Genomic DNA, 144,179 nt, shown 5'->3' with positions numbered 1-144,179 from the left:
TCGTTTTAACTGTCGACTCGGAGAGTCTTCTTGGTTGGTTGTTGTTGCAATATCACCCTCCTTCTCTCTATCTTACAAAGATAAACGCCACAGCAAATCACTTCACCACCAAAATCCTGAACATGTTGATACGACAGGATATTTTTTATCTTTTAGTCTTTCGAGCTTTTGCTCATTTGCGTGGTTTGTTTAATTCCAGCATTTTAATCAATTTCTTTGTATCCTGTGCTGTGTTATCAATACACACTCTGCCATGCTGATTTAGTCTTAATATGCCTCTATTTCAAACCCCCCCAAAAAACTTCCTTGACAGAATAATTATTCTCCTCTTTGACTGTGCATTTTCCGTCAGATCTTTCGCCACTAGAGGGTGATCGGACAATTTCTTGGGGTCTGTACTCCCGAAGTTATTGACTGTGTTTTCCCAGTTATCAGCTGTTAGCAGCCAACAGTTTCATACTGCCGATAGGAACTATTAGAAAGAACACGCTACTATTTGAGACGGTGTCTAATTTAAGTTTTATGTATGCAGACACATACAGATGTAGGATCTTTATTTGAGCCAGTTTGCTACAGCAGTCCACAGATGGCTTATGGTAGAGCCTGTCTTTGTATGTGCTGTCACTGTCAAAGACTCTAGTGTATTAGAGCTGAAACACACACCATGTGGGAGCTGTAACTGCAGTCAAGCTTCACAGCATGCAGCTGCTCCTGCTACTTTCAACTGGTCTCCACCCTCCTCTCCTCTCCTACACTGATTTGAAAATACTTGACAGCGACAGGTGAAAACAATATGGTGGAAGCACATCGGTCCTGGCCAGTTCTTTCAGATAAGAGAGATGAGGAAAGGACACATTTTAAGGGAGAAACAGAACCTTCCTCTATCTCAGCTGTCACTGCAGTCACTCGTCACAGCATGTAGCTGGTCTCGACCCTTCTCTGGAAAGCTGCAGGAGAGATCAGGGGATAACTGCATTCTCTTTGATATCTATCTCAGTGCCTTGGACTCACACAGATCCCCTGGGGGAACTATACTGTACTAAGGTGATCTACCATGTAACGTCACATCAATGTCTTTAGGATAGGACAGCTGATGTTGTCTTTTTTATTCACCAGTATCTGAATGGCCGAACATCAATGTTTTTACAGGAGCTAGTGGCTGTAATCAAATCAAATGAAATTGTATAAGTCACATGCACCGACGACAACAGGTGAGGTAGACCTTACAGTGAAATGCTTAGTTACGAGCCCCTAACCAACAATGCAGTTTAAAAAAATATGGATAAGAACAAGAAATTAAAGTAAAGTAATTAAAGAGCAGCAGTAAAATAACTAAATCAGACTATATACAGAGGTGTACCGGTATAGAGTTGATGTGCGGGGGCACCGGTTAGTTGAGGTAATATGTACATGTAGGTAGAGTTATTAAAGTGACTATGCATAGATGATAACATAAGAGAGTAGCAGCGGTGTAAAAAAAGGGGGGGGACAAATAGTCTGGGTAGCAATTTGATTAGATGTTGGGGGTTGGGGGTAGAAGCTGTTCAGAAAACTCATGGACATAGACTTGGTGCTTCGGTACTGCTTGTCGTGTGGTAGCAGAGAGAACAGTCTATAACTAGGGTGGCTGGATTCTTACTCTGACACCGCCTGGTATAGCGATCCTGGAACGCAGGAAACTTGGTCCCAGTGATGTATTGGGCCGTTCGCACTACCCTCTGTAGTGCCTTGCGGTTGGAGGCTGAGCAGTTGCCATACCAGGCAGTGATGCAACCAGTCATGATGCTCTCAATGGTGCAGCAGTAGAACCTTTTGAGGATCTGAGCACCCATGCCAAATCTTTTCAGTCTCCTGAGGGGGAATGGGTTTTGTCGTGTCCTCTTCACGACTGTCTTGGTGTGCTTAGACCATGTTAGTTTGTTGGTGATGTGGACACCAAGGAACTTGAAGCTCTCAACCTGCTCCATTGCAGCCCCCTCGATGAGAATGGGGGAATGCTCTATCCTCTTTTTCCTGTAGTCCACCGTCATCTGCTTTGTGTTGATCATGTTGAGGGAGAGGTTGTTGTCCTGGCACCAAACAGCCAGGTGTCTGACCTCCTCCCTATAGGCTGTCTCGTCGTTGTCGGTGATCAGGTCTACCACTATTGTGTCATCGGCCCATTTAATGACGGTGTTGGAGTAGTGCAGTCATGGGTGAACAGGGAGTACAGGAGGGGACTGAGCATGCGCCCCTGAGGGGCCCCCGTGTTGATGATCAGCGTGTCAGATGTGTTGTTACGTACCCTTACCACCTGGAGGCGGCCCGTCAGGAAGTCCAGGATCCAGTTGCAGAGGGAGGTGTTTAGTCCCAGGGCCCTTAGATTAGTGATGTGCTTTGAGGGCATTATGGTGTTGAACACTGAGCTGTAGTCAATGAATATCATTTTCACATAGGTGTTCCTTTTGTCCAGGTGGGAAAGGGCAGTGTGGAGTGCAATAGAGATTGCATCATCTGTGGATCATTTGGGGCGGTATCCAAATTGGAGTGGGTCCAGGGTTTCTGGGAAATGGTGTTGATGTGAGACATGACCAGCCTTTCAAAGCACTTCATGGGCACAGATGTGAGTGTTATGGGTCGGTTGTCATTTAGGCAGGTTACCTTAGTGTTCTTGGTCACAGGCACTATGGGGGTCTGTTTAAAACATGTTGGTATTACAGACTCGGACAGGGAGAGGTTGAAAATGTCAGTGAAGACACTTGCCATTTGGTCAGAGCATGCTCACAGTACACGTCCTGGTAATCCCTATGGCCCTGCGGCCTTGTGAATGTTAACCTGTTTAAAGGTCTTACTCACATCAGCTGCAGAGAATGTGATCACGCAGTCTTTGGAACAGCTGATGCTCTCATGCATGTTTCAGTGTTATTTGCCTCGGAACGAGCATAGTAGTTTAGCTCATCTGGCAGGCTCATGTCACTGGCCAGCTCTCGGCTGGGCTTCCCTCTGTAATGGTTTGCAAGCCCTGCCACATCTGACAAGCATCAGAGCCGGTGTAGTACGATTGGATCTCAGTCCTGTATTGATGCTTTGCCTGTTTGATGGGTCGTTGGAGGGATTTTATAAGCTTCCGGGTTAGAGTCCTTGAATGAGGCAGCTCTAGCCTTTAGCTCAGAACGGACGTTGCCTGTAATCCATGGCTTCTGGTTGGGGTATGTACGTACGGTCACTGTAGGGACAACGTCATCAATGTACTTATTGAGGAAGCCAGTGACTAATGTGTTGTACTCCTCAATGCCATCGGAGGAATCCTGGAACATCTTCCAGTCTGTACTAGAAAAACAGTCCTGTAGCTTAGCATCTGCTTTATCTAACCACTTTTTATAGGTGGTCTAGAGTATTTTCCCCCTCTGGTTGCACATTTAACATGCTGATAAGAAATGTTGTTTTCCTTGACGACTAGGAGCGCCCCTTGTGGGTGAGCGTTTTCTTATTTGCTTATGGCGGAATACAGCTCATTCAATGCTGTCTTAGTGCCAGCCTCTGACTGTGGTGGTATGTAAACATCTACAAAGAATTCAGATGAAAACTCTCTCGGTAAACAGTGTGGTCTACAACTTATCATGAGATACTCTACCTCAGGCGAACAATAGCTCGAGACTTCTTTAGATATCGTGCACCAGCTGTTATTTACAAAAATACATAGTCCTCCTCCCATTGTCTTACCAGACGCCGCTGTTCTATCCTGCCGGTACAGCGTATAACCAGCCTCTGTATGTTGATAGTGTCACCATTCAGCCACGACTCTGTGAAGCATAAGATATTACAGTTTTGAATTGGTTGGTAGATTAATCTTCCGCGTAGGTCATCGATATTATTCTCCAAAGATTGCACGTTTGCTAGCAGAATGGAAGGAAGTGGGGGTTTATTCGATCGCCTATAAATTCTCAGAATTACGGGGATCTGGGCCTGTTCCCGAGAAAGCAATATATCATTCGGGCTCGTCAGACTCTTTAAAGGAAAAAAAAGATTCTGCCAGTCCGTGGTGAGTAATCGCAGTCCTGATGTCCAGAAGTTATTTTTGGTCATAAGAGACGGTACAAAATACATTATGTACAAAATAAGTTCAAGAATAAGTTACAAACAACACAAATAAAACACACAAAAAACACAATCGGTTGGGGACATGTAAAATGTTAGCCCTCTTATCAGGCGCCATGGTTACTACTGGCCCTACATCAATGTCTTTACAGGAGATAGTGGCTGTAATGGCCCTACATCGATGTCCTTACAGGAGATAGTGGCTGTAATGGCCCTACATCAATGTCTTTACAGGAGCTAGTGGCTGTAATGGCCCTACATTAATGTCTTTACAGGAGCTAGTGGCTGTAATGGCCCTACATCGATGTCTTTACAGGAGATAGTGGCTGTAATGGCCCTACATCAATGTCTTTACAGGAGATAGTGGCTGTAATGGCCCTACATCGATGTCTTTATAGGAGCTAGTGGCTGTAATGGCCCTACATCGATGTCTTTACAGGAGCTAGTGGCTGTAATGGCCCTACATCAATGTCTTTACAGGAGATAGTGGCTGTAATGGCCCTACATCAATGTCTTTACAGGAGATAGTGGCTGTAATGGCCCTACATCGATGTCTTTATAGGAGCTAGTGGCTGTAATGGCCCTACATCGATGTCTTTACAGGAGCTAGTGGCTGTAATGGCCCTACATCAATGTCTTTACAGGAGATAGTGGCTGTAATGGCCCTACATCAATGTCTTTACAGGAGATAGTGGCTGTAATGGCCCTACATCGATGTCTTTACAGGAGATAGTGGCTGTAATGGCCCTACATTGATGTCTTTACAGGAGATAGTGGCTGTAATGGCCCTACATCAATGTCTTTACAGGAGATAGTGGCTGTAATGGCCCTACATTGATGTCTTTACAGGAGATAGTGGCTGTAATGACCCTACATCAATGTCTTTACAGGAGATAGTGGCTGTAATGGCCCTACATCAATGTCTTTACAGGAGATAGTGGCTGTAATGGCCCTACATCAATGTCTTTACAGGAGATAGTGGCTGTAATGGCCCTACATCAATGTCTTTACAGGAGATAGTGGCTGTAATGGCCCTACATCAATGTCTTTACAGGACAGATTACGTGTTTTTTTTTCGCACTTTGGCTGCAATGACTGCACATAATCCATGGGCCATGGAACACATGCTGGTTGATAGATAGGTATGACACCATTCTATATACTTTCGGCCCGTCATTGGACACTGTGCTATCTAACCTCCAAACGAGCTTCAATGCCATACAGCACTCCTTCCGTGGCCTCCAACTGCTCTTAAACGCTAGTAAAACCAAATGCATGCTTTTCAACCGATCGCTGCATGCACCCGCATGCCCGACTAGCATCACCACCCTGGATGGTTCCGACCTTGAATATGTGGACATCTATAAGTACCTAGGTGTCTGGCTAGACTGCAAACTCTCCTTCCAGACTCATATCAAACATCTCCAATCGAAAATCGAATCAAGAGTCGGCTTTCTATTCCGCAACAAAGCCTCCTTCACTCACGCCGCCAAGCTTACCCTAGTAAAACTGACTATCCTACCGATCCTCGACTTCGGCGATGTCATCTACAAAATGGCTTCCAACACTCTACTCAGCAAACTGGATGCAGTCTATCACAGTGCCATCCGTTTTGTCACTAAAGCACCTTATACCACCCACCACTGCGACTTGTATGCTCTAGTCGGCTGGCCCTCGCTACATATTCGTCGCCAGACCCACTGGCTCCAGGTCATCTACAAGTCCATGCTAGGTAAAGCTCCGCCTTATCTCAGTTCACTGGTCACGATGGCAACACCCATCCGTAGCACGCGCTCCAGCAGGTGTATCTCACTGATCATCCCTAAAGCCAACACCTCATTTGGCTGCCTTTCGTTCCAGTACTCTGCTGCCTGTGACTGGAACGAACTGCAAAAATCGCTGAAGTTGGAGACTTTTATCTCCCTCACCAACTTCAAACATCAGCTATCTGAGCAGCTAACCAATCGCTGCAGCTGTACATAGTCTATTGTTAAATAGCCCACCCATTTTCACCTACCTCATCCCCATACTGTTTTTATACTGTTTTTATTTATTTACTTTTCTGCTCTTTTGCACACCAATATCTCTACCTGTACATGACCATCTGATCATTTATCACTCCAGTGTTAATCTGCAAAATTGTAATTTTTCGCCTACCTCCTCATGCCTTTTGCACACATTGTATATAGACTGCCCCTTTTTTTCTACTGTGTTATTGACTTGTTTATTGTTTATTCCATGTGTAACTCTGTGTTGTCTGTTCACACTGCTATGCTTTATCTTGGCCAGGTCGCAGTTGCAAATGAGAACTTGTTCTCAACTAGCCTACCTGGTTAAATAAAGGTGTTCTCAACTAGCCTACCTGGTTAAATAAAGGTGTTCTCAACTAGCCTACCTGGTTAAATAAAGGTGTTCTCAACTAGCCTACCTGGTTAAATAAAGGTGTTCTCAACTAGCCTACCTGGTTAAATAAAGGTGTTCTCAACTAGCCTACCTGGTTAAATAAAGGTGTTCTCAACTAGCCTACCTGGTTAAATAAAGGTGTTCTCAACTAGCCTACCTGGTTAAATAAAGGTGTTCTCAACTAGCCTACCTGGTTAAATAAAGGTGAAATAAATAAAATATTAAAAAAACATCACTCCTGAAACAATGTGTTGAATGACAACCAGCTAGCCTTTCAGTAGTTTCTCTTAGTACTCTTGACAGTTCAGACATCTGGCTAGCTACGCTATAGAATCTTGAGTGTCAATCTGCGTCAACAGCTAAATGTCACACAAAATGGGTAATTGCTATAAAATAACACTCTATTCCCTTTATAGTGCACTACTTTGTATACCAGGGCTCGTAGGGTAGTAGTGCACTTTAAAAGGGAAATGATGACATTTGGGACTAACGCCTTGATTCTCCTCTTAGATTTCCAACCTGGAGTGCATTTCAGTTTTAGAACTCGCTTTATCTGTCCATGCGCCCACAGACTCTCTGCATTGACAGACTAGTACATCTGACATGACGATAGCGTTGGTATGCTACAAGCAATTACAACTCTACACACTCCTTCAGCTGCTGATCAGAATATATAAGCACACACACACACACACTTCAGGGCCGCAAACCAATATGTTGCTTGGCTTTCTGAAATGTCAACGGGATAGCATTTACAAATTCAGTCAGGTCAGTACCGAGAGATTACATTCGATCAACATACATGTATGGCCTTCCATACAAGAAAGCACAGGTTTGTAGAATAATAATCCTGTCTATCATATATACTGTAGGTGAACTGTAGAATATTGGATCCACCTCTGGTGTGATGAGACTGTATGGTGTGAATGGAAGCCTCTGGTGTGATGAGGCTGTATGGTGTGATGAGACTGTATGGTGTGATGAGGCTGTATGGTGTGATGAGACTGTATGGTCTGATGAGACTGTACGTTGTGATGAGACTGTAAGGTGTGATGAGACTGTATGGTGTGATGAGACTGTATGGTGTGATGAGACTGTACGGTGTGAATGGAAGCCTCTGGTGTGATGAGGCTGTATGGTGTGATGAGACTGTATGGTGTGATGAGGCTATATGGTGTGATGAGACTGTATGGTGTGATGAGACTGTATGGTGTGATGAGACTGTAAGGTGTGATGAGGCTGCACGGTCTGATGAGACTGTAAGGTGTGAAGAGACTGTAAGGTGTGATGAGGCTGCACGGTCTGATGAGGCTGCACGGTCTGATGAGACTGTAAGGTGTGATGAGACTGTAAGGTGTGATGAGGCTGCACGGTCTGATGAGGCTGCACGGTCTGATGAGACTGCACGGTGTGATGAGACTGTATGGTGTGATGAGACCGTACGGTGTGAAGAGACTGTATGGTGTGATGAGACTGTATGGTGTGATGAGACTGTAAGGTATGATGAGGCTGCACGGTCTGATGAGACTGTAAGGTGTGAAGAGACTGTAATGTGTGATGAGGCTGCACGGTGTGATGAGACTGTAAGGTGTGATGAGACTGTAAGGTGTGATGAGGCTGCATAGTCTGATGAGGCTGCACGGTCTGATGAGACTGCACGGTCTGATGAGACTGCACGGTGTGATGAGACTGTATGGTGTGATGAGACTGTAAGGTGTGATGAGACTGCACGGTCTGATGAGACTGTAAGGTGTGATGAGACTGTAAGGTGTGATGAGGCTGCACGGTGTGATGAGACTGCACGGTGTGATGAGACCGTACGGTGTGAAGAGACCGTACGGTGTGAATATACAGAAGAGAGACCATCGATGTAGAGGGTACACACGCTTAGTCTTTACATTTATTGAATTCATTAAACAGTAGTTCAGCTAGCAGACCTTTCTGCAGCTGCTTTTGTCATCGATGATAGGAGTCTAGTGAGAAAGAAAATGATTGGTCATAGAGGAATGAAAAAGATTCAAAAAGAGGGAACATTCTGTACTCATACAGTGCCTTGCAAAAGAATTCATCTCCCTTAGCGTTTTTTTTTTCTTCATATTTTGTTGCATTACAACCTGTAATTTAAAATTATTTTTATTTGGATTTCATGTAATGGATGTACACAAAATAGTCCAAATTGGTGAAGTGAAATTTTAAAAATTACTTGTTTAAAAAAAATCCCCCCCAAAATTAAAAGGAAAAGAGGTGCGTGCATATGTACTCATTCCCTTTGCTATGAAGCCCCTAAATAAGATCTGGAACAACCAATTACCTTCAGAAGTCACATAATTAGTTAAATAAAGTCCACCTGTGTGCAATCTAAGTGTCGCATGATCTGTCACATAATCTCAGGCCCCCAGAGTCTGCAACACCCCTAACTAAGCAAAGGTGCACCACCAAGCAAGCAGCACCTCAAAGACCAAGGAGCTCTCCAAACAGGTCAGGGACAAAGTTGTGGATGAGTACAGATCAGGGTTGGGTTCTAAAAAAAATATGCAAAACTTAGAACATCCCACGGAGCACCATTAAAACCATTGTTCAAAAATGGAAAGAATATGGCACCACAACAAAACTGCCAATGAGAGGATCGCTCACCAAAACTCATGGATCGGTCAAGGAGGGCATTAATCAGAGAGGTAACAAAGGTACCAGAGATAACCCTGAAGGAGCTGTAAAGCTGGAGCATTTGTCCATAGGACCACTTTAAGCCCTACACTCCACAGAGCTGGGCTTTACAGAAGCGTGGCCTGGAAAAAGCCATTGCTTAAAGAAAAAAATCAGCAAACATGTTTGGTGTTCGCCAAAAGGCATGTGGGAGACTCCCCAAACATATGTAAGAAGGTGCTCTGGTCAGATGAGACTAAAATTGAGCTTTTTGGCCATCAAGGAAAATGCTATGTCTGGTGCAAACCCAACACCTCTCATCACCCCGAGAATACTATCCCCACAGTGAAGCATGGTGATGGCAGCATCATGCTGTGGGGATTTTCTTCATTGGCAGGGACTGGGAAACTGGTCAGAATTGAAGGAATGATGGATGGCACGAAATACTGGGAAAATCTTGAGGGAAATCTGTTTCAGTCTTCCAGAGATTTGAGAATGGGATGGAGGTTCACCTTCCAGCAGGACAATGGCCCTAAGCATACTGCTAAAGCAACTTATTGTTTCACAATAAAAAATATTTTGCATCTTCAAAGTGGTAGGCATGTTGTGTAAATCAAATGATACACACACCCCAACAATACATTTTCATTCCAGGTTGTAAGACAACAAAATAGGTAAAATGCCAAGGGGGTGAATACTTTCGCTAGCCACTGTATTAGACTGTAGTCAAGTTCATAGTTCACAGCTACTGACCAAGAACGTAAAGCACACAGAATTTGAATGAATGGAACACACACAAAGAATGGAACACATAAAGAATGGAACACACACAGAATGGAACACACACAGAATGGAACATACACAGAACATAATGTACACAGCACGTAACGTACACATAATTTGATGTAAATGGAATGTGACATAGCGTTGTTGTAATGTTTGCACACGTGAAAAAATACTTTAGTGTACTATGGTCTAAATACTGCAGTATTTCTACATGTATATACTATGGTATTCAATGTAGTGATTTTGTGGACATGACTGTGGTATAATATAGTATTCACTGTAGTGTTTTTGCATAAATGACTGTAGTTTACACTGCAGTGTTTTTCATACATGACAGTAGCATATTGTAGTAACACCTGCCGGCTAGGGTTAGCTAAAATGGCACAACTACCAGACTACACCAGTTACTGTTTAATGAGAGGAACACCTCTACCAGCGAGTAGTTTAATGAGGAGAACACCTCAACCAGACAGTTACTGTTTAATGAGGAGAACACCTCAACCAGTCAGTAGTTTAATGAGGAGAACACCTCAACTAGCCAGTAGTTTAATGAGGAGAACACCTCAACCAGCCAGTAGTTTAATGAGGAGAACACCTCAACCAGCCAGTAGTTTAATGAGGAGAACACCTCAACCAGACAGTAGTTTAATGAGGAGAACACCTCAACCAGACAGTAGTTTATTGAGGAGAACACCTCTACCAGACAGTTACTGTTTAATGAGTAGAACACCTCAACCAGCCAGTAGTTTAATGAGGAGAACACCTCAACCAGCCAGTAGTTTAATGAGGAGAACACCTCAACCAGCCAGTAGTTTAATGAGGAGAACACCTCTACCAGACAGTAGTTTGAGGAGAAAACCTCAACCAGCCACTAGTTTAATGAGGAGAACACCTCAACCAGACAGTAGTTTAATGAGGAGAACACCTCTACCAGACAGTTACTGTTTAATGAGGAGAACACCTCAACCAGCCAGTAGTTTAATGAGGAGAACACCTCAACCAGCCAGTAGTTTAATGAGGAGAACACCTCAACCAGACAGTTACTGTTTAATGAGGAGAACACCTCAACCAGACAGTTACTGTTTAATGAGGAGAACACCTCAACCAGCCAGTAGTTTAATGAGGAGAACACCTCAACCAGCCAGTAGTTTAATGAGGAGAACACCTCAACCAGCCAGTAGTTTAATGAGGAGAACACCTCAACCAGCCAGTAGTTTAATGAGGAGAACACCTCTACCAGCCAGTAGTTTAATGAGGAGAACACCTCAACCAGCCAGTAGTTTAATGAGGAGAACACCTCAACCAGCCAGTAGTTTAATGAGGAGAACACCTCAACCAGCCAGTAGTTTAATGAGGAGAACACCTCAACCAGACAGTTACTGTTTAATGAGGAGAACACCTCAACCAGACAGTTACTGTTTAATGAGGAGAACACCTCAACCAGCCAGTAGTTTAATGAGGAGAACACCTCAACCAGCCAGTAGTTTAATGAGGAGAACACCTCAACCAGCCAGTAGTTTAATGAGGAGAACACCTCTACCAGCCAGTAGTTTAATGAGGAGAACACCTCAACCAGCCAGTAGTTTAATGAGGAGAACACCTCTACCAGACAGTTACTGTTTAATGAGGAGAACACCTCAACCAGCCAGTAGTTTGAGGAGAACACCTCAACCAGACAGTTACTGTTTAATGAGGAGAACACCTCAACCAGACAGTTACTGTTTAATGAGGAGAACACGTCAACCAGCCAGTAGTTTATTGAGGAGGACACCTCTACCAACCAGTAGTTTAATGAGGAGAACACCTCAACCAGACAGTAGTTTATTGAGGAGGACACCTCAACCAGCCAGTAGTTTAATGAGGAGAACACCTCAACCAGACAGTAGTTTATTGAGGAGGACACCTCAACCAGACAGTAGTTTGAGGAGAAAACCTCAACCAGCCACTAGTTTAATGAGGAGAACACCTCAACCAGACAGTAGTTTAATGAGGAGAACACCTCTACCAGACAGTTACTGTTTAATGAGGAGAACACCTCAACCAGCCAGTAGTTTAATGAGGAGAACACCTCAACCAGCCAGTAGTTTAATGAGGAGAACACCTCAACCAGACAGTTACTGTTTAATGAGGAGAACACCTCAACCAGACAGTTACTGTTTAATGAGGAGAACACCTCAACCAGCCAGTAGTTTAATGAGGAGAACACCTCAACCAGCCAGTAGTTTAATGAGGAGAACACCTCAACCAGCCAGTAGTTTAATGAGGAGAACACCTCTACCAGCCAGTAGTTTAATGAGGAGAACACCTCAACCAGCCAGTAGTTTAATGAGGAGAACACCTCAACCAGCCAGTAGTTTAATGAGGAGAACACCTCAACCAGCCAGTAGTTTAATGAGGAGAACACCTCTACCAGCCAGTAGTTTAATGAGGAGAACACCTCAACCAGCCAGTAGTTTAATGAGGAGAACACCTCAACCAGCCAGTAGTTTAATGAGGAGAACACCTCAACCAGCCAGTAGTTTAATGAGGAGAACACCTCAACCAGACAGTTACTGTTTAATGAGGAGAACACCTCAACCAGCCAGTAGTTTAATGAGGAGAACACCTCAACCAGCCAGTAGTTTAATGAGGAGAACACCTCAACCAGCCAGTAGTTTAATGAGGAGAACACCTGAACCAGCCAGTAGTTTAATGAGGAGAACACCTCTACCAGCCAGTAGTTTAATGAGGAGAACACCTCAACCAGCCAGTAGTTTAATGAGGAGAACACCTCTACCAGACAGTTACTGTTTAATGAGGAGAACACCTCAACCAGCCAGTAGTTTAATGAGGAGAACACCTCAACCAGCCAGTAGTTTAATGAGGAGAACACCTCAACCAGCCAGTAGTTTAATGAGGAGAACACCTCAACCAGCCAGTAGTTTAATGAGGAGAACACCTCTACCAGCCAGTAGTTTAATGAGGAGAACACCTCAACCAGCCAGTAGTTTAATGAGGAGAACACCTCAACCAGCCAGTAGTTTAATGAGGAGAACACCTCAACCAGCCAGTAGTTTAATGAGGAGAACACCTCAACCAGACAGTTACTGTTTAATGAGGAGAACACCTCAACCAGACAGTTACTGTTTAATGAGGAGAACACCTCAACCAGCCAGTAGTTTAATGAGGAGAACACCTCAACCAGCCAGTAGTTTAATGAGGAGAACACCTCAACCAGCCAGTAGTTTAATGAGGAGAACACCTCTACCAGCCAGTAGTTTAATGAGGAGAACACCTCAACCAGCCAGTAGTTTAATGAGGAGAACACCTCTACCAGACAGTTACTGTTTAATGAGGAGAACACCTCAACCAGCCAGTAGTTTGAGGAGAACACCTCAACCAGACAGTTACTGTTTAATGAGGAGAACACCTCAACCAGACAGTTACTGTTTAATGAGGAGAACACCTCAACCAGCCAGTAGTTTATTGAGGAGGACACCTCTACCAACCAGTAGTTTAATGAGGAGAACACCTCAACCAGACAGTAGTTTATTGAGGAGGACACCTCAACCAGCCAGTAGTTTAATGAGGAGAACACCTCAACCAGACAGTAGTTTATTGAGGAGGACACCTCAACCAGACAGTAGTTTGAGGAGAAAACCTCAACCAGCCACTAGTTTAATGAGGAGAACACCTCAACCAGACAGTAGTTTAATGAGGAGAACACCTCTACCAGACAGTTACTGTTTAATGAGGAGAACACCTCAACCAGCCAGTAGTTTAATGAGGAGAACACCTCAACCAGCCAGTAGTTTAATGAGGAGAACACCTCAACCAGACAGTTACTGTTTAATGAGGAGAACACCTCAACCAGACAGTTACTGTTTAATGAGGAGAACACCTCAACCAGCCAGTAGTTTAATGAGGAGAACACCTCAACCAGCCAGTAGTTTAATGAGGAGAACACCTCAACCAGCCAGTAGTTTAATGAGGAGAACACCTCTACCAGCCAGTAGTTTAATGAGGAGAACACCTCAACCAGCCAGTAGTTTAATGAGGAGAACATCTCAACCAGCCAGTAGTTTAATGAGGAGAACACCTCAACCAGCCAGTAGTTTAATGAGGAGAACACCTCAACCAGACAGTTACTGTTTAATGAGGAGAACACCTCAACCAGCCAGTAGTTTAATGAGGAGAACACCTCAACCAGCCAGTAGTTTAATGAGGAGAACACCTCAACCAGCCAGTAGTTTAATGAGGAGAACACCTGAACCAGCCAGTAGTTTAATGAGGAGAACACCTCTACCAGCCAGTAGTTTAATGAGGAGAACACCTCAACCAGCCAGTAGTTTAATGAGGAGAACACCTCTACCAGACAGTTACTGTTTAATGAGGAGAACACCTCAACCAGCCAGTAGTTTAATGAGGAGAACACCTCAACCAGCCAGTAGTTTAATGAGGAGAACACCTCAACCAGCCAGTAGTTTAATGAGGAGAACACCTCAACCAGCCAGTAGTTTAATGAGGAGAACACCTCTACCAGCCAGTAGTTTAATGAGGAGAACACCTCAACCAGCCAGTAGTTTAATGAGGAGAACACCTCAACCAGCCAGTAGTTTAATGAGGAGAACACCTCAACCAGCCAGTAGTTTAATGAGGAGAACACCTCAACCAGACAGTTACTGTTTAATGAGGAGAACACCTCAACCAGACAGTTACTGTTTAATGAGGAGAACACCTCAACCAGCCAGTAGTTTAATGAGGAGAACACCTCAACCAGCCAGTAGTTTAATGAGGAGAACACCTCAACCAGCCAGTAGTTTAATGAGGAGAACACCTCTACCAGCCAGTAGTTTAATGAGGAGAACACCTCAACCAGCCAGTAGTTTAATGAGGAGAACACCTCTACCAGACAGTTACTGTTTAATGAGGAGAACACCTCAACCAGCCAGTAGTTTGAGGAGAACACCTCAACCAGACAGTTACTGTTTAATGAGGAGAACACCTCAACCAGACAGTTACTGTTTAATGAGGAGAACACCTCAACCAGCCAGTAGTTTATTGAGGAGGACACCTCTACCAACCAGTAGTTTAATGAGGAGAACACCTCAACCAGACAGTAGTTTATTGAGGAGGACACCTCAACCAGCCAGTAGTTTAATGAGGAGAACACCTCAACCAGACAGTAGTTTATTGAGGAGGACACCTCAACCAGCCAGTAGTTTAATGAGGAGAACACCTCAACCAGCCAGTAGTTTATTGAGGAGGACACCTCTACCAACCAGTAGTTTAATGAGGAGAACACCTCAACCAGACAGTAGTTTATTGAGGAGGACACCTCAACCAGCCAGTAGTTTAATGAGGAGAACACCTCAACCAGCCAGTAGTTTATTGAGGAGGACACCTCTACCAGCCAGTAGTTTAATGAGGAGAACACCTCAACCAGCCAGTAGTTTAATGAGGAGAACACCTCAACCAGCCAGTAGTTTATTGAGGAGAACACCTCTACCAGACAGTAGTTTAATGAGGAGAACACCTCAACCAGCCAGTAGTTTAATGAGGATAACACCTCTACCAGACAGTTACTGTTTAATGAGGATAACACCTCTACCAGACAGTTACTGTTTAATGAGGAGGACACCTCAACCAGCCAGTAGTTTAATGAGGAGGACACCTCAACCAGCCAGTAGTTTAATGAGGAGAACACCTCAACCAGACAGTAGTTTAATGAGGAGGACACCTCAACCAGCCAGTAGTTTAATGAGGAGAACACCTCAACCAGCCAGTAGTTTAATGAGGAGAACACCTCAACCAGCCAGTAGTTTAATGAGGAGAACACCTCAACCAGCCAGTAGTTTAATGAGGAGAACACCTCAACCAGCCAGTAGTTTAATGAGGAGAACACCTCAACCAGCCAGTAGTTTAATGAGGAGAACACCTCAACCAGCCAGTAGTTTAATGAGGAGAACACCTCAACCAGCCAGTAGTTTAATGAGGAGAACACCTCTACCAGACAGTAGTTTAATGAGGAGAACACCTCAACCAGCCAGTAGTTTAATGAGGAGAACACCTCAACCAGCCAGTAGTTTAATGAGGAGAACACCTCAACCAGCCAGTAGTTTATTGAGGAGAACACCTCTACCAGACAGTAGTTTAATGAGGATAACACCTCAACCAGCCAGTAGTTTATTGATAATCCTGTTCTAGATTGATATCTAGCCCTGTATTGTATATATATCCCTGTCTACCTCTTTCAGGTAATACATCAATTGAGTATTAGCCTTATATTAGCTAATTGATGATGGGTTATGCATAATAAACCTCTGTCTCTTGCGCAATAAGCACGCACGCACCTGTGCTCCGCTAGCCTCTCCTCAGAAAACACCCTTTGGCTTTTGGAATCCTATGCAGGAAAAGCTAGACTAGAATAGCTTGCTGGACATTATTTTATGCTGAATGTTACTAAATACAGCAGCCAGTAGAACTCACGGGTAGTTTGAAAGAAGAGTGAACACGTGATGGCATTAGTTTACAGCAGTTATTTATTCAGATCCATGACCATTTCATCGTGGCGAAGAAAGCCTTCTGCATCTAATTCTAGTCCTATATTATTAATGGATGTCATTAGAATGATGAAGATAAGGACAACTAAACGTGTTTCATTTAACTGTTGAAAGCGAGGAACAAATTTTTATTATTTAATTTTTTTTTTTAACCTTTACTTAACCAGGAAGTGCTCATTGAGATTTGAAATCTATTTTTCAAGAGCGTCCTGGCCCGCCAAGATAGGCAGCACCAAGTCATTACACAATTACAGACAGACAACATGAAAAACTACAAGTCATCTAGTAAAAACCATAGAAATCACAGGAGTATAACGACATTATAAAAAAGCTAATTAAAAACATTGACAAGTCAAGGAGTCAGTCTAAAAATCCTTCATCAGTGATTTAAAAACACCAATCAGGACAAATTCTTCCAGTTTAAAACTATTTTTTTAAGGCATTCCAAGCTGATGGTGCAGAGGACATAAAAGCCCTTCTACCAAATTCAGTTCGGACATTTGGAACAGTTAGCAGGATAAAGTCCTGCGAAAGAAGAGAGTACCCACCACATTTCTGAACAATAAAAATGCCCAAATAAAATGGTAGGAAACACAAAATGGTTTTGTAAATAAAAGTATACCAGTGACTGAGCCTACGAGTGACTAGAGAAGGCTAGCCAACCCTGGTATACAAAGTGCAGTGGTGCGTAAGGGTTTTGCAGTTTTAAATAAATTTCAATGCTCATTGGAAAATGGTGTCAATTGATCACAAACACTGAACAGAAGCATTCATATATAACATATCTCCATAGTCTAGTAAAGGCATAAATGTAGCTGAAACTAGCCTCCTTCTGGCTTCAAAAGAAAAAACATGCCTTCCCAAAATATTCCTAAAATAAAATTCCAACTTCAGCTTACATTTTTTTGTAAGTTGTTGAATATGCAATTGAAGAGGCCGTCGTTAATTAAAATTCCAAGATATGTATATGAGGTTACAGCCTCAATGTCATTGCCCTGAGGTGAAAGGTTCATAGGTCTATTTCTTGCTTTAGAAAACCATATTAGTTTAGTTTTGTCAGCATTGAGGATGATTTTCAATTGACACAAGGTATGTTGAACAGTATAAAAAGCAGTTTGCAAGTTCTGGAAAGCTTTTGTGAGTGACGAGGCACAACAATAAATCAAATCAAACTATATTTGTCACATGCGCCAAATACAACAAGTGTAGACCTTACCGTGAAATGCATAACAGTATTATCAGCATAAAAGGGAAGTTGCGCATTTTTGACTAAATTATTTACATGAATCATGAATAAGAGGGGACCAAGTACAGAACCCTGGGGCACAGAATTACAAACAGACAATTTAACAGACATGAGCCCATCAAATTGAGTGCACTGAGTTCTATCAGACAGATAGTTAGCAAATCAAATCCAATCAATTGTTGGATTATTTGTCACGTGCGCCGAATACAACAGGTGTAGACCTTACAGTGAAATGTTTACTTACAGGCTCTAACCAATAGTGCAAAAAACAACATGCAACTGCACGCTCTGAAAGAACTATGCTCAATAATCTCTGCCTCAGTACTGTGTGATCAACTGTATAAAAGCCTTAGAGAGATCAATAAAAAGTGAGACAGTGCTGTTTTTTTTGTCAATGGCTCCAGTGATATAATTTAAAACCTTCATGGCTGCTGTAATTGTGATATGCTTCTTGCTGAAGACCCATTGGTACATTGATGAAATATATTTAGTTTTTTACTAAGAAGGGTTTCAAGTATTTTCACCAGGAGTTATAGCTTTGAGATTGGCCTATAATGATTTAAAAGAGTTGGATCTCACCCATTTAAAAGTGGTAGGACAAATGCTGATTTCCAGATCTTTGGAATTTCATTATACCCCAGGGTTAGATTGAACAGATATGTGGTTCAGTTATTAAATCAGTTGGCAGTTTTAAGAAGCAGTGATCAGGAAATTGTCACGTTCTGACCTTAATTCCTTTTTTATGTCTTTGTGTTAGTTTGGTCAGGGCGTGATTTGGGGTGGGTAGTCTATGTTCTTTTTTCTATGTTGTATTTCTGTGTTTGGCCTGGTGTGATTCTCAATCAGAGGCAGCTGTCGATCGTTGTCTCTGATTGAGAATCATACTTAGGCAGCCTGGTTATCTCTGATTGAGAATCATACTTAGGCAGCCTGGTTGTCTCTGATTGAGAATCATACTTAGGCAGCCTGGTTGTCTCTGATTGAGAATCATACTTAGGCAGCCTGGTTATCTCTGATTGAGAATCATACTTAGGCAGCCTGGTTATCTCTGATTGAGAATCATACTTAGGCAGCCTGGTTGTCTCTGATTGAGAATCATACTTAGGCAGCCTGGTTGTCTCTGATTGAGAATCATACTTAGGCAGCCTGGTTGTCTCTGATTGAGAATCATACTTAGGCAGCCTGGTTGTCTCTGATTGAGAATCATACTTAGGCAGCCTGGTTATCTCTGATTGAGAATCATACTTAGGCAGCCTGGTTGTCTCTGATTGAGAATCATACTTAGGCAGCCTGGTTATCTCTGATTGAGAATCATACTTAGGCAGCCTGGTTATCTCTGATTGAGAATCATACTTAGGCAGCCTGGTTGTCTCTGATTGAGAATCATACTTAGGCAGCCTGGTTATCTCTGATTGAGAATCATACTTAGGCAGCCTGGTTATCTCTGATTGAGAATCATACTTAGGCAGCCTGGTTGTCTCTGATTGAGAATCATACTTAGGCAGCCTGGTTGTCTCTGATTGAGAATCATACTTAGGCAGCCTGGTTATCTCTGATTGAGAATCATACTTAGGCAGCCTGGTTGTCTCTGATTGAGAATCATACTTAGGCAGCCTGGTTGTCTCTGATTGAGAATCATACTTAGGCAGCCTGGTTGTCTCTGATTGAGAATCATACTTAGGCAGCCTGGTTGTCTCTGATTGAGAATCATACTTAGGCAGCCTGGTTGTCTCTGATTGAGAATCATACTTAGGCAGCCTGGTTGTCTCTGATTGAGAATCATACTTAGGCAGCCTGGTTGTCTCTGATTGAGAATCATACTTAGGCAGCCTGGTTGTCTCTGATTGAGAATCATACTTAGGCAGCCTGGTTGTCTCTGATTGAGAATCATACTTAGGCAGCCTGGTTGTCTCTGATTGAGAATCATACTTAGGCAGCCTGGTTGTCTCTGATTGAGAATCATACTTAGGCAGCCTGGTTATCTCTGATTGAGAATCATACTTAGGCAGCCTGGTTGTCTCTGATTGAGAATCATACTTAGGCAGCCTGGTTGTCTCTGATTGAGAATCATACTTAGGCAGCCTGGTTATCTCTGATTGAGAATCATACTTAGGCAGCCTGGTTGTCTCTGATTGAGAATCATACTTAGGCAGCCTGGTTATCTCTGATTGAGAATCATACTTAGGCAGCCTGGTTATCTCTGATTGAGAATCATACTTAGGCAGCCTGGTTGTCTCTGATTGAGAATCATACTTAGGCAGCCTGGTTGTCTCTGATTGAGAATCATACTTAGGCAGCCTGGTTATCTCTGATTGAGAATCATACTTAGGCAGCCTGGTTGTCTCTGATTGAGAATCATACTTAGGCAGCCTGGTTGTCTCTGATTGAGAATCATACTTAGGCAGCCTGGTTGTCTCTGATTGAGAATCATACTTAGGCAGCCTGGTTGTCTCTGATTGAGAATCATACTTAGGCAGCCTGGTTGTCTCTGATTGAGAATCATACTTAGGCAGCCTGGTTGTCTCTGATTGAGAATCATACTTAGGCAGCCTGGTTGTCTCTGATTGAGAATCATACTTAGGCAGCCTGGTTGTCTCTGATTGAGAATCATACTTAGGCAGCCTGGTTGTCTCTGATTGAGAATCATACTTAGGCAGCCTGGTTGTCTCTGATTGAGAATCATACTTAGGCAGCCTGGTTGTCTCTGATTGAGAATCATACTTAGGCAGCCTGGTTGTCTCTGATTGAGAATCATACTTAGGCAGCCTGGTTGTCTCTGATTGAGAATCATACTTAGGCAGCCTGGTTGTCTCTGATTGAGAATCATACTTAGGCAGCCTGGTTGTCTCTGATTGAGAATCATACTTAGGCAGCCTGGTTATCTCTGATTGAGAATCATACTTAGGCAGCCTGGTTGTCTCTGATTGAGAATCATACTTAGGCAGCCTGGTTGTCTCTGATTGAGAATCATACTTAGGCAGCCTGGTTATCTCTGATTGAGAATCATACTTAGGCAGCCTGGTTGTCTCTGATTGAGAATCATACTTAGGCAGCCTGGTTGTCTCTGATTGAGAATCATACTTAGGCAGCCTGGTTGTCTCTGATTGAGAATCATACTTAGGCAGCCTGGTTATCTCTGATTGAGAATCATACTTAGGCAGCCTGGTTGTCTCTGATTGAGAATCATACTTAGGCAGCCTGGTTGTCTCTGATTGAGAATCATACTTAGGCAGCCTGGTTGTCTCTGATTGAGAATTATACTTAGGCAGCCTGGTTATCTCTGATTGAGAATCATACTTAGGCAGCCTGGTTGTCTCTGATTGAGAATCATACTTAGGCAGCCTGGTTGTCTCTGATTGAGAATCATACTTAGGCAGCCTGGTTGTCTCTGATTGAGAATCATACTTAGGCAGCCTGGTTGTCTCTGATTGAGAATCATACTTAGGCAGCCTGGTTGTCTCTGATTGAGAATCATACTTAGGCAGCCTGGTTGTCTCTGATTGAGAATCATACTTAGGCAGCCTGTTTTCCCCATTTTGGTTGTGGGTGATTATTTTCTGTTTTGTGCGTATTTCTTACAGAACTGTTTCGTTTTCGCTCTGTATTATTTTTTTGTCACTTCAGTGTTCAGTTTATTTTGTTTATTAAAATGAACACTTACCAAGCTGCACCTTGGTCCTCTTCTCCTTCATCAGACGAAAACCGTTACAGAAATTGCAGGACCTGCTGCCTTTTTCTGATCTAAGGATTTCAGTGCATTATGTACCTGCTACACTGAGAATGGTAAACAGCTACAAATTGGACCGGATCTCACCGGTTTGTCCACACAGGGTTGTACAGAGACAGAGGACACTGAATCAAACAGCCTTCCAGATGATACAAAGTGCTCATTGAAACAATTCAGCATTTCAGTTTTGTCAAATACAGCAAGAGTCCTTCAATACGCATGGTGGTATTTCAATAACATTACTGTTACCAGACAGACTTAATAGCCTTCTAAAACTTTGTAGGATCATTCAGGTTATCAGTGGTAACAGACATAAAATATTCAGACTTGGCCTTCCTGAGAAGAAAATAACAGTTATTTCGTAGCTGCCTAAAAAGAAGCCAATCAGCACATGATTTTCGAGCTTTAGCCCAGGCTAGATTACGTTCGTGAATAATACAAGACAGCTCAGAAGAAACACATGGATTATCCTGCCCTTTTGACTCTGTGTTGTAGGTATGTGGTGGTGGTGGAGTAGGGGCTTGAGGGCACACACTTTTTAAAACTTTTATTTAACTAGGCAAGTCAGTTAAGAACACATTTTTAATGACAGCCTGGGGTGGCAGGGTAGCCTAGTGGTTAGAGTGTTGGACTAGTAACTAAAAGGCTGCAAGGTCAAATCCCCGAGCTGACAAGGTACAAATCTGTCTTTCTTCCCCTGAACAGACAGCTAAGCTGCTGTTCCTAGGCCGTCATTGAAAATAAGAATTTGCCTAGTAAGATAAAAATAAATAATTGTGGGTTAACTGCCTTGTTCAGGGGCAGAACAATAGATTTTACCTTGTCAGCTCGGGGATTCGATCTTGTAACCTCTCTAGTTCAACGCTCTAACCACTAGGCTACCCGCCGCCCCACAGCACGCCGCAAAATCCGTCATGAATGTATAGTAAGGTTTTTAAAATGTTAGAACTGCCTTAATTTTGCTGGACCTTAGGAAGAGTAGCTGCTGCCTACTATTTGGGGTAATAAACATAACAAAATAATTTCCAGTCAGTTTCCACATCAGGAATAAGCTCAATCTTGCTTTTCATGAAATAAATTAACGCTTAAAATCTCTCTTACGAATAAAGCTTTGGTTTGTCTTAGGAACCTTAGTATTTCTACCAGCAACAACAGCACAATGGTCAATTAAACCGCAGAATATTTATGTGGAAAATGTATCAATATCAAATCAAGAAGGGTATATTTCTCTGGACGCTTGAGATTTGGTCAGGTGGGTGAGTTAATCAACTGATTCATAGATTTACATCAGACACCTGCTTTAACCAACACCAGTTGAGATCACCAATCAAGATAATTTCACTGTAAAGACGTTTAGACATAAGGTGCATCAGAGAAGAAGAAAATGTACAGGGGGGTATATAACAGCCAATCACAGTTATAGAGAGCAGAGGGGGGTGTCTATAACGACCAATCACAGTTATAGAGAGCAGAGGGGGGTGTCTATAACGACCAATCACAGTTATAGAGAGCAGAGGGGGGTGTCTATAACGACCAATCACAGTTATAGAGAGCAGAGGGGGGTGTCTATAACGACCAATCACAGTTATAGAGAGCAGAGGGGGGTGTCTATAACGACCAATCACAGTTATAGAGAGCAGAGGGGGGTGTCTATAACGACCAATCACAGTTACAGAGAGCAGAGGGGGGTGTCTATAACAACCAATCACAGTTACAGAGAGCAGAGGGGGGTGTCTATAACAACCAATCACAGTTATAGAGAGCAGAGGGGGGGTGTATAACAACCAATCACAGTTACAGAGAGCAGAGGGGGGTGTCTATAACAACCAATCACAGTTATAGAGAGCAGAGGGGGGTGTCTATAACGACCAATCACAGTTATAGAGAGCAGAGGGGGGTGTCTATAACGACCAATCACAGTTATAGAGAGCAGAGGGGGGTGTCTATAACGACCAATCACAGTTACAGAGAGCAGAGGGGGGTGTCTATAACAACCAATCACAGTTACAGAGAGCAGAGGGGGGTGCCTGTAACGACCAATCACAGTTATAGAGAGCAGAGGGGGATGTCTATAACAACCAATCACAGTTATAGAGAGCAGAGGGGGGTGTCTATAACTACCAATCACAGTTACAGAGAGCAGAGGGGGGTGTCTATAACAACCAATCACAGAGACCCTTTGAAACCGCAAGATTTAAAGCAAGAAATTCCAACTGTTTACAAATAGTTTCAGACTTTGCAAGGAATTTAGTCTTTACATTTATAGCCACACCCCCACCTTTCTAAACTCCATCAGTGCAATAGTTGCAATGTGCAATCGAGTTCATTGAGCGCAATACACAACGAGCGCAATACACAACAAATATCCTTATTAAGAACAGACTTGCTGAGCCAGGTTTCAGACAACACAATTACATCAGCATCAGTTGATTTAGCCCAAATCCTAAACCCCATCAATTTGAGACAAAAGGCTGCGTACATTTAAATGAAAAATACCAAAACCAGATCTAGATTTAAAATCAGAGGGTGTTTGGAGACACTGCATATCAGGGCCAGGGTTAGATTGCACGTTACCTGATCTAAAACAAAAGAAGAAGAACTAGGCACCTCTTAACCTTGCACGGCTTCTCTTTTTTAAGAGACCTACCTCAAGCGAATTCTACAAGTGAGTTTCCAGACAATACAAAACAATAATTTAAAACCATTAGACTTTGTTAGTGACACAAGTGTGTACTTTTCACATCATGACACAAATGCATTGGCACTTGGACGAGTGGACTCGAGTGGAAAAAAAGCTAGTTCCCGCAGACACAATGTCTAATGGAGGTCAGAGCACATTGTCAGATGTACTCACCCAGCAACAATGTTAGTTTTCTCCAGAGTTCAGTAAAGTCGGTGCGCAAAACAATACCACGAAAATTGTCATTTTTTTCTGAGAAGATGTAAGAAATAGAGGCCAAGAAAGGTAAGGGGAGAGATGGACTGTGTGTATGTATGAGTCTGTACGTGAGTGTTTTTTTTATGAGTAGATTGGAGATGTGGGTTGATTGAGAGAACTGGTTGGGGATTGGAGCAGCCAGGTGAAGAGGAGCAGCTTGGACTCCACGGAGGGAAAGCAGAGGATAGAGCCCAGGTCAGCCAAAGAGAGAAGTTTTCAAATGTTAGTTTTTTAATTGAACCTTTATTTAACTAGCGGAGTCAGTTAAGAACAAATTCTTATTTATAATGACGGCCTACCAAAAGGCAAAAGGCCTCCTGCGGGGACTGGGATTCAAACATATTTAAATATAGGACAAAACACACATCACGGCAAGAGAGACAACCCAACATTACATAAAGAGAGACCTAAGAGGGTTACTTTGGTAAACTTTGAGTAGGGAAGTGAAAATAGCAATATATACATATATTTTTTTTACCTGAGTTGAGGGAGACCCACAATCTTTACACTAGTAAAATTAAATAGTTTGCACTAAATCAAATCAAATATTATTGGTCACATGCGCCAAATAAAACCTTACAGTGAAATGCTTACTTACAAGCCCCTAACCAACAGGTGTAGTAGACCTTACAGTGAAATGCTGATTCACAAGCCCTTAACCAACAGGTGTAGTAAACCTTACAGTGAAATGCTGACTTACAAGCCCTTAACCAACAGGTGTAGTAGACCTTACAGTGAAATGCTGACTTACAAGCCCTTAACCAACAAAGCAGTTAAAAAGAGATTGAGCTAAGAATAAACGAAGAAGTAACAAGTAATTAAAGAGCAGCAGTGAAATAACAATAACGAGACTATATACAGGGGGGGTACAGGTATAGAGTCAATGTGGCACTGCAAATAGTCTGGGTAGCTATTTGACTAAATGTTCAGGAGTCTTATGTGTTGGGGGTAGAAGCTGTTTAGAAGCCTCTTGGACCTAAACTTGGTGCTCCGGTACTGCTTGCGGTAGCAAAGAGAACAGTCTAAGACTGGGGTGGCTGGAGTCTTTGACAATTGTTAGGACCTTCCTCTGACACCGCCTGGTATAGAGGTCCTGGATGGCAGGAAGCTGGACCTCAGTGATGTACTGGGCCATTCGCACTACCCTCTGTAGTGCCTTGCGGTCAGAGGCCGAGCAGTTGCTATACCAGGCAGTGAAGCAACCAGATGCTCTCGATGGTGCAGCAGTAGAACCTTTTGAGGATCTGAGCACCCATGGTAAATCTTTTCAGTCTCCTGAGGGGGAATAGGTTTTGTCAAGCCCTCTTCACGACTGTCTTGGTGTGCTTGGACCATGTTAGTTAGGAAGTTGAATCTCTCGACCTGCTCCACTGCAGCCCCCTCAATGAGAATGGGGGAATGCTCTGTCCTCTTTTTCCTGTAGTCCACCGTCATCTGCTTTGTCTTGATCATGTTGAGGAAGAGGTTGTTGCCCTAACAAGGAAAGTATAGATTTTCTCCAACGTAAATGAATAGGTTAAAAACTACTGGTCACAGACAAACAATTTGACATGCTGCAATCTTGAGAGAGAAAGAGGAGGTAGGCTAATAACATTAAGGGGAAATATTATGAAAGGTACACTATATGTACAAAAGTATGTGGACATCCTTTCAAATTAGTGGATTCGGCTATTTCAACCAAACCCGTTGCTGACATGTGTATAAAATAGAGCAAGCGGCCATGCGAACTCCATAGACAAAGTATAATGGGAGTAGAATGGCCTTACTGACAAGCTCAATGACTTTCAACGTGGCACCGTCATAGGATGCCACCTTTCCAACAAGTCAGTTTGTCAAATGTTTGCGCTGCTACAGTTGCTGCGGTCAACTGTAAGTGGAAACATCTAGGAGCAACAACGGCTCAGCTGTGCAGTGGTAGGCCACACAAGCTCACCGAATGGGACCGCTGAGTGCTGAAGCATGTAAACATTGTCTGTCCTCGGTTGAAACATTCACTAAAAAGTTCCAAAATGCCTCTGGAAGCAACGTCAGCACAATGACTGTTTGTCAGGATCTTCATGAAATGGGTTTCCATGGCCGAGCAGCCGCACACAAGCCTAAGATCACCATGCGCAATGACAAGCGTCGGCTGGAGGGGTGTAAAGCTTGCTGCCATTGGACTCTGGAGCAGTGGAAACGCGTTCTCTGGAGTGATGAATCACGGTGGTTCACCGTCTGGCAGTTCGACGGACGAATCTGGCTTTGGCGGATACCAGGAGAACGCTACCTGACCCAATGCTTAGTGTCAACTATAAAGTTTGGTGGAGGAGGAATATTGGTCTGGGGCTGTTTTTCATTGTTCGGTCTAGGCCCCTTAGTTCCAGTGAAATCTTAACGCTTAACGCTCCAACATATGTCATTCTAGACGATTCTGTGATTTCAACTTTGTGGCAACAATTTGGGGAAGGCCCTATCCTATTTCAGCATGACAATGCCCCCATACACAAAGCAAGGTCCATACAGAAATGGTTTGTCGAGGTCAGTGTGGAAGAACTTGACTGGCCTGCCCAGAGCCCTGACCTCAACCCCATCGAACACCTTTGGGATTAATTGGAATGCCGACTGCGACCCAGGCCTAATCCCCCAACATCAATGCCCGACCTCACTAATGCTCTTGTGGCTGAATGGAACCAAGTCCCTGCAGCAATGTTCCAACATCTAGTGGAATGTCTTCCCAGAAGAGGGGAGGCTGTTATAGCAGCAAAGAGGGGAACAAATCCAAATGTCCATGATTTTGGAATGAGATGTTATACGAGCACGTGTCCACATACTCTTGATCATGTAGTGTGTACATGCATTAGCTCACTATAAATTCATTTAGGCCCTAATCTATGGATTTCACATAACTGTAAATACAGATGCATATGTTGGTCAGAGTGGGCCTCAGGATCTCATCATGGGTTTTTTGTGCATTCAAATTGTCATCAATAAAATGCAATTGTGTTCGATGTCCGTATGCCTGCCCATACCATGACCCCACCGCCACCATGGGGCACTCTGTTCACAACGTTGACATTAGCAAACCGCTCGCCCACACAACACAATACACGTAGTCTGTGGTTGTGTGGCCGGGTGGAAGTACTGCAAAATTCTCCAGAATGACATTGGAGGCGGCTTATGGTAGAGAAACAGCTCTGGTGGACATTCCTGCCGTCAGCATGCCAATTGCATGCACCCTCAAAATTGAGACATCTGTGGCATTGTGTTGTGTTACAAAACTGCTAATTTTAGAGTGGCCTTTTATTGTCCCCAGCACAAGGTGCACCTGTGTAATGACCATGCTGTTTAGTCAGCTTCTTGATATGCCACACCTGTCAGGTGGATGGATTATCATTGGCAAGGGAGAAATGCTCACTAACAGGGATGTAAACAAACGTGTGCACAACATTAGAAACAAATAAGCTTATTGTGCGTACAGAACATTTCTGGGATCTTTTATTTCAGCTCATGAAACATGGGACCAACACTTTACATGTTGAGTTTGATATATTTGTTATGTGTATCTGAAAAAGAATGGTATCCATTATGAACCCTTTATTTATTTGGTAACTAACTAAGAACACATTATCTTTTAATAACAACAAGGACCTGGGGAAAAGGTACATGGGAGGAGAGACAGGATGAATCAGCTAATGGGAAGCCAGGGATGATAATAACTGCATCCTAAATGGCACTCCATACTATTTCCTCTATAAATAGGGAAGAGGGTGCCATTTGGGATGCTGGGATTGTATAAAAACAATGTAACTTAGTTCAAAAGGAGGAAGGAGGAGGAGGAGGAGATGGGAGGGGGACCGGAACATGGGAACAACAGGGAGGTGTCAAGACCTTGAAGATAATATCTGCCAAGTCTACAATGACTTCTTTATACCACTCTCTCCTTCAAACACAATGTGGCAACTTTCTGTGGCCTGTTGTCTCCTTCAATTAAATTCAAATTTAAAGGGCTTTATTGGCATGGGAATCTTTTTTCTCTCTCTCATTTTAGCACATAGGACCCCCAGCCGTCACAGACACTCTCCTGTCCAGTGAGTTACTGATGGACAGGCTGCTTAAAACCACTTCCCTCCCTCTCTCTCTCTCTCTCTCTTAAGACTGCCCTAGGTCAAGGACATCTCAGTGTGACTGACTGTTTCACTGACTGACCGACTGTTTGACTGTTTCACTGACTGACTGTTTCACTGACCTATTGTTTCAATGACCGAATGACTGTTTCATTGACTGAATGACTGTTTCACTGACTGACTGACTGTTTCACTGACTGACTGACTGTTTCACTGACTGAATGACTGTTTCATTGACTGACTGACTGACTGACTGTTTCACTGACTGGCTGACTGTTTCACTGACCAAATTACTGTTTCGCTGACTGACTGACTGTTTCATTGACTGACTGACTGTTTCACTGACTGACTGACTGACTGTTTCACTGACCAAATGACTGTTTCACTGACTGACGACACGATATTGTCCTTTATGAGAGCCAAGGTGAAAGAGGATATGCTGAAAAGATCTTGAGAGAGATCGGGTGATGACAGTGCTCTCTCTCTCTCTCTAACGTTTTGAGCTCTGTCAATGACTTTCCCTGTACACATTTCACCAACCTCTGCGGTAGCCTATTCTCATGTTATTAAAGTGGCATGAAAGGAAAGAGATGAGAAGTGAAAATCTAATCATTTTACATGTGAAATAATTTCTGTGCCGCTTCCCTTGTCACGTTCTCGACATGATTTTCACTGCATCTCCATTTAGGTGTGAAAGAAACATACAATGTTATCTAAACAAATAGCAGTGCCTTTCTTTGGGCCTCTCAGTCTAGCTACACAGAGACAGTGTCTAAGGAGGGACAGAAAGCCAATGCACATTATAGTCAGTATAGACATTCTGCTCACATACAATTCAAATTGAAATGCTTCAACACACAGCTCAATCATAATAATTAGTCTGTGACGTGTGTGTGTGTCAGTCCAGGCGAGGCAATAAAAAAATACCTATTTGATCATTCGTCACCACCACAACCTAATACTGATAATTTAACATACGGTATATTAAATATAGTTTACAAATGAGAGCAAAATAGCTTACTGCACCAATGCCAAATATATTAACCAATTTTATTGTTCATCTTTTTTTCACAGCGAATCAAGCTTTATTGACAGCATAGATGTAGAACAAGGAAAGGGATATCTGTATTACTGTAGTACTTTTCACGTTGTAATACCTCCTACTACAGATGTAGAATCTTAATTTGATCACCATGTTGCAGAACTTTTTTGCAATGCAGGAACTGTAAAAACTTGTAGTGTGTGAAGTTTATAAAGGATCGTCATTTACACTTTTATTTTCTCCCCCTTATGAAAAATGTATCATTATAATTCGCACAATAATTCACGTTTCCCGTTGCTGCAGGATTATTTTCCTGTAGGATAGACCAACCTCTAGGAACCAAAGTGAACTGGGTTTGAAATAGGGCATAGTAGAGCATAGTCAACTCATCCCAGTATAGGGAGAATGTGGCAAACATATCATGGAAAATAACTGTTATTGCTGTTTACACACATTAAAAAAAAAAGGCACCCTATTCCCTTTATAGTGCCCTACTTTTGACCAGGACCAATAGGGAATCCCATAGGTAGTGCACTACTTTTGACCAGAGCCCATAGGGAATCCCATAAGTAGTGCACTACTTTTGACCAGGGCCAATAGGGAATCCCATAGGTAGTGCACTACTTTTGACCAGGGCCAATAGGGAATCCCATAGGTAGTGCACTACTTTTGACCAGGGCCAATAGGGAATCCCATAGGTAGTGCACTACTTTTGACCAGGGCCAATAGGGAATCCCATAGGTAGTGCACTACTTTTGACCAGAGCCAATAGGGAATCCCATAGGTAGTGCACTACTTTTGACCAGGGCCAATAGGGAATCCCATAGGTAGTGCACTACTTTTGACCAGGGCCAATAGGGAATCCCATAGGTAGTGCACTACTTTTGACCAGGGCCAATAGGGAATCACATAGGTAGTGCACTACTTTTGACCAGGGCCAATAGGGAATCCCATAGGTAGTGCACTACTTTTGACCAGGGCCAATAGGGAATCCCATAGGTAGTGCACTACTTTTGACCAGGGCCAATAGGGAATCCCATAGGTAGTGCACTACTTTTGACCAGGGCCAATAGGGAATCCCATTGGTAGTGCACTACTTTTGACCAGGGCCAATAGGGAATCCCATAGGTAGTGCACTACTTTTGACCAGGGCCAATAGGGAATCCCATAGGTAGTGCACTACTTTTGACCAGAGCCAATAGGGAATCCCATAGGTAGTGCACTACTTTTGACCAGGGCCAATAGGGAATCCCATAGGTAGTGCACTACTTTTGACCAGGGCCAATAGGGAATCCCATAGGTAGTGCACTACTTTTGACCAGGGCCAATAGGGAATCACATAGGTAGTGCACTACTTTTGACCAGGGCCAATAGGGAATCCCATAGGTAGTGCACTACTTTTGACCAGGGCCAATAGGGAATCCCATAGGTAGTGCACTACTTTTGACCAGGGCCAATAGGGAATCCCATAGGTAGTGCACTACTTTTGACCAGGGCCAATAGGGAATCCCATTGGTAGTGCACTACTTTTGACCAGGGCCAATAGGGAATCCCATAGGTAGTGCACTACTTTTGACCAGGGCCAATAGGGAATCCCATAAGTAGTGCACTACTTTTGACCAGGGCCAATAGGGAATCCCATAAGTAGTGCACTACTTTTGACCAGGGCCAATAGGGAATCCCATAAGTAGTGCACTACTTTTGACCAGAGCTCTATGGGCCCTCTATAGGCCCTGGTCGAAAGTTGTGCACTATAAAGGGATTAGGGTGTCATTTGGGATGTTACCAAGTGCAATTCACCTGTGAAGTCTCTATCTTATTATAAATGAAATCAAACTTTATTAGTCACATGTGTCGAATACAACAGGTGTAGTAGACCTTACAGTGAAATGCTGAATACAACAGGTGCAGTAGACCTTACAGTGAAATGCTGAATACAACAGGTGTAGACCTTACAGTGAAATGCTGAATACAACAGTTGTAGTAGACCTTACAGTGAAATGCTGAATACAACAGGTGTAGTAGACCTTACAGTGAAATGCTGACTACAACAGGTGTAGTAGACCTTACAGTGAAATGCTGAATACAACAGGTGTAGACCTTACAGTGACATGCTGAATACAACAGGTGTAGACCTTACAGTGAAATGCTGACTCACAAGCTCTTAACCAACAGGTGTAATAGACCTTACAGTGAAATGCTGAATACAACAGGTGTAGACCTTACAGTGAAATGCTGAATACAACAGGTGTAGACCTTACAGTGAAATGCTGAATACAACAGGTGTAGACCTTACAGTGAAATGCTGACTCACAAGCTCTTAACCAACAGGTGTAATAGACCTTACAGTGAAATGCTGAATACAACAGGTGTAGTAGACCTCACAGTGTGCGTGTGTGTATGTGTGTGAGGTGTCTGGGAGGTGTGTGTGTGTGTGTGTGTGTGTGTGTGTGTGTGTGTGTGTGAGGTGTCTGGGAAGTGTGTGTGTTTAAGGTGTGAATTGATAAGACACACATAGCATCGTTACACTCCAAGGGGACGTCTTCGGTTCTCAGTCTATTCTGGATGAACAATAAATGACACCCTACTCCCTATACAGAGCACTACTTTAGACCAGAGCCCTTAGACAAAATGTAATGCGCTATATAGGGAATAAGGTGCCATTTGGGACGCAAGACATATTATCTGTCAGTGTGATGTGCAATAGAATATTGGTTTGTAACAGAGTTTATAGGATCCCTGGCTATTTATACAGTAAATTCATCTTTCTCAGATTCCACACATCCCTTACGCCCTGTCGCCCTCTCAAAATGCATTGGACAAGTCCAGAAGGGAGGGACCTTGGACTTCCTCCACCAATATGGTGGCGAAGGAGGCGAGGAGATGGGATGCAAGGAATCACGGAAAGACATATTTAATATAGAGTGTTGTTAGGGGACCACTACAAGGGTATCGAATAGTGTTGTTAGGGGACCACTACAAGGGTATAGAATAGTGTTGTTAGGGGACCACTACAAGGGTATAGAATAGTGTTGTTAGGGGACCACTACAAGGGTATCGAATAGTGTTGTTAGGGGACCACTACAAGGGTATAGAATAGTGTTGTTAGGGGACCACTACAAGGCTATAGAATAGTGTTGTTAGGGTACCACTACAAGGCTATAGAATAGTGTTGATAGGGTACCACTACAAGGCTATAGAATAGTGTTGATAGGGTACCACTACAAGGGTATAGAATAAGTGTTGTTAGGGTACCACTACAAGGGTATAGAATAGTGTTGATAGGGTACCACTACAAGGCTATAGAATAGTGTTGATAGGGTACCACTACAAGGGTATAGAATAAGTGTTGTTAGGGGACCACTACAAGGGTATATAATAGTGTTGTTAGGGGACCACTACAAGGGTATAGAATAGTGTTGTTAGGGGACCACTACAAGGCTATAGAATAGTGTTGTTAGGGTACCACTACAAGGCTATAGAATAGTGTTGATAGGGTACCACTACAAGGCTATAGAATAGTGTTGATAGGGTACCACTACAAGGGTATAGAATAAGTGTTGTTAGGGGACCACTACAAGGGTATAGAATAGTGTTGTTAGGGGACCACTACAAGGGTATAGAATAGTGTTGATAGGGTACCACTACAAGGCTATAGAATAGTGTTGATAGGGTACCACTACAAGGGTATAGAATAGTGTTGATAGGGTACCACTACAAGGGTATAGAATAGTGTTGATAGGGTACCACTACAAGGGTATATAATAGTGTTGATAGGGTACCACTACAAGGGTATATAATAGTGTTGATAGGGTACCACTACAAGGGTATATAATAGTGTTGTTAGGGTACCACTACAAGGCTATAGAATAGTGTTGATAGGGTACCACTACAAGGGTATATAATAGTGTTGATAGGGTACCACTACAAGGCTATAGAATAGTGTTGATAGGGTACCACTACAAGGCTATAGAATAGTGTTGATAGGGGACCACTACAAGGGTATATAATAGTGTTGATAGGGTACCACTACAAGGGTATAGAATAGTGTTGTTAGGGGACCACTACAAGGGTATATAATAGTGTTGATAGGGTACTACTACAAGGGTATATAATAGTGTTGATAGGGTACCACTACAAGGGTATATAATAGTGTTGATAGGGTACCACTACAAGGGTATATAATAGTGTTGATAGGGTACCACTACAAGGGTATATAATAGTGTTGATAGGGTACCACTACAAGGGTATATAATAGTGTTGATAGGGTACCACTACAAGGGTATATAATAGTGTTGATAGGGGACCACTACAAGGGTATATAATAGTGTTGTTAGGGTACCACTACAAGGGTATATAATAGTGTTGATAGGGTACCACTACAAGGGTATATAATAGTGTTGATAGGGGACCACTACAAGGGTATATAATAGTGTTGTTAGGGGACCACTACAAGGGTATAGAATAGTGTTGATAGGGTACCACTACAAGGGTATAGAATAGTGTTGATAGGGTACCACTACAAGGGTATATAATAGTGTTGATAGGGTACTACTACAAGGGTATATTATAGTGTTGATAGGGTACTACTACAAGGGTATAGAATAGTGTTGATAGGGTACCACTACAAGGGTATATAATAGTGTTGATAGGGTACTACTACAAGGGTATATAATAGTGTTGATAGGGTACCACTACAAGGGTATAGAATAGTGTTGATAGGGTACCACTACAAGGGTATATAATAGTGTTGATAGGGTACTACTACAAGGGTATATAATAGTGTTGATAGGGTACCACTACAAGGGTATATAATAGTGTTGATAGGGTACCACTACAAGGGTATATAATAGTGTTGATAGGGTACCACTACAAGGGTATATAATAGTGTTGATAGGGTACCACTACAAGGGTATATAATAGTGTTGATAGGGTACCACTACAAGGGTATATAATAGTGTTGATAGGGTACTACTACAAGGGTATATAATAGTGTTGATAGGGTACCACTACAAGGGTATAGAATAGTGTTGATAGGGTACCACTACAAGGGTATATAATAGTGTTGATAGGGTACCACTACAAGGGTATATAATAGTGTTGATAGGGTACCACTACAAGGGTATATAATAGTGTTGATAGGGGACCACTACAAGGGTATATAATAGTGTTGTTAGGGTACCACTACAAGGGTATATAATAGTGTTGATAGGGTACCACTACAAGGGTATATAATAGTGTTGATAGGGGACCACTACAAGGGTATATAATAGTGTTGTTAGGGGACCACTACAAGGGTATAGAATAGTGTTGATAGGGTACCACTACAAGGGTATAGAATAGTGTTGATAGGGTACCACTACAAGGGTATATAATAGTGTTGATAGGGTACTACTACAAGGGTATATAATAGTGTTGATAGGGTACTACTACAAGGGTATAGAATAGTGTTGATAGGGTACCACTACACGGGTATATAATAGTGTTGATAGGGTACTACTACAAGGGTATATAATAGTGTTGATAGGGTACCACTACAAGGGTATAGAATAGTGTTGATAGGGTACCACTACAAGGGTATATAATAGTGTTGATAGGGTACTACTACAAGGGTATATAATAGTGTTGATAGGGTACCACTACAAGGGTATATAATAGTGTTGATAGGGTACCACTACAAGGGTATATAATAGTGTTGATAGGGTACCACTACAAGGGTATATAATAGTGTTGATAGGGTACCACTACAAGGGTATATAATAGTGTTGATAGGGTACCACTACAAGGGTATATAATAGTGTTGATAGGGTACTACTACAAGGGTATATAATAGTGTTGATAGGGTACCACTACAAGGGTATAGAATAGTGTTGATAGGGTACCACTACAAGGGTATATAATAGTGTTGATAGGGTACTACTACAAGGGTATATAATAGTGTTGATAGGGTACCACTACAAGGGTATATAATAGTGTTGATAGGGTACTACTACAAGGGTATATAATAGTGTTGATAGGGTACCACTACAAGGGTATATAATAGTGTTGATAGGGTACTACTACAAGGGTATATAATAGTGTTGATAGGGTACCACTACAAGGGTATATAATAGTGTTGATAGGGTACCACTACAAGGGTATATAATAGTGTTGATAGGGTACCACTACAAGGGTATATAATAGTGTTGATAGGGTACTACTACAAGGGTATATAATAGTGTTGATAGGGTACCACTACAAGGGTATAGAATAGTGTTGATAGGGTACCACTACAAGGGTATAGAATAGTGTTGATAGGGTACCACTACAAGGCTATAGAATAGTGTTGATAGGGTACCACTACAAGGGTATATAATAGTGTTGATAGGGTACCACTACAAGGCTATAGAATAGTGTTGATAGGGTACCACTACAAGGGTATATAATAGTGTTGATAGGGTACCACTACAAGGGTATATAATAGTGTTGATAGGGTACCACTACAAGGCTATAGAATAGTGTTGATAGGGTACCACTACAAGGGTATATAATAGTGTTGATAGGGTACTACTACAAGGGTATATAATAGTGTTGATAGGGTACCACTACAAGGGTATATAATAGTGTTGATAGGGTACCACTACAAGGCTATAGAATAGTGTTGATAGGGTACCACTACAAGGGTATATAATAGTGTTGATAGGGTACTACTACAAGGGTATATAATAGTGTTGATAGGGTACCACTACAAGGGTATATAATAGTGTTGATGGGGTACTACTACAAGGGTAGATAATAGTGTTGATAGGGTACCACTACAAGGGTATATAATAGTGTTGATAGGGTACTACTACAAGGGTATATAATAGTGTTGATAGGGTACCACTACAAGGCTATAGAATAGTGTTGATAGGGTACTACTACAAGGGTATATAATAGTGTTGATAGGGTACTACTACAAGGGTATATAATAGTGTTGATAGGGTACCACTACAAGGGTATAGAATAGTGTTGATAGGGTACCACTACAAGGGTATAGAATAGTGTTGATAGGGTACCACTACAAGGGTATAGAATAGTGTTGATAGGGTACCACTACAAGGCTATAGAATAGTGTTGATAGGGTACTACTACAAGGGTATATAATAGTGTTGATAGGGTACCACTACAAGGGTATAGAATAGTGTTGATAGGGTACCACTACAAGGGTATAGAATAGTGTTGATAGGGTACCACTACAAGGCTATAGAATAGTGTTGATAGGGTACCACTACAAGGGTATATAATAGTGTTGATAGGGTACCACTACAAGGCTATAGAATAGTGTTGATAGGGTACCACTACAAGGGTATATAATAGTGTTGATAGGGTACCACTACAAGGGTATATAATAGTGTTGATAGGGTACCACTACAAGGCTATAGAATAGTGTTGATAGGGTACCACTACAAGGGTATATAATAGTGTTGATAGGGTACTACTACAAGGGTATATAATAGTGTTGATAGGGTACCACTACAAGGGTATATAATAGTGTTGATAGGGTACCACTACAAGGCTATAGAATAGTGTTGATAGGGTACCACTACAAGGGTATATAATAGTGTTGATAGGGTACTACTACAAGGGTATATAATAGTGTTGATAGGGTACCACTACAAGGGTATATAATAGTGTTGATAGGGTACTACTACAAGGGTATATAATAGTGTTGATAGGGTACCACTACAAGGGTATATAATAGTGTTGATAGGGTACCACTACAAGGGTATATAATAGTGTTGATAGGGTACTACTACAAGGGTATATAATAGTGTTGATAGGGTACTACTACAAGGGTATATAATAGTGTTGATAGGGTACCACTACAAGGGTATAGAATAGTGTTGATAGGGTACTACTACAAGGCTATAGAATAGTGTTGATAGGGTACCACTACAAGGGTATAGAATAGTGTTGATAGGGTACTACTACAAGGGTATATAATAGTGTTGATAGGGTACCACTACAAGGGTATATAATAGTGTTGATAGGGTACCACTACAAGGCTATAGAATAGTGTTGATAGGGTACCACTACAAGGGTATATAATAGTGTTGATAGGGTACTACTACAAGGGTATATAATAGTGTTGATAGGGTACCACTACAAGGGTATATAATAGTGTTGATAGGGTACTACTACAAGGGTATATAATAGTGTTGATAGGGTACCACTACAAGGGTATATAATAGTGTTGATAGGGTACCACTACAAGGGTATATAATAGTGTTGATAGGGTACTACTACAAGGGTATATAATAGTGTTGATAGGGTACTACTACAAGGGTATATAATAGTGTTGATAGGGTACCACTACAAGGGTATAGAATAGTGTTGATAGGGTACTACTACAAGGCTATAGAATAGTGTTGATAGGGTACCACTACAAGGGTATAGAATAGTGTTGATAGGGTACCACTACAAGGGTATATAATAGTGTTGATAGGGTACCACTACAAGGGTATATAATAGTGTTGATAGGGTACCACTACAAGGGTATATAATAGTGTTGTTAGGGGACCACTACAAGGGTATAGAATAGTGTTGATAGGGTACTACTACAAGGGTATATAATAGTGTTGATAGGGTACCACTACAAGGGTATATAATAGTGTTGATAGGGTACTACTACAAGGGTATATAATAGTGTTGATAGGGTACTACTACAAGGGTATATAATAGTGTTGATAGGGTACTACTACAAGGGTATATAATAGTGTTGATAGGGTACCACTACAAGGGTATAGAATAGTGTTGATAGGGTACTACTACAAGGGTATAGAATAGTGTTGATAGGGTACTACTACAAGGGTATAGAATAGTGTTGATAGGGTACCACTACAAGGGTATAGAATAGTGTTGATAGGGTACTACTACAAGGGTATAGAATAGTGTTGATAGGGTACTACTCAAGAGCAGAACAAAAAACATTGTTAAAAAATAAACATTATTCTATGCTGCTAGACAATGCTGTCAAACAGTCAAAATCAATGTCAAGGTTTACTGTCAGTTAGAGACGGCATCATCTTTTATCTTCATACATATTCCTCGTCTTTTCAGGTTGAAAGACACCGTCACCTTGCCCACACAACCCTCTGTGCAATGTCACAGTTTGAGAAAATGAATCCTTCTAATTCCTAATATGTTAGCTCTAAAAAGGTAGCTTAGAGGGATGTCTGGACAACACGAAAACCCGACAAATACTGCTGCGTCTACAGTGTCTTGGGTTCAATAATGGGTGTTGGTTATTAAAGGATGGACTGATAGTTCCCGAGTATCAAAAGCTTTTTTTTTTTACCTTTATTTAACTAGGAAACAGTCTAGGAACAACTTCCTTGTTCAGGGGCAGAATGACAGCTTGTCAGCTTGGGGATTTGAACTTGCAACCTTCCGGTTAGAAGTCCAACACTCTAACCACTCTAACCACCTGTTGCCCCAGCTACCCTGCATGCAGTTAAGATACATGTGTGTCGTGAGCCTTGTACCGAACGGAGAGAAGAAGAAGAGTGTCAAGGAACATTAATGACGGTAGAAGAGCAACCGACGAGATGGAAAGTCACAGTAATAAGTTGAATGGGAACACTTTGGGTTTTTTTTGGTACATTTTTTAATACAACATTTCAACATACAGTGTCTAGTGTCATAAAACAATACAATGCTAGTAAAACACAGAATAATACAAAAAATTATTATTATTTTTTAACCATGCATTCTTTACTCAAATATTCATACGTAAGAACGACCCTCTTTTCTAGGTTGTGAGTTCCCTGCGGTCAAGGACAATGGTCAGGTTTTCTGACTCTCTTTGCATTTCATCTCTGTGTATTTATTTATTACTTATCAGTCCATCTTCCCTCTTGTTTTGAAGCATGTTAATTGAATGTGTGTCTGATTATATGCCAACTTGTTTTAAGTCAAACCCATTGCTTTTCACTGCGCTGTAGTTTGGCAACCATTTTGTTTAGCGAACCAGAGACATCCCTTATTGGTATTAGGAAGGTGGTGGGAAAACAAGTATTTCATTAACAAAATGACATATGAAAATGAAGGACAAAACACAGTAGAGAAGTTCCCCCTGAAACCAATAAACATATTATTATAATCATCATCAATACTATTACTAATTATTATTACCATTACCATTCCAGTTGTAAGGACTCATTTACTCATGAATGTAAAAACTAAATCAAGACTACATATTCCTCTTTAGCGAACAACAAAATATAGTACAATCTGCCCCTCAGAGCATAGGAAGCTTTCAGTCAGTGCTGTGTATGAATAAGAAATGCATTTAAGGCTGATTTGATTTGACACGCCAATCCCTCAATTTCCAATTGGCAGAAATGGAAGCTGACAAAAGTAGAATCCAAAATGGAAGCCGATGAAAGATCAACAGAACAATAGTATAATACAGATGACATTATGATATGATCATTCCTTTCTATGGTCCAAGAACCGTACCTAAACCGAAAGGCAGCTAATCTGTAATCGTTATCGAACCTAATTGGTTGGAGTGTACTCCTCGCTCGGCTTAAACAAAACGTGTCCCTCAGGACAGCTATCGGGTTCTAATCTAAAAGAACAATGTGTCTTTGTTGAATCCATATCCTTTGCAATACTGTTGCTAACATCTGAAATGTATCTGAAATACTGAAATGTAACCGACAGTTTAAAGATATTCTGTCAACAAGGCATTTGAACAAGTTGTAGTGAATGACTGCTAAATTTCACCTTTTTTTACATCTTTGGTTGTTTTCTCCGTTAAGCTTTCACATAAATCAGGCCATCATATCCTCTTAATTGTGGAATCAAATGGAGATGTACGCTTATTTGTGTTACGGATAAGATTTCACTCAGTATAACTAAACCTGATTCTTTGCTAGTCTAGTGACCTTAATGCTGAAGGACTACGCCACACACACACACACACACATATACATATACATATATATATATATATATATATATATATATATATATATATATATACAAACAAACAAACAAAGGCCTGAAAGAAAATGTCCTTGTAGTGTCTACATATCTATGAATCTCAATCAAAAATCTGCATCAGTGTCTGTAACTGTCATCAGAAACTACGCCTTTCTGTCTTTTAGTAACTACCAACTCTAATTGGGACCTACCAATATAAACCTACCAGTTTTCCTTCTAAAATCAGAAATGACTAGATGATGTGTGGAGACGCAGAGGAGGTATCAGGAAGTTATTTACATATTAACCCAATAAGATACTGTGTCTGTATATCATGGTGAGTGTGATGGAAAGGAGATTTACAACATGCTTCCAGATTAAATGTTTATCTAGTCAGATTAATAAAACCAGTTTAGTCGACTATTATCCAGCTGTAGTGACAGGAGTCATTGTCTCAAAGGGCTGACAGTCAGACCTGACAGATGGACCCCATAGAGATGGTTAGAGAACTCATCATGGATATAACCAATTTTTTTGCATGAAAATTGTGCTATCATAGATGCCGTAATTGGACAGATACAAAGATGAGTCCTCTAACTAACTCTATGATGGATACACATTTTTACGGAAACCTCTGTTGACATTGACATGTAGACTCATCAAGGGGTAAGTGAAAGCATTAGAAAACCGATTATAACCGAAGCTCATCACTAAAAATAAAGCTATATATTATAAGGTATGGCAGCAGCAGTGTGCCAGTGTAACACATCATGATCCCCCTCCGATAATTGTACAGAGGATTATAATTTCAAACGTGTGAAGAAGGACGAATTGTCTGGACATACTGTAGATAGACGGAGACTGGCTTTCATGATATATGCACACTAAAAAAGCAACACTTGGTATCTTGCAAAAAACGAACTACATATGGATACATCATCATCCTCTTTTTGGGGGGGAGGAACATCATCATCATTATGCGTGTACATCATCATCATTATGCGGGTACATCATCATCATTATGCGTGTACATCATCAAAATTATGCGTGTACATCATCATTATGCGTGTACATCATCATTATGTGTGTACATCATCATCATCATTATGTGTGTACATCATCAACATTATGCGTGTACATCATCATTATGTGTGTACATCATCATCATCATTATGCGTGTACATCATCATCATTATGCGGGTACATCATCATCATTATGTGGGTACATCATCATCATTATGCGTGTACATCATCATCATCATTATGCGTGTACATCATTATTATGTGTGTACATCATCATCATCATCATTATGCGTGTACATCATCATTATGTGGGTTTTCTCATCACCACTCATTTTGGTAGTACACTCATCTAACCTGCATTGACCACTCACCTCCACCGGACATTACCTTACATTATTGCAAAGGGTCACTTTCAAAGTCAAAACTCCTTGGGGAAAAACATGATAATACATTTGATAATATGTCAACAACGAAAAAAATCACTTGAAATAGGTGACCCATGAGAAAAGGTACATATTGAAGAATCAATTATCTACGCTAAGATTGAACGAATTGCAATACACTATTTATTTATTTCTCTATTTTTTTTTTACAATTTGAGGCTGTATCAAAAACTTTGTAAAAAAATTAGATAGAGATTTTATCCACCATTTTGTTCAGTGTTTTCTGGTGATCTTGTTCTTCAGATCTCTCCTCTCCTCTCCTCTCCTCTCCTCTCCTCTCCTCTCCTCTCCTCTCCTCTCCTCTCCTCTCCTCTCCTCTCCTCTCCTCTCCTCTCCTCTCCTCTCCTCTCCTCTCCTCTCCTCTCCTCTCCTCTCCTCTCCTCTCCTCTCCTCTCCTCTCCATCACCTCTCTTCGTCTTACAATGACCTTTGAGTTGTGAATAAAGATTGTATCCCTTTCAGGACCTTCTAAATCACTCTCAACAGCAATGAACTGTTTCCCGCATAAACTGTGAGAACAATCATCACTACATAAAAAAATAATTACTCCTTGTCTAAAATAAACTGCAGGAGGCTTTTTCCATATCTGATTTACACAAACATTTTTTGAAGTATAAATACACTTAATATTATTTCAACAGGCCGATCGATAGCTATATACAGAAGACACATCGCATCACCATAAAGGCAACATGGCATTCAAATGGTCAATGTTATGATCATATTCGGATAAGGGAGCCATTTGAAATAATAATAATAATAAAAAGGGGATATTGTATTTCCCTCCTGAATGATTTTGGGTGGCTTCGAGATACCCAGGCAAGGTAAAAATCCTTGAGCTTCAAGTCAAAACTACACATCTGATAATAACTGGGCCAGGCTGTTGTAGAATCACAGTTGTCATGGTTGCCCTACGTGCTAACATTAGCTAACGGTAATGTTTGCTTGTTTAGTCCTGACTGGGCTGGGTCTACCTACTTGGTTTACCGTTTCTTTCTGATCGAGGGAGAGATCCTGTATCTATCTATCTATCTATCTATCTATCTATCTATCTATCTATCTATCTATCTATCAGAACCATCCAGATATAGAGTGGATTTAAAATGGATTTAAAAATAAAATTAATAAAACAAACAGAACGTTTTACATTTCTAATGATTTTTTAGGCCAACTTTGTTATGATCATCATGGCTAGACATTGTGTGAATAAGGATACAAATATACAATTAGTGTTAAAAGGCAAACCTTATTGACTCGAAACACTGACCCACCGCCCGACAAGCCACTGTGTTGTCTGTCTGGCTAGCTGTAGGGTTAGCTGCAGGGCTAGCTGCAGGGCTAGCTGCAGGGCTAGCTGTAGGGTTAGCTGCAGGGCTAGCTGCAGGGTTAGCTGCAGGCTAGCTTCAGGGCTAGCTGCAGGGCTGGTGCAGATCCACATGATTATGATGTTTCTTGTTTTTATTCATAGAACTCTCTCTCTCTCTCTCTCTCTCTCTCTCTCTCTCTCTATTATAAACATTTTATGCCTGCAGTGTGTTTGTTTATTATCTTCTTGTATTATTCAAGATAAAATAACATAAAAAGAGTGTTGTTAAGCATGTCGTTTAAAGTCAGCCCCCCCCCCAAAAATAAACTAAACAGAACCAAATAACTAAATTAAAACAAAAGCCCATTAAGTTTCAAACAGAGAAAAAAAAAGCGCTGGGACCAGAGGGGAGTGTCTTCCCAAACTAGCCATTCTGCTGTAGCCAATGAGATGACAGACTGAATAGTGTCCTTTTTGTGGCTACTGTCGCCGCGGCTAACATCTAGTTCTCCCTCCCTCCCATCTTTCCAATAACTTCAACTTCAATCAGATCACCCCATAACCCTCCCAACCCAAAATCCAAAGTTTGTTCCCACTTTGTCCTCCTCCTCCCACTCCTCCTCCCACCCCTTATTTCCAAACAGACACTGGATTGAGACCGTTACAAGTCCCCCTGCTTCCCTCCTCCTTCTCTGGAGGAGCCTGCTAAACCCTTAGGGTGGCACGTAAGGTGGTGGGGATCTGTAAGGGGTCATGTTCTTTGGACGAGATCCTTTACCTTCCATGGGTGCGGTGAAGGGGGGCGGGGGCTGGTAGGGGGGCGCGTTGGGGTCCTCGTCCCTCAGAGCCGTGTACTCACCCAGAAGGTCCTGGTTCAGTGGGGTGGTCTCTGGACTGGCCATGTTAGGGTACTCCGGTGGGGGAAGAGGGGGTTTCTCCTCCTGCAGGATGAGCGGCATGGAGGAGGACGGGGGCGGCTTGGAATCGTCAAGCTCGTCTGCGAAGATTATGGGCACCCCCTTCTTGATGAAGGTAGCCTGATCCTCGATGGTCAGCTTGCCCTTGCGCTTCTTGCGGTAGCAGATCATGGCGATGATGCCAGCGATCAGCAAGATGGCCGCCACCACCACGGCCGGAATCACCGTGTGGAGGTAGACGTCATCTGTGCTCTGGCGTCCGGTGCCCAGTGCCGGCGTGACAGCTGGGGGGATAGGGATAGTGATTTCACCAGGCGGGACAAACATGTAGTTCCGGCAGGCACCCGTTCCTTTGACCTTGATGCTGATGGGTATGAAGTCTGGTTCCATGGCGGAGATGAAGGTCTGGGAGGGCCTTCCCTGGGCATCAGAGATCCTCCTGGACATGGTCTGAATCTGCTCCTTGGGACAAGGGTTCTGCTGGAGGCTGTTGTTGGTCCACTCCACCACGATGGATCCCTTGGTGATGTTCCTCAGGGTGACCGTGCTGCTGTTGCGGTCACCGAACGAGTACGCCAGCTTCTTGATGAGCAGAATCTTCTTGTGGATGTCATTGGTCACCAGGCGAGGTTCTCCGTGTAAGCGGGCCTGGAACAGGACCGGGGACTTATCGTTGGATGCCCAGCGGTTCACACGGACCTCGAAGGCGTCGATCGCGTTCAGACCACCCTTATCGGTGGCCTGCATGAAGTACTCATGCTTCCCAACGTGATTTGAGTCTGGAAGACCGTATAGCAGCTGGCTTGTGCTATTAAACTGTATCCAGGAGTCATCACCGACAACTTCGTTGTGGTTCATCCTCAAGGTCAACCTTAGTTTGTCTGTTGTACCGTCCTCCTTGTCAAAGAACGTATCGGATGGGATCTTCACTTCAAAGTATGTGCCCACGAAGGCATTGACCTGATCGATGGGGTTGCGGAGATCTGGTTTCTCGTTTCTCGGGTCAGGCACGATGGACGAAGGGGTGGTGCGCCTGGCTGGTTTGGCTGTGGTGGTCTTGGACTCCCTTGGCATCGGGGTGGTCTTCGGTCTCTTTGGTTTCTTGGTTGGCTTTCTGGTGGCAACTGTGGTGGGTGGAGGGAGTGTCGGTGTAGCTTCCACAACGGTATGCCTGGTCATAGTGGGTTCAATGGAGATGGTACTAGTGGACTCCATCACTCTGGTTGGCAGGGGTGCACCCTGAGTGGGAGTGTGGGCATATGAGTCTCTGACACGGATCGTGGGCTTCATGGGCAAGGGCACAGGTCCTCTCATGGGTGGGGCAGAGCTGTCTGTGGGGGCAGCAATAGCAGGTGACGACAGGGTGGGTACAATGCGAACAGGGGGCTCGACGACAGACGTTGGGGGAAGCACAACAAGAACCGGGGTAGGGGTATTGTTGAGCTGGCGCCTCACCCGTTTGGGGATATGAGGCTTCTTGTTGGCGATGTGCCAACCGACCACAGGGTATCCCAGTTGAGCAGACATAGTGCCTTCTTTCGCTGGCGCCTGGACGCTGCTGATGTTGGGGACATTGCTCTGGTCCAGGGAACAGCCCAGCTTCCAGGATAACAGGGCTCCGTTCTCCACCACCTTTTTGGCATTTCCCGGTCCGGCCATGAAGGCGGACATATCGAACAATCTGTTGTTGACCACGGGAAGTATCTTCATGTGCTGCAGCTCCACGCCAGAGAACTTCTTCATCTTGCCCAGCAGCTCGACCCTCTGCCTGGAGCTCATCTTGGTGAGGTCGGCGTCCAGAATCACCGTGAGTACAGTCACCGGTTCCTCTGTGCCGCAGACAAACGGCTTGACCTCGTTGTTGGATGCTGACTGAATGGCTAGCTGGATCGGGTCCACATGTTCCTCTGGGTGCACCTCGATGGAGAAGATGTCCTGACTGCCGTTTGATGTGGAGACGGCGATGTAGTGGACACCCTTGTCCTCCTCCAGTGGTAGACCCTGTAGGATGTTGCTCTTCCAGTGTAGCCATGCTGGTAGCGTCTCCTTGCCTGACTCAGTTATCTGGAAAAAAAACAAAGATAAACAGAGTTGATAAGTCTCTCTTGTTTTGATGAATAATTTAAGCTAGAATACAAGAAAACAACAACAACAACAAGCAAAATAATAATTTTACGCCCACTACATTTACCATTTCTGTTCTACACAGTATGACTACGTCTTTGATGATACAACTTGTTTACAATATGATACAGAAGAAGAACATAAGAGATCGAATCTTGTTTTGATCTTTTCGGTTCATAAATAACATTCAGATAAAAATTGGATTTTTTAAAACAGCTATTGTGCAAAACAAAATCTATAAATGTTGAGGCAATCATTAAAAATGTACAACGCTGTTAATTAACACAACTTCAACTTTCCGATTCGTGCAAATCTAGGTTTCTTGACACTTTTAAAAGGTGAGAGAGAACACGATTCAATAAAAAAACTGAACATAAAATATCTTCCATATAACCAGTGTGGATACGACATCTACTGTAAGTAACCTAGTTCTACTATTGGTTTAAGTCCCATGAACATTGACTGGTAAGAAAGAAGGGAACAAAGAGGAGCATGTTTCAGAGGCATCAAACTCAGGGGATGGACTCTCTTCTAGAAGTATGTTTCAGAGGCATCAACCTCAGGGGATGGACTCTCTTCTAGAAGTATGTTTCAGAGGCATCAAACTCAGGGAACAGACTATTTTCTAGAAGTATGTTTCAGAGGCATCAAACTCAGGGGATGGACTCTCTTCTAGAAGTATGTTTCAGAGTCATCAAACTCAGGGAACAGACTATTTTCTAGAAGTATGTTTCAGAGGCATCAAACTCGGGGGACAGACTATTTTCTAGAAGTATGTTTCAGAGGCATCAAACTCAGGGGATGGACTCTCTTCTAGAAGTATGTTTCAGAGGCATCAAACTCAGGGAACAGACTATTTTCTAGAAGTATGTTTCAGAGGCATCAAACTCAGGGGACAGACTATTTTCTAGAAGTATGTTTCAGAGGCATCAAACTCAGGGGATGGACTCTCTTCTAGAAGTATGTTTCAGAGGCATCAAACTCAGGGAACAGACTATTTTCTAGAAGTATGTTTCAGAGGCATCAAACTCAGGGGACAGACTATTTTCTAGAAGTATGTTTCAGAGGCATCAAACTCAGGGGACAGACTATTTTCTAGAAGTATGTTTCAGAGGCATCAAACTCAGGGGAAGGACTCTCTTCTAGAAGTATGTTTCAGAGGCATCAAACTCAGGGGACAGACTATTTTCTAGAAGTATGTTTCAGAGGCATCAAACTCAGGGGATGGACTCTCTTCTAGAAGTATGTTTCAGAGGCATCAAACTCAGGGGATGGACTCTCTTCTAGAAGTATGTTTCAGAGGCATCAAACTCAGGGGACAGACTATTTTCTAGAAGTATGTTTCAGAGGCATCAAACTCAGGGGAAGGACTCTCTTCTAGAAGTATGTTTCAGAGGCATCAAACTCAGGGGACAGACTATTTTCTAGAAGTATGTTTCAGAGGCATCAAACTCAGGGGATGGACTCTCTTCTAGAAGTATGTTTCAGAGGCATCAAACTCAGGGGACGGACTCTTTTCTAGAAGTATGTTTCAGAGGCATCAAACTCATCTATAAAATATACAAGACACAGACTGTTTTAGACACGATCAATTCAAATAAGACTATATTGAATTTAGCCATTTGTGCATGAAACCTCTAGGCATGTTATTTAGATGGTACCTGAGCTACAGTATAACATCACAAATAATACTTGGGATGCACATTGTCTAATACAGCTAACACAAGAATTTAGCATAACCAATTAGGCATTTAGAGATATTATATTCGTGACAGGGAAATATATCACAGGGGAATGACAAAGCATTCAAATAAATAAAAATAAAAAACAACTAATGCTTCCTCTGATTCCCTCCTAGCTCCAAACAACAAGTTCATTTTGCGGATGAAAAATCGTATAGTTGATAAATTATGTAGAGCCCAGCGTTCCCAAGATGGATCATTAATGGTCTAACCAATACACAGCCATCACCAGGGACAAGAAACAGCAGCTGGGCTTTTTACAGCGTTCAGTCCCTCAGCCTCCTGCTTTTAGACACACACAAATGGACAGGCAAATACACACACACCTACACACACGCACACACACACACACACACACACACACACACACACACTTCCCCCATTAACTCTCCACCACCTCCTACCGTTGCATTTGACAACTATGGTGATGGGTAAAGAGGTGATGTATCCAAAAGCCTTTGGCTGATATCACCAGGAGATGATGAGATGATGTCTGTGAAGTGTGTGTGTGTGTGTGTGTGTGTGTGTGTGTGTGTGTGTGTGTGTGTGTGTGTGTGTGAGATGATGAATACACAGCAGGAGGCAGCTGCTCTGCCCCCCTTTCTCCCCACTTTAATAGTGAAGTTAATTAAACCAGGGGGTTGTTGTTAATCTCATCAAAGACACTAACTATAGTGTCCCCGATGGCACCCTATTCCCTATAATATTGCACTACCTCTGACCAGGGCCCATAGCCACCCACTATAGGGAATAGGGTGCCATTTGGGGACTCCTCCACTAACTGTTTGATGAATAGTGTACTGATTTCCGCTCGTAGCCCCAAAACCCACCGTCGAAACCCACTGTGACTATCAGCTTCTCTGACTGTTAGCTTCTCTGACTGTCAGCTTCTCTGATATCTAACACCGCATGGGGAGAAGAGGAATCTACGACGTGACGGAGGAAAAAGAGGGATGGAGGGACGAGAACTAGATGAGTGAGGGGGGGGGGTCCTATCACCCAAGGCATCGGGCCTAATCAACATCTAAGTATCTAAGACATCCTTTAACTGTTTTCATTATTGATATCCTCAGCCCTCGATCAATCCACACCACCATCATTTAGGTATAACAGATTTGATATCCAGTAGCCACCAGGGAGGGAAAAGGCACACATGGTCACAGCCGTGTCAACAGCCAAACAGATAACATTCATATGAAAGAGAGAAGGACTGACTGACTGACTGGGCATGTCTTTGTTATATGATTTGGTGAAGGACTGAAATGTAGAGAGGCTGAAACAGGGAGGGAGGGAGGGAGGGACAGACAGAGAGGCTGAAACAGGGAGGGAGGGAGGAAGGTAGGGAGGGAGGGACAGAGAGGCTGAAACAGAGAGGGAGGGAGGGTGGGACAGAGAGGCTGAAACAGGGAGGGAGGGAGGGAGGGAGGGTGGGACAGAGAGGCTGAAACAGGGAGGGTGGGACAGAGAGGCTTTAACAGGGAGGGAGGGAGGGTGGGACAGAGAGGCTTTAACAGGGAGGGAGGGAGGGAGGGAGGGAGGGAGGGAGGGAGGGAGGGGAGGGAGGGAGGGAGGGAGGGAGGGAGGGAGGGAGGGAGGGAGGGAGGGAGGGAGGGAGGGAGGGAGGGAGGGAGGGAGGGAGGGAGGGAGGGAGGGAGGGAGGGAGGGACAGAGAGGCTGAAACAGGGAGGGAGGGAGGGTGGGACAGAGAGGCTGAAACAGGGAGGGGGGAGGGTGGGACAGAGAGGCTGAAAAAGGGAGGGAGGTAGGGTGGGACAGAGAGGCTGAAACAGGGAGGGAGGGAGGGTGGGACAGAGAGGCTGAAACAGGGAGGGAGGGAGGGATGGTGGGACAGAAAGGCTGAAACAGGGAGGGAGGGAGGAAGGTAGGGAGGAGGGACAGAGAGGCTGAAACAGGGAGGGAGGGAGGGACAGAGAGGCTGAAACAGAGAGGGAGGGAGGGTGGGACAGAGAGGCTGAAACAGGGAGGGAGGGAGGTTGGGACAGAGAGGCTGAAACAGGGAGGGAGGGAGGGAGGGTGGGACAGAGAGGCTGAAACAGGGAGGGTGGGACAGAGAGGCTTTAACAGGGAGGGAGGGAGGGTGGGACAGAGAGGCTTTAACAGGGAGGGAGGGATGGTGGGACAGAAAGGCTGAAACAGGGAGGGAGGGAGGGAGGGTGGGACAGAGAGGCTGAAACAGGGAGGAAGGGAGGGTGGGACAGAGAGGCTGAAACAGGAAGGGAGGGAGGGAGGGTGGGACAGAGAGGCTGAAACAGGGAGGGAAGGAAGAAGGGAGGGAGTGAGGGAGGGTGGGACAGAGAGGCTTTAACAGGGAGGGAGGGAGGGTGGGACAGAGATGCTGAAACAGGGAGGGGGAGGGTGGGACAGAGAGGCTGAAACAGGGAGGGAGGGAGGGACAGACAGAGAGGCTGAAACAGGGAGGGAGGGAGGGAGGGAGGGTGGGACAGAGAGGCTGAAACAGGGAGGGAGGGAGGGTGGGACAGAGAGGCTGAAACAGGGAGGGAGGGAGGGACAGACAGAGAGGCTGAAACAGGGAGGGAGGGAGGAAGGTAGGGAGGGAGGGACAGAGAGGCTGAAACAGGGAGGGAGGGAGGGAGGGACAGAGAGGCTGAAACAGAGAGGGAGGGAGGGTGGGACAGAGAGGCTGAAACAGGGAGGGAGGGAGGGTGGGACAGAGAGGCTTTAACAGGGAGGGAGGGAGGGAGGGAGGGAGGGTGGGACAGAGAGGCTGAAACAGGGAGGGAGGGAGGGTGGGACAGAGAGGCTGAAACAGGGAGGGGGGAGGGTGGGACAGAGAGGCTGAAACAGGGAGGGAGGTAGGGTGGGACAGAGAGGCTGAAACAGGGAGGGAGGGAGGGTGGGACAGAGAGGCTGAAACAGGGAGGGAGGGAGGGATGGTGGGACAGAAAGGCTGAAACAGGGAGGGAGGGAGGGAGGGTGGGACAGAGAGGCTGAAACAGGGAGGGAGGGAGGGTGGGACAGAGAGGCAGAAACAGGAAGGGAGGGAGGGAGGGTGGGACAGAGAGGCTGAAACAGGGAGGGAAGGAAGAAGGGAGGGAGTGAGGGAGGGTGGGACAGAGAGGCTTTAACAGGGAGGGAGGGAGGGTGGGACAGAGAGGCTTTAACAGGGAGGGAGGGAGGGAGGGAGGGTGGGACAGAGAGGCTGAAACAGGGAGGGAGGGAGGGTGGGACAGAGAGGCTGAAACAGGGAGGGGGAGGGTGGGACAGAGAGGCTGAAACAGGGAGGGAGGTAGGGTGGGACAGAGAGGCTGAAACAGGGAGGGAGGGAGGGTGGGACAGAGAGGCTGAAACAGGGAGGGAGGGAGGGTGGGACAGAGAGGCTTTAACAGGGAGGGAGGGAGGGAGGGAGGGAGGGTGGGACAGAGAGGCTGAAACAGGGAGGGAGGGAGGGAGGGAGGGAGGGAGGGAGGGAGGGAGGGAGGGAGGGAGGGAGGGAGGGAGGGACAGAGAGGCTGAAACAGGGAGGGAGGGAGGGAGGGTGGGACAGAGAGGCTTTAACAGGGAGGGAGGGAGGGAGGGAGGGAGGAGGGAGGGAGGGAGGGAGGGAGGGAGGGAGGGAGGGAGGGAGGGAGGGAGGGAGGGAGGGAGGGAGGGAGGGAGGGAGGGAGGGAGGGACAGAGAGGCTGAAACAGGGAGGGAGGGAGGGTGGGGACAGAGAGGCTGAAACAGGGAGGGAGGGAGGGAGGGACAGAGAGGCTGAAACAGGGAGGGAGGGAGGGAGGGTGGGACAGAGAGGCTTTAACAGGGAGGGAGGGAGGGAGGGAGGGAGGGACAGAGAGGCTGAAACAGGGAGGGAGGGAGGGTGGGACAGAGAGGCTGAAACAGGGAGGGAGGGAGGGAGGGAGGGAGGGAGGGAGGGAGGGAGGGAGGGAGGGAGGGAGGGAGGGAGGGAGGGACAGAGAGGCTTTAACAGGGAGGGAGGGAGGGAGGGACAGAGAGGCTTTAACAGGGAGGGAGGGAGGGAGGGAGGGAGGGAGGGTGGGACAGAGAGGCTGAAACAGGGAGGGAGGGAGGGAGGGAGGGAGGGAGGGAGGGAGGGAGGGAGGGAGGGAGGGAGGGAGGGAGGGAGGGAGGGAGGGAGGGAGGGAGGGAGGGAGGGACAGAGAGGCTGAAACAGGGAGGGAGGGAGGGAGCCTAGGGAGGGTGGTGAGTTATTGGCACAGCTGATTCTTTCCACTGGAAAATGTGAGTGAAAGAGAGGAGAGGAGAGGAAGAGAGGGACTCCGTTAGAGTGGTAGCTAGGCAGGCAGACAGTCGGATGTTTATGACAGACTAGTCACTCTCCAATCGAGCCCATTTGAAACTTTTAAACATTTATATCACTGTATTCTAGTGCTGTTCAGCAGTAGAGTGATAGTATTCTGTCCTAGAATACAGCCTTTTCTTGTTTTACTTTCCACTGTGGGAAACTGTGGATCATGGAAAATGATATCTAGGCTGTGTCTGGAAATATTTTGATGATGTCAATACTGAATAATCACAGAATGATAAAAACACCCTGTGAGGGCAATTTCAGAAAAAAATATGGTTTGTCACTAAAATGTAGTGATCTATTCTCACACACACACACACACACACACACACACACACACAGCTATACTACTGAGGAGCCAGAGAGAACGAATAAGAGAGAACGAAAGAGAGACGAGAGAGAGACGAGAGAGAGACAGAGAGAGAGACAGAGACGAGAGAGAGACAGCGACGAGAGAAGTGTAACTTGCTTTGGCAATGTAAACATGTTTCCCATGCCAATAAAGCTCCTTGAATTGAATTGAGAGAGAGAGACAGAGAGGGAGAGAGAAACAGAGAGAGAGAGAAAGAAAGAGAGATAGAGAGACAGAATGAGAAAGAGAGACAGAATTTGAAAGAGAGACAGGCCCCCAGTTCACTCTAGTTTCTCTCCCCCTCGGGTAAATCAACAACATTTGCTTGCAGATACTCTAATAAATAGTTATTCAGAAGGAGAACGAGGAGAAGCTGGCATTAGTTCAACTCCTGTAATGACGAAGAGAAAGACAATGTGGAAGGAGTAGGGAGAGAAAGAATAACAGGGAAGGAGAAGGGAGAGGAAGACAATGGGGAAGGAGAAGGGAGAGAAAGACAATGGGGAAGGAGAAGGGAGAGAAAGACAATGTGGAAGGAGAAGGGAGAGAAAGAATAACAGGGAAGGAGAAGGGAGAGAAAGACAATGTGGAAGGAGAAGGGAGAGAAAGACAATGGGGAAGGAGAAGGGAGAGAAAGACAATGTGGAAGGAGAAGGGAGAGAAAGAATAACAGGGAAGGAGAAGGGAGAGAAAGACAATGTGGAAGGAGAAGGGAGAGAAAGACAATGTGGAAGGAGAAGGGAGAGAAAGACAATGTGGAAGGAGAAGGGAGAGAAAGACAATGGGGAAGGAGAAGGGAGAGAAAGACAATGTGGAAGGAGAAGGGAGAGAAAGAATAACAGGGAAGGAGAAGGGAGAGAAAGACAATGTGGAAGGAGAAGGGAGAGAAAGAATAACAGGGAAGGAGAAGGGAGAGAAAGACAATGTGGAAGGAGAAGGGAGAGAAAGAATAACAGGGAAGGAGAAGGGAGAGGAAGACAATGGGGAAGGAGAAGGGAGAGGAAGACAATGTGGAAGGAGAAGGGAGAGGAAGACAATGTGGAAGGAGAAGGGAGAGAAAGAATAACAGGGAAGGAGAAGGGAGAGGAAGACAATGTGGAAGGAGAAGGGAGAGGAAGACAATGTGGAAGGAGAAGGGAGAGAAAGACAATGTGGAAGGAGAAGGGAGAGAAAGACAATGGGGAAGGAGAAGGGAGAGGAAGACAATGTGGAAGGAGAAGGGAGAGGAAGAAAGACAATGTGGAAGGAGAAGGGAGAGGAATAATAACAGGGAAGGAGAAAGAAAAGCTACTGAGTACATTGAAGACGTTAGAGCTTGACGTCTGCAGAATAGCACACACAGAATAATAGTGGGTTATAAGTGGTCTGTGTCCTGTTCTCTGCTAGCTGGCCCTGTCACTGAGATTGTCCCAAATGGCACCCTATTCCCTATTTATTACACTAGTTTTGACCAGGGCTCATATGCTCTTGGTCAAAGTAGTGTACTATATAGGGAATAGGGTGCCATTTGGGACACAAACACAGAGTGAACTAAGATGACTGGAGTAAACTAAACTCCCCTTCAGTGTACCCATCCTGTCAGACCCACAGACGAATGCTGCTTCGCCTCAGGAATGACTCACTGTCAGTGAAACTCTTTCTGTTCTGGTCTGTTGTGTTCTGTACAGTAAATAAGAGACTTCTAAGAGAAAGACAGAGACAGAGAGTGCGAGTGTGTGTGTGTGTAAATAAAATACGTCTCTCTCAGAGTGGTTGCATCATCACAGTGTCAATACAGATTGGCCAATAGCTATGGAGCAGATACACAACAAATAAATTAAGAATTGAACCAGTTGTACTTTCCTTTGTGATGTAAGTGGAAGGAGGTGTACCACAACAACATTCAAGGATACACACACACACAGGCACGCACACACACACACACGGACACACACGCACACACGGATACACACAGTGAAAGTACACTGAACAAAAATGTAAAACGCAACATGCAACAATTTCTAATATTTTGCTGTTACAGTTTATATCAGGAAATCAGTCAATTGAAATTAATAAATTAGGCCCTAATCTATGGATTTCAGATGACTGGGCAGGGGTGCAGCCATGGGTGGGCATAGGCCCACCCCACTTGGGAGCCAGGCCCACCCACTTAAGAGCCAGGCCACCCACTTGGGAGCCAGGTCCACCCACTTGGGAGCCAGGCCCACCCACTTGGGAGCCAGGCCCACCCACTTGGGAGCAGGTCATCCCCATTAACTCCAGCCCCCCTCAGACTATCCCGCAGGTGAAAAAGTTGGATGTGGAGGTCCTGGGCTGGCGTGGTTACAGGTGGTCTGCGGTTCTGAGGCCGGTTGGATGTACTGTCAAATTCTCTAAAATGATGTTGGGAGGAGGCTTATGGTCGAGAAATGAACATTAAATTATCTGGCAACATTTCTGGAGGACATTACTGCAGACAGCATGCCAATAGCTCCCTCGAAACATCTATGGCATTGTGTTGTGTGACAAAACTGCACATTTTAGAGTGACCTTTTATTGTCCCCAGTACAAGTTGCTCCTGTGTAATGATCCTGCTGTTTAATCAGCTTATTGATATACCACACCTGTCAGGTGGATGGATTATCTTGGCAAAGGATAAAATGCTCACTAAGAAGGCTGTAAACAAATTTGTGCACAACATTTGAGTGTAGACAGTTGACATGATAATCGTAGTGTCGATTTCCTCACATGATTAATTAAATGTTAACTGCAAAGTTACTTAGCTTACCAGACAGAAGTATATATTTTTATTTTAACTTTATTTAACTAGGCAAGTCAGTTAAGAACAAATTCTTATTTTCAATGACGGACTAGGAACAGTGGGTTAACTGCCTGTTCAGGGGCAGAACGACAGATTTGTACCATGTCAGCTCAGGGGTTTGAACTAGCAGCCTTTTAGGTTATGAGTCCAACGCTCTAACCACTAGGCTATCATGAGGAATATATAATTTGTATCCGCTATTTGCAAACTTTGCCATGAAATTAGCAGCAGCAGTATAGCACTATCACAAGACAGGCACATTAGACGACACATTCCTCACTCACTAGACACCCAATTAAAGGGCCAGATGCCCAATTAAAGGGCCAGATGCCCAATTAAAGGGCCAGATGCCCAATAAAAAAGGGCCAGATGCCCAATTAAAGGGCCAGATGCCCAATAAAAAAGGGCCAGATGCCCAATTAAAGGGCCAGATGCCCAATTAAAGGGCCAGATGCCCAATTAAAGGGCCAGATGCCCAATAAAAAAGGGCCAGATGCCCAATTAAAGGGCCAGATGCCCAATTAAAAAGGGCCAGATGCCCAATTAAAGGGCCAGATGCCCAATTAAAAAGGGCCAGACGCCCAACTAAAAAGGGCCAGACGCCCAACTAAAAAGGTCCAGACGCCCAATTAAAAGGGCCAGACGCCCAACTAAAAAGGTCCAGACGCCCAATTAAAAGGGCCAGACGCCCAACTACAAAGGGCCAGATGCCCAATTAAAAGGGCCTGATGCCAAATTAAAAGGGCCAGATGCCCAATTAAAGGGCCAGATGCCCAATAAAAAAGGGCCAGATGCCCAATTAAAGGGCCAGATGCCCAATTAAAAAGGGCCAGATGCCCAATTAAAGGGCCAGATGCCCAATTAAAAAGGGCCAGACGCCCAACTAAAAAGGGCCAGACGCCCAACTAAAAAGGTCCAGACGCCCAATTAAAAGGGCCAGACGCCCAACTAAAAAGGTCCAGACGCCCAATTAAAAGGGCCAGACGCCCAACTACAAAGGGCCAGATGCCCAATTAAAAGGGCCTGATGCCAAATTAAAAGGGCCAGATGCCCAATTAAAGGGCCAGATGCCCAATAAAAAAGGGCCAGATGCCCAATTAAAGGGCCAGATGCCCAATTAAAAAGGGCCAGATGCCCAATTAAAGGGCCAGATGCCCAATTAAAAAGGGCCAGACGCCCAACTAAAAAGGGCCAGACGCCCAACTAAAAGGGCCAGACGCCCAACTAAAAAGGTCCAGACGCCCAATTAAAAGGGCCAGACGCCCAACTACAAAGGGCCAGATGCCCAATTAAAAGGGCCTGATGCCAAATTAAAAGGGCCAGATGCCCAATTAAAGGGCCAGATGCCCAATAAAAAAGGGCCAGATGCCCAATTAAAGGGCCAGATGCCCAATTAAAAAGGGCCAGATGCCCAATTAAAGGGCCAGATGCCCAATTAAAAAGGGCCAGACGCCCAACTAAAAAGGGCCAGACGCCCAACTAAAAAGGTCCAGACGCCCAATTAAAAGGGCCAGACACCCAACTAAAAAGGTCCAGACGCCCAATTAAAAGGGCCAGACGCCCAACTACAAAGGGCCAGATGCCCAATTAAAAGGGCCTGATGCCAAATTAAAAGGGCCAGATGCCCAATTAAAGGGCCAGATGCTCAATTTATTTGTTTTCTTCCAGACCTAAAAAAAAGGTTTTCAAATGTGATTTAACCATTGACATGGACTCAGAACATCCTATTATTTGTCTATGAATAATTGTAATTTTGAGAATTGACAAATAAAACCAAATCTAAAACTTGGTAAAAAAAATCTATCTGAGAAAACTATTTGGGAAAATGTAAAACTGAGAAAACTATTTGGGAAAATATAAAACTGAGAAAACTATTTGGGAAAACATAAAACTGAGAAAACTATTTGGGAAAATATAAAACTGAGAAAACTATTTGGGAAAATATAAAACTGAGAAAACTATTTGGGAAAACATAAAACTGAGAAAACTATTTGGGAAAATATAAAACTGAGAAAACTATTTAGGAAAATATAAAACTGAGAAAACTATTTAGGAAAATATAAAACTGAGAAAACTATTTAGGAAAATATAAAACTGAGAAAACTATTTAGGAAAATATAAAACTGAGAAAACTATTTAGGAAAATATAAAACTGAGAAAACTATTTAGGAAAATATAAAACTGAGAAAACTATTTGGGAAAATATAAAACTGAGAAAACTATTTGGGAAAATATAAAACTGAGAAAACTATTTGGGAAAATATAAAACTGAGAAAACTATTTGGGAAAACATAAAACTGAGAAAACTATTTGGGAAAATATAAAACTGAGAAAACTATTTAGGAAAATATAAAACTGAGAAAACTATTTAGGAAAATATAAAACTGAGAAAACTATTTAGGAAAATATAAAACTGAGAAAACTATTTAGGAAAATATAAAACTGAGAAAACTATTTAGGAAAATATAAAACTGAGAAAACTATTTAGGAAAATATAAAACTGAGAAAACTATTTGGGAAAATATAAAACTGAGAAAACTATTTAGGAAAATATAAAACTGAGAAAACTATTTGGGAAAATATAAACCTGAGAAAACTATTTAGGAAAATATAAAACTGAGAAAACTATTTAGGAAAATATAAAACTGAGAAAACTATTTAGGAAAATATAAAACTGAGAAAACTATTTAGGAAAATATAAAACTGAGAAAACTATTTAGGAAAATATAAAACTGAGAAAACTATTTGGGAAAATATAAAACTGAGAAAACTAATTAGGAAAATATAATACTGAGAAAACTATTTGGGAAAATATAAAACTGAGAAAACTATTTAGGAAAATATAAAACTGAGAAAACTATTTGGGAAAATATAAACCTGAGAAAACTATTTAGGAAAATATAAAACAGAAAACTATTTAGGAAAATATAAAACTGAGAAAACTATTTAGGAAAATATAAAACTGAGAAAACTATTTAGGAAAATATAAAACTGAGAAAACTATTTGGGAAAATATAAAACTGAGAAAACTAATTAGGAAAATATAAAACTGAGAAAACTATTTGGGAAAATATAAAACTGAGAAAACTATTTAGGAAAATATAATACTGAGAAAACTATTTGGGAAAATATAAACCTGAGAAAACTATTTAGGAAAATATAAAACAGAAAACTATTTAGGAAAATATAAAACTGAGAAAACTATTTAGGAAAATATAAAACTGAGAAAACTATTTAGGAAAATATAAAACTGAGAAAACTATTTGGGAAAATATAAAACTGAGAAAACTATTTAGGAAAATATAAAACTGAGAAAACTATTTGGGAAAATATAAAACTGAGAAAACTAATTAGGAAAATATAATACTGAGAAAACTATTTGGGAAAATATAAAACTGAGAAAACTATTTAGGAAAATATAAAACTGAGAAAACTATTTGGGAAAATATAAACCTGAGAAAACTATTTAGGAAAATATAAAACAGAAAACTATTTAGGAAAATATAAAACTGAGAAAACTATTTAGGAAAATATAAAACTGAGAAAACTATTTAGGAAAATATAAAACTGAGAAAACTATTTGGGAAAATATAAAACTGAGAAAACTAATTAGGAAAATATAAAACTGAGAAAACTATTTGGGAAAATATAAAACTGAGAAAACTATTTAGGAAAATATAAAACTGAGAAAACTATTTGGGAAAATATAAAACTGAGAAAACTATTTAGGAAAATATAAAACAGAAAACTATTTAGGAAAATATAAAACTGAGAAAACTATTTAGGAAAATATAAAACTGAGAAAACTATTTAGGAAAATATAAAACTGAGAAAACTATTTGGGAAAATATAAAACTGAGAAAACTAATTAGGAAAATATAATACTGAGAAAACTATTTGGGAAAATATAAAACTGAGAAAACTATTTAGGAAAATATAAAACTGAGAAAACTATTTGGGAAAATATAAACCTGAGAAAACTATTTAGGAAAATATAAAACAGAAAACTATTTAGGAAAATATAAAACTGAGAAAACTATTTAGGAAAATATAAAACTGAGAAAACTATTTAGGAAAATATAAAACTGAGAAAACTATTTGGGAAAATATAAAACTGAGAAAACTAATTAGGAAAATATAAAACTGAGAAAACTATTTGGGAAAATATAAAACTGAGAAAACTATTTAGGAAAATATAAAACTGAGAAAACTATTTAGGAAAATATAAAACTGAGAAAACTATTTAGGAAAATATACAACTGAGAAAACTATTTGGGAAAATATAAAACTGAGAAAACTATTTGGGAAAATATAAAACTGAGAAAACTATTTGGGAAAATATAAAACAGAATTTGGGGGAAAATCTGAGATTTTATACGCCCCTCCCCGCTTAGCTTTTTGTTTATTAACCATTATTTTACCAGGTATATTGACAGGAAACATAGTGCACTACCTTCTTTGTACAATAATAGAGTAGAAAGTAGTGCACTAAGGACCAGTGTAAGAGTTGCAGGGTAGAGGAGAAGATAAGAATGTTCGGATTTGAAAGCTGGAAAGAAATTAGTAGCTTGAGACTGTACCCTAAAGAGTCTCACCAAGACTGGCTTGAACTTCATGACACCAGTGGTAGGTACCCAGCTTAGTTTCTATGCAGAGGGGAATCAAAACCTAACAAATGAGAATGGATGGAAGGACGGACGGAGGGAGGGAGGGACTCTGACTGGTACGAGCCACTCTGGATGGAATGATTTGGCTACATCTGACCAGAGAACTGAGAGAACTCAAATTTTCCATTTTTATCTTGGGTCCTTCATCCATCCTACTAATAGAAGTTTTCTGCTGCCACACTGCCAAGCCTAATTAGGTTTCAATGTGAGTCTTTGTGTGTCCGAATAGAGGGGTTTCAGGGAAACAGAGAGGAAAAGAGACAAATAGAGTCCTGCTGCCTGGTTGCCATCGTTGGAGAGGAGGGGAGTAGAGCACCACCGGGGAAGTATAGACAACAGGGATATCTTTCTCCATTTATCAGAGGCTGATTTCACTGTAACAGATCCACTTGCCAGGACATTCAAGCAGACTGAACATGTTTCTTTCTCTCTATCTTTCCGAGTAGTTGAAAAGGAGATTCAGAAACAGTTTGTATCTAGTATTGTAGTGGGGCTGAAAACAACAAGAACCTCACAACAGTTCAATTGATTTCTAAAGAAGCACTGCAACAACTAAATATACTGAAGTACATTTTTTAAATTGATTTAACTATGCAAGTCAGTTAAGAAAAAAAATATTATTTACAATGACAGCCTACGCGGGAACAGTGGGTTAACTGCCTTGTTCAGGAGCAGAACGACAGATTTTTACCTTGTCAGCTCGGGGATACAATCCAGCAACCTTTCGGTTGGCCCAATGCTTTAACCACTAGGCTACCTGCCGCCCCTTGCCTTAGAAGCCTACATGTTCTTAGAACCATCTAGAGATTTCTATAGAGCATACAGTTTGAAGTCGGGAGTTTACATACACCTTAGCCAAATACATTTAAACTCAGTTTTTCACAATTCCTGACATTTAATCCCAGTAAAAATTCCCTGTATTAGGTCAGTTAGGATCACCACTTTATTTTAAGAATGTGAAATGTCAGAATAATAGTAGAGAGAAGGATTTTTTTTCATCTTTTATTTATTTCATCACATTCCCAGTGGGTCAGAAGTTTACAGATGTTTACACTCAATTCGTATTTGGTAGCATTGCCTTTAAATTGTGTAACTTGGGTCAAACGTTTCGGGTAACCTTCACAACTTTCCCACAATAAGTTGGGTGAATTTTGTCCCATTCCTCCTGACAGAACTGATGTAACTGAGTCAGGTTTGTAGGTCTCCTTTCTCGCACACGCTTTTTCAGTTCTGCCCCCCAAAAAATCTATAGGACTGAGGTCAGGGCTTTGTGATGGCCACTCCAATACCTTGACTTTGTTGTCCTTAAGACATTTTGCCACAACTTTGGAAGTATGCTTGGGGTCATTGTCCATTTGGAAGACCCATTTGTGACCAAGCTTTAACTTCCTGACAGATGTCTTGAGATGTTGCTTCAATATATCCACAATTTTCCATCATGATGCCATCCATTTTGTGAAGTGCACCAGTCCCTCCTGCAGCAAAGCACCCCCACAACATGATGCTGCGACCCCCGTGCTTCATGGTTGCGATGGTGTTCTTCGGCTTGCAATCCTCTCCCTTTTTCTTCCAAACATAACGATGGTCATTATGGCCAAACAGTTATATTTTTTTTCATCAGACCAGAGGACATTTCTCCAAAACGTATGATCTTTGTCCCCATGTGCAGTTGCAAACCGTAGTCTGGCCTTTTTATGGCGGTTTTGGAGCAGTGGCTTCTTCCTTGCTGAGCGGTCTTTGTCGATATAGGACTTGTTTTACCTGTTTCCTCCAGCATCTGCACAAGGTCCTTTGCTGTTGTTCTGGGATTGATTTGAGAAGGATCGCGTCTCCTTCCTGAGCGGTATGACGGCTGCGTAGTCCCATGATGTTTATACTTGCATACTATTGTTTGTACAGATGAACGTGGTACCTTCAGGCCTTTGGAAATTGCTCCCAAGGATGAGCCAGACTCCATCTGCTGTTTCCTGTCCACGATCATCTCCTTTTTTTTGTTGACGTTGAGTGAGAAGTTGTTTTCCAGGCACCACACTACCAGAGCCCTCTCCTCCTCCCTGTAGGATGTCTCGTCATCGTTGGTAATCAAGCCTACTACTGTTGTATCGCCTGCAAACTTGATGACTGAGTTGGAGACATGCTTGGCTACGCAGTCATGGGTGAACGGAGTACAGGAGGGGGCTGAGCACGCACCCTTGTGGGTCCCTAGTGTTGAGGATCAGCAGAGTGGAGGTGATGTTCCTAGAGACTTCTATAGAGCCTACATGTTCTTAGAATCATCTAGACGTCTATAGAGCCTACTTGCTCTAGAATAATCTAGACTTCTATAGAGCCTACATGTTCTAGAATCATCTAGACTTCTATAGAGCCTACATGTCCTAGAATCATCTAGACTTCTATAGAGCCTACATGTCCTTAGAATCATCTAGACTTTTATAGAGTCTACATGTTCTTAGAATCATCTAGACTTCTATAGAGCCTACATGTTCTAGAATCATCTAGACTTCTATAGAGCCTACATGTTCTAGAATCATCTAGACTTCTATAGAGCCTAAATGTTCTAGAATCATCTAGACTTCTAGAGCCTACATGTTCTAGAATAATCTAGACTTCTATAGAGCCTACATGTTCTAGAATCAGATCAAATTGTATGACTAATTTATGTAGAAATCCAGGTAATTCCAAAGGGTTCACCTACTTTTTCTTGCCACTGTACAACCATACCCTGTTCAAAGGCACTTCAATCTTTTGTCTTGCCGATTCACCATATGAATGGCACACATACAGAATCCATATCTGAACTGTCTCATGGATTAAAAATCCTTCTTTAACCTGTCTCCTCCCCTTCATCTACACTGAGGGATCATAGCTTTCACCTAGTCAGTCATGGAAAGAGCAGGTGTTCTTAATGTTTTGTATATTCAGTGTAGATATGACATGTTTAAATCAAATACTTGTGTTTATCACACGCACGCAAGCAAGAATGTGTACACACACACACTCTATCATGGATCTGTGATTTGACACCCTAAAAAGAATTAGACTACCATTAGCCCAACCACAACCTAGATCTGACATCTGCTTGACGTTGGCTTTACTCTACAGCATTAGACTACCATTAGACCAACCATAACCAAGATCTCACATCTGCTTGACGTTGGCTTTACTCTACAGCATTAGACTACCATCAGACCAACCATAACCTAGATCTGACATCTACTTGATGTGAGAAATAATCACTTTCTAGCATAAATATTGTGGAGGAAATGAACGGCTGTACCCTGCCCTGTGTGTGTCTCTTCTCTTCTAAAAGTGCTTGGTGTTAGCATTCTTTTAGCCCGGCTGTCAGGGTGGATTTTCCCATATGCACAAAAGGCTCAAGGTTTGGTGTTTGGTACTAGGGACCTTTAACATGCGTTTGACAGGGCAGAAAGGATCCTGTGGACATAGGACTACACCCACAGCCTGGGAGACTCAGATAGCCATCATGGGACTAGGCAACACAATGCTGGAATAAGTGCTGGGTTCATGCATTTCAAACAGTTGGCATGTTTCACAATCAACCCCCGACAGGTTTGGACCAGTTTCTGTGGGGTGGCCACCCTGGGACCAGTGTCTGTGGCCCTCGTGGAAAGACATGGACAGATAAATAGTTACCTAGTTAGGGCCTACAAGCTATGTCCTTACTACAGGAATTTTTCTCACGTGATTAAAACAGGTAAAAATGACATAGGATTACATTTTAGAATTGAACAGGCCCCTCCCCCACCACACACACACACACACCTTAGTGTTGCTGGTGTGGTCCGTCTTCAACGGGACCTTCATCTGAAACACCCGGCCCACCACAGCAGACGAGTCGGGGATTCCTGACTCCCCCCCTGCTGCTCCTACTTCAGCCTGATAGACTGTAGCCACCACCGGCTCCAAGGCCTCCACCTCCTGGAAGTCTGACAGTATGGAGGAGTGCATGGAGGCCTCCAGCTTCCCGGGTCCATCCTGCAGCATGTCCCCCATTACCTCCACCTGTCCCTGGACCATGGCTACCAGGAGAGCCAGTAGTAGTACCACACTGGTTCTCCTCCCCAGACCAGGCATCCCCGCTCCAGCCTCCTCCGCTGGTCGACATTCTCCTCTCTGTTTATTGCACATTCTTTGTCTTTTGTTAACTCTCTCTCTCTCTCTCTCACAAAGGAGGAAGCCCACTGGAGAGGACAAGCATGCACCCCCAACCCCACACCGATGGACAAAGCTGATCCTCCCCGAGCCGACCTCCGCTTTTCTTTTCAATAAGGGCTCTCTCTCTCTCTCTCTCTCTCTCTCTGAGAGTCCCCTTTCCTTTTGTTTAGTGTTTTTCTCCTTTTCTTTTCTCCTCTACTTTCCTCCTGCTTCCCCTGTTCTTTTGTCAGAGCCACTTCAGTGGTTTGTAGATCCCATTGTCAAGTCAGCCTTTGAGACCTGTAGAAAGAGAAGAAACAGGGATTCACTAGGACATGGCTTTAAATACCAGCATTCTTAAAACTGCTAGACCGTTCAATATTTACAATCGTCAACTTAAAACCGTCGTAATTCTCTCTCTCAAGTTAGGTTAACTCTCTTTAGTCTACACAAATCTCAATGTCAATAACATTCCAGGCAACGATGTGCAAGATTCTGTATCGTCAGTTCACAGGTGTATAACAACATAATCATATTAACATTCAAACCGAAAGAAACGACTTTCAACTCAAGGAAGAGGGGAGAAGAGGGGAGAAGGGGATGAGAAGAGGGGAGAAGAGGAGGAGAAGAGGGGAGAAGGGGAGGAGAAGAGGGGAGGAGGAGAGGAGGAGAGGAGGAGAAGAGGGGAGAAGGGGAGGAGAAGAGGGGAGAAGGGGAGGAGAAGAGGAGGAGAGGAGAAGAGAAGGAGAGGGGAGAAGGGGAGGAGAAGAGGAGGAGAGGAGGAAAAGAGGGGAGGAGGAGAGGAGGAGAGGAGGAGAAGAGGGGAGAAGGGGAGGAGAAGAGGGGAGAAGGGGAGGAGAAGAGGAGAAGAGGAGGAGAGGAGGAGAGGGGAGAAGGGGAGGAGAAGAGGAGGAGAGGAGGAGAAGAGGGGAGGAGGGGAGGAGAAGAGGGGAGAAGGGGAGGAGAAGAGGGGAGAAGGGGAGGAGAAGAGGAGGAGAGGAGGAGAAGAGGGGAGGAGGGGAGGGGAGAAGTGGAGGAGAAGAGGAGGAGAGGAGGAGAAGAGGGGAGGAGGGGAGGAGAAGAGGGGAGAAGGGGAGGAGAAGAGGAGAAGAGGGGAGGAGGACACAAAAAAAGCATTTAACTCTCTCCCCCATCTCGGGCTCGCTCTCCCCCACTCTCTCTCCATATCGCTCTCCCCCTATCTATCTAACTATCTATCTGTCTATCTAGCACTCTTTTTCCTCACCATCTCTCTCTCTCTCCTCCTTTCTCTCTTTGAATTCCCCAAACCATAACTGCCAGAACAGGCCTATCATCCACTCTGCAGGGAGCAGCCACTCCAAAGGCAGCAAGTCCCGGGCCCCTGCCTCCCTCCGACCGACTAGTGAGACGGGGTCAGGCCACAATACTAGCTCAGCTGAACTGGAGCCTTTCCTGGGAGTGCTGAGATGAATGCACTCATCCTCCATTGTCTGGGGCCTGGCTGGTAAGCTGAACTCACGGTTGTTATTCATACAGGTCTTTTCAGGGCAGAAGAGAGACAGAGAGAAAGAGCTACACTGATGAGGAGAGGCTGTGTAAAGAAGGCTAGAGGGTGTGTGCGTCTGTGTGTAGGGGGGGGGGGGCAGCTCCACATCTGTATGTAAAACAGTTACTGATTTCCCTAGAGAGAGAGAGAGAGAGAGAGAGAGAGAGAGAGAGAGAGAGAGAGAGAGAGAGAGAGAGAGAGAGAGAGAGGAGAGAGGAGAGGAGAGAGAGGAGAGAGAGAGAGAGAGAGAGAGAGAGAGAGACCTGGAGAAAAGTCCCCTAAGCAAGCTGGTCCTGGGGCTCTGTTCACAAACACACCCCACAGAGCTCCAGGACAGCAACATAATTAGACCAACCAAATCATGTGAAAACAAAAACATAATTACTTGACACATTGAAAAGAATTAACAAAAAAACAGAGCAAACTAGAATGCTATTTGGCCCTAAACAGAGAGTACACAGTGGCAGAATACCTGACCACTCTGACAGACCCAAACTTTGACTATAAAGCTTTGACTATATACAGACTCCGTGAGCATAGCCTTGCTATTGAGAAAGGCCGCCGAAGGCAGACCTGGCTCTCAAGAGAAGACAGGCTATGTGCTCACTGCCCATAAAATGAGGTGGAAACTGAGCTGCACTTCCTAACCTCCTGCCAAATGTATGACCATATTAGAGAGACATATTTCCCACAGAGAATTTGAAAACAAATCAAACATTGATAAATTCCCATAGCTGTTAGGCGAAATAACGCAGCATCCCATATCTACTGGGTGAAATTCCACAGTGTGACGTCACAGCAGCAAGAGTTGAGACCTGTTGCCACAAGAAAGGGGAAACCAGTGAAGGACAAACACCATTGTAAATACAACCCATATTTATGATAATTGATTACAAGACCAAGAGTATGTGGACACGTGCTCGTATAAAATCTCATTACAAAATCATGGAAATGTGGATTTGTTCCCCTCTTTGCTGCTATAAAAGCCTCCCCTCTTCTGGGAAGACTTTCCACTAGATGTTGGAACATTGCTGCAGGGACTTGGTTCCATTCGGCCTCAAGAGCATTAGTGAGGTCGAGCACTAATGTTGGGCAGCTTAGGCCTGGGTCACAGTCGGCATTCCAATTAATCCCAAAGGTGTTAGATGGAGTTGAGGTCAGGGCTCTGTGAAGGCCAGTCAAGTTCTTTCACACTGATTTCAACAAACCATTTCTGTATGGACCTCGATTTGTGCATGGGGGCATTGTCAGGTTGAAACAGGAAAGGGCCTTCCCAAAACTGTTGCCACAAAGTTGGAACCCTATAATATCACTGTATGCTGTAGCATTAAGATTTCCCTTCACTGAAACTAAGGGGCCTAGTCCCAACCATGAAAAACAGCCCCAGACCATTATTCCTCCTCCACCAAAATGTACAGTTGGCACTATGCATTGGGGCAGGTGGCGTTCTCATGGCATCCACCAAACCCAGATTTGTCCGTCGGACTGCCAGATGGTGAAGCGTGATTGATCACTCAAGAGAACACGTTTCCACTGTTCCAGAGTCTTGGCATTGAGCATGATGATCTTAGGCTTGTGTGCAGCTGATCGGCCATGAAAACCCATTTCATGAAACTCTCGACGAACAGTTCTGGTGCTGACTTTGCTTCCAGAGGCAGTTTGGAACTCAGAACTGAGTGTTGCAACCGAGGACGGACGATTTTCACGCGCTTCAGCACTTGGCGGTCCCGTTCTGTGAGCTTGTGTGGCTTACCACTTCGTGGCTGAGCCGTTGTTGCTCCTAGACATTTCCACTTCACAATTACAGCACTTACTGTTGACCGGGGAAACTCTAGCAGGGCAGACATTTGACAAAGAGGAAGGGAAAGGGGGGGTGGGAGAGGGGTAGAAAGGGAGGGAGAGGGGAGGGTGGGAAAAGGGGGAGGGTGGGAGGGAGGAAGGGAGAGGGGTGGAGAAGGATGGAGAGGCAGAGAGGGGTGGGGAAGGAAAGGAGAAAAAAGGTGGAGAGGAGATAGAGGGAACAATAGGAGAGGAGAAAGGAGAGAGGTTAGAGAGAGGGACAGATGCTCTAGGGGGTTGATCACTACTCAGAGGAGAGGAGAAAGGAGAGGTTAGAGAGAGGGACAGATGCTCTAGGGGGTTGATCACTCCCCAGAGGAGAGGAGAAAGGAGAGGTTAGAGAGAGGGACAGATGCTCTAGGGGGTTGATCACTCCCCAGAGGAGAGGAGAAAGTGATTCAGGTTAAACATAACTGGAGTCCTTTCTAAACAACACTAGATTACCATGTTGTTTCATCAGCACTGTTTACCAGTTTACTGCATGTAGCCACGGTTTCTAAGCTAATCAACGGACTGTAAATATTACATTTCACATCAGGTCAAAAACAGTGCAGACCTCAAGAAAATACCAGCAAAAAAAAACAACGTTATTTTAGGCAGAATGTGACAAATACTACTAATGAATAATAATACCTATTATTAAAGAGAACAACCCGAAAAGAAGTAGCCTCTCCTGTCGCTGAAAAATACACGATAACTGCAGTGAAAACTCTATGCCTCGAAGATGGAACTATACAGCATTCCACATTCAGAATCCCCTGGCTGACCCTGATCACCTGTCATTGTTGATTGACAAGCATGAAGGTCTGTGGTCATGAAGGTACAAACCCTTTCTCCTCATTCAGAACGTCCATCCAGTATTCAGCCTGATGGAACAGGGACTTCAAATTCGCATCCCAAATCACACTCTTCTCCCGATATAGTGCACTACTTTTGACAAGGGGCCTGATAGGGAAGTAAGGGCTCTGGTTAGAAGTAGTGCACTGTATAGTGAGCCATTTGGGACGCAAGCCAGAACGGTTCTCCCTCTCCGGTAGACTGGCCGATAGATAAAGAGTTTCTTTCAGCACTCGGAGAAGTGAGGAGGGCTATTCAGAGGGTAAACGGTCCGTCATCACATCTCTTGATCAGCCGACCCGTCACCGAGACACCCCTGAGACCGTGTCATCTAAGATCGGCTAAAAAAAGACCCAGTCAGGTCGTCAGAGAGGCATCGATGATCACCCTCCTCCCCCAAAACGTTTAAAATGTTTCACCGGATGCATCTGAAATGGTGAAATGGTGACCTTATTCCCTTTGGACGGCAGGTAGCCCAGTGGGTAGAGTGTTGGGCCAGTAACCGAAAGGTTGCTGGATCAAATCCCTGAGCTGACAAGGTAAAGAACAAGGCAGTTAAGCCGTCATTGTAAATAAGATTTTTATTCTCAACTGACTTGCCTAGTTAAATAAAGGTTACATTATGGTACACTTCCTGGGCCATATAAGGCCTGGTTAAGTAGCGTAATACACTATACAAGTTCAGCCAAAGGCCTGAATCTGAGCTGGAAACGGTTAGTTATATTGGCCTGTGCAGGGGCATTTAGTGGGTCTGGACTGTAATGCATTGGTCATCATGTCTATGACCCGTGATTGAAAGGGCTTCCTGCTTCAGTTAAGTTTGTTTATTTAAATGGGTTCATCAGGGCTAATCTTTCTGCCGTCCTATGTAGAGGTTTCCGCTTCATACAGAGATCCTAGAGGGTTATCAACAGTGTTACCCCAACATGATCATCATATAGAGGGCCTTGGTCCAGCCTATATAACAGTATCAACAGTGTTACCCCAACATGATCATCATATAGAGGGCCTTGGCCCAGCCTATAGAACAGTATCAACAGTGTTACCCCAACATGATCATCATATAGAGGGCCTTGGTCCAGCCTATATAACAGTATCAACAGTGTTACCCCAACATGATCATCATATAGAGGGCCTTGCCCCAGCCTATATAACAGTATCAACAGTGTTACCCCAACATGATCATCATATAGAGGGCCTTGCCCAGTCTATATAACAGTATCAACAGTGTTACCCCAACATGATCATCATATAGAGGGCCTTGCCCAGTCTATATAACAGTATCAACAGTGTTACCCCAACATGATCATCATATAGAGGGCCTTGGTCCAGCCTATATAACAGTATCAACAGTGTTACCCCAACATGATCATCATATAGAGGGCCTTGGCCCAGCCTATATAACAGTATCAACACAGCCTTGGTCCAGCCTATATAACAGTATCAACACAGCCTTGGTCCAGCCTATATAACAGTATCAACACAACCTTGGTCCAGCCTATATAACAGTATCAACACAGCCTTGGTCCAGCCTATATAACAGTATCAACACAGCCTTGGCCCAGCCTATATAACAGTATCAACACAGCCTTGGCCCAGTCTATATAACAGTATCAACAGTGTTACCCCAACATGATCATCATATAGAGGGCCTTGGTCCAGCCTATATAACAGTATCAACAGTGTTACCCCAACATGATCATCATATAGAGGGCCTTGGCCCAGCCTATATAACAGTATCAACACAGCCTTGGTCCAGCCTATATAGCAGTATCAACACAGCCTTGGTCCAGCCTATATAACAGTATCAACACAACCTTGGTCCAGCCTATATAACAGTATCAACACAGCCTTGGTCCAGCCTATATAACAGTATCAACACAGCCTTGGTCCAGCCTATATAACAGTATCAACACAGCCTTGGTCCAGCCTATATAACAGTATCAACACAGCCTTGGTCCAGCCTATATAACAGTATCAACACAGCCTTGGTCCAGCCTATATAACAGTATCAACACAGCCTTGGTCCAGCCTATATAACAGTATCAACACAGCCTTGGTCCAGCCTATATAACAGTATCAACACAGCCTTGGTCCAGCCTATATAACAGTATCAACACAGCCTTGGTCCAGCCTATATAACAGTATCAACACAGCCTTGGTCCAGCCCTATATAACAGTATCAACACAGCCTTGGTCCAGCCTATATAACAGTATCAACACAGCCTTGGTCCAGCCTATATAACAGTATCAACACAGCCTTGGTCCAGCCTATATAACAGTATCAACACAGCCTTGGTCCAGCCTATATAACAGTATCAACACAGCCTTGGTCCAGCCTATATAACAGTATCAACACAGCCTTGGTCCAGCCTATATAACAGTATCAACACAGCCTTGGTCCAGCCTATATAACAGTATCAACACAGCCTTGGTCCAGCCTATATAACAGTATCAACACAGCCTTGGTCCAGCCTATATAACAGTATCAACACAGCCTTGGCCCAGCCTATATAACAGTATCAACACAACCTTGGCCCAGCCTATATAACAGTATCAACACAGCCTTGGTCCAGCCTATATAACAGTATCAACACAGCCTTGGTCCAGCCTATATAACAGTATCAACACAGCCTTGGTCCAGCCTATATAACAGTATCAACACAGCCTTGGTCCAGCCTATATAACAGTATCAACACAGCCTTGGTCCAGCCTATATAACAGTATCAACACAGCCTTGGTCCAGCCTATATAACAGTATCAACACAGCCTTGGTCCAGCCTATATAACAGTATCAACACAGCCTTGGTCCAGCCTATATAACAGTATCAACACAGCCTTGGTCCAGCCTATATAACAGTATCAACACAGCCTTGGTCCAGCCTATATAACAGTATCAACACAGCCTTGGTCCAGCCTATATAACAGTATCAACACAGCCTTGGTCCAGCCTATATAACAGTATCAACACAGCCTTGGTCCAGCCTATATAACAGTATCAACACAGCCTTGGCCCAGCCTATATAACAGTATCAACACAGCCTTGGCCCAGCCTATATAACAGTATCAACACAGCCTTGGCCCAGCCTATATAACAGTATCAACACAGCCTTGGTCCAGCCTATATAACAGTATCAACACAGCCTTGGTCCAGCCTATATAACAGTATCAACACAGCCTTGGTCCAGCCTATATAACAGTATCAACACAGCCTTGGTCCAGCCTATATAACAGTATCAACACAGCCTTGGTCCAGCCTATATAACAGTATCAACACAGCCTTGGTCCAGCCTATATAACAGTATCAACACAGCCTTGGTCCAGCCTATATAACAGTATCAACACAGCCTTGGTCCAGCCTATATAACAGTATCAACAGCCTTGGCCCAGCCTATATAACAGTATCAACACAGCCTTGGTCCAGCCTATATAACAGTATCAACACAGCCTTGGTCCAGCCTATATAACAGTATCAACACAGCCTTGGTCCAGCCTATATAACAGTATCAACACAGCCTTGGTCCAGCCTATATAACAGTATCAACACAGCCTTGGTCCAGCCTATATAACAGTATCAACACAGCCTTGGTCCAGCCTATATAACAGTATCAACACAGCCTTGGTCCAGCCTATATAACAGTATGAACACAGCCTTGGTCCAGCCTATATAACAGTATCAACACAGCCTTGGTCCAGCCTATATAACAGTGTCAACACAGCCTTGGCCCAGCCTATATAACAGTATGAACACAGCCTTGGTCCAGCCTATATAACAGTATCAACACAGCCTTGGTCCAGCCTATATAACAGTATGAACACAGCCTTGGTCCAGCCTATATAACAGTATCAGCACAGCCTTGGTCCAGCCTATATAACAGTATCAGCACAGCCTTGGTCCAGCCTATATAACAGTATCAGCACAGCCTTGGTCCAGCCTATATAACAGTATGAACACAGCCTTGGTCCAGCCTGTATAACAGTATCAACACAGCCTTGGTCCAGACTATATAACAGTATCAACACAGCCTTGGTCCAGCCTATATAACAGTATCAACACAGCCTTGGTCCAGCCCAACACAGCCTTGGTCCAGACCACGTCCCATGCCACCTGTGGTGCAGATCCACCCAGCTGCATTCTGGATCCTCTACCCTGAATCCATAGACAAATATCAGCCTACTTCCCATAACACTAACCGAACTGTTACTGTGAATCACTAAACATCAACAGACTCCATCTCTATCACTAAACCTAACATCAACAGACTCCATCTATATCACTAAACCTAACATCAACAGACTCCATCTATATCACTAAACCTAACATCAACAGACTCCATCTATATCACTAAACCTAACATCAACAGACTCCATCTATATAATTAAACCTTACATGACATCTCTACATAGTCTATGCTGTTTCTGTGGAAATCAGGCTGGTAGTCTGGACCCCTAGTTGTCCCAGAGGAGAAGGAGATGACACCACAGGCCTATTTTGGCAAGCCACCCCATCCACCAACCTACCCAGGGTTGTCTGTTTATGTAGCTACCATGCTAATCTTAGCAGGTTTACTGACAGTCTGACTGAAGAATATCTGACTGGGTTGTCTGTTTATGTAGCTACCATGCTAATCTAAGCAGGTTTACTGACAGTCTGACTGGAGAATATCTGACTGCAGCTATCATATCATTGGTGGAATTCCTCTACTAGCCAATGGGAAAGGTCCCTCCTGTCCTGTAAGGGCCCGGTCGACACACTTGACCTTCAACGTCCCCCACTAAATCCAGACACAGCTGATACCTCTGCTATTAACACTAGAACCAGACACAGCTGATACCTCTGCTATTAACACTATACACAGACACAGCTGATACCTCTGCTATTAACACTAGACACAGACACAGCTGATACCTCTACAATGAATGGTGTCAGGCAGGCAGGCAGGCTAGGGAGAGAAGCAGGGAGCCAGAGGGTAGGGACTAGGAAGAAGGGAGGCTGACTAGGAGAGAAGAGAGGAGCCAGAGGATAGGGACTGGGAGGAAGGGAGGCTGACTAGGGAGAGAAGCAAGGAGCCAGAGGATAGGGACTGGGAGGAAGGGAGGCAGACTAGGGAGAGAAGAGAGGAGCCAGAGGATAGGGACTGGGAGGAAGGGAGGCAGACTAGGGAGAGAAGAGAGGAGGCAGAGGATAGGGACTGGGAGGAAGGGAGGCAGACTAGGGAGAGAAGAGAGGAGCCAGAGGATAGGGACTGGGAGGAAGGGAGGCAGACTAGGGAGAGAAGAGAGGAGCCAGAGGGTAGGGACTGGGAGGAAGGGAGGCAGACTAGGGAGAGAAGAGAGGAGCCAGAGGGTAGGGACTGGGAGGAAGGGAGGCAGACTAGGGAGAGAAGAGAGGAGCCAGAGGATAGGGACTGGGAGGAAGGGAGGCAGACTAAAACAGGACCACAGAGTGAGAATGTGGAAGACAGAGAGGAAGGGAGGCTAACTGAAACAGGACCACAGAGAGAGAATGTGGAAGACAGGGGGCTATGCAGACTGGTGACAGGGCCAGGGAAGCGTCACGCCACAAAATCACTCAGACCATCTCCTCAAGGGAGATTAACCAGAATGTAGGGATAGTTTCCCAGATCCCGATTGAGACTACTCCTGGACTAAAAAGCATGCTCAATGGAGAGTCTCCATCTAAAATAGATTTTACAGAACTAGGCCTAAACTGAATCTGTGGCAGGGAAATCAGCACTTAACTCCACAGGACAACTGACATGGTTTTAGAACACAACAAACAGGGAAGGATAAATTCTAATTCTAGCTCTACGGAGCATAATGTAGAAGGACAGCATCCTTCTGGTTCTATGGAGCATAATGTAGGAGGAGAGCATCATTCTAGTTATATGGAGCATACTGTAGGAGGACAGCATCATTTTAGTTCTACGGAGCATAATGTAGGAGGAGAGCATCATTCTAGTTCTACGGAGCATACTGTAAGAGGAGAGCATCATTCTAGTTCTACGGAGCATACTGTAGGAGGAGAGCATCATTCTAGTTCTACGGAGCATACTGTAGAAGGATAGCATCCTTCTAGTTCTACGGAGCATACTGTAAGAGGTGTAGGAGAGCATCATTCTAGTTCTACGGAGCATACTGTAGAAGGATAGCATCCTTCTAGTTCTACGGAGCATACTGTAGGAGGGTGTAGGAGAGTATCATTCTAGTTCTACGGAGCATACTGTAGGAGGGTGTAGGAGAGCATCCTTCTAGTTCTACGGAGCATACTGTAGGAGGACAGCATCCTAGTTCTACGTAGCATACTGTAGGAGGACAGCCTCCTAGTTCTACGGAGCATACTGTAGGAAGACAGCATCCTAGTTCTATGGAGCATACTGTAGGAGGAGAGCATCCTTCTGGCTTTATGGAGCATACTGTAGGAGAGCATTCATCTAGTTCTACAGAGCATACTGTAGGAGGGTGTAGGAGGAGAGCATCCTTCTAGTTCTACAGAGCAAACTATAGGAGGAGAGCATCCATCTAGTTCTATGGGGAATACTGTAGGAGAGCATCCATCTAGTTCTATGGGGAATACTGTAGGAGAGCATCCATCTAGTTCTACAGAGCATACTGTAGGAGGGTGTAGGAGGAGAGCATCCTTCCAGTTCTACAGAGCAAACTGTAGGAGGAGAGCATCCATCTAGTTCTACAGAACATACTATAGGAGGGTGTAGGAGGAGAGCATCCATCTAGTTCTACAGAACATACTGTAGGAGGAGAGCATCCATCTAGTTCTACAGAACATACTGTAGGAGGAGAGCATCCATCTAGTTCTACAGAACATACTATAGGAGGGTGTAGGAGGAGAGCATCCATCTAGTTCTACAGAGCATACTATAGGAGGGTGTAGGAGGAGAGCATCCATCTAGTTCTACAGAACATACTGTAGGAGGAGAGCATCCATCTAGTTCTACAGAGCATACTATAGGAGGGTGTAGGAGGAGAGCATCCATCTAGTTCTACAGAACATACTGTAGGCGGAGAGCATCCATCTAGTTCTACAGAACATACTATAGGAGGGTGTAGGAGGAGAGCATCCATCTAGTTCTACAGAACATACTGTAGGAGGAGAGCATCCATCTAGTTCTACAGAACATACTATAGGAGGGTGTAGGAGGAGAGCATCCATCTAGTTCTACAGAACATACTGTAGGAGGAGAGCATCCTTCCACCATATGTGTGCACCATAATGTGGTGTGTATCTCCATGCCAAGAAACTTAATAACAAGCTATTCTTAGCAGCACTCCAATGAGTCTGTGAATTATGAAGGAAATAGGAGAGGATGGACCAGGCAGCGAATCTTGGAACACAAACACAATAAATTAACACAGTTGGTGGCGGAACTGTAGAACCGACGGAACAAGGCTATAGGAACAACATAACTGTTGTAACAACAACAGAATCTGATGGAAACTGCTGCTCATCTCACTAAACTGTGTTTCCAACCTGTTGGGGGTGTGTTTTTGTGTCTTGGGGGGGTTAAAAAGCTGAAGACGTTACCGAGACTGTTCAGTAAATGGATCAATAAAGTGTTATTTTTCTTCTTGTAATCATGTCTTTGATATGGGAGATTCAACCTTCAACCTGCTCTGGTCTGTAAACAAGCAGGCCCTTATTCAACCTGACCTGTACATACCTAGGTCCCTGCATCAATACCCCGGTCACATCATTCCTCCTGAGTGAAAACATGAAGACAGGGGAAATGAAAATATGTTTTCTGCTTCGAAAATTGGTGCTTTGATATAAGAGATTAAACAACCTGTAAATAACCTGAGGTTACTACAGGTCCCTGTGTCAATAGCCTGGTCCTCTCATCCCTTCTGGACTGAAAACATGTTACTACAGGTCCCTGTGTCAATAGCCTGGTCCTCTCATCCCTTCTGGACTGAAAACATGTTACTACAGGTCCCTGTGTCAATAGCCTGGTCCTCTCATCCCTTCTGGACTGAAAACATGTTACTACAGGTCCCTGTGTCAATAGCACGGTCCTCTCATCCCTTCTGGACTGAAAACATGTTACTACAGGTCCCTGTGTCAATAGCCTGGTCCTCTCATCCCTTCTGGACTGAAAACATGTTAATACAGGTCCCTGTGTCAATAGCCTGGTCCTCTCATCCCTTCTGGACTGAAAACATGTTACTACAGGTCCCTGTGTCAATAGCCTGGTCCTCTCATCCCTTCTGGACTGAAAACATGTTACTACAGGTCCCTGTGTCAATAGCCTGGTCCTCTCATCCCTTCTGGACTGAAAACAGGTTACTACAGGTCCCTGTGTCAATAGCCTGGTCCTCTCATCCCTTCTGGACTGAAAACATGTTACTACAGGTCCCTGTGTCAATAGCCTGGTCCTCTCATCCCTTCTGGACTGAAAACATGTTACTACAGGTCCCTGTGTCAATAGCCTGGTCCTCTCATGCCTTCTGGACTGAAAACATGTTACTACAGGTCCCTGTGTCAATAGTCTGGTCCTCTCATCCCTTCTGGACTGAAAACATGTTACTACAGGTCCCTGTGTCAATAGCCTGGTCCTCTCATCCCTTCTGGACTGAAAACATGTTACTACAGGTCCCTGTGTCAATAGCCCGGTCCTCTCATCCCTTCTGGACTGAAAACATGTTACTACAGGTCCCTGTGTCAATAGCCCGGTCCTCTCATCCCTTCTGGACTGAAAACATGTTACTACAGGTCCCTGTGTCAATAGCCTGGTCCTCTCATCCCTTCTGGACTGAAAACATGTTACTACAGGTCCCTGTGTCAATAGCCTGGTCCTCTCATCCCTTCTGGACTGAAAACATGTTAATACAGGTCCCTGTGTCAATAGCCTGGTCCTCTCATCCCTTCTGGACTGAAAACATGTTACTACAGGTCCCTGTGTCAATAGCCCGGTCCTCTCATCCCTTCTGGACTGAAAACATGTTACTACAGGTCCCTGTGTCAATAGCCCGGTCCTCTCATCCCTTCTGGACTGAAAACATGTTACTACAGGTCCCTGTGTCAATAGCCCGGTCCTCTCATCCCTTCTGGACTGAAAACATGTTACTACAGATCCCTGTGTCAATAGCCTGGTCCTCTCATCCCTTCTGGACTGAAAACATGTTACTACAGGTCCCTGTGTCAATAGCCTGGTCCTCTCATCCCTTCTGGACTGAAAACATGTTACTACAGGTCCCTGTGTCAATAGCCTGGTCCTCTCATCCCTTCTGGACTGAAAACATGTTACTACAGGTCCCTGTGTCAATAGCCTGGTCCTCTCATGCCTTCTGGACTGAAAACATGTTACTACAGGTCCCTGTGTCAATAGTCTGGTCCTCTCGTCCCTTCTGGACTGAAAACATGTTACTACAGGTCCCTGTGTCAATAGCCTGGTCCTCTCATCCCTTCTGGACTGAAAACATGTTACTACAGGTCCCTGTGTCAATAGCCTGGTCCTCTCATCCCTTCTGGACTGAAAACATGTTACTACAGGTCCCTGTGTCAATAGCCTGGTCCTCTCATCCCTTCTGGACTGAAAACATGTTACTACAGGTCCCTGTGTCAATAGCCCGGTCCTCTCATCCCTTCTGGACTGAAAACATGTTACTACAGGTCCCTGTGTCAATAGCCTGGTCCTCTCATCCCTTCTGGACTGAAAACATGTTACTACAGGTCCCTGTGTCAATAGCCTGGTCCTCTCATCCCTTCTGGACTGAAAACATGTTACTACAGGTCCCTGTGTCAATAGCCTGGTCCTCTCATCCCTTCTGGACTGAAAACATGTTACTACAGGTCCCTGTGTCAATAGCCCGGTCCTCTCATCCCTTCTGGACTGAAAACATGTTACTACAGGTCCCTGTGTCAATAGCCCGGTCCTCTCATCCCTTCTGGACTGAAAACATGTTACTACAGGTCCCTGTGTCAATAGCCTGGTCCTCTCATCCCTTCTGGACTGAAAACATGTTACTACAGGTCCCTGTGTCAATAGCCTGGTCCTCTCATCCCTTCTGGACTGAAAACATGTTACTACAGGTCCCTGTGTCAATAGCCTGGTCCTCTCATCCCTTCTGGACTGAAAACATGTTACTACAGGTCCCTGTGTCAATAGCCTGGTCCTCTCATCCCTTCTGGACTGAAAACATGTTACTACAGGTCCCTGTGTCAATAGCCTGGTCCTCTCATCCCTTCTGGACTGAAAACATGTTACTACAGGTCCCTGTGTCAATAGCCCGGTCCTCTCATCCCTTCTGGACTGAAAACATGTTACTACAGGTCCCTGTGTCAATAGCCCGGTCCTCTCATCCCTTCTGGACTGAAAACATGTTACTACAGGTCCCTGTGTCAATAGCCCGGTCCTCTCATCCCTTCTGGACTGAAAACATGTTACTACAGGTCCCTGTGTCAATAGCCCGGTCCTCTCATCCCTTCTGGACTGAAAACATGTTACTACAGGTCCCTGTGTCAATAGCCCGGTCCTCTCATCCCTTCTGGACTGAAAACATGTTACTACAGGTCCCTGTGTCAATAGCCCGGTCCTCTCATCCCTTCTGGACTGAAAACATGTTACTACAGGTCCCTGTGTCAATAGCCCGGTCCTCTCATCCCTTCTGGACTGAAAACATGTTACTACAGGTCCCTGTGTCAATAGCCCGGTCCTCTCATCCCTTCTGGACTGAAAACATGTTACTACAGGTCCCTGTGTCAATAGCCCGGTCCTCTCATCCCTTCTGGACTGAAAACATGTTACTACAGGTCCCTGTGTCAATAGCCTGGTCCTCTCATCCCTTCTGGACTGAAAACATGTTACTACAGGTCCCTGTGTCAATAGCCCGGTCCTCTCATCCCTTCTGGACTGAAAACATGTTACTACAGGTCCCTGTGTCAATAGCCCGGTCCTCTCATCCCTTCTGGACTGAAAACATGTTACTACAGGTCCCTGTGTCAATAGCCCGGTCCTCTCATCCCTTCTGGACTGAAAACATGTTACTACAGGTCCCTGTGTCAATAGCCCGGTCCTCTCATCCCTTCTGGACTGAAAACATGTTACTACAGGTCCCTGTGTCAATAGCCCGGTCCTCTCATCCCTTCTGTACTGAAAACATGTTACTACAGGTCCCTGTGTCAATAGCCTGGTCCTCTCATCCCTTCTGGACTGAAAACATGTTACTACAGGTCCCTGTGTCAATAGCCTGGTCCTCTCATCCCTTCTGGACTGAAAACATGTTACTACAGGTCCCTGTGTCAATAGCCTGGTCCTCTCATCCCTTCTGGACTGAAAACATGTTACTACAGGTCCCTGTGTCAATAGCCCGGTCCTCTCATCCCTTCTGGACTGAAAACATGTTACTACAGGTCCCTGTGTCAATAGCCCGGTCCTCTCATCCCTTCTGGACTGAAAACATGTTACTACAGGTCCCTGTGTCAATAGCCTGGTCCTCTCATCCCTTCTGGACTGAAAACATGTTACTACAGGTCCCTGTGTCAATAGCCCGGTCCTCTCGTCCCCTCTGGACTGAAAACATGTTACTACAGGTCCCTGTGTCAATAGCCCGGTCCTCTCATCCCTTCTGGACTGAAAACATGTTACTACAGGTCCCTGTGTCAATAGCCTGGTCCTCTCATCCCTTCTGGACTGAAAACATGTTACTACAGGTCCCTGTGTCAATAGCCTGGTCCTCTCATCCCTTCTGGACTGAAAACATGTTACTACAGGTCCCTGTGTCAATAGCCTGGTCCTCTCATCCCTTCTGGACTGAAAACATGTTACTACAGGTCCCTGTGTCAATAGCCTGGTCCTCTCATCCCTTCTGGACTGAAAACATGTTACTACAGGTCCCTGTGTCAATAGCCCGGTCCTCTCATCCCTTCTGGACTGAAAACATGTTACTACAGGTCCCTGTGTCAATAGCCCGGTCCTCTCATCCCTTCTGGACTGAAAACATGTTACTACAGGTCCCTGTGTCAATAGCCCGGTCCTCTCATCCCTTCTGGACTGAAAACATGTTACTACAGGTCCCTGTGTCAATAGCCCGGTCCTCTCATCCCTTCTGGACTGAAAACATGTTACTACAGGTCCCTGTGTTAATAGCCCGGTCCTCTCATCCCTTCTGGACTGAAAACATGTTACTACAGGTCCCTGTGTCAATAGCCCGGTCCTCTCATCCCTTCTGGACTGAAAACATGTTACTACAGGTCCCTGTGTCAATAGCCCGGTCCTCTCATCCCTTCTGGACTGAAAACATGTTACTACAGGTCCCTGTGTCAATAGCCCGGTCCTCTCATCCCTTCTGGACTGAAAACATGTTACTACAGGTCCCTGTGTCAATAGCCCGGTCCTCTCATCCCTTCTGGACTGAAAACATGTTACTACAGGTCCCTGTGTCAATAGCCCGGTCCTCTCATCCCTTCTGGACTGAAAACATGTTACTACAGGTCCCTGTGTCAATAGCCCGGTCCTCTCATCCCTTCTGGACTGAAAACATGTTACTACAGGTCCCTGTGTCAATAGCCCGGTCCTCTCATCCCTTCTGGACTGAAAACATGTTACTACAGGTCCCTGTGTCAATAGCCCGGTCCTCTCATCCCTTCTGGACTGAAAACATGTTACTACAGGTCCCTGTGTCAATAGCCCGGTCCTCTCATCCCTTCTGGACTGAAAACATGTTACTACAGGTCCCTGTGTCAATAGCCCGGTCCTCTCATCCCTTCTGGACTGAAAACATGTTACTACAGGTCCCTGTGTCAATAGCCCGGTCCTCTCATCCCTTCTGGACTGAAAACATGTTACTACAGGTCCCTGTGTCAATAGCCCGGTCCTCTCATCCCTTCTGGACTGAAAACATGTTACTACAGGTCCCTGTGTCAATAGCCCGGTCCTCTCATCCCTTCTGGACTGAAAACATGTTACTACAGGTCCCTGTGTCAATAGCCCGGTCCTCTCATCCCTTCTGGACTGAAAACATGTTACTACAGGTCCCTGTGTCAATAGCCCGGTCCTCTCATCCCTTCTGGACTGAAAACATGTTACTACAGGTCCCTGTGTCAATAGCCCGGTCCTCTCATCCCTTCTGGACTGAAAACATGTTACTACAGGTCCCTGTGTCAATAGCCCGGTCCTCTCATCCCTTCTGGACTGAAAACATGTTACTACAGGTCCCTGTGTCAATAGCCCGGTCCTCTCATCCCTTCTGGACTGAAAACATGTTACTACAGGTCCCTGTGTCAATAGCCCGGTCCTCTCATCCCTTCTGGACTGAAAACATGTTACTACAGGTCCCTGTGTCAATAGCCCGGTCCTCTCATCCCTTCTGGACTGAAAACATGTTACTACAGGTCCCTGTGTCAATAGCCCGGTCCTCTCATCCCTTCTGGACTGAAAACATGTTACTACAGGTCCCTGTGTCAATAGCCCGGTCCTCTCATCCCTTCTGGACTGAAAACATGTTACTACAGGTCCCTGTGTCAATAGCCCGGTCCTCTCATCCCTTCTGGACTGAAAACATGTTACTACAGGTCCCTGTGTCAATAGCCCGGTCCTCTCATCCCTTCTGGACTGAAAACATGTTACTACAGGTCCCTGTGTCAATAGCCCGGTCCTCTCATCCCTTCTGGACTGAAACATGTTACTACAGGTCCCTGTGTCAATAGCCCGGTCCTCTCATCCCTTCTGGACTGAAAACATGTTACTACAGGTCCCTGTGTCAATAGCCCGGTCCTCTCATCCCTTCTGGACTGAAAACATGTTACTACAGGTCCCTGTGTCAATAGCCCGGTCCTCTCATCCCTTCTGGACTGAAAACATGTTACTACAGGTCCCTGTGTCAATAGCCCGGTCCTCTCATCCCTTCTGGACTGAAAACAGGTTACTACAGGTCCCTGTGTCAATAGCCCGGTCCTCTCATCCCTTCTGGACTGAAAACATGTTACTACAGGTCCCTGTGTCAATAGCCCGGTCCTCTCATCCCTTCTGGACTGAAAACATGTTACTACAGGTCCCTGTGTCAATAGCCTGGTCCTCTCATCCCTTCTGGACTGAAAACATGTTACTACAGGTCCCTGTGTCAATAGCCTGGTCCTCTCATCCCTTCTGGACTGAAAACATGTTACTACAGGTCCCTGTGTCAATAGCCCTGGTCCTCTCATCCCTTCTGGACTGAAAACATGTTACTACAGGTCCCTGTGTCAATAGCCCGGTCCTCTCATCCCTTCTGGACTGAAAACATGTTACTACAGGTCCCTGTGTCAATAGCCCGGTCCTCTCATCCCTTCTGGACTGAAAACATGTTACTACAGGTCCCTGTGTCAATAGCCCGGTCCTCTCATCCCTTCTGGACTGAAAACATGTTACTACAGGTCCCTGTGTCAATAGCCCGGTCCTCTCATCCCTTCTGGACTGAAAACATGTTACTACAGGTCCCTGTGTCAATAGCCCGGTCCTCTCATCCCTTCTGGACTGAAAACATGTTACTACAGGTCCCTGTGTCAATAGCCCGGTCCTCTCATCCCTTCTGGACTGAAAACATGTTACTACAGGTCCCTGTGTCAATAGCCCGGTCCTCTCATCCCTTCTGGACTGAAAACATGTTACTACAGGTCCCTGTGTCAATAGCCCGGTCCTCTCATCCCTTCTGGACTGAAAACATGTTACTACAGGTCCCTGTGTCAATAGCCCGGTCCTCTCATCCCTTCTGGACTGAAAACATGTTACTACAGGTCCCTGTGTCAATAGCCCGGTCCTCTCATCCCTTCTGGACTGAAAACATGTTACTACAGGTCCCTGTGTCAATAGCCCGGTCCTCTCATCCCTTCTGGACTGAAAACATGTTACTACAGGTCCCTGTGTCAATAGCCCGGTCCTCTCATCCCTTCTGGACTGAAAACATGTTACTACAGGTCCCTGTGTCAATAGCCCGGTCCTCTCATCCCTTCTGGACTGAAAACATGTTACTACAGGTCCCTGTGTCAATAGCCCGGTCCTCTCATCCCTTCTGGACTGAAAACATGTTACTACAGGTCCCTGTGTCAATAGCCCGGTCCTCTCATCCCTTCTGGACTGAAAACATGTTACTACAGGTCCCTGTGTCAATAGCCCGGTCCTCTCATCCCTTCTGGACTGAAAACATGTTACTACAGGTCCCTGTGTCAATAGCCCGGTCCTCTCATCCCTTCTGGACTGAAAACATGTTACTACAGGTCCCTGTGTCAATAGCCCGGTCCTCTCATCCCTTCTGGACTGAAAACATGTTACTACAGGTCCCTGTGTCAATAGCCCGGTCCTCTCATCCCTTCTGGACTGAGAACATGTTACTACAGGTCCCTGTGTCAATAGCCCGGTCCTCTCATCCCTTCTGGACTGAAAACATGTTACTACAGGTCCCTGTGTCAATAGCCCGGTCCTCTCATCCCTTCTGGACTGAAAACATGTTACTACAGGTCCCTGTGTCAATAGCCCGGTCCTCTCATCCCTTCTGGACTGAAAACATGTTACTACAGGTCCCTGTGTCAATAGCCCGGTCCTCTCATCCCTTCTGGACTGAGAACATGTTACTACAGGTCCCTGTGTCAATAGCCCGGTCCTCTCATCCCTTCTGGACTGAGAACATGTTACTACAGGTCCCTGTGTCAATAGCCCGGTCCTCTCATCCCTTCTGGACTGAAAACATGTTACTACAGGTCCCTGTGTCAATAGCCCGGTCCTCTCATCCCTTCTGGACTGAAAACATGTTACTACAGGTCCCTGTGTCAATAGCCCGGTCCTCTCATCCCTTCTGGACTGAAAACATGTTACTACAGGTCCCTGTGTCAATAGCCCGGTCCTCTCATCCCTTCTGGACTGAAAACATGTTACTACAGGTCCCTGTGTCAATAGCCCGGTCCTCTCATCCCTTCTGGACTGAAAACATGTTACTACAGGTCCCTGTGTCAATAGCCCGGTCCTCTCATCCCTTCTGGACTGAAAACATGTTACTACAGGTCCCTGTGTCAATAGCCCGGTCCTCTCATCCCTTCTGGACTGAAAACATGTTACTACAGGTCCCTGTGTCAATAGCCCGGTCCTCTCATCCCTTCTGGACTGAAAACATGTTACTACAGGTCCCTGTGTCAATAGCCCGGTCCTCTCATCCCTTCTGGACTGAAAACATGTTACTACAGGTCCCTGTGTCAATAGCCCGGTCCTCTCATCCCTTCTGGACTGAAAACATGTTACTACAGGTCCCTGTGTCAATAGCCCGGTCCTCTCATCCCTTCTGGACTGAAAACATGTTACTACAGGTCCCTGTGTCAATAGCCCGGTCCTCTCATCCCTTCTGGACTGAAAACATGTTACTACAGGTCCCTGTGTCAATAGCCCGGTCCTCTCATCCCTTCTGGACTGAAAACATGTTACTACAGGTCCCTGTGTCAATAGCCCGGTCCTCTCATCCCTTCTGGACTGAAAACATGTTACTACAGGTCCCTGTGTCAATAGCCCGGTCCTCTCATCCCTTCTGGACTGAAAACATGTTACTACAGGTCCCTGTGTCAATAGCCCGGTCCTCTCATCCCTTCTGGACTGAAAACATGTTACTACAGGTCCCTGTGTTAATAGCCCGGTCCTCTCATCCCTTCTGGACTGACAACATGTTACTACAGGTCCCTGTGTCAATAGCCCGGTCCTCTCATCCCTTCTGGACTGAAAACATGTTACTACAGGTCCCTGTGTCAATAGCCCGGTCCTCTCATCCCTTCTGGACTGAAAACATGTTACTACAGGTCCCTGTGTCAATAGCCCGGTCCTCTCATCCCTTCTGGACTGAAAACATGTTACTACAGGTCCCTGTGTCAATAGCCCGGTCCTCTCATCCCTTCTGGACTGAAAACATGTTACTACAGGTCCCTGTGTCAATAGCCCGGTCCTCTCATCAACTTCTGGACTGAAAACATGTTACTACAGGTCCCTGTGTCAATAGCCCGGTCCTGGAAGTAAGGGTGATAGTTGAGATGTGGGTGTGACAGCCATCTTGACCTCCAGATTCAATAGGATGTGACAGCCACCTTGACCTCCAGATGAAATAGGATGTGACAGCCATCTTGACCTCCAGATGAAATAGGACGTGACAGCCATCTTGACCTCCAGATGAAATAGGATGTGACAGCCATCTTGACCTCCAGATGAAATAGGATGTGACAGCCATCTTGACCTCCAGATGAAATAGGATGTGACAGCCATCTTGACCTCCAGATGAAATAGGATGTGACAGCCATCTTGACCTCTAGATTCAACAGGACACTTCTGATTCATAGAATGAAGTTTAGACAGCTTGTGTTACTGAAGACTAGTTTGGTATTTAATATAGGTCCTAGTAGGGCCAGTAGATGTATTGGTATTTAATATAGGTCCTAGTAGGGCCAGTAGATGTATTGGTATTTAATATAGGTCCTAGTAGGGCCAGTAGATGTATTGGTTTTTAATATAGGTCCTAATAGGGCCAGTAGATGTATTGGTTTTTAATATAGGTCCTAATAGGGCCAGTACATGTTTGATTTCTTATACATGAGGTTTTTGAACGTTGATATAGGCAACAACAAACAAAAGGCTACCCAGGAATGAAAAATGTGGTTTCCAACAATCAAAACATGTTTTAATGTCCAACATGCTGAGGTCATACTTCACGTTTTGTTCTACTTGTCATAGGCCCTCGGGTTGAGTCTCCATTAGTGGTTTAGGCCATCGATGTGAAAGAGTCTACCCAGGCCTTTCACTTTAAGACACTCAAATTAGGTTTTAATTTGAGGCAAAGAAAAATGAAGTGTGGGAAACAGTCTTGGGAATAGAGTTGGAGTACTGAGAACACAACCAAACACGTGTCCGTTTTGATTAAAGTTGGACTAAAACCAGCAGTCAGCAACTTCACTACTCTCTCTGCCACAATTATAGGGCTCATGGGGCGGTTGTGAAGTAGCGTGTGTTTCTCTCTCTCTCTCTCTGCCGATGATCACTCTCCTCTTCAAATCTCTGGAATTATATCACTGCAACGCTGCAGGAGAAGACAATAGAAGGAACAAAACAAGGCATGGAAGGAGGAAACAATGCAACGATTGTTAAAGCCCTCAGAATGGGAAGGGAGCTGTGGATATCTACATTTAGCTGAATAAAGCCCTCAGAATGGGAAGGGAGCTGTGGATATCTACATTTAGCTGAATAAAGCCCTCAGAATGGGAAGGGAGCTGTGGATATCTACATTTAGCTGAATAAAGCCCTCAGAATGGGAAGGGAGCTGTGGATATTTACATTTAGCTGAATAAAGCCCTCAGAATGGGAAGGGAGCTGTGGATATCTACATTTAGCTGAATAAAGCCCTCAGAATGGGAAGGGAGCTGTGGATATCTACATTTAGCTGAATAAAGCCCTCAGAATGGGAAGGGAGCTGTGGATATCTACATTTAGCTGAATAAAGCCCTCAGAATGGGAAGGGAGCTGTGGATATCTACATTTAGCTGAATAAAGCCCTCAGAATGGGAAGGAAGCTGTGGATATTTACATTTAGCTGAATAAAGCCCTCAGAATGGGAAGGGAGCTGTGGATATCTACATTTAGCTGAATAAAGCCCTCAGAATGGGAAGGGAGCTGTGGATATCTACATTTAGCTGAATAAAGCCCTCAGAATGGGAAGGGAGCTGTGGATATCTACATTTAGCTGAATAAAGCCCTCAGAATGGGAAGGGAGCTGTGGATATCTACATTTAGCTGAATAAAGCCCTCAGAATGGGAAGGAAGCTGTGGATATTTACATTTAGCTGAATAAAGCCCTCAGAATGGGAAGGGAGCTGTGGATATTTACATTTAGCTGAATAAAGCCCTCAGAATGGGAAGGGAGCTGTGGATATCTACATTTAGCTGAATAAAGCCCTCAGAATGGTAAGGTAGCTGTGGATAATTACATTTAGCAGAAATTAGAATACTTCATGTCTAGTTCTCCCTAAGATGGGCCTCTCCTGGGCACATAGTGGAGATACTGTTACACAGCCTGACACACAAGAGCAGATTAGGACCTGGGAGCCAAAGGCAGGGTGGCACTAGACAAATAGGAGGACACAGGCTATGTGGATCTTAACTTTAAACATGAAAGAGATACTGTGACACAGACTGACACCCACAGTTAGGAGCAGAGCATAGGACTGACTGACTCCTGCACAGAGAGAGGAAGACATTGGGTTGTGATATAGGAAGAAGAGCCAGGAGCACAGTAGAGGGGTACAGATACTAGATAAATAGGAGAACACACGCAGGGCTGGCGGGGTTGTATCTTATCTAACTAGACAAAGAGGAGTATCCTACACAGCAGGCTGTGTGCCAATGTTAATTTAAACATGTGGGGGGGTTATGATGATGAAAAAGCAGCCATGAGCAGCGTTGGGGATTCTAGCGAATGTCGATCAAATAGGAGCACACAGGGCTAGCCTAATGTATATGTACAGCAACCAAGAGCAACGTTAGGGTTTGTACTGTGTTTAACCTCGACAACTAGCGCAGGCTAGGCTATATGTATACACATCCTACACACCCCCAAAAAACAAATGGTTCGACACAGTGCCAAACAAGCGTTCTTTGGCATGTAACCATCGCGGAACCCGTTTTAGTACTAGCCTATAAGGAGACGCTTTTTGAAGTTTCTAGAGTGCATTCGGACCCCTTGACTTTTTCCAAAATGTTATTACGTTGCCGCCTTACTCTAAAATGTATTAAATTGTTTTGTTTTTTCCCCACATCAATCTACACACAATACCCATAGTTAAGCAAAGCAAAAACAGATTTAAAAAAAAACACGAAAATATGACATTTACATGAGTTTTCAGACCCTTTGTACTTTGTTGAAGCACCTTTGGCAGTGATTACAGCCTCGAGTCTTCTTGGTTATGATGCTAGGAGCTCGGCACAACTGTATTTGGGGAGTTTCTCCCATTCTTCTCTGCAGATCCTCTAAAGCTCTGTCAGGTTGAATGGGTAGCGTTGCTGCACAGCTATTTTCAGGGCTCTCCAGAGATGTTGAATTGGTTTCAAGTCCGGGTTCCAGCTGGGCCACTTGTCCCGACGCCACTCCTGCATCGTCTTTGCTGTGTGCTTGGTGTCGTCCTGTCTGAGGTTATGAAAGCTCTGGAGCAGGTTTTCCAACAAGGATCTCTCTGTACTTTGCTCTGTTCATCTTTCCCTTGATCCTGACTAGTCTCCCAGTTCGTGCCGCTGAAAAACATCCCCACAGCATGATGCTGCCACCACCATGCTTGTCATTCTGGCCAAAGAGTTCAATCTTGGTTTTATCAGACTAGAGAATCATGTTTCTCGTGGTCTGAGAGCCTTTAGGTGCCTTTTGGCTAACTCCAAGCGGGCTGTCATGTGCCTTTTACTGAGGAGTGGCTTCCATCTGGCCACTCTACCACAAAGGCCTGATTGGTGGAGTGCTGAAGAGATGGTTGTCCTTCTGAAAGGTTCTCCCATCTCCACAGATGAACTCTGGAGCTCTGTCAGAGTGACCATCGGGTTCTTGGTCACCTCCCTGACCAAGGCCCTTCTCCTCCGATTGCTTAGTTTGGCCGGGCAGCCAGCTCTAGGAAGTCTTGGTGGTTCCAAACTTCTTCCATTGAATCATGATGGAGATCACTGTGGGCATGGGGACCTTCAATATTGAAGAAATGTTTTGGTACCCTTCCTCGACACAATCCTGTCTCGGAGCTCTATGGACAATTCCTTCAACGTCATGGCTTGATTTTTGCTCTGACATGCACTGTCAACTGTGGGACCTTATATATACAGGTGTGTGCCTTTCCAAATCATGTCCAATCAATTGAATTTACCACAGGGAGACTCCAATCAAGTTGTAGAAACATCTCAAGGATGATCAATGGAAACAGGATGCACCTGAGCTCAATTTCGAGTATCATAGAAAAGGGTCTGATTACTTACGTAATTAAGGTATTTCAATTTTTTATATTTAATAAATTAGCAAACATTTCTAAAAACCTGTTTTCGCTTCGTCATTATGGGGTATTGTGTGTAGAATGATTAGGGAAAACATTTATCAAATATCCACTTTAGAGTAAGGTTGTAATGTAACAAAATGTGGAAAAAAGTCAACGGGTCTGAATACTTTCAGAATACACTTTATAAAGAACCATGATCATAATGTTCTCAATGAAAACATGCATGGTTCTATAAAATAACCGTTTCCTAAGGTTCTATAAAGAACCATTAAAGGGCTCCAAGGGTTCTTTAGAGTCAGTACGGTTACACATAGAAGCATCACCCTTCCAAAGAACCCTTGAAGGGCTCCAAGGGTTCTTTAGGGTCAGTACGGTTACACATAGAAGCATCACCCTTCCAAAGAACCATTGAAGGGCTCCAAGGGTTCTTTAGGGTCAGTACGGTTACACATAGAAGCATCACCCTTCCAAAGAACCCTTGAAGGGCTCCAAGGGTTCTTTAGGGTCAGTACGGTTACACATAGAAGCATCACCCTTCCAAAGAACCATTGAAGGGCTCCAAGGGTTCTTTAGGGTCAGTACGGTTACACATAGAAGCATCACCCTTCCAAAGAACCCTTGAAGGGCTCCAAGGGTTCTTTAGGGTCAGTACGGTTACACATAGAAGCATCACCCTTCCAAAGAACCATTGAAGGGCTCCAAGGGTTCTTTAGGGTCAGTACGGTTACACATAGAAGCATCACCCTTCCAAAGAACCCTTGAGGAACCCTCATTTTTAGTGTGTAATTTAGACATGTAACAAGGCTTAAAATAAACATGATGCTGCCCAACGGTCAAGTTTCTGAAGATTACAGGACTAGGACCACTAGGGATATCCACTGAGCTGCTTAGTTTAGGCTAATTCGTGACAACCTTGAATAGGGTGGAGGGTGTAAGCAGGACCCAATCCTTGAATAATACACACAGACAACACTAGAATAGGCTAGGCTAGATCTCATCAATGGAATATTCTATAAAGACAATGGGAAGAAAAACGCATTGTTAAAATGATTCTTGTTGAAATAGACTGAAGTACATATCAAAAATACAATATTCCAGAGCGCCAAGGCAACGGAAGAAAAATGGCCCTTCCAGCTGATTTGTTTCTCCATTGAGACGATATGACGGCTGCCATGACTACAGACATACAGTCATCTAGATCTCATCAATGTGAGATATGACGGCTGCCATGACTACAGACATACAGTCATCTAGATCTCATCAATGTGAGATATGACGGCTGCCATGACTACAGTCATCTAGATCTCATCAATGTGAGATATGACGGCTGCCATGACTACAGACATACAGTCATCTAGATCTCATCAATGTGAGATATGATGGCTGCCATGACTACAGTCATCTAGATCTCATCAATGTGAGATATGATGGCTGCCATGACTACAGTCATCTAGATCTCATCAATGTGAGATATGACGGCTGCCATGACTACAGACATACAGTCATCTAGATCTCATCAATGTGAGATATGATGGCTGCCATGACTACAGTCATCTAGATCTCATCAACGTGAGATATGATGGCTGCCATGACTACAGTCATCTAGATCTCATCAATGTGAGATATGAGTATCTAGGATCAGCTAGACACAGTATCTATGATCAGCTAGTTACAGTATCTAGGATCAGCTAGACACAGTATCTAGGATTAGCTAGGATCCGCTAGTTACAGTATCTAGGATTAGCTAGTTCCAGATTCTAGGATCAGCTAGTTACAGAGTCTAGGATTAGCTAGGATCAGATAGTTACAGTATCTAGGATAAGCTTGGATCAGCTAGTTACAGTATCTAGGATCAGATAGTTACAGTATCTAGGATAAGCTAGCTACAGTGTCTAGGATCAGCTAGTTACAGTATCTAGGATCAGCTAGTTACAGATTCTATGATCAGCTAGTTACAGATTCTATGATCAGCTAGCTACAGTGTCTAGGATCAGCCAGTTACAGAGTCTATGATCAGCTAGCTACAGATTCTAGGATTAGCTAGTTACAGAGTCTAGGATCAGCCAGTTACAGTATCTCGGAGCAGCTAGTTACATTATCTTGGATCAGCTGTGTTACAGTGTCTAGGATCAGCTGTGTTACAGTGTCTAGGAACAGCTAGTTACTGTATCTCAATACAGAAGTGGTCAGATGATGCGGATGCAATGCCATGGGACTATTTTTCTAGCACAGACTGGAATATGTTCCGCAATTCAACCAATGGCATTGGCGAGAACACGACCTCAGTCAATGGCTTCATTGAAGATGTCGTCCCCACAGTGACAGCATTTCCCAACCAGAAGCCATGGATTACAGGTAAAAATCCGCACCGAGCTAAAGTCTAGAGCTGCCGCTTTCAAGGAGGGGGACAATAATCGGGATGCTTATAAGAAATCCCAATATGCCCTCCGACAAACCATGGCAAAGTGTCAATACAGGACTACTACACCGGCTCTGACGCTCGTCAGATGTAGCAGGGTTTGAAAAATATTACAGACTACAAAGGGTAACCCAGCCGCGAGCTGCACAGTGGTGCGATTCTACCAGATGAGCTAAATGCCTTTTATGCTCACTTCGAGGCAAGCAATACTGCAGCATGCATGAGAGCACCAGCTGTTCCGGATAACTGTGTGATCACGCTCTCCGTAGTCTATGTGAGCAAAAGCAGTGGAGCCAGACGGATTACGAGGACGTATATTCAAAGCATGTAAGGACCAACTGTCAAGTGTCTTCACTGGCATTTTCAACCTCTCCCTGACCGAGTCTGTAATACCTACATGTTTCAAACAGACTACCATAGTTCCTGTGCCGGAAAATCTAGACCCACTCCAATTCACTTACCACCACAATAGATCCACAGAGGATGCAATCTCAATCGAACTCCACAATGCCCTTTCCCACCTGGACAAAGGAACACCTATGTGAGAATGCTGTTCATTAACTACAGCTCAGCGTTCAACACCATAGTGCCCACAAAGCTCATCACTAAGCTAAGGACACAGGGACTTAAACACCTCCCTCTGCAACTGGATCCTGGACTTCCTGAAGGGCCGCCCCCAGGTAGTAAGGGTAGATAACAACAAAAACCTCTACCTCAACGTGATCAAGACAAGGAGCTGATCGTGGACTACAGGAAAAGGAGGGCCGAACAGTCCCCCCATTAACATCGGCAGGGCTGAAGTGGAGCGGGTCAAGAGTTTCAAGTTCCTTGGTGACCACATCACCAACAAACTATCATGATCCAAACACACCAAGACAGTTGTGAAGAGGGCACGACAACACCTTTTCCCCCTCGGGAGAAAGAACATTTTGCATGGGTCCCCAGATCCTCAAAATGTTCTACAGCTGCACCATCGAGAACATCCTGATCGGTTGCATCACCGCCTGGTATGGCAACTGCTCGGCATCTGACCATAAGGCACTACAGAGGGTAGTGGATACGGTCCAGTACATCACTGAGGCCAAGCTTCCTGACATCCAGGACCTCTATACCAGGCGGTGTCAGAGGAAGACACAAAATATTGTCAAAGACTCCAGTATACACTGTTCTCTGCTACCGCAAGGCAAGTTTTACCGGAGTGCCAAGTCTTGGACCAAAAGGCTCCTTAACAGCGACCCCCAAGCCATAAGACTGCTGAACAATTAATCAAATGCCCCCCGCCCCACCTGTTTATCATCAATGCATAGTCACTTTACAAATTACCTTGACTAATCTGTACCCCGGCACATTGACTTGGCACCGGTACCCCTTGTATAAAGCCTCGTCATTGTTATGTCATTTTATTTTATAATTATTGATTTTTTTCACTTTAGTTTATTTAGTAAACATTTTCTTAACTCCATTTCTTGAACTGCATTGTTGGTTAAGCATTTCACAATAACACCTGTTATCGTTATCTAATACCTGTTGTATTCCGCACATGTGACAAATACAATTTGATTTGAAATGTTGTAGGCCTAGGACCTAATCAAATGATCCATCTAATCAATAATCACATTCTGATAGTAGGACCTAATTGGAAAAAAATACAATCTTGAAAGAGTGAACAAACTATTACATCCCCAAATATATATGTGTGTCTGTGTGTGTGTGTGTTTTTGTGTCCTGCCAACTGCCCCCAGCTGTCTGTCTGTCGCAGCATTGAGGGCATGGCTGGTGGTCCTTTGACCACACACACACACACACACACACACACACACACACACACAGTTGGTAGGAGACAGTTGGTTGACAGCTGGCCTCTTCTGTCACAGCAGGCACAGCCTCCCGCCAAGCACCACTACCCCCCAGACAACGCCCCTATGGCTGGCTAAAGCACCCTGATACACCCTGCTAAACCCTAGCTAACCTCACATCTAGAACACTGATAAACCCTGCTAAACCCTAGCTAACTTCACATCTAGAACACTGATACACCCTGCTAAACCCTAGCTAACCTCACTAGAACACTGATACACCCTGCTAAACCCTAGCTAACTTCACATCTAGAACACTGATACATCCTGCTAAACCAGAGCTAACCTCACATCTAGAACACTGATACACCCTGCTAAACCCTAGCTAACCTCACTAGAACACTGATACACCCTGCTAAACCCTAGCTAACTTCACATCTAGAACACTGATACATCCTGCTAAACCAGAGCTAACCTCACATCTAGAACACTGATACACCCTGCTAAACCCTAGCTAACTTCACATCTAGAACACTGATACACCCTGCTAAACCCTAGCTAACCTCACTAGAACATTGGTACACCCTGCTAAACCCAAGCTAGCCCCACATCTACAACAATGATACACCCTGCTAAACCAGAGCTAACCTCACATCTAGAACACTGATACACCCTGCTAAACCCTAGCTAACCTCACTAGAACACTGATACACCCTGCTAAACCCTAGCTAACTTCACATCTAGAACACTGATACACCCTGCTAAACCCTAGCTAACCTCACTAGAACACTGATACACCCTGCTAAACCCTAGCTAACTTCACATCTAGAACACTGATACATCCTGCTAAACCAGAGCTAACCTCACATCTAGAACACTGATACACCCTGCTAAACCCTAGCTAACTTCACATCTAGAACACTGATACACCCTGCTAAACCCTAGCTAACCTCACTAGAACATTGGTACACCCTGCTAAACCCAAGCTAGCCTCACATCTACAACAATGATACACCCTGCTAAACCCTGATCAACTCAAATCTGGAGCAGCTCACTGCTGAAATTCTTTCAATCCTTTAAGATATTGAATTTCCTTACATGACCAGCATGACCGAGAACAACTCTGCGTCCTACAGCAATAGCTGTAATCATAGGACAACTATGATTTCACATTACTTACACCATGACCAAATTTCTACGTGTGGCCTAACCTATCACTGTAACAGACATTCTGCATAGCTTCCGGTCCCTTCCCTGCTTGCCATACAGAATGCTGGTGTAGGTGTTATAAGTTCCCCAGCAGCACAGACTCACACCCTGGCCTGGCTGTCACAACCATTGAGCAAGGACAGATGGCAGGGTGATTATACATCACTGTTTCCCCAGGCTCCAGGTCTGTAAATCCTCTTCTTACTCTCTTATCAGAGACATAATACTGTACAAGAAACCAGCCCACCCCAGCCTGGCCGGCCCAGGCGACAATCTACCCTCTCCTCCCATCTACCCTCTCCCCCTCTGCTCCAATCTACCCTCTCATCCAATTTACCCTCTCCTCCAATCTACCCTCTCCTCCAATCTACCCTCTCCTCTAATCCACCCTCTCCTTAAATCCACCCTCCATCTACCCTCTCCTCCTATCTACCCTCTCCTTAAATCCACCCTTTCATTAAATCCACCCTTTCATTAAATCCACCCTCTCCTTAAATCCACCCTCTCCTTAAATCCACCCTCCCCTTAAATCCACCATCTATCTACCCTCTCGTCCCATCTACCCTCTCCTCCAATCTACCCTCTCCTCTAATCCACCATCTCCTTAAATCCACCCTCCATCTACCCTCTCCTCATATCTACCCTCTCCTTAAATCCACCCTTTCATTAAATCCACCCTTTCATTAAATCCACCCTCTCCTTAAATCCACCCTCTCCTTAAATCCACCCTCCCCTTAAATCCACCATCTATCTACCCTCTCGTCCCATCTACCCTCTCCTCCTATCTACCCTCTCCTTAAATTCACCCTCTATCTACCCTTCTCCCCCTCTCCCCACCATCTACCCCTATCTACCCTCTCCATCTACCCTTCTCCCCCATCTATCCCTTCTCCCCCTCATCTACCCTCTCCCCCTATCTACCCTCTCCACCCTTCTCCTCCTCATCTTCCCTCTCCCCCTATCTACCCTCTCCACCCTTCTCCCCCTCTCCCCCTCTCTATGTCTCCCTCTCTCCCTCTATCCTGGGATGAGTCCCAAATAACCACCTTTTCCCTACATAGTGCTCTGGTAAGTAGCCTTTCAGTGTTAAACCTAATAAATGTCTGGGCCTAACTGTTTACAACATTTGTCGACTACTTTTTACGTAATGAATTGTATCACCAACACAACTCTCTAATAAGCAACAACATTTAAACACTCAATTGAAATGCACTAGCTATCTTTATACAGACAGTGGGCTATGTGTTTGTGCCATTAACATTGAAGTTAGAAGTGACCACATTGTCCTGTTGTTGATTAGACTACATTCTGCCATGGGACAAATTTTTCTTCAAATGGATAATCATAAATAATTTCTAATTTCTAACTTTGCTTACATTTGTGACCAATCACAGCTCTCTATCATGCATGGCAGTGGGGGCTGGTGGGAGGAGCTATATCTGCAGGAGCAGCAGCCGAGAAAGCAGCATGTCACTTTTCCTTCGGCCAAGAGGATGACAATGGCAGTGAGCAGCATTGCGCACTGGCTCTCCTGGCATCACTGGCTCTCCTGGCATCACTGGCTCTCCTGGCATCACTGGCTCCCCTGGCATCACTGGCACCCCTGGCTCCCCTGGCATCACTGGCTCCCCTGGCATCCCTGGCTCCCCTGGCATTACTGGCTCCCCTGGCATCACTGGCTCCCCTGGCATCACTGGCTCCCCTGGCATCCCTGGCTCCCCTGGCATCCCTGCCCCACAGCCTCTTGACCTTGACAGGTCATCATTGTAAATCATATATTTTTGACCTGCCTAATCAAAGCCATCTAAAAAAATATATAATATAGATTAAAAACAGCACATGTAAACCAACCAGGTGGGAGGCTTTCTGCTAAAATAACTGTATAAAAACAACAGTTCTGTATTAGTACTATCCAATATCAAGGTCTAAAAACAACAGTTCTGTATTAGTACTATCCAATATCAAGGTCTAAAAACAACAGTTCTGTATTAGTACTATCCAATATCAAGGTCTAAAAACAACAGTTCTGTATTAGTACTATCCAATATCAAGGTCTAAAAACAACAGTTCTGTATTAGTACTATCCAATATCAAGGTCTAAAAACAACAGTTCTGTATTAGTACTATCCAATATCAAGGTCTAAAAACAACAATTCTGTATTAGTACTATCCAATATCAAGGTCTAAAAACAATCAAGAGGAAAGGTTTTGGACATGGAGGAGTGAAGAGGACTGGAGAAAAACATCTGAGTCTACGAATGGATGGATTACTGAAACTTCAAAGGCTCTCTCTCTCTCTCTCTCTCTCTCGTTTTCAAATTCTTTGTGGTTCTGTGAAATCTGAGGGAAATATGTCTCTCTAATATGGTCATACATTTGGCAGGAGGTTAGGAAGTGCAGCTCAGTTTCCACCTCATTTTGTGGGCAGTGAGCCCATAGCCTGTCTTCTCTTGAGAGCCATGTCTGCCTTCGGCGGCCTTTCTCAATAGCAAGGCTATGCTCACTGAGTCTGTACATAGTCAAAGCTTTCCTTAGGTTTGGGTCAGTCACAGTGGTCAGGTATTCTGCCACTGTGTACTCTCTGTTTAGGGCCAAATAGCATTCTAGTTTGCTCTGTTTTTTTGTTAATTCTTTCCAATGTGTCAAGTAATTATCTTTTTGTTTTCTCATGATTTGATTGGGTGTAATTGTGCTGCTGTCCTTGGACTCTGTGGGGTGTGTTTGTGTTTGTAACGGACCCCAGGACCAGCTTGCTTAGGAGGCTCTTCTCCAGGTTAATTTCTCTGTAGGTGATGGCATCGTTGGAAGGTTGGGGAATCTCTTCCTTTTAGGTGGTTAGCGAATTTAACGTCTCTTTTCTGGATTTTGACAATTAGCGTTTATTGGCCAAATTCTTCTCTCCATTATTTTGTGTTTTACGTTGTACACTGAGGATATTTTTGCAGAATTCTGCAAGCAAGTCTCAATTTGGTATTTGTCCCATTTGGTGAATTCTTGGTTGGTGAGCGGACCCCAGACGTCACAACCATAAAATGGCAATGAGTTCTACAACTGATTCAAGTACTTTTAGCCATATCCTAATTGTATGTTCCTTTTGATGCCTTGTCTCTCAGATCGTTCACAGATTTGTGGAAGTTAAATGTGGCGCGGATGTTTAGGCTAAGGTAGGTACAGTTTTTTGTGTGCTCTAGGGCAACGGTGTCTAGGTGGAATTTTGTATTTCTGGACCTGGGCAACTGGACCTTTTTTTGGAACACCATTATTTTAACAGAATTTGTGCAGAAGATCTTGGTGCTGCTGTAGGCCCTCCTTGGTTGAGGACAGAAACAGCAAACAGTAGACATTTGACTTCAAAGTCTACTAGGGAGAGGCCGGGTGCGGCAGACTGTCCCAGTGCCCGGGTGCGGCTGACTGTCCCAGTGCCGGGTGCGGCAGACTGTCCCAGTGCCCGGGTGCGGCAGACTGTCCCAGTGCCCGGTGCGGCAGACTGTCCCAGTGCCCGGGTGCGGCAGACTGTCCCAGTGCCCGGGTGCGGCAGACTGTCCCAGTGCCGGGTGCGGCAGACTGTCCCAGTGCCCGGGTGCGGCAGACTGTCCCAGTGCCGGGTGCGGCAGACTGTCCCAGTGCCCGGGTGCGGCAGACTGTCCCAGTGCCGGGTGCGGCAGACTGTCCCAGTGCCCGGGTGCGGCAGACTGTCCCAGTGCCCGGGTGCGGCAGACTGTCCCAGTGCCCGGGTGCGGCAGACTGTCCCAGTGCCGGGTGCGGCAGACTGTCCCAGTGCCCGGGTGCGGCAGACTGTCCCAGTGCCCGGGTGCGGCAGACTGTCCCAGTGCCCGGGTGCGGCAGACTGTCCCAGTGCCCGGGTGCGGCAGACTGTCCCAGTGCCCGGGTGCGGCAGACTGTCCCAGTGCCCGGGTGCGGCAGACTGTCCCAGTGCGGCAGACTGTCCCAGTGCGGCAGACTGTCCCAGTGTGGCAGACTGTCCCAGTGCCCGGGTGCGGCAGACTGTCCCAGTGCGCTCGCCAATTCATTGATGTATACACTGGAAAGTACTCAGACCTCGACTTCTTTTTGCAAAAAATTGTAATATCACATTTCGATAAGTATTCAGAGCCTTTACTCAGTACTTTGTTGAAGCACCTTTGGCAGCGAATACAGCATCGAGTCTTCTTAGGTATGACTCTACAAGCTTGGCACACTTGTATTTGGGGAGAGTTTCTCCCATTCTTCTCTGCAGATTCTCTCAAGTTCTGTCAGGTTGGATGGGGAGCATTGCTGCAAAGCTATTTTCAGGTCTCTCCGGAGATGTTCGATCGGATGTTTAGGGTGTTTATGGTTGGATAGGTTAGTCAAATCCTTTCTCAGGTTTTTGCTTTCTTCATCAAACCGGTGGTCAATGTTGTTTTTATTAGGTTGTCTTAGGTAGTCTAACTAAAATGATTACATTTGACAGAGAAGCTGATCGTTCAAAAACACCACATTACCAGAAATATGTGGACACCTGCTCATCAAAATCATGGACATTAATATGGAGTTGGTCCCCCCTTTGCTGTTATAACAGCCTACACTCTTCTGGGAAGGATTTCCACTAATGTTGGAACATTGCAGCTATAACAGCCTACACTCTTCTGGGAAGGATTTCCACTAATGTTGGAACATTGCAGCTATAACAGCCTACACTCTTCTGGGAAAGCTTTCCACTAGATGTTGGAACATTGCTGCTATAACAGCCTCCACTCTTCTGGGAAGACTTTCCACTAGATGTTGGAACATTGCTGCTATAACAGCCTCCACTCTTCTGGGAAGGCTTTCCACTAGATGTTGGAACATTGCTGCTATAACAGCCTCCACTCTTCTGGGAAAGCTTTCCACTAATGTTGGAACATTGCTGCGGGAACTTGCTTCCATTTAGTCAAAAGAGCATTACTGAGGTGAGGCACTGATGTTGGGCGATTAGGTCTGGCTCGCAGTCGGCATTCCAATTCATCCTGAAGGTGTTAGATGGGGTTGAGGTCAGGGATCTGTACAAGCTAGTCAAGTTATTCCACAGAGATCTCGACAAACCATTTCTGTATGGACCTTGCTTTGTGCATGGGGACATTGTCATGTTGAAATAGGAAAGGGCCTACCTCAAACTGTTGCCACAAAATTGGAAGCACAGAATTGTTTAGAATGTCATTGTATGTGGTAGCATTAAGATTTCCCTTCACTGGAACTAAAGTGGCCTAACTCGAACCATGAAAAACAGTCCCAGACCATTAGTCCTCCTCCACCAAACTTTACAGTTGGCACTATGCATTTTGGCAGGTAGAGTTTGCCTGGAATCCGCCAAATCCAGATTAGTTGGTCGGACTACCAGATGGTGAAGCGTGGGGGTCTCGCCAGTCTGGGAGGGGTGTCGTTGCTCCTGTGTGAAGTGCTGGGTCTGCGGTTGAGGGTGATGTCCTTCAGGGTCTTGGCAAAGGTGGGAACTGCTGCCCTGTAAAGATGGACCTGGTCATAAAGGCTGTCCATGTCCAGGGTGGAGTGATGGGCCACAGTCACGGGAAATGCTTGCATTCACCAGTAAGGTGCTATCTGTTTACGGTTGTAGGGGGAAAGTGTTTTCGTGGTAGCAGGGTGGAGATAACCACTTTTGTATTGGTAAAAGTGGAAGAAGCTTTTTCAATCACTCCCTTGAGTGTTGTGACCTCTCTCTCTCTCCCTCTCCCTCTTCCTCTCCCTCTCCCTCTCCCTCTCCCTCTTCCTCTCCCTCTCAGAAAACACAAAACAAACTGTCTACTTTGAAAACTCAATCATATTTCTTTGAGAGTATGTTTTCTGTTTTCCCAAAGCTGTACATTTCCAAGGTCTTGCCTCAAGGAGAATGCTAGTCTGTGAGTGCTGCTAGGCTGCTAAGCTATCTTCCACAAGGACCTAGGGGGGAAAAAACATGTTAGCCTTCACTTCAGAAAAATATCACAAGTCAAGGCATGACGTGGTTTCAGTGGAAGTGGAGAAGCCAGCGTTTTAATGCAGACACACCTGGTTTGCTGGAACTGGCAAATGCCACAACCTGAACCGGGTACAGATAGCATCTAGCTGGTTAGATGAACCGACTACAGATAGCATCTAGCTGGTTAGATGAACCGACTACAGATAGCATCTAGCTGGTTAGATGAACCGACTACAGATAGCATCTAGCTGGTTAACATATCTGAACCGACCACAGATAGCATCTAGCTGGTTAACATATCTGAACCGACTACAGATAGCATCTAGCTGGTTAACATATCTGAACAGACTACCGATAGCCCTGGCTCTGCCCTCTGAAACCCCCCTAGCCCTGGCCTCTAAACCCCCCTAGCCCTGGCCTCCAAACCCCCCTAGCCCTGGCGCTGCCCTCTGAAACTCGCCTAGCCCTGGCACTGCCCTCCAAACCCCCCTAGCCCTGGCCTCCAAACCCCCCTAGCCCTGGCCTCCAAACCCCCCTAGCCCTGGCGCTGCCCTCTGAAACTCCCCTAGCCCTGGCCTCCAAACCCCCCTAGCCCTGGCCTCCAAACCCCCCTAGCCCTGGCGCTGCGCTCTGAAACTCCCCTAGCCCTGGCCTCCAAACCCCCCTAGCCCTGGCCTCCAAACCCCCCTAGCCCTGGCGCTGCCCTCTGAAATCCCCCTATCCCTGGCGCTGCCCTCTGAAACCCCCCTAGCCCTGGCACTGCCCTCTGAAACTCCCCTAGCCCTGGCCTCCAAACCCCCCTAGCCCTGGCACTGCCCTCTGAAACTCCCCTAGCCCTGGCCTCCAAACCCCCCTAGCCCTGGCCTCCAAACACCCCTAGCCCTGGCACTGCCCTCTGAAACTCCCCTAGCCCTGGCCTCCAAACCCCCCTAGCCCTGGCGCTGCCCTCTGAAACTCCCCTAGCCCTGGCCTCCAAACCCCCCTAGCCCTGGCCTCCAAACCCCCCTAGCCCTGGCACTGCCCTCTGAAACTCCCCTAGCCCTGGCCTCCAAACCCCCCTAGCCCTGGCGCTGCCCTCTGAAACTCCCCTAGCCCTGGCCTCCAAACCCCCCTAGCCCTGGCCTCCAAACCCCCCTAGCCCTAATACCTTTTTTGTACTATTGGTTAGAGCCTGTATGTAAGCATTTCACTGTAAGGTCTGGTCTACCTACACCTGTTGTATTCGGCGCACGTGACAAATAAACTGATTGATTACCCTCTTTGAATGTTTTCTGTCTTTTCATAAATGGTTGGTAGTGTAGGCTACATAGAACCTCTTTAGTATTTTTTCTAAGATTTACACATTAGACCAATATACCAACCTCCTTACCCACGCCCGGTGAAAATCAATCTAGACATTTAATTCCTGTCTTTCCAACGGCAAAGCGAGGCAAGCCCTTAACCTGACGCTGTGTGACGCCATTGGGTGAGTCATCGCCAGCGGCATTGTGACTGTTAACATTCTGATTGAAGGAATGCGTGTTGTCGTTGGTGTTCAGTGACGATGGGCTTCGCAGTAAAACACAGGGCCCATTCTGTCTCACCATCACTAGCTCTTTCAACTGAGACAAAAAATAAAAAAAATGGGGGACACTGAGTCTCTCTGTGTTCCCAGTGCTTACATTCCTGCAGCCTTGTGAAATGTGTGACAGAAAGACTTTACTTAAAGGCTGTGTGTGTGTGTGTGTGTTTGAACTAGTAGAGGGTGTGTGTGTGTGTGTGTGTGTGTGTGTGTGTGTGTGTGTGTGTGTGTGTGTACATATATGCATGCCTGTCCATGCATGCATAGCCTGTGTGTGTGTGTATTGTGGGGTGACGATGAGTGAGTGGGTAAAGTAAAACCCTCCAACCAGGAACAATGTCCTCTTTTTAAGTGTAAAGACACTGGTCAGTGTGAAAACAGAGCTGTGCTGTTTAACTGTGAGAAGTAGCATATCCATGTTTCCCCTCTCCACTCTGGACCACTCTATTGACAGAGACAACACACCAAATGGCCCCCTATTCCCTACATTGTACACTACTTCCCTATGGGCCCTGGTCAAAAGTAGTGCACTATATAGGGAATAGGGTGCTATTTAAGACACATTCCAGAAACTCATGGCTTCAATACCAATAGCCAGGTGGAAGATTTCATTGTTTGTCTCCATCAAACAGGTTAGCTCTAGTTCAACAACTCCTGTCATATAGGCTAACAGTTGTGTGCTGTAAATACCCAACAGCCCAAGTGTCGCAGCGGTCTAAAGCACTGCATCTCAGTGCTAGAGGCGTCACTACAGACCCTGGTTCGATCCCAGGCTGTATCACAACCGACCGTGATCGGGAGTCCCATAGGGCGGCGCACACAATTGGCTCAGTGTTGTCCGGGTTTGGCCGGGTGTAGGCAGTCATTGTAAAATAAGAATTCCTTCTTAACTGACTTGTCTAGATAGATAAATAAAAATGTCCTCCATACTTAATTTAACCTTTAGTTATACAGGTTATTCTCATTGAGATCAAATATGTGCTGTGAGACAGACCTATATACAACCGAGTCCTCTACCTTAGTACCTTAGCACCATAATAGAACAGAACGGAACTTCAACTTTTAATTTGGCATCACTGTACAAGAATGAAAAAGGATCACAAAAATAAACAAGATGTAGCAACAAAAAAATAGCTAACCAGTAAGTTACTGATAGTACCCACCCAAAACACAAAGGGTTCCATGATGTTAAAATGGCTAACCAGTAAGTTACTGATAGTACCCACCCAAAACACAAAGGGCTCCATGATGTTAAAATGGCTAACCAGTAAGTTACTGATAGTACCCACCCAAAACACAAAGGGTTCCATGATGTTAAAATGGCTAACCAGTAAGTTACTGATAGTACCCACCCAAAACACAAAGGGTTCCATGATGTTAAAATGGCTAACCAGTAAGTTACTGATAGTACCCACCCAAAACACAAAGGGTTCCATGATGTTAAAATAGCTAACCAGTAAGTTACTGATAGTACCCCACCCCAAAGGGTTCCATGATGTTAAAATAGCTAACCAGTAAGTTACTGATAGTACCCACCCAAAACACAAAAGGTTCCATTATGATAAAATGGCTAACCAGTAAGTTACTGATAGTACCCCACCCCAAAGGGTTCCATGATGTTAAAATAGCTAACCAGTAAGTTACTGATAGTACCCACCCAAAACACAAAAGGTTCCATGATGTTAAAATGGCTAACCAGTAAGTTACTGATAGTACTCCACCCCAAAAGGTTCCATGATGTTAAAATGGCTAACCATTGAAACCATTCAGGGTAATAAAGTTGTCCCAGTGGTGTTGTGTTAATGTAGCTGTACTTAATGATAGCCTCACCCAGAGTCACCTTGTCTGCATCCCAAATTGCCATTCAGTGCATTTTATTTGACCAGGGTCCATAGGGAAGTAGTGCACTATATAGGGAATAGGGTGCCATTTGGGATCCAGTCCTTACATAGCAGGCACCCTTTCATGTTGAACACAGCAGGAAACAATCATCCTCACCCTGGAAAAAATATCTGACCTGATATAGGCAGAACTCTTTCATCTACTATAGGCTACCGGATATAGGGGAGTTTTAGTTCATTATCAATGTGATGCTCTGGTTCATTTACGACTATGTAAAACTCCACCTTTATTTATTTAACTAGGCAAGTCAGTTAAGAACTAATTCTTATTTACGATGACGGCCTAGGAACGGTAGGTTAACAGATGTTTACCTTGTCAGCTCTGGGATTCGTTCTAGCAACCTTTCGGGTTACTGGACCAACGCTCTTACCAATAGGATACCTGCTGCACATGGACAGACAATGATTGGATAACTCAGTGTGTTGTTACTCGATTGATTTCGAACTAAGCCTAGCTTTACAATTGTAAAAACGGGCAATTCACTTGGCTACCTTCACTAGTAGTAAACATAAGAGCCCCTAGACCTAAACAATGTGTTTTTTACAACATCAGGCTCAGAATCACACACAACTACCCTCTTGCTACCCGAAACCCACCTCCTCTCACCTAGATCACAACACACACACACACACTTCTCCAAAAATGACCATTGACAGATGTCAAAGAGCACCTCTATGCACTGGCTGTGCAGTGCTGGAGAATGAAGCATCTCACTACACTACTACTGTCGAGCTACTGCTTCTCACTGTGGACAGAGCGGCTCGGGGCTAAAAGCTGCTCTCAGTTAAGAATATTAGTGACGGAGGATTATCTGTAGAGAGAATGATGAGATCAGATAATATAGGATAACATGGTTGTAATGACTTCTAAAAACACAATCAGGACGTTACACAAAGACACAACAACAACAGAGGAGAATAACACAGCTCTAACAACCTGCCAATTCTTAGAGATACTATGTGGAGGTTTAGTTGCTAGATTAGGTCTAATTGTTTCCTGCCAAATGTTGGCTTGAGTGTTGGCTGTAATTCAGAGTTGTGTGCTTCAACAAGCTATAGCATTTGTAAAAATGTAACTTGCACAGGGAAAATGTGACTACAGTCTGGAGCCCTGGTTACTTATTCTATAAAGATGTGGGATGATTCATGAAAACAAGAGAAACCAAAGACTGTGAAAATGCTTCATCCACATTTCTGATCCGTGGGAGAGAGGGAGAGGGAGAGGGAGAGGGAGAGGGAGAGAGAGAGAGAGAGAGAGAGAGAGAGAGAGAGAGAGAATGTCCTCTGTCAGATTAAAGTGTCAACAGTGGTTCAGTAGCTCTACTTCTACTGCTACAATGCACACTGTCTGGAAGTCCAGGCTAACTAATGCTGTGTTTTCAGCCAATATCCATCCCGCCTTTGTGACTAGTCTGCCTATACAACCACACTAACCATGAACATTTAGAAAGGTATTGAATAAACTAATGTAAAAAATAAAAAGCCTTCGAAGGTAATATCGATTAGAAAAGACAGAAAAAACATCAACGTTTTAGCCTACAGTAGAAACAAAGTAAACCACACAATGCTTCCATCAGGCCTTGTGAAACAAGTCTGTCTGTGCACCATTTGAGAACCAGCTTAGTTAGAACAGGGTGTCTCATCTCAGGAGAGACCTCGAAGGCAGATGAATCAGAATGTTGTTTTCTTCTAAAGAGACATTCTAACATTCTATACAATTCCAGCATAGAGCTTTAGATATTCCTTTTGGACCCATACAAAAGGTATGCCTACCAAGAACCATAATCAGCTTGTCCTTGTAGGTAAAAAAAACAAACACTTTGTAGTTCCAGGAGGAACTATTTTTTCACCAAACAAAATAACCCCCAAATAACCCTTTTATTTTGCCTTTATTTAGGCCTAACCAGGAAGCCTAAGTCATCGAGAACATATATTTTACAATACAGACTTTAACCTTTTTAATTCTTTTTTTTTTAAGTGTGTAAAGTGTATACCTTTGTTGCTTTCTAGTGCTTCAGTGCAGCACCCCTGACTGATCATCACGTCTCCCTCCCATTCCTTGCCCATAGCCTTTAAGACAACCCCACCGCAGGATATTTACAACCATCAGAGTATGTAGGTTAGGCTCCAACGCTCCAGCTGAAGTGGGAACTACTACACCGTCCTGTGTGCTGATGCAGACAAAGGACTGCATCAAAATGGCACCCTATTCCCTTTATAGTGCACTACTTTAGACCAGGGTCAGTAGGACTCTAACACCCTATTCCCATTATAGTGCACTACTTTAGACCAGGGTCAATAGGACTCTGGCACCCTATTCCCTTTATAGTGCACTACTTTAGACCAGGGTCAGTAGGACTCTGGCACCCTATTCCCTTTATAGTGCACTACTTTAGACCAGGGTCAATAGGACCCTGGCGCCCTATTCCCTTTATAGTGCACTACTTTAGACCAGGGTCAATAGGACCCTGGCGCCCTATTCCCTTTATAGTGCACTACTTTAGACCAGGGTCCTGAGTGTCTGTAGTGTGATTATGTGTATTCATCGTTACCCCATGACACACACAAACACACAGACACACAGACGTACACACACGTACACACACATGTACACGAACAGAGAGAGTTCAAACCCCTTATCATGTGACAAGGTTCACCTGAGAGCACTACAATTATGAATCAACACTGAACCGAAGGGTCTATGGAAGTACTCTGTCAAGTTCACACGATTATAATGATAAACACCTTCATGATGTATTAGGCTAATGGAGAGGTGGTACTACTATATTACTACATGATGTATTAGGGTCATGGAGAGGTGGTACTACTATATTACTACATGATGTATTAGGGTCATGGAGAGGTGGTACTACTATATTACTACATGATGTATTAGGCTAATGGAGAGGTGGTACTACTATATTACTACATGATGTATTAGGCTAATGGAGAGATGGTAATACTATATTACTACATGATGTATTAGGCTAATGGAGAGGTGGTACTACTATATTACTACATGATGTATTAGGCTAATGGAGAGGTGGTACTACTATATTACTACATGATGTATTAGGGTCATGGAGAGGTGGTACTACTATATTACTACATGATGTATTAGGGTCATGGAGAGGTGGTACTACTATATTACTACATGATGTATTAGGGTCATGGAGAGGTGGTAATACATGATGTATTAGGGTCATGGAGAGATGGTACTACTATATTACTACATGATGTATTAGGGTCATGGAGAGGTGGTACTACTATATTACTACATGATGTATTAGGGTCATGGAGAGGTGGTACTACTATATTACTACATGATGTATTAGGGTCATGGAGAGGTGGTACTACTATATTACTACATGATGTATTAGGGTCATGGAGAGGTGGTACTACTATATTACTAGTCTATGCTGTGTGCAAACATGACGTTTCTGCAACACAAACGGCAACCTATTCCATCATACATTGTGCACTACTTTTGACCAGAGCCCTCAATGGGCCCTCTATGGGCCCTCAATGGGCCCTCAATGGGCCCTCTATGGGCCCTCTATGGGCCCTGGTCAAAAGTACACTCCTAGAAAAAAACATTTTCAAAAGGGGTTCTTCGACTATCCCCATAGGATAACCCTTTTTGGTTCCAGGTACAATCCCTTTGGGTTCCGTGTAGAACCCTCTGTGAGGGTTTTACATGGGTTTTACATGGAACCCAAAAGAGTTCTCCTGGGAACCAAAAAGGGATCATGGAGAGGTGGTACTACTATATTACTACATGATGTATTAGGGTCATGGAGAGGTGGTACTACTATATTACTACATGATGTATTAGGCTAATGGAGAGGTGGTACTACTATATTACTACATGATGTATTAGGCTAATGGAGAGGTGGTACTACTATATTACTACATGATGTATTAGGGTCATGGAGAGGTGGTACTACTATATTACTACATGACGTATTAGGGTCATGGAGAGGTGGTACTACTATATTACTACATGATGTATTAGGGTCATGGAGAGGTGGTAATACATGATGTATTAGGGTCATGGAGAGATGGTACTACTATATTACTACATGATGTATTAGGGTCATGGAGAGGTGGTACTACTATATTACTACATGATGTATTAGGGTCATGGACCCTTCAAAGGGTTCTCCTATGGGGACAGCCTAAAGAACCCTTTTAGGTTCTAGAGTGCACATTTTTTTCTAAGGGTGTAATGCACTACATAGGTAATAGGGCTTCATTAGGGACGCATATATTGTTTTCAGTTTCCAGAAGGAATCCCATGTTTATACTATAAGCACTTGTTTAATTACAGAACAAAACTACCGCACTGTTGCTTCATGAAATAGTGAAGGCATAGAAATGATTGGCCAAGCCAAATCATTTTATTTCTATATATAAGTGTTGTTTAAAATAAATGGTTTGTGGCTCTCTACTTTCTGTGGTTTCACTATTGGAGTCTATATATATAGACTATTGGAGTCAATATATATATATATAGACTATTGGAGTCAATATATATATATATAGACTCCAATAGTGAAACCACAGAAAGTAGAGAGCCACAAACCATTTTTTTTAAACAACACTTTTGAAAATAGGACACGCTGAGGCATAATTGTATAAACCTCTTGTCTCTCGATATGGGCCATTGTTGTTCATTATTAGAAACAGTTTAGGCTTCAGAATGCAATGCCACTCCTAGCAGGCAAGTAGCCAAGGTTGATGGACTTAAACAGTATCTAAATAGCTATGATAAAATGTGAATGATTCCCACATGAATCAGAACAATAAACAAACACACACACACTGATCTACTGGGTGTCTATTGGGTTCAGTGAAAACACAAATCAATTGCTCTTCCTAAGTGTTTAAGTGCACCTTGGGGGGGGGGGGGGGGGGGGGGGGGGGGGGGACACACACACTTCTGAGAAGGAACCTAAAAATAGCAGCCTACGCTCCCACACCAATGCCTCGAAAAGCAAACAAATTATAGTTTATCCACTTACAACAGGGTGAGGTTATCAAGACAATATTTAAAAATAGTTTAAAAAATGAACGTGTATTTGATATCCTCCATAAATGTTTCCCTGCTGTACGTTCAGCCTCAGACTGAGAGAAAGCATTTTGCGTCAGGTCAATAGAAATAACACAGATATCCCCCAACTGGAAGGTTTCAAACGTCTCCATGGAGAACTGGTACGTGAGTAAAATATTAAAATACATCCCACGGTAACATTACAACACACTTTTACCATTGAATCATTTATACACCAGTGTTATGTTCCCTGTAAATCACACAGTATAGCCAAGCTGTAGCGAGATAATTGCGCTACATTGTAACATTGCGGTATGACGTTACAGAGCGGTGATGAACGTAATAAGATGTATTGTCATTTTTTGATACAATGTTACTAAATTGGGTGGTTTCAAAAGGGGCTCGCTCTCGCGTAACGCAAGGCAATGTAACAGCTGTAAACCTACATGAAAGAAATACCTACTGGCTACCACTAGCCTGTCATAATGTGGAATTGGATCTAGCTAGATAAATCATGTTTTCAGCAAGTCAGAGGCAACCGTGTAACAACATTGGGTAACATCAACCAGTAGGCTTTATTCAACAAAACGCATCTATATGTTTTACCTAGAAGAGAAAATAAGCAATAAGTCTACAGACCCAGCCTATCCAACATTAGATAAGTTCTGGTGACTGTAATGTGATCTAATAAACTATTAAACAACAAATCCTCAGACCATTTGCAAGGCAGAGGCCCTGAAAAGTAGCAAACCATTGTAATAATGTTGACATAACACAGTTATCGCTATAGCCATCCCTTGCAGATCTCTCTGTACATTCCTTGCAGATCTCTCTGTACATTCCTTGCAGATCTCTCTGTACATTCCTTGCAGATCTCTCTGTACATTCCTTGCAGATCTCTCTGTACATTCCTTGCAGATCTCTCTGTACATTCCTTGCAGATCTCTCTGTACATTCCTTGCAAGTGATGTCAACAGCTTTAAAAAACAAAACAACATGAACTAGCCAATTCACCCACGAAACCAGTGCCTGATTTGGACTAAAATAGGTTCCGGTACTCCGGAGCACCACAATACATTTGAGCTAATATTCTATCCGAGGAACAGGAGCTCAAGCAGTAGAACATTGTAGGTGCCAGGACTCAAGCTCCTGTGAGCTCCTGTCCAAGTCAAGCACTGCACGAAACCCATGATATTAGGAGAAATAAAGAAAGTCAATTCATGTTATTAGCTAGCGAACACCATATCGAACAGTCACCACATATCTACTTGCAATGCACCTGTTTTTAGTCCCGTTTTGAAAGCCAGGAAACGACCAGCAGCGACTTGACTGACACCAGCAGCTGCAAAGGGGCAAAACAAGTCTGAAATAGAAGCTAGCTAACAGCAGGCAGAAGGCTCGGGATGATTAGCTCGCTGCCGCGGAGGACCCAGCTCGGCCAACACTGGATCGCTAGCCAGATCTCTGGTCATGACTTTGGCAAGTTTGCCATTCTGTAGCTAATGGCACGAAGTAGCTCGCTACACTGAGACTCTTGCCCGATCCATGCTCGTTTGGCGAGCTAAATGGCGTGTGTGTATATATATATATATCAAACGCAGTCGTGTTGCCCGTACCCTCATATTTGTATCCATAGAGGGGAGGGGAATAATTATCACTCTCTCCATCTCCTTGAATTTCTTTTTATCCTGAAATTGAACACTTTCACTGACGGAGCAGGCAGACTCGATCAGTAGATCCAAGAATCGAATGTCACATAGAAGACAAGATAAGAGATTTTAAAAATATAAAGCCCTTATATCGGAAACTGACCTTTTAATCTGCGCATATATTATATTCCTTGAAATCCTCTTCTTTGTAGCGGGATTGAAAAGATCACTACGGGAACAGACTGGTTTGGGAGTGAGACACTCCTTCTCGGGACGTCTCCGAATAAAAAAACAAAGGTGTCAGGTCTACTTGCGTTCGGCTGTTTCGTTAGACCTAGAGTTAAAGTGACAGTCTCCACACGAGGCTTGTGTCGGGTCCACCACCTTTTTGGAACGCAACAGCCCTAACCTACTAAAAAACGCGCCACTGGTATTAGATTACAAGTCCTACTTGGCTTCTCTGCGATGGTATGTAGGCTACTGCTGGGCTGGAAATCAAGTTTACAAAAAAAAACGAAGCATATGAAGCCAGGGGCAATCACATGACGAGCTAGGTGGCAAAAACAACCTTCCGGATCAACTAGAGAGGTATAATTACACCCATTTAGCCCGCTCTCTCTCCCCGATGCGCACACTAAGTGTCTGCTAGCTAGGTCTTTGAGCTCTGTCTGAGAAGAGAGCCTGTAGGAATGAGTTCCCGTCCCCCGGTCTGAACAGGGAGGGAAGGTGGCAGCGCCTCGAATTACTCCGCCCCCACATTCTCTCTTCATTTATTTCCAACCTTCTCAAATTCAGTGTGTATGGGGTCAATATCACGCCATATGTATTCAATTCACAATAAAATAAATCGTGAACATGAAAAATAAAGTTGAGATTGTAAACATTATATTTTCGAGCGGGTGAAGTAATGGACGTTGAAATCAAAAACCAAACAATTGAAAGCTAAATGTATAGAATTGTAAACAAAAATAAGGCATCAAAAGCAAAACCCAATAACTTGTAAGTAAATCATTTTAAAGCGAAAGCAAAACTCTATGACAAATGTTACAAAATAATATTTGAAAACGAATGCAAAAATCCTTTTCGGTTAAACTTTCCCAGCAACCAATCCTATTGAATAGATTTTCATAGAGTTTTGCTCTCGCTTTAACATGATTTTTTTTACAATTCTATACATTTTGCTTTCAATTGTTTGGTTTTTGATATCAACATCCATCATCTCACCCGCTCGAAAATATCATGTTTACATTCTCAACTAAATTGATTTTGTTTTGAATTCAATACATATTGCGTTAAATTGTCCACATACAGGTAGCCCATTGGAAAATAATTATTGAGAAATATGCATATAATTCCAGAAAGCTACCACAGTGACCCACACACGAACATGATTAGTCTAGAATAGCCTAAAACAAAATAGAGTAGAATAGAATTGAATTGAATAGACCAGGCATAGCATCTGAAAATCTGTGTACACGACAAAAATAAACTTAGATTTGATCTGCTGTCTATTTGTTTTGGTGCTGTGATTAGTTTCTTGCTAGCTAGGCTGTGTTATTAACGTGTAGCCAGTGGACATTGATTAGCACATGTGAGGACTATACAGTAAAAATGAATATTTTCTGGTGTCTGATGGGAATTCTTTGAGAGCGTCAAGAACTCCGTATGTGGTTCAAAGTTATACAATGCAATCTGCAATAATTTGGTATGTTCTCTGAACTAGATTTTCATAGTGTGATGCATACCATACAGCTGGGTGCTGCCTGTAGTTTGACATAGGCTACTGGGTGTGCTACACCATAGTGATACACTGTGGTAATTCATTATCTTATTCTAGATTGCATTATAATGTAATGTAATTGAAGATAGAGCATGTATATTTTAACATTCTGGTTACAGTATCGGTCATATATAATCAGGGGCCGTTTTGTTCATATCATCTAGGTCAGGGATGGGCAACTCACGGGCGGCATGCCTGCTTTTATAGGCCGGTAGACCAACACATAAAAAAATAAAAACATTTTAAATACCCATGAGCCACTGTGGTTGCGCATGATGAGTTTCGTTTTTTTTTGCGTCCCCCATCCATGTTGCACATCCGTGATCTTGGTATAGGGATATTTTCTGAGGTTGTACTAAATGTTAATTTACATGAAAGACACTGTCTGGGACTGGGAAAGAGATATGTAGAGAATATAGTATAATAACTAGAGCAAGAGAATAATAAGAATGGCAGGTCTTTCAGTGTGACACTGTGAACGTTGGGGGCAATCCATCAGAGTGTGTCTAATGACAAGTGACCAGGGAGACTCCCAGAGAGTATTCCAGTTTGCCAGGCTTCAAATCCTATTTGCTTATTTTGGTATTTTTTAGTTGCAGGTATTAAGGGGAAAAAAACTATGTTGTGTCCCAAATTGCACCATATTCCCTAAGTAGTGCCCTATTTGGAAAATTACTTCTATTCTGTCATTCCCAATAGGGAAAAGGTCTTCTATTCTGTCATTCCCAATAGGGAAAAGTTCTTCCATTCTGTCATTCCCAACAGGGAAAAGTCTTCCATTCTGTCATTCTCAACAGGGAAAAGGTCTTCTATTCTGTCATTCCCTATAGGGAAAATGACTTTTATTCTGTTATTCCCAATAAGGAAAAAGACTCCATTCTGTCATTCCCAATAGGGAAAAGTTCTTCTATTCTGTCATTCCCAATAGGGAAAAGGTCTACTATTCTGTCATTCCCTATAGGGAAAATGACTTTTATTCTGTTATTCCTAATAAGGAAAAGGACTTCTATTCTGTTATTCCCAATAAGGAAAAGGACTTATATTCTGTTATTCCCAATAAGGAAAAAGGTCTTCCATTCTGTCATTACCAACAGGGAAAAGGTCTTCCATTCTGTCATTCCCAACAGGGAAAAGGTCTTCCATTCTGTCATTCCCAATAGGGAAAAGGTCTACTATTCTGTCATTCCCAATAGGGAAAAGGACTTCTATTCTGTCATTCCCAATAGGGAAAAGGTCGACTATTCTGTTAATCCCAACAGGGAAAAGGACTCCTATTCTGTCATTCCCAATAGGGAAAAGTTCTTCCATTCTGTCATTCCGAATAGGAAAAAGGAGGCTTATAACACTGTATTGGAAGAAATGTTACAAACATGAGGACTTCATGGATGGAAGCTATTCTAAGCATGTAGTGAAGTTATCAATTCTAACTATATGACTATATAACATGTACATACTCAGACAAAGCTATAGGTTCAGTATATTAGGACAGAAATAGGCCATGGACATCTGATAATTTGTCTTAATTGTCCCAAATCTCTTGTGTAGCAGATTATAGCCATATGGTGTACATTAAGACTACATGTAATATCTGATCATTGCCCCTGATGTAACTTATTGTGTTTGAGGGGTTCTGCTACAAATCATGATGCATCCCAAATATATGTACAGTGTGTTTTCCACCACAAAGCACTATTAACCCCATCAGTAGTTAAATAGCCTCCCCAGGACATCTCAGTTAAGATGCTTGTCCCCCTTATTAATATTTCATCATGACCTCATAAAAATGGAACACAAAACACTGAAGGGAGGTGGGGAACTGGGAGCACAGAGAGGAGCAGGGAGAGAGGGGGAATGGAGGGAGCAGGGGGAGAGGGGGAATGGAGGGAGCAGGGGGAGAGGGGGAATGGAGGGAGCAGGGAGAGAGGGGGAATGGAGGGAGCAGGGAGAGAGGGGGAATGGAGGGAGCAGGGAGAGAAGGGGAATGGAGGGAGCAGGGAGAGAGGGGGAATGGAGGGAGCAGGGAGAGAGGGGGAATGGAGGGAGCAGGGGGAGAGGGGGAATGGAGGGAGCAGGGAGAGAGGGGGAATGGAGGGAGCAGGGAGAGAAGGGGAATGGAGGGAGCAGGGAGAGAGGGGGAATGGAGGGAGCAGGGGGAGAAAGCGGGTGGAGGGGCGTAGATAGAGAGAGAGAGAGAGAGAGAGAAAGAGGGAGAGATATAGATAGAGAGAAAGAGGGAGAGAGGGAGAGAAAGAGGGAGAGCGAGGGAGGGAGGTGCTTATGAGGGAAGTAATCTGTGCCCAGAATGACATGATTTAGTATTCCATGTGTAGGCAGAAGTCACATGGTCTTTGGTGGTAACAGTGGCTAATGGTTCATCAATATGCATAGAAAGCAGACAGATTACAGTGGCAGGCAAGTTATTGGATAGAACACTGTACAGTGCACAATGAAAGAATTCAGACCCCTTTACTTTCCCCACATTTTGTTATGTTAAAGCCTTATTAAAAAACTGTATTAAATAAATATTTTTTTCTTATCAATCTACCCGTAATGACAAAGCGAAAACAGGTTCCCCTGTGAGGGCAGGGTGAGCAGGTCCGGAGCGGAATCCAAGGAAGCCGTAGAGCAGGGGTCGAGGGCAGAGAAGCAGGACTGACGAGACGAGGGACTGCTGATAGGGACCAGAGGCAGAGCGGATGGAACTGTATTGGAGAGAAAAGCAGCGCCGGGTTAGGGAACACAGGCACAACAGGATAGTCACCATCCCTACGGTGAAGAATGATAGTGGCAGCATCATGCTGTGGGGATGTTTTTCAGCGGCAGGTACTAGGAGACTAGTCAGGATCGAGGGAAAGATGAACAGAGCAAATTACAGAGTGATCCCTGATGAAAACCTGCTCCAGAGCTCTCAGGACCTCAGTATGGGGTGATGGTTCACCTTCCAACAGGACAACGACCCTAAGCACACAGCCAAGACAATACAGGAGTGGCTTCAGGACAAGTCTCTGACTGTCTTTGAGTGGCCCAGCCAGAGCCTGGACTTGAACCCAATTCAAACATCTATTGAGAGACCTGAAGATAGCTGTGCAGCAACACTCCCCATCCAACCTGACAGAGCTTGAGAGGATCTCCAGTGAGAGTCTGCAAATACAGATGTGCCAATCTTGTAGCCTCATACCCATCGCTGCCAAAGGTGTTTCAACAAAGTACTGAGTAAAGGGTCTGAATACTTATGGAACTGTGATATTTCAGCTTTTTATTTTTTTATACATTTGCAAAAATGTCTAAAAACCTGTTTTTGCTTTGTGATTATGAGGTATTGCGTGTAGACTGATCAGGAGAAAAAATATTTAATCAATTTTAGAATAATGCTGTAATATAACAAAATCTAGAAAAAAGTCAAGGGGTCTGAATTCTTTCCGAATGCACTGTATATATTGGTTGCCAAGTGGTTGCCAATTGGTTAGAGCATTGCGCCAATAACTCAAAGGTTGCTAGATCAAATCCCTGCGCTGACAAGGTAAAAATCTGTCGTTCTGCCCCTGAACAAGTCAGTTAACCCACTGTTCCTTGGCAGTCATTGTAAATAAGATTTTTTCTTAAACTGACTTGCCTAGTTAAATAAAGGTTAAAAATATACATATATTCGCAATATATTTGATCGCTGTCCTGTGTTGTTGTGATTAGGAAGCTGTCTTTCTCATAATCTCCTGTCAGAGTGCAGACTTGCAGGTCATGGAGGATATATACTGTAAAATGAAGATTAATAATGAATTGATCAATAGATGAATAATTGATTTGATCCCTGAAGGGAGATGCCATTCAACCTCAGTAAATGTTCAGTGTTGTATCAGAAAACCCTTTGTTCTTTTTATTAACACCACTATAATGATTGTTATATTTATTTGTATTTATTTATATTTATGTATACTTATTAATATTCATGTATTTATATGTATGTATACTTATTAATATTCATGTATTTATATTTATTTATACTTATTAATATTCATGTATTTATATTTATTTATACTTATTAATATTCATGTATTTATATTTATTTATACTTATTAATATTCATGTATTTATATTTATTTATACTTATTAATATTCATGTATTTATATTTATTTATACTTATTAATATTCATGTATTTATATTTATTTATACTTATTAATATTCATGTATTTATATTTATTTATACTTATTAATATTCATGTATTAATATTTATTTATACTTATTAATATTCATGTATTTATATTTATTTATACTTATTAATATTCATGTATTTATATTTATTTATACTTATTAATATTCATGTATTTATATTTATTTATACTTATTAATATTCATGTATTTATATTTATTTATACTTATTAATATTCATGTATTTATATTTATTTATACTTATTAATATTCATGTATTTATATTTATTTATACTTATTAATATTCATGTATTTATATTTATTATTTATATTTATATTTATATTTGTGTTTATATTTATTTATTTATTATTTATTTTTTGTTATGTAAAGACAAAGAACACATTTCTTATATCAAGTCACACCTATCTTTATTGTTTATGTGTTCTCCTTTAATGTCTATTTTACATGGAATATGCATGGAGGGTCTGTCATGACACCACTATGAAAATTTACCTTGTCTTCCTTTCTGTTTTACTTCCACTTCCGTGATTCTTAATCCACACTTCTCTTCAGGTGCTGAGCTTTCCTAGATTACCACGGGTATTAACGGCAGGATTATCTTTCAATAATCACCCTAATCTTCCATTCTCCACAGATCAACTTTACATAAAGACTTAATTAAATCCTTCAGCGCTCACTCTGCCTATCTATCTAAGTATGATTCTCATCATGAAAAATGACATTACACAGCATTTAACTCATCCAAGATTAGAATTGCAATACGGTCTAGTGCTCCAGGCTCTTTGAGCATCACTGAACCATGCATCAGAGCACCAGCTGTTCTGGACGACTGTGTGATCGTGCTTTCCGTAGCCGATGTGAGTAAGACCTTTAAACATGTTAACATTCACAAGGCCACAGGACCAGACGAACTACCAGGACTCGTACTCGGAGCATGCGCTGATCAGCTGGCAAGTGTCTTCACTGATATTTTCAAACTCTCTCTGACCCAGTCTGTAGTACCTGCATGTTTCAAGCAGACCACCATAGCCACTGTGCCCAAGAACACCAAGGTTGCCTGTCTAAATCACTGTCGCCCCTTAGCACTCACAAGACTGGTCATGGCTCACATAAACACTATCATCCCAGACACCCTGGACCCACTCCAATTTGCATTCCACCCCAACAGATTCACAGATGATGCAATCTCTATTGCACTCCACACTGCCCTTTCCCACCTGGAAAAAAGGAACACCTACGTGGGTAGGCAACAGCACATCTGTCACGCTGTCCCTCAACACGGGGGGCCCTCAGGGCTATGCTTAGTCCCCTCCTGTACTCCCTCTTCACCAACAACTGTGTGGCTGCGCACAACTTCAAAACCATCATTAAGTTTGCCGACGGCACAAGGTGGTAGGCCTGATCATCAGCGACGAAGAGACAGCCTATAGGGAGGAGGTCAGAGACCTGGCAGTGTGGTGCCAGGACAACAACCTCTCCCTCAACCTGCAAGACAAAGGAGCTAATCGTGAACTACAGGAAACAGAGGGCTGAGCACGCCCCCATTCATATCGACGGGGCTGTAGTGCAGCGGGTCGAGAGCTTCAAGTTCCTCGGTATCCACATCACTAAGGATCTATCATGGTCTAAACACACCAACACAGTCGTGAAGAGGGTATGACAATGCCTCTTCCCTCTCAGGAGGCTGAAACAATATGCGATGCGTCCTCAAATCCTCAAAATGTTATACAGCTGCACCATTGAGAGCATCTTGACTGGCTGCATTACCGCTTGTTATGGCAACTGCTTGAGCACCGACTGCATGGAGCTTCATAGGGTAGGGTGTACAGCCCAGTACATCACTGGGGCCAAGCTCCCTGCCATCCAGGATCTCTATACCAGGCGGTGTCAGAGGAAGGCCCTACAAATTGTAAAAGACTCCAGCCACTCAAGTCATAGACTGTTCTCTCTGCTGCCACACGGCAAGCGGAACTGATTAACCAAGTCGGGAACCAACAGGACCCTGAACAGCTTCTACCCCCAAGCCATAAGATTGCTAAATAGTTAGTTGAATAGAAACCCTGACTACCTGTATGGACCCTTTTTGCGCTAACTGTTTTGCACTAACTTCACTTTAATCCTAGTTACAGTAGATGTATATACTGTATCTGCCACAATTACTTTGTACCCCTGCACACCGACCTGGTACGGGTACCCCCTTCTATATAGCCAAGTCATTGTCATGGAAAGAGCCGGTGTTCCTAATGTTTTGTACACTAGATACACAATGAGTAACATGAATTCATTGTGTATCTATTATTACTTGTATTATTTTTGGATTATTTTATCTGTTGTCTTTCTCTCTGCATTGTTCGGGAAGGTAAGTAAACCTTTCACTCTTAGTCCTCAGCTGTTGTTAACGAAGCATGTGATTAATAACATTTGATTGATTGAGTTAGTAAGAGTTCATTGTTAACGTCACAGTGTTATGAGCATCATCATGAAAGTACACAGTCATGCCGGTCATACGGCTCCATTTGGTATTTTTTTATTGAAATGTTAATTTTAACAGGTTGTCCCATTGAGGACAAAACATTTTCAAGCGAGACCTGACCAGAAATATTGTATCTATCCCTTCTGGTTGTAATCAGATATACTATCAATACTATCCAATAAGGATGATTCTTTAGGCTATGTTCCTCACCCAGTAGAGAGTATATATCAATGAAATGTATTTATAAAGCCCTTTTTACATCAGCTGATATCTCAAAGTGCTGTACAGAAACCCAGCCTAAAACCACAAACAACAAGCAATGCAGGTGTAGAAGCACGGTGGCTAGGAAAAACTCCCTAGAAAGGCCAAAACCTAGGAAGAAACCTAGAGAGGAACCAGGCTATGTGGGGTGGCCAGTCCTCTTCTGGCACTGCCGGGTTGAGATTATAACAGTACAGTAGAGTTACAGGTAACAATGGGCGATTGAGAGACTAAACCAGAGATTATTTTTAGTGTAGGGACTTGGTACCATACAGACTGCGATTGGTTTAATGTAATTCCACAGCCAATGAAGTCCATAGGGAGTTTTCCTCCCTGTCAAAGAATTGAATTAACTTTTAAAACAAATCTATTCAACAGGTTGAAGACAGAAGAGAGAAGCGAATGCTGTCTAATTTGCAAATGAAAGGTGCCGGGGGTAGGAGGGTTGGAAGTACAAGGAGACAAAGTAATGAATGTTTGGCTTGAGTCTGCAGGGGATAGGCCCCACACCATGTCATGTCCTGTCACTCCATAGAGATGCATTACAGCACCTGCTGCCCTGTGAACAGACATATGCTGCTGCAAGACCAGCCAAGACCTACCCTAACAATCTCTAGGGCAGTGTTTTCCAACCCAGTCCCCGGGCCCCCTTTCCACATACCGGTTCAATAGAGCTACTTGTCACGCCCTAGGGCAATATTCCCCTACCACAGCCACCCTTACAGTCACCTACAGATGTAGGATCTTAATTTGAGCCAGTTTCACACAGCAGGAAATAATCCTGCAGCAACAGTTAATTCGAATTGTTCTGTGAATTATAATTCATTGACTTTATTGTAGGGGTTGATCCATTCTTCATTAGGGCAAATCAAGTCTGCCATTTTAAAGTGAAATTGACAGACTTCAGAAGTCAGAAACCTCAAAAGCACTACAAGTTTCAAATGTCCTTCCCTATATTACTGTTCCACCCTAACAGTCACCTGGCTGTCCCTATAGGGCAATGGTTCCCAAGCTGGTCGCTGGTTGGGTCACCCCATCCATTCGACATAAACTCAGCAAAAAAAGAAATAGCCCCTTTTCAGGACCCTGTCTTTCAAAGATAATTCGTAAAAATCCAAGTAACTTCACAGATCTCATTGTAAAGGGTTTAAACACTGTTTCCCATGCTTGTTCAATGAACTATGAACAATTAATGAACATGCACCTGTGGAACGGTCGTTAAGACACTAACAGCTTACAGACGGTAGGCAATAAAGGTCAAAGTTATGAAAACATAGGACTCTAAAGAGGCCCTTCTACTGACTTTGAAAAACACCAAAAGAAAGATACCCAGAGTTCCTGCTCATCTGTATGACCGTGCCTTAGGCATGCTGCAAGGAGGCATGAGGACTGCAGATGTGGCCAGAGCAATAAATTGCAATGTCCATACTGTGAGATGACTAAGACAGCGCTACAGGGAGACAGGACGGACAGCTGATCGTCCTCTCAGTGGCAGACCACGTGTAACTACACCTGCACAGGATCGGTACTTTCGAACATCACACCTGCAAGACAGGTACAGGATGGGAACAACAACTGCCCGAGTTACCAGGAACGCACAATCCCTCCATCAGTGCTCAGAAGGTCCGCAATAGACTGAGAGAGGCTGGACTGAGGGTTTGTAGGCCTGTTATAAGGCAGGTCCTCACCAGACATCACCGGCAACAACATCGCCTATGGGCACAAACCCACCATTGCTGGACCAAACAGGACTGGCAAAATGTGCTCTTCATTGACGAGTTGTGGTTTTATCTCACCAGGGGTGATGGTCTGATTCGCGTTTATCGTCGAAGGAATGAGCGTTACACCGATGAGGTCCGTCATGGTCTGGGGCGGTGTGTCACAGCATCATCGGACTGAGCTTGTTGTCATTGCAGGCAATCTCAACGCTGTGCATTACAGGGAAGACATCCACCTCTCTCATGTGGTACCCTTCCTGCAGGCTCATCCTGACATGACCCTCCACAACATGACAATGCCACCTGCCATACTGCTCGATCTATGCGTGATTTCCTGCAAGACAGGAATGTCAGTGTTCTGCCATGGCCAGCGAAGAGCCCGGATCTCAATCCCATTGAGCATGTCTGGGACCTGTTGGATCGGAGGGTGAGGGCTAGGGCCATTCCCCCCAGAAATGTCCAGGAACTTACAGGTGCCTTGGTGGAAGAGTGGAGTAACATCTCACAGCAAGAACTGGCAAATCTGGTGCAGTCCATGAGGAGGAGATGCACTGCAGTACTTAATGCAGCTGGTGGCCACACCAGATACTGACTGTTACTTTTGATTTTGACCCCCCCCCCCCCCCCCCCCCTTAGTTCGGGGACACATTATTCCTTAATAAACACAGTTGACAGTGAGAGGACGTTTATTTATTCCACTCCACCACCACCCAAATGAATCCATCAAGGTTTCACCAGTTGATTTGGTCTGTAGGAAAGTTAATGAGAGGAAACACATTACTGTCCCACCACAACAGTCATCTATACTAGTCCAGTATTTGCCTAGTCTGGTTACCAGTCTTATTAGCTAACATTCCACTCCTTGTCACTGCCAGAGAGATAAAGGCCAGTCTCTTCGGCACATGACATGGAGTACAAGGAGTGGATTAGCTAAAGAGACTGGTACCCAGGCTAGTGTTTGCCAGCCATTCCACCAATAATGTTCCCGATTCAACTATTAAAAGCCGAATGCTTGTGCTGATATTTATCAAATGCAGCTGTTAGATATTCATTTGTTTACCCAGTTTTTGCAGGAAATTCCATTCAAGGTTTAAAAAGGCTTCTAAAGTTTAACAATTTCCACTTTAAAATGTCAGACGAGATTAGCCCTAACAAAAAAAGTATTAAACCTGACAGAAAATGCAAACATTTTCATTAATTCATTGTAATTCTCACAATAATTCACATTTCCCGTTTCTGCAGGATAATTTTACTGCTGTGAGAAACTGGTTAATAAATTAAGATCCTAAATCCTACATCCGTATGGAGAATGGCTGCTGGTTGAGGTCTGGATTGGAAACTAACCCAGGTGTCATCGGCATCTGTAGCCAGATGCCAGCAAGACCCACCCTCCCCTAAATAGTAGTGCCCTAGACCGAGGGGCTTTGGGAGAGTTACGGGGAAACCAGCTACTATCCCAGTATCCACCACCTCTATTTCCTTGTCTCCACCTGTGTGATTCCTAGTGGCCCCTGGGACCCTGGGCATCAGCACAGGTCACTAAAGTCTCCCCGCGGAGAACCAACGTGCAAAGTAAAGTCATTGATCCTTTTGTCTTGTTAATTTACAAAAAGACTCCTATCTGTCTCCAGAAGCAGCTCTTTAGGATGTATTGGCTTGTAATCTCACAGGACAGGCACAACACAGGCATCTGCCCAGCTACCTGGGACTGCCTATTGATCAGGACTAGAGAGAGAGTAAAGACAGATCTTTAGGATGTATTGGCTTGTAATCTCACAACACAGGCATCTGCCCAGCTACCTGGGACTGCCTATTGATCAGGACTAGAGAGAGAGTAAAGACAGATCTTTAGGATGTATTGGCTTGTAATCTCACAACACAGGCATCTGCCCAGCTACCTGGGACTGCCTATTGATCAGGACTAGAGAGAGAGTAAAGACAGATCTTTAGGATGTATTGGCTTGTAATCTCACAACACAGGCATCTGCCCAGCTACCTGGGACTGCCTATTGATCAGGACTAGAGAGAGAGTAAAGACAGATCTTTAGGATGTATTGGCTTGTAATCTCACAACACAGGCATCTGCCCAGCTACCTGGGACTGCCTATTGATCAGGACTAGAGAGAGAGTAAAGACAGATCTTTAGGATGTATTGGCTTGTAATCTCACAACACAGGCATCTGCCCAGCTACCTGGGACTGCCTATTGATCAGGACTAGAGAGAGAGTAAAGACAGATCTTTAGGATGTATTGGCTTGTAATCTCACAACACAGGCATCTGCCCAGCTACCTGGGACTGCCTATTGATCAGGACTAGAGAGAGAGTAAAGACAGATCTTTAGGATGTATTGGCTTGTAATCTCACAACACAGGCATCTGCCCAGCTACCTGGGACTGCCTATTGATCAGGACTAGAGAGAGAGTAAAGACAGATCTTTAGGATGTATTGGCTTGTAATCTCACAACACAGGCATCTGCCCAGCTACCTGGGACTGCCTATTGATCAGGACTAGAGAGAGAGTAAAGACAGATCTTTAGGATGTATTGGCTTGTAATCTCACAACACAGGCATCTGCCCAGCTACCTGGGACTGCCTATTGATCAGGACTAGAGAGAGAGTAAAGACAGATCTTTAGGATGTATTGGCTTGTAATCTCACAACACAGGCATCTGCCCAGCTACCTGGGACTGCCTATTGATCAGGACTAGAGAGAGAGTAAAGACAGATCTTTAGGATGTATTGGCTTGTAATCTCACAACACAGGCATCTGCCCAGCTACCTGGGACTGCCTATTGATCAGGACTAGAGAGAGAGTAAAGACAGATCTTTAGGATGTATTGGCTTGTAATCTCACAACACAGGCATCTGCCCAGCTACCTGGGACTGCCCATTGATCAGGACTAGAGAGAGAGTAAAGACAGATCTTTAGGATGTATTGCCTTATAATCTCACAACACAGGCATCTGCCCAGCTACCTGGGACTGCCTATTGATCAGGACTAGAGAGAGAGTAAAGACAGATCTTTAGGATGTATTGGCTTGTAATCTCACAACACAGGCATCTGCCCAGCTACCTGGGACTGCCTATTGATCAGGACTAGAGAGAGAGTAAAGACAGATCTTTAGGATGTATTGGCTTGTAATCTCACAACACAGGCATCTGCCCAGCTACCTGGGACTGCCTATTGATCAGGACTAGAGAGAGAGTAAAGACAGATCTTTAGGATGTATTGGCTTGTAATCTCACAACACAGGCATCTGCCCAGCTACCTGGGACTGCCCATTGATCAGGACTAGAGAGAGAGTAAAGACAGATCTTTAGGATGTATTGCCTTATAATCTCACAACACAGGCATCTGCCCAGCTACCTGGGACTGCCTATTGATCAGGACTAGAGAGAGAGTAAAGACAGATCTTTAGGATGTATTGGCTTGTAATCTCACAACACAGGCATCTGCCCAGCTACCTGGGACTGCCTATTGATCAGGACTAGAGAGAGAGTAAAGACAGATCTTTAGGATGTATTGGCTTGTAATCTCACAACACAGGCATCTGCCCAGCTACCTGGGACTGCCTATTGATCAGGACTAGAGAGAGAGTAAAGACAGATCTTTAGGATGTATTGGCTTGTAATCTCACAACACAGGCATCTGCCCAGCTACCTGGGACTGCCTATTGATCAGGACTAGAGAGAGAGTAAAGACAGATCTTTAGGATGTATTGGCTTGTAATCTCACAACACAGGCATCTGCCCAGCTACCTGGGACTGCCTATTGATCAGGACTAGAGAGAGAGTAAAGACAGATCTTTAGGATGTATTGGCTTGTAATCTCACAACACAGGCATCTGCCCAGCTACCTGGGACTGCCTATTGATCAGGACTAGAGAGAGAGTAAAGACAGATCTTTAGGATGTATTGGCTTGTAATCTCACAACACAGGCATCTGCCCAGCTACCTGGGACTGCCTATTGATCAGGACTAGAGAGAGAGTAAAGACAGATCTTTAGGATGTATTGGCTTGTAATCTCACAACACAGGCATCTGCCCAGCTACCTGGGACTGCCTATTGATCAGGACTAGAGAGAGAGAGTAAAGACAGATCTTTAGGATGTATTGGCTTGTAATCTCACAACACAGGCATCTGCCCAGCTACCTGGGACTGCCTATTGATCAGGACTAGAGAGAGAGTAAAGACAGATCTTTAGGATGTATTGGCTTGTAATCTCACAACACAGGCATCTGCCCAGCTACCTGGGACTGCCTATTGATCAGGACTAGAGAGAGAGTAAAGACAGATCTTTAGGATGTATTGGCTTGTAATCTCACAACACAGGCATCTGCCCAGCTACCTGGGACTGCCTATTGATCAGGACTAGAGAGAGAGTAAAGACAGATCTTTAGGATGTATTGGCTTGTAATCTCACAACACAGGCATCTGCCCAGCTACCTGGGACTGCCTATTGATCAGGACTAGAGAGAGAGTAAAGACAGATCTTTAGGATGTATTGGCTTGTAATCTCACAACACAGGCATCTGCCCAGCTACCTGGGACTGCCTATTGATCAGGATTAGAGAGAGAGTAAAGACAGATCTTTAGGATGTATTGGCTTGTAATCTCACAACACAGGCATCTGCCCAGCTACCTGGGACTGCCTATTGATCAGGACTAGAGAGAGAGTAAAGACAGATCTTTAGGATGTATTGGCTTGTAATCTCACAACACAGGCATCTGCCCAGCTACCTGGGACTGCCTATTGATCAGGACTAGAGAGAGAGTAAAGACAGATCTTTAGGATGTATTGGCTTGTAATCTCACAACACAGGCATCTGCCCAGCTACCTGGGACTGCCTATTGATCAGGACTAGAGAGAGAGAGTAAAGACAGATCTTTAGGATGTATTGGCTTGTAATCTCACAACACAGGCATCTGCCCAGCTACCTGGGACTGCCTATTGATCAGGACTAGAGAGAGAGTAAAGACAGATCTTTAGGATGTATTGGCTTGTAATCTCACAACACAGGCATCTGCCCAGCTACCTGGGACTGCCTATTGATCAGGACTAGAGAGAGAGTAAAGACAGATCTTTAGGATGTATTGGCTTGTAATCTCACAACACAGGCATCTGCCCAGCTACCTGGGACTGCCTATTGATCAGGACTAGAGAGAGAGTAAAGACAGATCTTTAGGATGTATTGGCTTGTAATCTCACAACACAGGCATCTGCCCAGCTACCTGGGACTGCCTATTGATCAGGACTAGAGAGAGAGTAAAGACAGATCTTTAGGATGTATTGGCTTGTAATCTCACAACACAGGCATCTGCCCAGCTACCTGGGACTGCCTATTGATCAGGACTAGAGAGAGAGTAAAGACAGATCTTTAGGATGTATTGGCTTGTAATCTCACAACACAGGCATCTGCCCAGCTACCTGGGACTGCCTATTGATCAGGACTAGAGAGAGAGTAAAGACAGATCTTTAGGATGTATTGGCTTGTAATCTCACAACACAGGCATCTGCCCAGCTACCTGGGACTGCCTATTGATCAGGACTAGAGAGAGAGTAAAGACAGATCTTTAGGATGTATTGGCTTGTAATCTCACAACACAGGCATCTGCCCAGCTACCTGGGACTGCCTATTGATCAGGACTAGAGAGAGAGAGTAAAGACAGATCTTTAGGATGTATTGGCTTGTAATCTCACAACACAGGCATCTGCCCAGCTACCTGGGACTGCCTATTGATCAGGACTAGAGAGAGAGAGTAAAGACAGATCTTTAGGATGTATTGGCTTGTAATCTCACAACACAGGCATCTGCCCAGCTACCTGGGACTGCCTATTGATCAGGACTAGAGAGAGAGTAAAGACAGATCTTTAGGATGTATTGGCTTGTAATCTCACAACACAGGCATCTGCCCAGCTACCTGGGACTGCCTATTGATCAGGACTAGAGAGAGAGTAAAGACAGATCTTTAGGATGTATTGGCTTGTAATCTCACAACACAGGCATCTGCCCAGCTACCTGGGACTGCCTATTGATCAGGACTAGAGAGAGAGTAAAGACAGATCTTTAGGATGTATTGGCTTGTAATCTCACAACACAGGCATCTGCCCAGCTACCTGGGACTGCCTATTGATCAGGACTAGAGAGAGAGTAAAGACAGATCTTTAGGATGTATTGGCTTGTAATCTCACAACACAGGCATCTGCCCAGCTACCTGGGACTGCCTATTGATCAGGACTAGAGAGAGAGTAAAGACAGATCTTTAGGATGTATTGGCTTGTAATCTCACAACACAGGCATCTGCCCAGCTACCTGGGACTGCCTATTGATCAGGACTAGAGAGAGAGTAAAGACAGATCTTTAGGATGTATTGGCTTGTAATCTCACAACACAGGCATCTGCCCAGCTACCTGGGACTGCCTATTGATCAGGACTAGAGAGAGAGTAAAGACAGATCTTTAGACGTTGGCCAGCTACAAAGCCAAGGAAGATGAAGACATGCGGCACACACACACACACAAAGGGAATATCTCATCTTACTGATCTCACATTCTTTCATTAAGTGGTCGGCTTTTTCCCTAACAAAACAGGTCGACAGGGTCAGGCAGTTACAAGTCGTCTTAAAGGTGAGGAAAGAATTGTGCAGTGGTTTAAGGGCAATGACTTGCTTGTGGACAATGTTATTGTATCTATGAATATGTAGACATAATAACATGTAACACAGAAGGATAAATCCAGACATAAACACCTATGGTGTTGAAATTGAATATTATATCAAGAAACTTTCAGGAGAAGAACTACTGCTGCCCCTTATCTCAACTTGATCTCACAAGCACAGGCAACTTATCCTGTTGATGTGGTGTGCATTCTATGTACAGCTGTGTATAGCTGCAGCTGTACATAGTCCATCTGTAAATAGCCCACCCAATCTACCTACCTCATCCCCATACTGTTTTTATTTGATTTACTTTTCTGCTCTTCGCACACCAGTATCTCTACCTGCACATGTTCATCTGATCATTTATCACTCCAGTGTTAATCTGCTAAATTGTCATTATTCGCTCCTATGGCCTGTTTATTGCCTACCTCATGACTTTTACACACACTGTGTCACATTCGTTGAATGGAGGAGACGCAGGCGCAGCGTGATAAGGATACATGTTTTATATTTAATGAAGAAAGAACACTAAAACAAACACCGTGCCACTATATATCTACAGTGCAGACACAGGCAACTAGACATAGACAATAACCCACAAAATACCCAAAGAGGATGGCTGCCTAAATATGGTTCCCAATCAGAGACAACGATGAACAGCTGCCTCTAATTGAGAACCAATCTAGGCACCCATAGACATACATAAACACCTAGATGGTAAACAACCCCATAAACCTATAAAACCCCTAGACAGTACAAAAACACATACATCACCCATGTCACACCCTGACCTAACCAACACAATAAAGAAAACAAAGACTACTCAGGTCAGGGCGTGACACACTGTATATAGACTTTCTTTTTTCTACTGTGTCATTGATTTGTTTATTGTGTTATTGGCTTGTTTATTGTTTATTCCATGTGTAACTCTGTGTTGTTGTCTGTTCACACTGCTATGCTTTATCTTGGCCAGGTCGCAGTTGTAAATGAGAACTTGTTCTCAACTAGCCTACCTGGTTAAATAAAGGTGAAAAAAAAGAATTATGTTGGTGTGGTGCTTATCCTGTTTGGTGTGGTCTGTCTCTCTCTCTCTCTCTCTCTCTCTCTCTCACACTCTCTCGCTTTTTCCTTTGTATACAACACTTGTTTCACTGTTGTAACAGTGTGCAAATAGCTAAAGTACAGAAAGGAAAATAAATAAGCATAAATATGGGTTGTATTTATAATGGTGTTTGTTCTTCACTGGTTTCCCTTTTCTTGAGGCAACAGGTCACAAATCTTGCTGCTGTGATGTCACACTGTGGTATTTCACCTAATAGATATGGTAGTTTGCCTGAAGTAAATGTAATCTGAAGGAAATTTATGTCCTGGGACTACCTGGGACTGCCTATTGATCAGGACTAGAGAGAGAGTAAAGACAGATCTTTAGGATGTATTGGCTTGTAATCTCACAACACAGGCATCTGCCCAGCTACCTGGGACTGCCTATTGATCAGGACTAGAGAGAGAGTAAAGACAGATCTTTAGGATGTATTGGCTTGTAATCTCACAACACAGGCATCTGCCCAGCTACCTGGGACTGCCTATTGATCAGGACTAGAGAGAGAGAGTAAAGACAGATCTTTAGGATGTATTGGCTTGTAATCTCACAACACAGGCATCTGCCCAGCTACCTGGGACTGCCTATTGATCAGGACTAGAGAGAGAGAGTAAAGACAGATCTTTAGGATGTATTGGCTTGTAATCTCACAACACAGGCATCTGCCCAGCTACCTGGGACTGCCTATTGATCAGGACTAGAGAGAGAGTAAAGACAGATCTTTAGGATGTATTGGCTTGTAATCTCACAACACAGGCATCTGCCCAGCTACCTGGGACTGCCTATTGATCAGGACTAGAGAGAGAGTAAAGACAGATCTTTAGGATGTATTGGCTTGTAATCTCACAACACAGGCATCTGCCCAGCTACCTGGGACTGCCTATTGATCAGGACTAGAGAGAGAGTAAAGACAGATCTTTAGGATGTATTGGCTTGTAATCTCACAACACAGGCATCTGCCCAGCTACCTGGGACTGCCTATTGATCAGGACTAGAGAGAGAGTAAAGACAGATCTTTAGGATGTATTGGCTTGTAATCTCACAACACAGGCATCTGCCCAGCTACCTGGGACTGCCTATTGATCAGGACTAGAGAGAGAGTAAAGACAGATCTTTAGGATGTATTGGCTTGTAATCTCACAACACAGGCATCTGCCCAGCTACCTGGGACTGCCTATTGATCAGGACTAGAGAGAGAGTAAAGACAGATCTTTAGGATGTATTGGCTTGTAATCTCACAACACAGGCATCTGCCCAGCTACCTGGGACTGCCTATTGATCAGGACTAGAGAGAGAGTAAAGACAGATCTTTAGACGTTGGCCAGCTACAAAGCCAAGGAAGATGAAGACATGCGGCACACACACACACACAAAGGGAATATCTCATCTTACTGATCTCACATTCTTTCATTAAGTGGTCGGCTTTTTCCCTAACAAAACAGGTCGACAGGGTCAGGCAGTTACAAGTCGTCTTAAAGGTGAGGAAAGAATTGTGCAGTGGTTTAAGGGCAATGACTTGCTTGTGGACAATGTTATTGTATCTATGAATATGTAGACATAATAACATGTAACACAGAAGGATAAATCCAGACATAAACACCTATGGTGTTGAAATTGAATATTATATCAAGAAACTTTCAGGAGAAGAACTACTGCTGCCCCTTATCTCAACTTGATCTCACAAGCACAGGCAACTTATCCTGTTGATGTGGTGTGCATTCTATGTACAGCTGTGTATAGCTGCAGCTGTACATAGTCCATCTGTAAATAGCCCACCCAATCTACCTACCTCATCCCCATACTGTTTTTATTTGATTTACTTTTCTGCTCTTCGCACACCAGTATCTCTACCTGCACATGTTCATCTGATCATTTATCACTCCAGTGTTAATCTGCTAAATTGTCATTATTCGCTCCTATGGCCTGTTTATTGCCTACCTCATGACTTTTACACACACTGTGTCACATTCGTTGAATGGAGGAGACGCAGGCGCAGCGTGATAAGGATACATGTTTTATATTTAATGAAGAAAGAACACTAAAACAAACACCGTGCCACTATATATCTACAGTGCAGACACAGGCAACTAGACATAGACAATAACCCACAAAATACCCAAAGAGGATGGCTGCCTAAATATGGTTCCCAATCAGAGACAACGATGAACAGCTGCCTCTAATTGAGAACCAATCTAGGCACCCATAGACATACATAAACACCTAGATGGTAAACAACCCCATAAACCTATAAAACCCCTAGACAGTACAAAAACACATACATCACCCATGTCACACCCTGACCTAACCAACACAATAAAGAAAACAAAGACTACTCAGGTCAGGGCGTGACACACTGTATATAGACTTTCTTTTTTCTACTGTGTCATTGATTTGTTTATTGTGTTATTGGCTTGTTTATTGTTTATTCCATGTGTAACTCTGTGTTGTTGTCTGTTCACACTGCTATGCTTTATCTTGGCCAGGTCGCAGTTGTAAATGAGAACTTGTTCTCAACTAGCCTACCTGGTTAAATAAAGGTGAAAAAAAAGAATTATGTTGGTGTGGTGCTTATCCTGTTTGGTGTGGTCTGTCTCTCTCTCTCTCTCTCTCTCTCTCTCTCACACTCTCTCGCTTTTTCCTTTGTATACAACACTTGTTTCACTGTTGTAACAGTGTGCAAATAGCTAAAGTACAGAAAGGAAAATAAATAAGCATAAATATGGGTTGTATTTATAATGGTGTTTGTTCTTCACTGGTTTCCCTTTTCTTGAGGCAACAGGTCACAAATCTTGCTGCTGTGATGTCACACTGTGGTATTTCACCTAATAGATATGGTAGTTTGCCTGAAGTAAATGTAATCTGAAGGAAATTTATGTCTCTAATATGGTCATACCAGGGTTCTGGTTAGCCGGCTTTTGTCTGTTAAAAAAACAAAACAAAGCCATTAAATTAAATTGGCATCGTCAAATTGTCTGGGAGAAGAAGAAAAACATCCCATTGCGAAATAATGATTTTTAGCCTCTTCAATGATGGAAATACCAGCTGATGTAAATACATTTGACTGGTCATGCATATTGGTCTTTGGGTTCATTTGCATAATTTAGTGGAATTAGATTGGCTGTGTGTATATTCGTTACGTATCTTGTTTATCACATGCACACAGCACACAGATACAGAGCCTTTGAGCAGAAAATCTGCCAGACAGTGATTTTATATTGCCCAATCAATGAGCAACAATTCTAAACGCAATCATGTGTTAAAAAAAGTTTTTTTTGTTGCCATGATTAAAAAGTGAATTTTTTTTTCTCAACTGGTAACTGAAGTGCGCTTCCCATTTGCCATTCAAATGAATAGGCAACTGAAGGCAGGCTTCATCAGACCGTCACATCACTACTTTGCAAAAACTTATAGCTACTTAATTGTTACAAACCTGGAATTTTTCTGAATAAATTTAAAATAAATTGTTCCATATGCCATTTTACCTTTATTTAACCAGGCAAGTCAGTTAAGAACAAATTCTTATTTTCAATGACGGCCTGGGAACAACTGCCTGTTCAGGGGCAGAACGACAGATTTGTACCTTGTCAGCTCGGGGGTTTGAACTCGCAACCTTCCGGTTACTAGTCCAACGCTCTAACCACTAGGCTACCCTGCCGCCCCACCGTTGAAACCACTAGCCTATTTATCTCATATTCTGTTGGTTTTACATTTGCGTTTGAGTCTACTGCCTTGTGCGCATAGTCGCTCTAATAACGTTAAGAAATATCAACTTAACTTATTACTTAGCTCATCAACGTTTTAAGCTAAACGTTCTAAATCAGTGGCATCAGATTCATTGCTTTGTAATCTTTTTTTGGTATGTAACATAGGCTTACTGGTTGTATTCATTTGGCATATATTGTCCCACAACTGTCCCAGAGTCTGTTTGGGTTATTTCTTTCTCGACAAACTGACCAATAGAATAGGTACACTTTTCTACTATGGGGGACAGTAGATTGACATAGCCTCATATGCAGGGTGTCCATAAGGCTACGTGAAGCTAAACTTTCCCTAAGAAAATGTATTTAAATTGGCAAAGTTACATAGCATATTTAGCCTATTCCTGCCTGTACATAAAGAAATAAAATCATTCAAATAGGCTACTAAAGCATGATTTGGCGACACAGAATAATTACCTCCCCTAGCCTTAAAAAATAAATAAGTTGTGGATTGTTTTAAACGGCATTGCCTACAGTCGGAAGGAAGGGCACGCCGTTTGGACAGTGTTTGTCAGCAGAGTAGGCGACCCTGTAATTTGTCAAATTTAAAAAGCTTTTGCTAATATCTCCAGTCATATAAAGTGGATAAGAACTGCATGAAATGTGTTTTTCCCGGGCAAAGCAAGAAGAAACGTATCTGGTATTTCCCAGGCCTCTATGCTATACGCGCTCAGCCATGCATTGAACGCTATTCTTTTTGCCAACCCATTGAGCATGTCTGGGACCGTTATATTATAATCCGAAATTATGACTATCCCATCGACTCAGCCTACTACTATTGTCAATGAGATATTTTACATACATCTGTAAATGTGATGATGCATGTAATGCTTTATTTGAAAGGTGCATTTTATGGTATATTATTATTTTATTTAACATTTGCTTCGCCAAACTTGAAACCAGTACCATGTGGGCCGCATATGCATAGGCTAGTGACGTTGCTGTTCGTTACTCGTCTTTTTGGTTGAGGATACATAGTTGTGGACAGGTATTCTAACGTCTTCAAAGTGCACATCAGAATTGAGGACATACGTCATTGCGTTCTCGACCTCCATGTTCTGTTAAGATGAATGGCCAAAATCAAAATGTGATTTCTGTCATTCTGAGCAGTGTTGGTAGACGCCCAGTTTAGGCACCCAATGCAAAAAGGTTCAATACATTTCTCAATTGATCTGGGAAATCATAATGCTGATGAACAAATGTCCTGCGCCACATTTTCATAACGGAAACCCTGGGTCATACATTTGGCAGGAAGTTAGGAAGTGCTGCTCAGTTTCCACCTCATTTTGTGGGCAGTGGGCACAAAGCCTGTCTTCTCTCGAGATTCCAGGTTCCCTGTCTTCCACATAGCCTGTCTTCTCTTAATAGCAAGGCTATGCTCACTGTCCCTGAGTCTATACCTAGTCAAAGCTTTCCTTAAGTTTGGGTCAGTCGGTCACTCTCTGTTTAGGGTCAAATAACATTCCAGTTTGCTTTGTTTTTTTGTTTATTCTTTCCAATGGGTCAAGTAATTATATTTTTGTTTTCTCATGATTTGGTTGGGTCTAATTGTCAAATCAAATGTATTTATCACATGCGCCGAATACAACTGTTGTAGACTTTACAGTGAAATGCTTATGAACCTTTCCCAACGATCCAGAGTTGAAAAATAATAAAGACAAATAAAATAGCAACTAACACGAGGAATAAAGTAAAATAAAAAAGAATGGATCTATATACAGGGAGTACAAGTACCAGATCAATGTGGAGCTATATACAGGGAGTACAAGTACCAGATCAATGTGGATCTATATACAGGGAGTACCAGTACCAGATCAATGTGGAGCTATATACAGGGAGTACAAGTACCAGATCAATGTGGATCTATATACAGGGAGTACCAGTACCAGATCAATGTGGAGCTATATACAGGGAGTACAAGTACCAGATCAATGTGGAGCTATATACAGGGAGTACCAGTACCAGATCAATGTGGATCTATATACAGGGAGTACAAGTACCAGATCAATGTGGAGCTATATACAGGGAGTACAAGTACCAGATCAATGTGGATCTATATACAGGGAGTACAAGTACCAGATCAATGTGGAGCTATATACAGGGAGTACAAGTACCAGATCAATGTGGAGCTATATACAGGGAGTACCAGTACCAGATCAATGTGGAGCTATATACAGGGAGTACCAGTACCAGATCAATGTGGAGCTATATACAGGGAGTACCAGTACCAGATCAATGTGGAGCTATATACAGGGAGTACCAGTACCAGATCAATGTGGAGCTATATACAGGGAGTACCAATACCAGATCAATGTGGAGCTATATACAGGGAGTACAAGTACCAGATCAATGTGGAGCTATATACAGGGAGTACCAGTACCAGATCAATGTGGAGCTATATACAGGGAGTACCAGTACCAGATCAATATGGATCTATATACAGGGAGTACAAGTACCAGATCAATGTGGAGCTATATACAGGGAGTACCAGTACCAGATCAATATGGATCTATATACAGGGAGTACAAGTACCAGATCAATGTGGCGCTATATACAGGAAGTACCAGTACCAGATCAATATGGATCTATATACAGGGAGTACCAGTACCAGATCAATATGGATCTATATACAGGAAGTACCAGTACCAGATCAATATGGATCTATATACAGGAAGTACCAGTACCAGATCAATGTGGAGCTATATACAGGCAGTACCAGTACCAGATCAATGTGGAGCTATATACAGGGAGTACCACATCAATGTGGAGCTATATACAGGGAGTACCAGTACCAGATCAATATGGATCTATATACAGGGAGTACCAGTACAAGATCAATGTGGAGCTATATACAGGGAGTACAAGTACCAGATCGATGTGGAGCTATATACAGGGAGTACCAGTACCAGATCAATGTGGAGCTATATACAGGGAGTACCAGTACCAGATCAATGTGGAGCTATATACAGGGAGTATCAGTACCAGATCAATGTGGAGCTATATACAGGTTGTAACGGTACCAGATCAATGTGGAACTATATACAGGGAGTACCAGTACCAGATCAATGTGGAGCTATATACAGGAAATACCAGTACCAGATCAATGGTTGCCTACCTTGTCCCGAGCTGACAAGGTAAACATCTGTCGTTCTGCCCCTGAACAAGGCAGTTAACCCACTGTTCCCCTGAACAAGGCAGTTAACCCACTGTTCCCCTGAACAAGGCAGTTAACCCACTGTTCCCCTGAGCAAGGTAGTTAACCCACTGTTCCCCTGAGCAAGGCAGTTAACCCACTGTTCCCCTGAACAAGGCAGTTAACCCGCTGTTCCCCTGAGCAAGGCAGTTAACCCGCTGTTCCCCTGAGCAAGGCAGTTAACCCGCTGTTCCCCTGAGCAAGGCAGTTAACCCACTGTTCCCCTGAACAAGGCAGTTAACCCGCTGTTCCCCTGAACAAGGCAGATAACCCACTGTTCCCCTGAATAAGGCAGTTAACCCACTGTTCCCCTGAACAAGGCAGTTAACCCACTGTTCCTGGGGCGCCGAAGACGTGGATGTCGATTAAGGCAGCCCCCCGCATCTCTCTGATTCAGAGCGGTTGGGTTAAATCTGGAAGACACATTTCAGTTGAAGGCATTCAGGTGTACAACTGACTAGGTATCCCCCGTTCCCCTAAAGTGACTAGGATAGATCAGGATATATACAAAAAATATATATTTGAGGTAGATATTTACATGAAGGCAGGGTAAAGTGATTAGGCATCAGGATAGATAATAATAACATATATTTATTTAAATAGACAAGTCCGTTAAGAAAAAATTCTTAATTTCAATGATGGCCTAGGAACAGTGGGTTAACTGCCTGTTCAAGGTTAGAACAACAGATTTTTTAATTGTCATCTCAGGGATTTGAACTTGCAACCTTTCAGTTACTAGACCTACGCTCTAACCACTAGGCTACCTGTCGCCTCATGTATATATGTACATAAAGGCAGGGTAAAGTGACTAGTCATCAGGATAGATAATAATAAGAGTAAAATACAGAACAGAGTAGCAGCAAATGATGAGTGTGTGTTTGTGTAAAAGTGTGTGTGTGTGAGTGTATGAGTGTGTGTGTGAGTGTATGAGTGTGTGTGTGTGTGAGTGTATGTGTGTGTGTGTGAGTGTGAGTGTGTTAGTGTATGAATGTTTGATTGTGCGGTGCCTTCAGAAAGTCTTCAAACCCCTTGACTTTTTCCACATTTTGTTACGTTACAGCCTTATTCTAACAGGGATAAAATAAAATAAAATCCCCCTCATCAATCTGAACACACTAAACACATAATGACAAAGCAAATATAGGTTTTTATATTTAAATGTTTTCAAATGTCTAATAAACCCCCCCCCCCCCCCCCCCCAGAAATATAATGTTTACATTAGTCTTCAGACCCTTTACTCAATACTTTGTTGAAGCACTTTTGGCAGCGGTTACAGACTCGAGTCTTCTTGGGTTTGACAATACAAGCTTGGCACATCTGTATTTGGGGAGAGTCTCCCATTCTTTTCTGCAGATCCTCTCAAGCTCTGTCAGGTTGGATGGGGAGCGTAGCTGCACATAGGCGTTTGATCGGGTTCAAGTCTGGGCTATGGCTGGGCTAATCAAGGACATTCAGAGACTTGTTCCGAAGCCACTCCTGCAATGTCCTGGCTGCGTGCGTAGGGTCGTTGTCCTGTTGGAAGGTGAACCTTTGCCCCAGTCTGAGTTCTTGCATGCTCTGGAGCAGGTTTTCATCAAGGATCTCTGTACTTTGATATGTTCATCTTTCCCTCGATCTGGACTAGTCTACCAGTCCCTGCTGCTGAAAAACATCCCCATAGCATGATGATGCCACCACCATGCTTCACCATAGGGATGGTGCCAGGTTTCCTCCAGATGTGACGCTTGGCATTCAGGCCAAAGAGTTCAATCTTGGTTTCATCAGACCAGAGAATCTTATTTCTCAAAGTCTGAGAGCCCTTTAGGTAACATTTGGCTCCAAGCGGGAAGTTCCTTTTACTGATGAGTGGCTTCTGTCTGGACACTCTACCATAAAGGCCTAATTGGTGGAGTGCTGCAGAGATGGTTGTTATTCTGGAAGGTTCTCCCATCTCCACAGAGGAACTCTGGAGCTCTGCCAGAGTGACCATCGGGTTCTTGGTCACCTCCCTGACCAAGGCCCTTTTCTCCCCGATTTCTCAACTCTAGGAAGAGTCATGGTGTTTCCAAACTTCTTACATTTAAGAATGAAGGAGGTCACTGTTTTCTTGGGAACCTTCAATGCAGCAGAAATGTTTATATGAACTTCCCCAGATCTGTGCCTATACACAATTCTGTCTCAAAGCGCTATGGACAATTCATTCGACCTCATGGCTTGGTTTTTGCTCTGACATGCACTGTCAACTTCGGGACCTTATATAGACAGGTGTGTGCCTTTCCAAATCATGTCCAATCAATTGAATGTACCAAGTTGTAGAATCATCTCAAGGATGATCAATGGAAACAGGATGCACCTGAGTCCCTTAGACAAGGGTCTGAATACTTATGCAAATAAGGTATTTCTGATTTTTATTAGTAATACATTTGCAAAAATGTCTAAAAGCCTGTTTTTGCTTCGTCTTTATGGGGTACTGTGATGTTATTATGGGGTATTGTGATGTTATTAAGGGGTACTGTGATGTTATTATGGGGTATTGTGATGTTATTAAGGGGTATTGTGATGTTATTATGGGGTATTGTGATGTTATTATGGGGTATTGTGATGTTATTAAGGGGTATTGTGATGTTATTAAGGGGTATTGTGATGTTATTATGGGGTATTGTGATGTTATTATGGGGTATTGTGATGTTATTATGGGGTATTGTGATGTCATTATGGGGTATTATGATGTTATTATGGGTTATTGTGATGTCATTATGGGGTATTGTGATGTTATTATGGGGTATTGTGATGTTATTAAGGGGTATTGTGATGTTATTATGGGGTATTGTGATGTTATTAAGGGGTATTGTGATGTCATTATGGGGTATTGTGATGTTATTATGGGGTATTGTGATGTCATTATGGGGTATTATGATGTTATTAAGGGGTATTGTGATGTTATTATGGGGTATTGTGATGTCATTATGGGGTATTGTGATGTTATTAAGGGGTATTGTGATGTTATTATGGGGTATTGTGTGTACATTGATGAGGGAAAAAAACAATTTATCCAATTTATCCAACGTAAAAAAATGTGAAAAAATTTAAAGGCGTCTGAATATGTTACGAATGCTCTGTATATTTGTTTTGTGTCGGTATGCGTGTGTGTGTTCTTTGTGTGTGTGTTTCTTGTGCATGTGTGCGTATGTAGTGTATGTGAATGTGTGTTGGTTTTGTGTGTGAGTGAGTGTGTATATGGTTTGTATATACAGTCTAGTGAGTGTGTAAATGGTTTGTGTATATATAGTCTAGTGAGTGTGTATATGGTGTGTATATATAGTCTAGTGAGTGTGTGTGTATGGTTTGTATATATAGTCTAGTGAGTGTGCGTAGGGTCCGTGTAAGATAGCGTCAGTGCAGATAGTTTGGGTACCACTAATTGACTATTTAGCAGTCTTATGGCTTTGGGGTAGAAGTTGTCTCGGAGCCTGTTGGTCCGTGTGCTTGATGGTAGCAGAATGAACAGCCTATGTGTCAGGCCCTGACCTTAGAGATCCTTTTTATGTCTCTATTTGGTTTGGTCAGGGTGTGATTTTGGGATGGGTATTCTAGGTTCTATTATTTGTATTTCTATGTTTTGTCCGGGTATTATTTTGTATTTCTATGTTTTGTCCGGGTAGGGGTTCTCAGTCTAGGGACAGCTGTCTATGGTTGTCTCTGATTTAAGAACCATACTTAGCCCTTTCCCTCCTGTCTTTGTGGGTAAACTTTGTTTAGGGCACATGGCCTTTAGCTTCACGTTTTTTAAATGTAAAAAAAAAAAATGTTTATTGTTTATTGTTTATTGTTTATTGTTTTGTTCGGCGTCATTTTTAATTTAAATAAAGAAAATGCTGCACATTGGTTCCTTCAACAGCCGTGACACTATGGCTTGGGTGGCTGGAGACTTTGACAATATTTCTGGGTTCCTCTGATACCTCCTGAGAGGGAAGAGGCGCTGCCTTGCCCTCTTCACAACTGTACAGTTGTGTGTTAACCGTGTTAAGTCCTTAGTGATGTGGACGCCAAGGAACTTGAAGCTCTCAACCCGCTCCCACAACAGTTCCGTCGATGTGGATGGGTGGCGTGCTCTCCCCTCTTTCTTCTACAGTCCATGATCAGCTCCTTGGTCTTACTGACATTGAGGAAGAGGTTGTTGTCCTGTCACTACACTGCTAAGTCTCTGACCTCCCCCCTGTAAGCGTGTGTTGTTGTCCTGGGGCTCTGTGGGGTCTGTTTGTGAACAGAGCTCCAGGACTAGCTTGCTGAGGGGACTCTTCTCTACGTTCTTCTCTCTGTAGGTGATGGCTTTCTTATGGAAGGTTTGACAATTGCTCCTTTTAGGTGGTTCCAGATTTTTCAGGTTAGAATAAATAGCAGGTATTTTCCTAATTCTGCTCTACATGCATTATTTGGCATTGTACGTTGTACACAGATAATTGTCTTGCAGAATTCTGATAAGCTATTTTGCTATTTTCCAGATTCCAACTAAGAAAGAAGACATGGCACAATTTCTATGAAGAATAAATCCCTTCCCTGTTCCCATTGGATCACAGATATCTATGAATGACATTTCCAAAGCGCCAGCCATTCAGTCAGAGCCAGCCAGCCAGATATACAGTCAGCCACACAGCCAGAAAGCCACATGTCAGACACTCAGAGAGACAGCCAGGCAGCCAGCCAGCCAGCCAATATACAGTCAGCCACCCAGCCAGAAAGCCACGTCAGACACTCAGAGAGACAGCCAGGCAGCCAGCCAGCCAGCCAGCCAGATATACAGTCAGCCACCCAGCCAGAAAGCCACATATCAGACACTCAGAGAGACAGCCAGGCAGCCAGCCAGCCAGCCAGATATACAGTCAGCCACTCAGCCAGAAAGCCACATGTCAGACACTCAGAGAGACAGCCAGCCAGCCAGCCAGATATATAGTCAGCCACCCAGCCAGAAAGCCACATGTCAGACACTCAGAGAAACAGCCAGGCAGCCAGCCAGCCAGCCAGCCAGATACACAGTCAGCCAGAAAGCCAGAAAGCCACATGTCAGACACTCAGAGAGACAGCCAGGCAGCCAGCCAGCCAGCCAGCCAGATATACAGTCAGCCACCCAGCCAGAAAGCCACATGTCAGACACTCAGAGAGACAGCCAGGCAGCCAGCCAGCCAGCCAGCCAGATATACAGTCAGCCACCCAGCCAGAAAGCCACATGTCAGACACTCAGAGAGACAGCCAGGCAGCCAGCCAGCCAGCCAGCCAGATATACAGTCAGCCAGCTAGCTAGCCAGCCAGAAAGCCATGTCAGACACCCAGACAGAGAGCCAGGAGCAGTTTCTGTTTATCACATTCCTGATCAATCCGCACATTGCAATGACACTCAATACAAGATCCTTTCACAGATGCACCAACACACAGGCACTCTACAGACACACTGTTATAGAAGCAGACACTCAGACCAGCGAGGGATAAGGGATTTCTCCTGGTAAATAAGACGTCAGGTAGTATGGGATGACAAGCAAAAGTGCTTACAGTGACAAATGGCCTACTGTGGGAAATCTGTGCCCAGTATAATGCATTCCTCCTCTACAGTCTTCAATCTATTTTATATAATTATATTCTTCACCTACATTATGTACTGTGAAGTAAGGCATAGGTCCAAGCATCTCAAGGGTGATGTATAAATAGCAGGTCCGTACTGTGTGTCTGCATTTCCCTAGTGGGACGACTGCATGCAATGCCTAAGCTATCCAGAGACATGGAGCAATTGTCCCTCTATAGATTAAAATGCCATAATAAAATAAAAAATATGTTTCAATCGTTGTGTCATTTGACTAGACCAGAATAAACTTCCAATACGTCTTGGCCTATCCATCAGTAACATAGAGATTGTGAAAGGAGCAATACAGAGGGATTTGTTAAACTTGTTAAACCACAGATAGATTGTTGTTCAGGACAGCCAGGGAGGGAAAAGACCAGAGTGACTAAGGTAAGAAGAATTCCATTATCCCTCTCTTTCTTTCATCCTTTACCCCTGGAGCCAGGAGCCTCCCTGCCTCCCTCCCTCCCCCCCTCCCACCCTGCCTCGCTCCCTCCCCAGAGTGGATCAATGTTGTTGGGGCTGAGTTGGTGACTAGATCAATGCTGATTACCCGGAGCCCTCTGCTCTTTGTAATTGCAAAGTGAGGAGAGATGGGCTGGCTGCATGGGCTGCATGGACGCCACAGGGCCAGGGCAGGTGGGCAGGCAGGCAGGCAGACGGAGCACCATCAAGACTGACTTCTGTTCTGTGTGGGGGGTCTATTGTTATTGAGATGTGGTGACAGGTCATGCTATATAGACCCTCCCCCGAACACACACACAAGCAGACAGACAGGTAGCAGAAAGTAAGACAAACAGACAGACAGACAGGTAGCAGAAATTAAGACAGACAGACAGACAGGTAGCAGAAAGTAAGACAGACAGACAGACAGGTAGCAGAAATTAAGACAGACAGACAGACAGACAGACAGACAGACAGACAGACAGACAGACAGACAGACAGACAGACAGACAGACAGACAGACAGGTAGCAGAAACTAAGACAGACAGACAGACAGACAGGTAGCAGAAACTAAGACAGACAGACAGACAGACAGGTAGAAGACAGGTAGCAGAAAGTAAGACAGACAGACAGACAGACAGACGACAGGTAGCAGAAAGTAAGACAGACAGACAGACAGACAGACAGACAGACAGACAGACAGACAGACAGACAGACAGACAGACAGACAGACAGACAGACAGACAGGTAGCAGAAAGTAAGACAGACAGGTAGCAGAAAGTAAGACAGACAGGTAGCAGAAAGTAAGACAGACAGACAGGTAGCAGGAAATAAGACAGACAGACAGACAGACAGACAGACAGACAGACAGACAGACAGACAGACAGACAGACAGACAGACAGACAGACAGATAGACAGACAGACAGACAGACAGATAGACAGACAGACAGACAGGTAGCAGAAAGTAAAACAGACAGGTAGCAGAAAGTAAGACAGACAGGTAGCAGAAAGTAAGACAGACAGACAGGTAGCAGAAAATAAGACAGACAGACAGACAGACAGACAGACAGACAGACAGACAGACAGACAGACAGACAGACAGACAGACAGACAGACAGACAGACAGACAGGTAGCAGAAAGTAAGACAGACAGACGGACAGACAGACAGATAGCAGATAGGTAGCAGAAAGTAAGACAGACAGACAGGTAGCAGAAAGTAAGACAGACAGGTAGCAGAAAGTAAGACAGACAAGTAGCAGAAAGTAAGACAGACAGGTAGCAGAAAGTAAGACAGACAGACAGACAGACAGACAGACAGACAGACAGACAGACAGACAGACAGACAGACAGATAGATAGATAGATAGATAGATAGATAGATAGATAGATAGATAGATAGATAGATAGATAGATAGATAGATAGATAGATAGATAGATAGATAGATAGATAGATAGATAGATAGATAGATAGATAGATAGATAGATAGATAGATAGATAGATAGGCAGGCAGGCAGGCAGAACCTCTGTGTACAACCTCAGATTTCCTCAGAAATCCACATCTCAGACTGGCCAATAAAAATAAAAGATTAAGATGGGCAAAAGAACACAGACACTGGACAGAGGAACTCAGCCTAGAAGGCCAGCATCCCGGAGTTGCCTCTTCACTGTTGACGTTGAGACTGGTGTTTTGCGGGTACTATTTGATGAAGCTGCCAGTTGAGGACTTGTGAGGCGTCTGTTTCTCAAACTAGACACTTTAATGTACTTGTCCTCTTGCTCAATTGTGCACCGGGGCCTCCCACTCCTCTTTCTATTTTGGTTAGACTGACAAGTTTCAGAAGAAAGTTATTTGTTTCTGGCCATTTTTAGCCTGTAATCGAACGCACAAATGCTGATGCTCCAGATACTCAACCAGTCTAAAGAAGGCCAGTTTTATTGCTTCTTTAATCAGAACAACAGTTTTGAGCTGTGCTTTCAGAATTGCAAAAGGGTTTTCTAATGATCAATTAGCCTTTTAAAATTATATATTTGGATTAGCTAACACAACGTGCCA

The 144,179-nt window shown here is 43.9% G+C and overlaps 1 protein-coding gene across 2 annotated transcripts; it reads right to left on the bottom strand.

The window, feature by feature from the left end:
- Positions 1-39,241: 39,241 nt before the first annotated feature.
- dag1 (dystroglycan 1) lies at positions 39,242-111,671 on the bottom strand. Of its 2 annotated transcripts, none has more exons than XM_020475802.2 (3): positions 111,142-111,671; positions 63,906-64,577; positions 39,242-46,210 (listed from the first exon to the last, which is right to left on the bottom strand). In XM_020475802.2, exons 2-3 carry the CDS (start codon positions 64,269-64,271, stop codon positions 43,943-43,945), a joined length of 2,634 nt encoding a protein of 877 aa, XP_020331391.1. In that variant the 5' UTR covers positions 64,272-64,577; positions 111,142-111,671; the 3' UTR covers positions 39,242-43,942. The 2 variants fall into 2 exon arrangements, with proteins under 2 accessions (XP_020331391.1, XP_031681614.1); XM_031825754.1 differs by lacking the exon at positions 111,142-111,671 and adding an exon at positions 110,609-111,046.
- Positions 111,672-144,179: the final 32,508 nt, after the last annotated feature.

The sequence above is a fragment of the Oncorhynchus kisutch genome, linkage group LG5 (assembly GCF_002021735.2).
Source record: "Oncorhynchus kisutch isolate 150728-3 linkage group LG5, Okis_V2, whole genome shotgun sequence".
Lineage (NCBI taxonomy): Eukaryota > Metazoa > Chordata > Actinopteri > Salmoniformes > Salmonidae > Oncorhynchus > Oncorhynchus kisutch.
The sequence above is the reverse complement of the archived record's forward strand: the minus strand, read 5'-3'. Positions and strand labels throughout refer to the sequence as shown.

Coding starts and splice junctions, on each gene's coding strand:
- dag1 (XM_020475802.2), bottom strand. CDS start 64,271: ATGTGCAATAAACAGAGAGGAGAATGTCGACCAGCGGAGGAGGCTGGA. Junction 46,211..63,905: donor ACCACACCAGCAACACTAAG/GTGTGTGTGTGT, acceptor TTTTTTTTCCAG/ATAACTGAGTCAGGCAAGGA.